Genomic DNA, 137,212 nt, shown 5'->3' on the forward strand with positions numbered 1-137,212 from the left:
CAACTTAGATTAAGGCCATCAGTCTAACTCCGTACTACAACAAACAAACATGGCCAAAACAAAACACGTTTTAGAAATCACCATAATAAAGCCATAAAAGCAATGTAACAGTAATCATCGGAACTGTGACCGAATTTTCACAATAATTGACATAAACAACATGTACCACCAAACCCTGCAGCTATAGCTGGCTGCATGAGTCACTCCACAACAGCAGGAGCATCAGTCGGAGTATCAACATTTTTCAATGCACCTTTAAGATCAGCACACTAAATCAAAACACAGATCATACTTTGCAGCGGTCATCCGGAGCGAAACATTTTATTTTAGGCCACTGAATAGCAGTGGCAGCTTGGGGTGTACAACTCCTCTAGAGCATATTTGAGTGAAGATCTCATGTCAGTACGGAGCGACGTGGCATTCCTCAATTCTGAGTAGTGTGTCAAATTTGCACCATTTATTTATCCGTGCAAAAAACTCACCGAGTCTCAAGACTCCCTTACAGCTTCGCTTCTAAATTGTACTGTTTGACGATTTCAATATAATTAGTATTTGGCATGTGGGAGGAAACTGGAGTGATGTAAAATAGATCACTACGGCGCGTAGCGCGAAGTGCTGTAGAACAAGGAAATATGGGTGGCAGAGGCGAGCACACCGTGCAGTACCATGCGGTGGGTTACTCGGGCCGTGGTACCGGGTGCTCGCAGAAAGAGGCAAATGAGTCCGACCGACAGAATAGGGAATGGCAGCCACTCCGCCAGCGCAGCGAGTAACTGTTGTAGTCATCACGTGCGCGCAAGAGATAGGCGTGTTATAGTCGCGTGTGTAGCGAGTGTCAGAGTCGGGTGTGTTATAGTCCCGTGTGTAACGGTGTTACGTAATGCAGAATAAACGTTGTTGCCTCCTAAACAGTGGTTCCGAAGTAACTCACTGCACGTACCAGGGTATTATGGGCCGTCCATAAATGACGTCACGCGATTTTGGATGATCCCCCCCCCTCGTCACATGGCGTCACAAAAAGTCAGAACCCCCTCAAATATGACGTCACAAAGCTCTGCCCCCCCCCCCCCCCCAAAAAATGCTTCAAATCGCTTTAAACTACTGTCATTGTAGTGCGTATTTAATGTGGCGCTGCACTCTGATTTTGTAGGAGAAAGCATTTATTAAAAAGTCTATTTAATTAAGTAGAACGTGTTGTCTATATTTATTTCAAGTTGCGCATTTCGATGTGACGTCACATTTCTCAAACCCCCCCCCCTCCTCGTCACATATCGTCACAAATATCTGACCCCCCCCCCCCTAGGTGCGTGACGTCATTTATGGACGGCCCCTTACTTTGAATCTGTACACCTCGCGTTACGCGTGCGATTTACAAGAGAGCCCTATTATGCGGAAACACTGACCAAGATCATCGACCACGCACGCAGTAATTAACGGCGGTGAACTCCAAAAGGTTCCCATGAGTCTGACGGGTCTCTATGCAAGTCTATGGGTTTCTCTATTAGTCTGTGAGTCTCTATGCGATCCCAAGTCGCGAACAACTCTGAACTGTGAATATTCATCGGAGCCCATTAAAACAATCCACCTCGCATCAACTGAAGCCAACTCCAGGCTACTTTGGCCGTAGACTTTTATCGGTTGCTGTTCACGGGGCCGTACACGAGAAGCAAGACCCGCGTAGAGTGATGCTCGTTAACATTAGTCAACAGGTTTGGACGCGTTCTCAAACTTGTGCCTTGGAATGGAGTGGAGCCAGAGGATGAAAGGATGTGATCGTTTGAGCCAACACGTTTATCTAAAGCCAATTATTGAGAGCGACCTGTCATTCCAATAGAGTCAGTGCACGAACGTTTAACCTATATCGGCACTCGCACGTTTTCCCGCGGGAATTTACGCGAAGGGCTTTGTGCCACTTAATCGAATTAAAGTCACTAAATATATCCGCGAATGTGTCGCCAATGGATACGCAGCGCGCGTGCCAAAACAAAATCCGCGCAAGTATTCGGCAAGGTGTCCTTTAGATAACGGAGGCAACGCCCGAGTTGAATGTGTCCCTTCGCCACACAGGAAGCTGCCTGGCGAACGAATTGGGCTGAAAGATAAGTATAACCAGTAAAAACAAAGTTTTTCACTATAAATCCTTTATATGCGTGGCGGCTAGAGTCCACTCGTCCTCTGGCTTGAGATGGCTGCCACCTATGGGTCAGATGATTGCATTGCACCATTAAGCAATTGGTACTTAAATATAATATTTTTGTCCTAAAAAGTGTAAATTTTGGGAAAAAAATTCCACGAACATTAATTGTCACGCACAACGAGTCTGTGTGGAAAATGTCAGCTCGATTGGATCACGGGAAGTGGGTTAAAAAACGACCGAAAGATTTGCACGGTCCTAAGCAAGCAAGCGAACTTAATATAAAGGATTTAAAAAAGGTCTTCTCCTGTCCTCCAGTTCGCTTGCCTCTGAGACTCTTGGGCACAAGTTGACGGTGTTTCGTGCGGTCAATGAAGAGACGACTTTCGATTTAAAGCTTTCGTGATTGCAGGGATTCATCTTCTTGGTTCGTTCGGTAAAGTCACAAAGAAGAAAAATAATAAAATAATAAAAAATAAAACATTAAAAGATAATTCTCACGACGTTTCGGCCACAACGCAAGCAGTCGTCCTCAGACGCTGTCTCTTCCGACAGATCCTCAGACGCTGTCTTTCCGACAGACCTGTTCTTCACCCGAGGACGGCTGCTTGCGTTGTGGCCGAAACGTCGTGAGAATTATCTTTTAATGTTTTATTTTTTATTATTTTATTATTTCCCTTCTACGTGACTTTACCGAAAGAACCAAGAAGAAGAGACGACTCTTGAGAGATTCCGTTCCCTAATAGTTGTGCAAGCGGTAACAAACTCCCCGCCCACCACCACCACCACCACCCCCCAACATCACGACTGAAGGGTGGCCAAGCGACGCGATGACCAGCACACCCATCTCCCTGGGTGCAGATTGCCAAGGTGAAAATCCCAACCGAAATCATCGCCCCCACTCACATCGCTGTATCTCAGCCACATCCAAACCCTCCCTCTGAATTCGCTCGGGAAATAATAAACCACTTTTTTCCCCTTCTTTTGTTTTTGTGAAAAGCAATTTTTCCATGACCCTTTTTTTTTGGCTGTTTGTTTTGCAGATAGGCTCCGTGGTGTGTTGTTTGCCTTGTGATCTCACCATCGTCGTGCCTGGGTTCCCACAATCCGCCGCTGCTGCTGCCGTTGCCGAACACTCACGCGGGGGTCACAAAAGGACAACGCCACCTCGGCAGGGCTGCGGGGTCCTTCAGATTCAATCCTCTCCACCGCTCTAGGTCGACTCAGCATCAAATGAGTACCTGGTGTGACGTGTAAACATCGCCACTTGAGAGACAAAGGTGGTCGGGCGTGGTCCTGGCAACCCACCTACTCGTGTGCTGTGCCGATCTTCATCGGCGCTACTCGCTCACAGCACTTGCCCCAAACAGTCTGTTCAGGCTATACGGGTAATCTTTGTCTTGTGTGAGAGAGGGAGAGGTCTCGGCCAGTGTTTGGGTTTATAGATAGCACCGCACATGAAATAGGAATGATATATCTAGTGAACGGATGTTTCTCCCCAAGGACACCGGTAAAGTATGTTTCTGGGTCCCTTGCATGGCTTCATTTAAAATCGGAGAAAGAATTCCAAAGTGCATTTTCTGAGCCTCATCTGTGGCAGAACAATTTCAGCTCTGATGGACCCAAGGGCTTCACTCCTAAAGGGATTTCATTGCGGTGGAGCTTGTAAACAGCCACGCATACCAATCTACAGGGCACACAAGCACTGCCGAAGTTAAACTCACCCTGTGATCTACGGAATAAAAATAATTTTCCAGTTTCAAGAAATATCTTTAAAAATCTATTCCTAAATGTAAAATAGCAATGTCCTTCTCGTCATCATCATCAGCAACAGTAAGCAGCCATTATTTAGATCCTGCTGGATGAAGACCTCCCCAAGCCGTCGCCATCCCTCTCAGTTCCCTGATGCGACAATCCGTCTCGCTCGCAACACACGAGCTGACCTCATCGCTCCATCTCCACAGTAGATGTCCTCTTGGATGCTTCATTATTCTCGGATGCATCATTATTCTTGACCAACGGAGATCGTTCCTTCTCGGGACGTTTCCTTCCCCAAACCCACTTACCGTCACAAATAGCCAATATGGTGCCTCTAAATAATTTTCTGATCCATCTGCTGTAGCATTTTCTGTCTGTATAATTCCAATCTTGGACCTCCCCGTGCCTATATTTTGCACATTTTTCAGCTTTAGTTTTTAGTTGCTTTGTCAACGTCAGTTTCCTATCCATACGTCTGAACGGGCAATGCACACTGATTAAACACGTTCTTTTTGTGGACAACCGGTATGTTGCGTTTCCATTGATACACAGAAATAAAAAGAGACAATTCTCATTTGCCAGGAAAAAAAAATCCTGACGAAATCAAATTAGCAGGGTAGATATTACCAAGGTGCAGCAATTCACATTTGGCTCGTTGATGTAATGTCACGATGTATGGTCAAAATAGTATCCAATAATTATTGGATCAAATCAATTATAATTGATTCCTTAATTTTTTTATAGTGGTGGTAAATGTAGCAGCCACGAGTGCGTTCACATGCATCCATGACAAAACGACAAAAATAAATAAATAAACAGCTATTTCTTACTCCCGAAATTTAACACATTCGTTGTGAGCCTTAAAATCGATATTAGTCGACCTGATTGATGCATCGTTATACCGCTAATTCTACTCGGCTAGGGAATGTTTTATTTACTTGACACATTTTCTATTACCAGGTAATAGATGCATTAATTAAAACAACTGCTGATGATCTGTGCACATCCCAACTTAAGGCTCTTTGATTTATACTCAAAGGAGCTCGATATGTAAATGTTCTTTCGAGAATTTGTTTAACTGAGTAACTTGGTGGAGTACAGTTTTGAAGAATATAGGACAAAATCAGTACCAAATCAAACCTTTTTGCAGCTTCTTTACCCGTCAATATTGGCTCTGCTTCTGCCACAATGTGACCAGTCTGTTCGAGGCAATCGGAATCGCCTGTAGCCAGAATGAGTGTCGCCTCTTCATTGACAGCTCATCCAGGAGCCTCAAAGCCATCCTGCTCCATAATGGTAACAAGTCTCTTCCCCTGGCTCACTCGGTGCACCTCAAAGAGGATTACAACTGCATCAAGACCTTGCTGGACGCCTTAAAGTATGATGAGTATGGCTGGGAGGTCATCGGTGACTTCAAAGTGGTGGCATTCCTGATGGGTCTCCAAGGCGGTTTTACCAAGTTTCCCTGCTATCTTTGCCTTTGGGACAGCAGGGACACCAAGGCGCACTACCACAGGCTGGACTGGCCACAGCGGACCGAGTTTTCTGTGGGGAGGAACAACGTCAAGTGGGAACCACTGGTGGACCCCCGGAAGGTGCTGATGCCACCACTGCACATCAAATTGGGCCTCATGTTAGAGATGTAGAAGAGGAGTCGGCAGCCTTCAAGTACCTTCAAGACTTCTTCCCTAAGCTGTCTGAGGCAAAGGTCAAAGCCGGTGTCTTCGTCGGACCACAGATAAAGAAGATCCTGGAGTGCAATGAATTTCCCAAGAAGCTCACTAGTAAGGAGAAAGCGGCTTGGGACAGCTTTGTCGCAGTTGTTCGTGGCTTCCTGGGCAATCGCAAGGTCGAAAACGATGTGGCGCTGGTTTAGACTAGTGAAGAACTACGGCATACTGGGCTGTACGATGTCCTTCAAAGTCCATATCCTTGATGCTCATCTTGATAAATTCAAGGCGAACATGGGAGCGTACTCGGAGGAGCAAGGCGAGTGCTTCCACCAGGACACACTGTAATGTGAATGCCACTACCAAGGACAGTATAAAGAGAACATGATGAGAGACTACATTTGGGGGCTGATTCGTGAAAGTGAATTACAGTATAATCGTAAATCTCGAAAAACTACTTACTTCTAAATCTTTTGTAGATATTTTGTGATTACTTTAGTTAAAATATCTGTTAATTTGTATTCATATGTTTTTTTTTCTGACTTTATGTGAACGAAAATACACAAATTCGCTCATTGAAAATAGGTACATTTCAAAATATCACTGTCCTGGTCACAAAACCAAAGTTTGTGGGGAATAATAGCCATTTTCTATACTTTTTAGGCATACGCAATTACGAAATAACACTTACTACCCAGGACCAAAAATTGTGTTACATCGTGTAATTATCTCCATGTGGCCCACCATCCCTGGCCTCTTGGGCCACTGAATTTCAAACTCCCAATCGTGACCTCATTCCATTGATCTGAAAGGGCCGGACTAATTGGTTTTCAAACCTTTGCTCGATCCCATCTCGCGCGGTAGGAATGGGTGGGGGTGGGTGGGGGGTCACGAATATAGTGCCCGCGCCAGCGCGAGGGATAACGGCAACGAGGCCCTCCTCCCCGCCGCGCGTGGTCGCTGCGGAATCTCCGAGACGCGGCGGTGGCGGTGGGTGCCGTGCCGAGAGCGCGCACCCTGCTGCCCCCGCGACGGTGTCGGCCGCGGTCAAGGTCACTCGCGCGCCTCCTGCCAGATATTCACTGACGCGCGTGCCCGCTCGCCCACCCCCCCCGTTCGCTCACTGGGCGAAGACAAAAGTAACATCGCGAAACGCCTCCAGCCGCCAGCGTTCGGAAGCTTGGACGATTTGCTCCCACCGAGCGAGGAGTGCATTTTGCTGCAAACAACCGCGGCGGTGGCTTCACCACGTGACGCACCGCCGCTGCAAGTCAATGTGGATGCATGCAAAGATTTGCACCGCTGCAATGTGCACCTATGTGGCATTGAGAAATGCAACCGTTCGTAGGAGAGCCTTTACAAATTTAGACGAAATGTGCCCGTCCGATGTCAGAAGCCAAGCAGGGCTGAGCCTGGATCGTGCTTGATCAACATGTATAGGACAATAGGTTAATGGTTGCGGGCTGGAGAGGGCAGTTTAGAAAGATCCACTGTTGTACCGTACCTCTATGCACTGTTATTCCCCATATCTATGCTCCCCATCTTCACCACCGAGCACCGACTTGGATGAGGGCATCCCAACAACTGTGGGGAGAGGCCCTCATCCAGCAGTGGATTGGAAAAGATATCCACATGCTCACAGAGAAGTGCATGAACCGAGCTGCAAAAGCTCATAAATGGCTGGATGATAAACAGATATATCGAGATATTCTCATGGTAGCAAATACAAAAAAAAATTGATTAAAGATTGTCAAAAACTATGGCAGATGGGGCCCTTTAAGTTATGCAGATCCCCCCCGGCAATTCACAACACGATTCCTGTAGGCACTCGGAGATGTTGACTAAGTATAGCACGGAATTATAATGCCGCTTTCTTCAATTCTCTCAAGATAATTTTTTTGTAATGGAAACAAAGGCAACACTGAAAGGAAGTGCTCAGCTAATGATGTTACTCATGTACGTTTGCATATTGGGGTAGTGAACACGCCTGAGAGAATGACGAACGTGGAGATGGAGCAACCAGATCAGGAGCTAGCTGGATTGAACCATCAGATGACCATGGCGCCATGGTGATACAATGCAGAGGCCTCCACCCAGAGGTGGATAGATGATAGCTGATGACGACGATGAGAGCACGTGCTTCAATATAAGTTTCCAATACAGTATATCTGCGCAACGTTATGTACGAATAGGCATTTGTTTGGTTACTTCTCTTCAATGACTGACCGTGACAACTTGTGACCCCTGCTGTGTTTTGAGAGCCTCTTCAATGCCTCGTAAATTGAGGATTGAGTATTATCTCCTCGTATGCATGGGTTTACTCCTCCGGATACTCTGGTTTTCTCCCACATTCAGCAACACTCATCAATGAAATTGTCCAAACGTCCCAACGAAAGACTCTGTCAGTGAATCTACTGCCCTGGGGATGTATTGTGCTGTATCTCTCTCCGAGGTGGTCTCAGGCTATACCTCGGTTTGTCACCTCTCCTGGTTTTCCCAGGATCATCGTCTCTTTGAGGCAGCTGTTCAGGGGAAATCTGTTCGTCTTTCTGGGGCATTAAAAGCCCCAGTTTTTTGTCAGTTGCGCAATAACACAACACTCAAGATTAAGAAATGACATCTATTTCTGCCCGCTTCCTGTCTTGCGAGATTTTCTTCTTTCCATGACATGCGCCACAGTGGCGAGATGTTAACTACCTCGCCTGATATACATGAGGTCGTGGGTTCAATTCCGACCCCAACGATACCTGTATATTCGCATGTTCTTCCCGTGGTCGCGTGGTTATTTCTCTGGGTCCTCCGGTTTTTCCCTCCAAATTTAGAAACATGCGTTTCGAGTGTTTGGCTGCTATCAGTTGCCACATAATAAGCCATTTCGTTGAGCCATCATTTGTGGCCAGGTCGTTTCTGCAAAAGAGCTATGCAGCTCAAGTGGGCCTTACCCGGTAAAATACAAAACAGTTTAGTAGTTTAATATGCTAGTTGTTTTGGATCATACACAACAACCATTACCCCCCTACAGACAGGCAATGCTCCTTTGGAGGTCACGTGTACCCCCAGGGACAGGTGCCACTGGGGTCGTCCTTTCAAATGCTTCACGAGAGATGCGATGTAAAGTAGTTTCGGACGCCCCAGGGCATCGGAGGACACCTCCACCATTATCATTTCGTGTTGTAGGGTCCCCTGCCCGACGTTTTGTACCACGTCGCGCTGTGCATGCTGGTCGTCCATCCAAGCACTCACCTGCTGAGATTCTGCCCAAGGTCCGATGAGATCAGGGCTCATTGCAGGTGTTTTTGCCGAAGATGTATTGTGAATAGATTAGCTCCACGTCTTGTAATGAATGCAATTATAAAACTTAATTTCTGCAATAACAGGAAGAAAAAAACTCGTCAATAATTCATGGCAAGTTCATAATCATTTAGGACCGCCTCGTTTTTTTTTCTCTGGGTGCAAAATAAATAAACAAACTCTTTGATCTGCTTTACTCTGTATTGAGAAATATTCTTCTATTTGTTCAAGTTTGGTGTTTACAACATCATCGCTCTGTGCAAATAAACCATGATTATAAAAAAAACCCACGAAGAACAACTCTAAATGATTATTGCAGCGTTGTGTAAACATGTTTGTCTTCGGTGTGTGTGTGTGTCATGTGTTTGTGCATGCCAGTGTATCCCATGGGGCCATATCACATTCCCCGTTTGAAAAAGCATACATCAATCCTTACCCCCCCCCCACTCCTCATTATTGCCACCTATTGACGAGATGGTCACACCACAACCCAAAAGCACGTGCGGACGAGGAAACACATTTCAATGTACGTCAAATATAGCAACGAATATCAAATCACGTGTTGCATGTCTTTATGATGGGAAAAGCCTTTTGATATTGAAATCGGGATTTATACAAAATGCACGTCGTCACAAAACGGAGTATGGGTTGCGTGTGTGCGTGTGTGGTGTGGTGGTTAGCGCGTTTCGTTATGAACCCCGGCAATCCGGGTTCGATTCCCGCTCACGGCCAACACCAGTGACGATTATCTGAACCGGTCCTGGGCCTCCCCTAGGTCGACTCAGCCTCAAATGAGTAACTGATGCGGTGTGTAAACATCGCCACTGGGGAGGCAAAGGCAATCGGGCGTGGTGCTGGCCACCCACCCCCTCGTGTGCCGTGCCGGCCTTCATAGGTGCTCGCTAACAGCACTTGCCCCTACGGCCTGTTACGGCTATACGGGGGATCTTTGTCTTTGCGTGTGCGTTCAAGTCAATTTTATTCGATGTGCTCCGTTCCGTAAATGAGCAAAGACCTTCTAATGACCTCCCCAGGCCAGGGGGCTGCCTGTGAAGGCGCCACACTGTGTAATGTGTTGGGTTCGTGCTGGGAGCTGGGCAGGTAAGTGTCACACACACACACACCACACGCAGTGAGGTTCGGAATAGCCGGGGGTGGGGGGGTGGGTTACGGTGGGTTTCTGTTTCACGATTATTGAAAGTTGTTTTTTCCTTTCTAACTAGAAAAGCCAAACGCACGATGTATGACAACTCCTGCTTTTTCCCCGGAATCGTCCTATTTTTGAAGTAGCCGTCCTGGTAAATATTTCAAGACAACGCATTCACGTGTGTCCCTCCCCCCATCCCACCTCTCCTGGCGTTGTGAAATATAACTCCTTCCCATCGTACGTCGTGGTTTATTTCTACCCCAGATGTGGCACCGCTCACTGAAACGCACGCTCACATTACAGGCGGCAACGTCGACCAGGCAACTCTGTTCTATTAACCCTTGACACCTGTGTGACCTCCTGCACGTGAGCTCTCAGCGTGGCCTCAAAGTGCACCTAGCCTGGCGTCAGTGCCGTGCTAATGTCACCGCCACATCGTGATGAATTGCCACCGCTGGATTCCGATTTAAAGCTTTAGTGACTGCAGGGATTCGTCTTCTTGGTTCTTTCGGTAAAGTGACGTAGAATAGAAATAATAAAATTATTTAAATAAAACATCATAAAATAATTCTCACGACGTTTCGGCCACAACGCAAGCAGCCGTCCTCAGGTGGAGAACAGGTCATTGTCATTCAGACTCTGTCTTCTCGACAGACCTGTTCTCCACCTGAGGACGGCTGCTTGCGTTGTGGCCGAAACGTCGTGAGAATTATTTTATTATGTTTTATTTTTATCATTTTATTATTTCCATTCTACGTGACTTTACCGAAAGAACCAAGAAGATGAACCGCTGGATTCGTTATTGGGATGATCTAGTCTCTCTTATGCTGTAGCTATTTTCTTCAGTCACGCCTCAAAATACCATCTGAGCATCTCCTTGGCACAGCTGCTCACTGTTGCAGGCCGGGCGTAAATTTCTCACTCGCGATATTTTTTTGGAACAATGGATTGACTCTTGGAAGGGAATTGTCGGCGTAAGGCTCCGCCGTTATAGGGTACAAGGTAAACCTATTCATAATAAGCCTATATTATTGTCCCCAACATTCCTATAAACCTAGCTCACAGGACAGTCACAGGTGCTTTGGGTTAACAGAATAGGGTAACTGGTCAACGCGCCGCCTATATTTGATGTGAGTGTTGACATTGTTTTCGTTTCTGTTTAGCGTGCCTTTCAATTCGGGTTGTCACCTCTAAGCACTGTTCCGCGTTTTTTTTGCAAACCACCGCACACACCACACCGCACCGCACACACCATACCGCACACACCACCCTACACACACCACCCGACACACACCACCACACACACCACACCGCACACACCACCCCACACACACCACACCGCACACACCACCGTGTGCCCCACTGCAGAGTGGAACGGCGTTCCGTGCCTCGGTTGCAAAAAAATATCTATGTGTTAATGTAAACTTCTCCTCGTGACATTTGTTTGCTGACATCGTCACGTCTCTTTGCACTTGCATCCAGCGGGGGGGGGGGCTGTGGGGGGGCAGCGGGGGGGGGGGCGCTGTGGGGGGCAGCGGGGGGCAGCGGGGGGGGGGGGCAGTGATGGCTTCGTGGAAATGGGCACCCGACTGGGCGTTTGGACCACTCGTGAGCCAGGGCGCGATGAGCCCAGAGCCTCCGCCACGGCGCGCAAGCCTCGGGATGAATTATTGAAGCGGGGTGCAGTTGTCGACGGGATTTCGGAAGTTCATCCGACTCTGCGTGAATCTTAATAAATGTCACCATCTGCCAGGCGCTCCTGGATCCGTGCGCTACATCGGCTTTCGGTGAAATAACGGCGCAATTAGTCAGAGGCGAGTGTTTATTTAAAAACGCCACCCGTTTGGATTCGATTCCGCCTGCAGTTTGACTTTGCCGTGCCAGCTGTGACGCACGGCGGCAAGGTGCAGTTTCCGGCTTTGCAAGTTGGAAGCGGCCGCTGTTTGTTCCACGTTGCATTGCTCGGCAGTGGCATGGCCCGAGAAAGAGCACCTTCGCTACTTGTTGCAGCGGTTCGAATCTGGCAGGCCGCACCGATTAATACTGCAGGGATATTAAACACGGATACGACCTGCGCTGGCCACTTCACGGTGGACGTTAAAGATCCCGTGATGCCATTCGAAAGTGGAGGCCATCGTGTGCTGGTGTCATTGGTCCAAATCTGAAAAGTTCCCTGAAAATTACGCAATTGGGATTACGCATAACACCGTGACCCCCCTCTCTGTGAAACTACCGCAGGTTGCGTCTGTGAAACGTAGCACAGTCCTTCGTAATAGCCTTGCGCCATGAGAACGGCATAAATACCAACTGTACGAAGTTATGTATTACACTGGTCAACAACAAAAAAAACTTTTTTCATGGCCTAGACTTTTGCAGCTGTTTTAAACTAATTTCAGGGTGCCGATTCCACATCTGATCTCAGATTTGCTATATCACATCTCATTTTTATGCTATCGGCATACCCCATTTTCATTGATTTTACCCGAAATTAACTCTGTCACTTATGATTGCAAGTTGTTGCGAGTCAGTGACTGCTTTAGTGTTAAAATATGGTGCTGTATTTTAAGGATAGTGTGTTTATAATATAATTTTATGTAGATATCCACATTTATTTAATATTTTTCTTCTGCAGTTTTTATTGAAAATGCAATATTTGATATCTCAAACCCCTGATGTGATAGACAAAAACTTATGCCAGATTTGAAATCAGCACCCCAAAATTACCTTAAAACCGTTGGAATACCTTATGCCAGAAAAAGTGTGTTGACCAGTGTTATTAAGCCTGCCTACGACCAAATCACCCAAAACGCACACCAGTCTCACGCGATGTCAGAAGCTAAGCAAAATGTTACTGCACAATTAGTTGAATTGAAGTTTGGTTAACCGGGCGGCGGTGGCTATGCATGCCTCTAATGGAGCACTGTGGAGACGAGGATTGGTGGATCACACAAATGTTGTGAAATTACTTCCCCGTAGACGTCGAGGTGCAATACCGTGGCTCGCCAGGAGAATGCGGCACACCAAAAATGTGGACTCCTCCTGTTCCATCTGTATGGGATAGAGTGTGCTCTCTCTTTTTTTTACGATCAGTGGAAACAAGAAGATGCTCGGTGTAGTCGGCACTTTGCTTCGTTCATCATTTCGTATTTTTTTTATTTAAACTTTGCTTTATGTAAACCTCCACCTCTCGCTCACTCTCTCGCTCACTCTCTCGGTCACTCTCTCGCTCACTCTCTCGCTCACTCTCTCTCTCTCACGCGTGTGGCTTCTCTCCGGGTACTCCGGTTTCCTTCCACATGTAAGCACTCATTAATTGTCGATAACACCTTAATATATAGAGGATCACAAAGCTTGGGCAATCGTTGGTGCAATCGTTGGTGCCTTCCTGTTCGTCTGTGGTTCCTCCTCACGCGTCTGAGACTGTTCCCTGTCTTCGAGACTGAGCGAATACTGCGCGCGTTACAAGTTGAAATGATTCCTAGGAATTGGATGGGTGACCACGGTGGCTTGCCATGCGCTGCAAGCACGGGGTTGCAATCTGGCCAGGAGATAGCAGTGCTGAGTGCCACACTCTCGTGGCTCTTCCCTGCCTTCTCTGGTTTCCTCCAACACAAAGCCAAACACTCATTGCTGGTGTTCAAACACCCCAATGCAGAAGCGTCCTGCAACAAAGCCTCGAGACTAATTCGCTTCATTATTATTTATAATTCAAGTAATTTGCATTATTATCATTTAAACAGTGTCCACGTGAAATAGTACGTGTTTGTTTTTATTCAGCTCTCTCTTCCGTCATTGCAATGAACCGCAAAAATTCACCGAATCGGTGGCACAGGCAGCGCATTAAAATGAATACGGCCAAGGTTCGTAACTCTGGGATTCGGGCCATTTTCACAATCTGTGAGAACGGATGAGGTTACACCTTAAACAGTGGCATGAAAGTCTGGGAATTAAAGCAGAAGCCTTCAGAATTATATTTCTCATTACGCCTCGGCTTATAACTTGTGTGTGTGTTTAATAATTCATAAGAGTCAATGCAAGTTCATATTCTATCTTGCGATTAAAGTCTCATATGCCATACTGTATTGGGAAAGTGGGTGGATTGGGAATGCTTATGAGAGAGATCTGTCAGCGAAGGGAATTTTACAGCTTATATTTCATAACATGTACTGCATCTATGCAGAATAAACTGCATGAGGTTGTGTTCACAATTCCTTTTTATCTTTTTACTATCATTTTTATCTCTTTCCCAATGTTATTTCAATTGTACCATCCGCATCACTGCACGAGACAGTGTCCATTTTGAATGATCACAGTGTTCGAGAGCGGCTCACGGAAAATATATATCACGGAATAATTATTTCGAGATCCTTTCAAGTATGTTTTTTATTTAAATCTACACCAAAGAGGGCACTTTCTCACTGCTGCAGAGAGATTTGCGTGGGAGTTCAACCAGGATTCTACTTCTCAGAGCTGGGATTTCATGTAATGAAGTGAAACAAACGAACATAATGCAGTGGGGCTTCTTTGGTAATGGGGCTTAGACAATCAATCCACTACTCTTAAGAACCCAGTTTAATCACTTGGTGGCTGAAACCCAGATTCAAACACTGCATCTCAACCGTGCCAAACTCAGTGATACGAACCTGTACTACCTACTGGCAAACCATCTCGGTTATGTTCATATTCCACACTTTAAAAATAGACACAGATCTGTATTATGGGATAAAAGAAAAATGATTTGCAAAAAAACACATCTTCAAAATTGCATATTGATTTAAGACTGCATTACGAAGGCACACATGTTATGTTTAACGTGTGTGTTTCGCCTACAGATTTGGTTCCCAGGTTATATTTGTGCAATACATAAGCTCTCAATTTTTACCAGTGAGATCATTAACAACCGGAATATTTAGGAGACTTTGTGGTCATGGCAAATCAACGTATTTATCTTTCAGTCAATTGGTGTGCATGTGTGTATACTGTATGTATGTATGTTGAACTTCTTTCACACCATACGTAGCCAACCATGGTAATCGGAGCTGCGAAATGATTGTAAGGGTGTGTGTAGAATGTAGATGTGTGATAAGGGATCTGTGTACATGTCTTTGTTGTTGTGTGTGAGCGCAGAGAGGGAGCGGTGGTGCAGTGGTTAGCGCACTGCACGATAAAAGCTGGAGACCCAAATTCGAGTCCTGCTCTCAGCCTTAAATGAGTACATGGGTGTAGTGAGCAAACATCAGCATGGGGGATACAAATGCGGCTGGGCGTTGTGCTATCCACTTACCCCCTTGTGCACCGCGCTGGCCTGAAAAGGTGCTCGCTAAAAGCACTTTACCCACTAGGCTGTTAAATGCCATTTTGGAAATATTTATGTTTGTGCGTGGAAATGCATTTATGTACGTGTGTGCACATGTGTGCACCTAGCCTGGCACAAAGCCCCGTGGGGACGCCACCGCCACTTAGTGGCGAATGGCGGTTGTTGTTGTTGTTCCACATTGTGTGTAAGTGTAGGTCTATACGTGGGTGTATATACTTTTGCACGTGTGTGTGTGTTTTCATTTCCGCCAAATCCAAGACATTTAATTACTGCAGTTGTTTTATTTAAGACCTAACTCACTTGACGTTGAAGGTCACGGCGATGCTCAAGGGGGATGTGCCCCACCACACGTTGCAACGAGCGTTCGTCTTTATTTGTCTTCATTGTGGGACAATTGCCTTTGCTTCCCTCCGCAGCAATACTTTTTGTGGCCCACAAAATTGATCATTAATATTTATGAAGGTAAACAAAACAAGTCTCTCTGTTTATGTGCGCGTGCGCTTACATATAAACAAATGATAGAGTTCTAAATCTGACTTTGATATATCTCTATATATGCCCTATTTCAGCGCTTGCTTTACTTTATTGCGCACAGGGCTTTATTTATCACGGGACGGTTGCAGCACTTACTGGTTGTGTTGTGTACCTGTGGCTGTGTGTGTACGTAGAAAGCAGCAATACAATGTGCTACAATCCCCACGACCTGGGTTCAAACGCTGGTCACTCACACGAGTTTCAATTGATGATCGTGTTAAGCCATAGACCTTTCCTGGGTCAAACGCTTCACATGGGTATATTCCTTGTAAGGGTGAGTATATTAACTCACTCGCCTGGTCTGATGGTGGTTGTGGGTTCGATCCCGAACCTGACGCCTATATTTTTTGAGTTTGCGTGTTCTCCCCGTGGTCGCGTGGATTTTTTTCTTCCGGGTCCTCCGGTTTTTCTCTCCACATTTAGAAACATACGTTTAGAGTATTCGGCTGCTATACATTTTCACATGATCAGCCACTACGCATGATTAGCCACTTCGTTGAGCTATCATTTGTGTAAAGGTCGTTTCTGAAAAAAGCTATACAGCTCAGTGGGCCTTACCTGGTAAAAAATGTTTACATTTTAATTTTATATTCCTTGTAAAAAAAAAGTTCATGGCTCTCAATGGACTCTTCCCAGTTTCAGGGTTGATTTTGAGGGCACGCTCTTGACATAACACTCTTCATAACCGTGGTCCCTCAAACCTAAAACAACTGTTGGTCCCATACGTCCAGAGGAGCCGCCTTCGTCTGTCACAGGATGCAGCCTGGCTCAGTATCTTCATGGTGCAGAGCTTTCACCTACATATCATAAGCACCTACACTATGCGGTGACCTTACACCAGAGGTGGGACAAAGTCATTGTTATGCAAGTCCAAGTCGAGTCGCAAGTCATCAAATTCATGACTCGAGTCTGACTCGAGTCCAAGTCACATGACTCGAGTCCACATCTCATAGGTGGGACAAAGTCATTGTTATGCAAGTCCAAGTCGAGTCGCAAGTCATCAAATTCATGACTCGAGTCTGACTCGAGTCCAAGTCACATGACTCGAGTCCACACCTCATAGGTGGGACAAAGTCATTGTTATGCAAGTCCAAGTCGAGTCGCAAGTCATCAAATTCATGACTCGAGTCTGACTCGAGTCCAAGTCACATGACTCGAGTCCACATCTCATAGGTGGGACAAAGTCATTGTTATGCAAGTCCAAGTCGAGTCGCAAGTCATCAAATTCATGACTCGAGTCTGACTCGAGTCCAAGTCACATGACTCGAGTCCACATCTCATAGGTGGGACAAAGTCATTGTTATGCAAGTCCAAGTCGAGTCGCAAGTCATCAAATTCATGACTCGAGTCTGACTCGAGTCCAAGTCACATGACTCGAGTCCACACCTCATAGGTGGGACAAAGTCATTGTTATGCAAGTCCAAGTCGAGTCGCAAGTCATCAAATTCATGACTCGAGTCTGACTCGAGTCCAAGTCACATGACTCGAGTCCACATCTCAGAGGTGGGACAAAGTCATTGTTATGCAAGTCCAAGTCGAGTCGCAAGTCATCAAATTCATGACTCGAGTCTGACTCGAGTCCAAGTCACATGACTCGAGTCCACACCTCAGAGGTGGGACAAAGTCATTGTTATGCAAGTCCAAGTCGAGTCGCAAGTCATCAAATTCATGACTCGAGTCTGACTCGAGTCCAAGTCACATGACTCGAGTCCACACCTCTGCCTTACACGATCTGTAACGGAGGTTGCCTCTGTTTCTGCTTTTACAGGAATGTTGCAAACAGATTTGTGGGATATAGCATTCACACTCTTGTAAATTATGTGTTATCGTTAACATTTAAGAACCATGGTTTATTCAATTCATATGTATTTCCACTTATTACAGTATTTTCATTCGTATTCTTTATTATTATTGGTTTATCTGGTGTGTCTATTTACAATCTTTGATTCTTAACGTTATTTTCCACAAAGCGATCCTCTCGTGTATGTATGTTGAACTTCTTTCGCACCGTACGTAGCCAACAGTTCTAACCGGAGGGTGCGGGGGAAGGCCAACAAACTAAACACCAAAAGAAACACAGTGAAAGGCGCAATACAACACAAATCGAGAGGTGAGAGATTGAACACACCTTCTATTGTGATGTGCTGACATAAGAGGACGAGAAGGACAAGGCTATAACTTGCCGTGTCGGCCTTCGTGGGTGCTCCACTCCGCTTCCTTGACGAGTTAACCGGATTGTACCACATCATTGTACACCACAATGTCTGTCGTTCCGCTCCGCGTGCTGTGAGCTTCTTCAGACCCCGAGTCGTTAAACTCCGGAAGAACACGACAACAAACGTCGGGGCAGCGATGAGGATAGCTGCCCCAACCTCTGGCGAGTAAACCTTGATAATAGGTGCTAGCGAATGTTGGAGTATGTCCAACGTTTCAAACAAGCTAAAGAGTCGATGTTTTTTTGTTTTGGTGAATACACGGTGAGTTGTCTTGATCAAAGAAAATAGCATGACAAAAATGTGTTTAAAAAATTTACAATGAAGTGCACTGTGTTTTTACGACATTAAATGTAATGAAGCTATTTTAAATGCATTAATTCTGTACAAAACTATTGTACTTGCCTTTAATAACTTCACTGGTCTCACTGCAGTGCGCCAGCAGGTTAAACAACATTACTAAACTTGGGCCTTGTTAGAGAATAAATCTCATTAATTAATTAGCCTTTTGAAATGAGTCAGTCTAACCTTTAAATAAACTCTCATGATCTCGTGCGTGGGCGAGTGGTGTAATTCGGCTTAGCGATGTATCTGAGCGTGTGAGACGGGTTGTGGTTTTGCGCATCCAATCACCCGGGTTAAATCCTGACAAACGCGAGTAACAACAAGGAGACACAGCAAGGACAAAGATCCCCCGTATTGCCATAACAGACTGTTGGGGCAATTGCTGTTAGCGGTACACGCGGGTGTGGGTGGCCAGCACCACGCCCGACTGCCTTCGTCTCCCGAGTGGCGATGTTTACACACCGCACCAGGTACTCATTTGAGGCTGAGCCGACCTAGAGGAGGCCCGGGACCGGTTCAAATAATCGTCACTGGAGTTGGCCGTGGGCGAGAATCGAACTCGGGTCGCTGGGTTCATAGCGCAAAGCGCTAACCACTACACTACCGCTCCCCACAGCGAGAAAACCTACACACACATACACACACATACACACGAGGTCTACAGCGACAGGTTCGTGAACCCACGTTCTGAACTGGCATCTCCAATGCAGACAGCGCGTATTTTTGTTCTGTGGTTAACGCACCCGCAGTCAGTTTAACACGTAGGCTTTCACGACCAATATTTTGCACAATAGAGGTTTTTGGGGGTTAGATCGCGTGGATATAAACGTGTTGCGACCGAAACGTCGTGTTCTTCTATGATTATTTATTCTATCTACGTGACTTTACCGAAAGAACCAGAGAGTATGACTATAAACGTGTCGTTAAACCCGCCACCACCACCAGCCGACACAGGCAATTAGTAAGGTTTGTCACGTAAACAAAACATGCAAATTCGTTACAAGTACGGCACACCGGCGTGTTGGAGTAATTCCATTTAATAACCCGCACCTCCGACGGCAGTGCGAAAGAAGCTCAGCATACATACTTAACCAGGGCGGCCTTTTGAATTCAAACCAGAAACTTCTTCCACAAGCGCCGATCGCGCTACCGCTGGGCCACGTCACGACCTCACGATGATTGTGACCCCAATGTTGACCTTTAACTCTGATCATAATTCTTAGCCTCTACCCGGACCTTAATTTAAAAATTCTAAAGACACAACCGCTATTGGCACGCACTGGCTCACGCACACACGTGCCCTGATGACTCATTGTCAAGATAGGTCGCTTCTTACTCTTAGGTTTTTTCGGTAAAGTCAGGCAGGTAATAATAAAATTAATAGAAAAATAATAGAAATAAATTAATAAATCACGACGTTTCGGAGGCAACACAAGCTTCCGTCTTCAGGTTAAACCGTCACAGCGCGTCGTGATTTATTTTTTTATTTATGTTATGTTTCAATTATTTTTTATTATAAATCAGTATTATTTCTTTATTTTCCTACGTGACTTTACCGAAAAAACCTAAGAGTATGAATCCTTGCAGTCACGAAAGCTTCAAATCTAGAATAGGTCGCTTCTGTTGTCGATTTAATTGTAGAAAAATATGTCGAAGGATACCGTTGGTGTGTTTGCTTACAAAAGAAAGGAGACTGATGTAATGTTCAATTATAGCAAGCTTCCTTCAGTACTGCGTATGGAATTATACAAAGAAAAACGATTGTGAATGTAGAATAAATGACGCTAAAATGTACGTAGTGTTAATAACGATGTCCTGTATAGGTGTAAATAGAGGGCAGCCCGTCCCAACAGACGCGGTTATCTTTCCCAATGTCTGTCCCTTCGCTCAACTATTTTCCCCTTCATGGTTTCTCCGTCTCTCATCTGTTGGCCACTCTCAACACTCACCAGACACTCCTCACCCACCTGCCATTGTCTGCAGATACTCACCTATCACCACTGCCAGTCACCCACCACTCACCTGACCTCTGGTCCTCACCAGACACCTCACCACCCCCACGACACCACTCCAAAGTCATCTACCTGACCATCACCAGACACACGTGACACCTCCACCACTCGGTAGACGCTTAGCAGGCACTACTCTAGATTAGAAGTTTTCGTGACTGCGGGGATCCATACCACCAATGTTATTTAAACCGCGTCTTCTCTTTTCACAAAACCATTAATACGAATAAACACCCGTGGCCAGAAATCCTGTCTCACTCTCAGCAAATGTTTGACGTCTTTTGTTTGTAATTACGAACGCTAAACAGCAACAGCAACATTTTCCACGCACACACAAACACAAACAATAACATTTAAATAATTTACGTGAAATAAACGCACAATTATCTTTAATATTTAAAGAATCTCTTCAATTGTAATGGCGCTTTAGCTGTTCACCGAGCGACTGCGATGCCGCATTGAGTGAGAAAGAACACGTTTACCATAATACTAGTTCTTTGTAAACACGTTTACCCGTGATGAATTAACTTCTGTTTGTGCATAGCCGTGCTGTAAATTGTTCACTTGTAAAATACAACACGTGGAGGTAAATGTGTACACGTTTGCAATGTGCACGTGCTGTGTAAAAAAAATGTGCTCTTTTTTTCCCACCTAATGCTCTTCTTCTCACTATAAAGCTTTCGTGATTGCAGGGATTCATCTTCTTGGTTCTTTCGGTAAAGTCACGTAGGAAGAAAATTAATTAAATCACGACGTTTCGGGCGCAACACAAGCGTCCGTCATCAAGTGGGACAACCACAGCAAGAACCAAAGAGTCTAGGCACTACTTTTCTGACACCAGACATACGACTCTCCTGAAACCCAGCAGACATCACCCAGCACAACATCAACCACCGGTTTCATTGTTCTCACTCACACACACACACCAGACCTCAGAATCAGAAGATTTTTGTTTATACCGGAGGAATCCGATGAGCTATGAAGCAATTTTTTTCACAGATGTCCAGTAAGGGCAGGTAAGAACGTTACAACAACAAACAATACAAACACATGATAGTCGTGCAAAGTACAGGAAAGGTAAACAAATCACCCAAACACATACAAATACATCACTAAATCATCCCCATGGTATTAACTTATTTTTCAAAAGCGACCTGGCCACAAATGATAGCTCAACAAAGTGGCTAGTGATGAAACACTCACCACACACACACACCTTTGACAAATCCCGACTTGATATGACGACACTACTTTCCCACACGACACAACTACACTCCACCCCTACACTACACCATTACATCACACACTACACCACTGCTGTACACTACTACAGCAGTTCACTATACAACTATCGATATACCACCCCACTAAACCACTGTACACCCTCAACTACAATACCAAACTATACTCCAACACACCACTTATTTACTCACTCATTCCCTTATTTATCCATTCTTTCCTAATGATCTCATTCATGCCTCATCCAGTTACTCATTCCCCATTCATTCGCGCACGTGAACCCTCTCATTCTCACCTCATTTAATCGTTTTGCTCATTTGCACCACACGCTGTGTTCTGCCGAAAAACATCAGCAACACATTTACTGGACGTCTGTGAAAAAGCGCTTTAGAGCTCATCGGATTCCTCCAGAATGAAGAAAGATTCCGATTTGATTTTGCAGTGCACATACATGTTTAAGGGCACAACTCCTGATTTTTCACAGTGCATATAAACGGCATTGTCAACGATTTTTTAAAACAGGTCTTAAATGCAAATTTTTGTCATTTCTCCCTCATCCAATCACTCATTAATTTAATGATACATTTGCCTGATTCAATCAAACATTCCGTACAGCACCTCCCCACCAGGTTCCCCGATGCTCACCAATGGCTTCCTGCAGGCCCAGCCGTTGCTAGGGATGCCGTTGTCGTTGCTAGGGATGCCGTTGCTAGGGATATCGTTGCTCGGGATCCCGTTGTTATGGACGCCGTTGCTATGGATACCGTTGCTAGGGATGCTGTTGCTAGGGATCCCGTTACTAGGGATACCGTTCGTGCTTCCATTGCTAGGGATGCCATTGCTAGGGATGCCGTTGCTCGGGATGCCGTTGCTAGGGATCCCGTTGCTAGGGATACCGTTCGCGCTTCCATTGCTAGGGATGCCATTGCTAGGGATGCCGTTGCTAGGGATGCCGTTGCTAGGGATCCCGTTGCTAGGGATACCGTTGTTCGCGCTTCCATTGCTAGGGATGCCGTTGCTAGGGATCCCGTTGCTAGGGATGCCGCTGAGTGCACTCCCGCCTCTCATCCTACATCTCTCCCCACTCACCGTATCCCCTCCACCGGTCTGGACTCCGCCCTCCCCATTCCACTGAAACCGCCCTCCTTCAACATCCACAACCACCTGGACCAACTCGCGTCGCTCCGGTCTATCCTCCGTCCTCATCTCTCTCGATCTGTCTTCTGCCTTCGACACACTCGACCACCCCCCATCCTCACGTCCACTCTCTCCAACCTCGGCATCTCTGACACCCCGCTCTCATGGATCCGCTCCCACCCGACTTATCGTTCATCGACCGTCTCTTTCAACTGCTGATCCTCCTCCACCACCCAACTCCCCTACAGTCTCTTCTTTCCTGCTTCGATATCTTCTGTCACCACTTTGCCGATGAGACTCAAATCTTCTTCTCCGCCAAATCATTCACCCCCCGAGATCTTTCCCTCCGCGTCTCGTCCTGCCTGACAGCCGCACCAGCCCGGATAACCCACAACTTAATTCCCATGAATCTTTAAAAAATCTCGCCCCCCCCCCCCCACCACCTTCTTAGCCTCTTCCCAAACTCTACCACCCTAACCCTCCGTGTTGCCTTCGATTCCACTCTCTCCTTCCCTCCCCACATTGCCGAATTCTACGCACAACAGAAGGACACACAGCTCCCTCATCACTACCACTGCCCCTTGTCGTCACTCGTCTGGATTACTGCAACTCACTCCTGGTCTGTCTCCCTGCTTAGGCTTTTATCCCTCTCCAACACGTCCGAAAGGCAGCTGCCTGCACGATTTATCAACCTTCCGCACACATTTCACTGCTCTCCGCTCCTTCAACAACTTCACTGGCTCCCTGTCTGTCACTGCTGTCTTTTAAAATTCCTCACCGTAGTATTCACAGCTTACTCTGAGATTTTTTTCGGTTAAGTCACGTAGGTAAAAATAAAAATAAGTAGTAAAAATAATATAAATAATGATAGAAATTAAATAATTATTATTTATATTATTTTTAAATAAAAATAAATAATACAAATAATAGAACTAATAATAGAAATTAAAATAATTTTTATTTCTATTATTTTAAAATAAAAAATAAATAATGAAATTGATTGGAAAAATAATAGAAATAACATAATTGTGTCTATTATATTTAAATAAGTAATAAAGAATGCAAATACTAGAAATAAAACATTTTTTATTTCTATTATATTTAAATAAATATTAAATACTAATATAAATAAGTAATTATTATTTCCATTATTTTTATTATTTTTACCTACGTGACTTTACCGAAACAACCTAAGAGTATGAATCCTTGCAGTCACGCAAGCTTCAAATCTAGAATTATTCAAAGCTTGGCACGGTCCCCCCCCCCTCCATCCATCCATCCACATGTCTTCTCTCATTTCCTTAAATGTCCCTTCACGCTCCCTTCAATCTCAATATTCCTGTTTTCTCAATGTCCCTTCACCTCCTTGCGCCCAGTCTCGTTTCCATTCGTTCTCTTTTCTTGCCCCATTGCACTGAATCAAACTCCTCCTCCACACCAGACTCTCACCCTCGCTCCACCCTCAGCTCCTCCTCTTCTCTGTTGCTTCTCCTCTTCCACTGCCTCCACCACTTACCGCTTCCTTCCCCGCCTCTAACCCACTCCCAGTGCCCCGGTCATCTTCCTCCCCCTGACCCGGCTCCCACGTCTCGCTTTCTATGTGCACCTAACCACATCTCTCCCCGTGCCCTACGCAGTGCTCCTCAATCAGCTCAACTATCCCGCCACCAGACCTCTGCCCCTACCACCCTTCACCTACTCACATCCGTGCCCATTTTACTACTTCACGCACGTGCCCCATACCCCACTGCCTCTCATCCACGCTGCACCCGTCAGACGCCCTCACTCACCATCAGATTCCACCGAATTCCGGCTTCCCTACCCCAGCAACATCGGCTCCATTCCCTGCCCCTCCATCCCTTCCGTCACCTCCCTCACTGACAGCCGCTCCACCCCACCCGTTGCTCCCCTTTTGCCCCTTCTCCTGTACCGCCGTCGGCTTGCATCGTAAAGCGCCCTGCAAAGGGCGATAGATTAATCCCGAATTGAATAGAATTCCGTTGCTATGGAATGTCGTTGCTAGGGATGCCGTTGCTATGGATGTCGTTGGTTGGGATGCTGTTGCTCGGGATGCCGTTGCTAGGGATGCCGTTGCTAGGGACGCCGTTGCTATGGATGTCGTTGCTTGGGATGCTGTTGCTCGGGATGCCGTTGCTAGGGATGCCGTTGCTAAGGATGCGTTGCTCGGGATGCCGTTGCTAGGGATGCCGTTGCTCGGGATGCCGTTGCTCGAGATGCCGTTGCTAGGGATGCCGTTGCTAAGGGTGCCGTTGCTAGGAATGCCGTTGCTAAGGATGCCGTTGCTAGGGATGCCATTGCTCGGGATGCCGTTGCTCGGGATGCCGTTGCTAGGGATGCCGTTGCTCGAGATGCCTTTGCTAGGGATGCCGTTGCTATGGATGCCGTTGCTAGGGATGTCGTTGCTTGAGTCACCGTTGCTAGGGACGCCTTTCGCTGGGCTGACGGTTGGTCCTCGCGACCAGCAGATAAACTTTGATTTCGTAGTGCACATAAGCACGTTAGCGTCGAAGGGTCTTGAATTCTGTAGTCCACATAAGTGCGTTTTTCGCTCATAAATCGGCAACGAAAGATTGTAGAATAATTTTGTTTGATTGCACATCCTCAGACGGATTTTCAAACGATACCAGCTATAGATAAAAAAACATGAAGTTTGTAAAAGTTCGTACGAATAAACAAACTGGGATGGAATGTTATCTACTGTGTATATAGATAGATGCTATGCGCTGTAGAAATATTGGCCACAACAAAACAGATTCTGGACATGCGCGCATATTGCCTCATGTCCCAAGCAGAGGGAGGATTTGAAATTGAACCAGAGGAAATGAGAGGATCCACTCAAACTTAGAGACTTCTGCCGACAAAGGCCCACAGTTTTTTCTGAGTCTATTTTTACACTCTCACAACAATTATTGCCAAAGCTGAGCCGGTGTTGGTGCTCGGGACATTGTGCTATCGGATTTTGTGGCCTTTTCACAGCCCAGATTACATTCCCATGTGTTTATTTCTACAGTGCCGGGCATGAATAAAAAAGCTTTGAATATCTGAAATAAAAACCATTTCTTCTTCCATGATGTCTACCTGCCAACGCACACAATTCCCATTGTCAGCTTTACAAGGGGAATGTTGTAAATGTTGTCCGTCGCTGTGACGGAGTGTACAGGGCGGTCAGAGATGGCTTGTGATCTCCAATTGTGTTTTTTATTGTTTATTGTTGTAACGTTCTGACCTGCCCCTACTCGACAGCTTTATAGCTCATCAAATTCCTCCAGTATAAATAAATATTCTGAATTAATTGACCCCTCAATTTTTTCATCTCTTTTTTTAAATACGCCTTTTAAAAATATTAAGTTTTAGGGAATTCAATGGGAGTCACAGGACATTGGGACCCTCCTGTACAGCTGTACCTGGGTGTCCAACACCGCCTCTGGGCACAAAGCTGCAACCTGTCACAGTCCGAAAGTGCCAGATAAGTTGAGGTGACGAGTCTGGGGCTCAGCAAAACAACAACCAACCCCTTAAATCAAATGTTCCACTTGACTTGCTCTCCTGACTCATCAAACATTCCCATTGTGACATCTCCCATCTCACAGCGGTACTCATGTGGATGCTTTATATATAGTTTTAAAGCACGAGCGTGCACACACACACACGCACAATGAAGAGATGCCATGTGTTGCCTCCTGGCTACATGCTTATTCCAAATGGTGTCTCACAGCGCAAGGGACAATCTGGTAAGTTGGTGCGCGCTGTAGAATTTAGATAACTTACGAATCTTATTCAATCCACTGCTAGATTTAGGTCAACCCCGCGCCCACGTCAATCATGGGGGTTATTTGGCGGTACCTCACCGTGCCGGTCAGTGCGGATTAGCGAAGTGAGGGGAGCCAGGACAAGTAGAGTTATCACTCACTCATCTCCGACTAGCACGGTTGGCTACGAACGGTGCGAAAAAGTTCAACATACATACATCACCTATGGTAGCCGTAGCTGAGAATTGAATTTGGTTCACGGGGTTCATAGCGGAGTGCATGAACCACTAAGCCACTGTTCCCCCCAGTAAGTGGTGTCATTCTATAAATTAGGCCGTTATTGCAGCAGTGCAGAGCCGTCTGCTTTTGCTCGTGGGACAATTTTTATCTTAGCACATTGGCAGAGAGAATACTTACGCTGATAATTCACAACATACGTGAGGTTGGATTTGAAATTGCACATATATCCTCATGCCTTTTTTTCTGCTGTATAACCCAGCTGCTTTTGTGTATAAATATAAAACATATATACACATTGGTGTACGGTATGTGTGTGCAGACAAGCGTGCACATCGAAATGACACGTCGCAGAGCTCAGGATGCTATCTTGATTCCGATTCAATGGGACAGGTCAATCTTTGAATTCATATCTGTATCTGACATTGCCCTTATCCACTAGCCAGTAGGGCAATCTGTGGCCTGCATCAGTGCCCTTGTCACATAAGGCAGACAGGACACACACAGAGTGAGTTATACACACTCGACAATGCCATGCAACAGCATCCCAACATCCTTTTTTTTCCTCATCAAACAGTGGATTGAGTAAATCACCGTCCGTGTGCTATACAAATGTTCACTGTGTGTGTCAGCAGCTTAACGAGTGTGGGGTCAGAGAGGGTCATTTGCCCCCCCACTGGTGGCCAAAGCGACGAGTCGGGGCCCCCTTGACAACCACCATGAGATGTTTTCAACAAGAGTGTAAAATAAACAAAAACAACGTGTTGAAAACGCGATTTAATTTTTGCTTTCTAATCAAAATGCTTTCATTTACGTTCCACATTTTATTTTAATTTAATTAGAGCACTAACGTTTGGCGACCGTGCGAGACAAATCAAATATTGGGGCCCCATCTGACCGATTGTTGAACTTCTTTCGCACCGTACGGTGCCAACCATGCTCAAAAACCACGAACCACAGCTGTGAATGTAGAACTTGAAGGGGCCTGCCACCACTGCGTGTTAATGTGTGGTTCTACTGGGCAGGAGTTCTCGGTTGTTGCCGTGCAGCTCTGCGACGCGCTTTTGGGCTGTACATTATCAAGCAACTGAATTCAACACGTGGTAGGCTTTGGCGACCAATATCATCCATCATAGAGGTTTTTGGGTTAGATCGCGTAAATATATAAATGTGTCGTTACTCAGTTTGTAAATGTCGTGGCTTGGCTCTCCAACACACAGGCGGTGTGCTGTACTAGTGACGCATCGGCCACGTTCTGTTTACGTGACAACCCTTACTTAGTTGGCTGTGTCGGGTAGTGGCGGGTTTGAACGACACATTTATATATTTACGCGATCTAACCCAAAAAAAACCTCTAATATGGATCAACTGAATTTAGTTCCACGTGTCGAGAGAAACGTCGGACATCGTGCTGAGCAGCACGCGTTCGCAACACGCCAAGTGGAGGGGGCCTCCAATCCAGCACTGTGGTGGCAGTGAGCGTTGGTGAATCGCACGAAATGTTGTGAAACTCACATCCCGTGGGCATCGAGGCGCCGTACCCTACGCTTACCAGGAGAATGCAGCACGGCAAAGTGTGGACTGATTAATCTGCCCCTTCTGGTTTCTTCTCACATGCATAAACACTCACTAATTGGTGGGAAATAGCTTAATATATAGAGAATTGCGAGCTCAACGTTTGGCAATCTTCCAGCTTGCCTTTTGGGTCCTCAGGGATTGTGAGATGCAAATTGCATGAACGACGACACTATATAAAGCTAATCATGAGAGAAATATACATATTAGAAAACACGTTCATATTTGTGGTTTTAGCGCACTGCCCTGCGAACGAGTTTGATTCCTGGACAAGGCGAACATCAATAGTCAGTGATGTCTGAAATGATCCTGGGCATTCCCTGAGTTGACTCAGCCTCAAATGAGTACCTGGTGTGGTGCACAAACATTAGTACTGGGGAGATAAAGGTGGCTGGCGATGGTGCTGGTTACACAATGTGTTCATGCGCTGTGCTGGCGTTAATAGGTGCTCGCTAAAAGCACTGGCCCCAACCGTCTATGAAGCTATATGAGGATCTTAGTACATGCTTGGTTGAGTTGCTCTTGAAATAGTGATCATATCGGGAATCATTGAGATCAAATAAAAACAACATTGCTTTTCTGTCACAAGTTAAAACGTAATCTAAATATGTATTTTACTCCCAGTGATAGAATTAAAGGAAGCTGTCGTGAGTTGTTTGTTGTTGTAACTTGCTGACCCGCCCCCGACTGGACATCTTTAATAAAAAGCTTCATAGCTCATCGGATTCGTCCAGTAATATATACATATTGTGTCATGGTCAGCACGCTGGCCTTGTCATCCAGAGGTCGCCGGGACACATTTCTTAAGCCCAGCCTACCCCCTCCTCTGTCCACTCAGCGGTATAAATAGGAACAACCACGGTTAGGCGATCCGCAGATCGCGTTTGGTGGGGTAAAGTGTGGGCACTCCCACAGCTTCCAGGACGTTTGGCCAGCTTAGAAGAGTCGGTCAAACACCCTCCAGAGGTGCTGTCTTCGGTTCCACCTAGTAGGAGGACCTTCTGGCAGCAGTGGCATGAGCAAGCGATTGCAGTGCTGCGATTTTACCGTTACGTGATCCAAATACCGAACATATTTTTGTTGTAATGCACTCGAATTGTCTCCGAACAGTTCCAATACCGAAATGTTCCTTTCAAAAAAGCTGGGTCACAAAGCTATCGGCCGCTCAAGTGAACCTTGTTTAATTGCACGCACCTGCTTTCCGCAGACCGAGCCAATTAGATGTGCAAAGGTCACTCTGCCTTGCCGCGGAATAATTGCCTTTACACATCGGTGGGAACGTGCTTGGTGAAGAGAAATGAACAATACCAGCAATGCATGCCGTTGGGCTTTCCATCCTGACCACTGGATAGGGAAACATATGTGGTTGCTTCTTCGACTGTACAACACGTCACGGGGAGCTCAACGGGTATTCAGCGAATACATTGAGCATTAATAATCATAATAATGTTAGCTGCTGCCGTGTTCTACGCATGCTCGACACGAAGCTATACATCAGTGACTAATGGGGAATGTGCCGCTATCAATGCTCCATTTACATTGTAACCCAAAGCGTGTACACTATGCTAATTTTGGTATTACCACATGAAGACCGAATATTCGAATTATTCTCTGTGTTTTTTTTTGTAATGAGTAGTAACGAATCATCTGACCGTAACATGCGCACACAGTTTATTGCAAATGTTTTTTTTGGGCACGTAAAAAAAGAACACAATTGGTTGTGCGGTCGCATACGATGCACTGCCGCACCTGCGATGATATTTACAACGACTCATTCCACAGGAATTAGCACAGACGGTGCACAATGAAGACAGCCTCGCTGCTACCAATTCAACCTCCGAAGCACCCGACAGAAACGCAGCCAAAGCCCCCCCCCCCGCCCGCCCCATATCGCAGTGAATTGGACCGCATCTCCAAATTGATGATTCACCTGTTGTACATAATCAGCAGTGACCGTCCCGATCCTCTGCCTCATCCTCCGCGCGTCTCTCTGGCTTTGCGCTCTCCAATTCTGCCCACTCGATATTTCTTTACCCAACCACCCTCAAGCCAAGCCTCCCCCGCCACTAACTCTCAATCTCTCTCTCTCTCAACTCTCAATCTCTCTCATTATCTCTCTCTCTCCTCCACGCCCCCCTCAATCCAAGCCTCGCGTATTCCCTCCCTTGCGCAATGACGCCTCCTACCCCCCCCCCCCCCCCACTGCCTCGCCGCCTCTTAAATAGAAGCGGACGCCGAGGCCACCGCTGCTGCTGCTGGGAGCCACCGCTGAGGCTGCTACTCGCTCGCGTGTTCGAGTTTCCCCAGGGCGGCGCGAGAAGAGCACGAGAAGAGCACGAGAAGAGCACGCGAAGAGCACGCGAAGAGCACGGGAAGAGCGCGAGAAGAGCACGTGAAGAGCACGCGAAGAGCACGCGAAGAGCACGAGAAAAGCACGGGAAGAGCGCGAGAAGAGCACGAAAAGAGCACGAGAAGAGCACGGGAAGAGCGCGAGAAGAGCACGTGAAGAGCACGCGAAGAGCACGAGAAGAGCACGGGAAGAGCGCGAGAAGAGCACGTGAAGAGCACGAGAAGAGCACGAGAAGAGCACGAGAAGAGCACGTGAAGAGCACGCGAAGAGCACGTGAAGAGCACGGGAAGAGCGCGAGAAGAGCACGAGAAGAGGACGAGAAGAGCGCGAGAAGAGCGCGGGAAGAGCACGGCTCTGCGGGACACGCAGGCGGCATGGCGAGCGTGGACGACGCGTCGGCGGCCGCAGGCGAGGGCAGCCCCTCGCAGAGCGGCATGCGAGCGTGCGGGATGAGTTCGACCCGGGGCATGTCGGTGTTCCAAGACGTGAGCGCGGTTCCCACACACACAACACACTCATGTGTTGTGTGTGTTGTGTGTCTGTTGTGTGTGTTGTGTGTGCTTTGTATCGAGTGGGGAGCGGTGTTGTCGCAGCGGTTAACGCACCGCTGCGCTCTGAACCCGGCCATCCGAGTTTGATTCCCGCTCACGGCCAACACCAGTAGTGACGATTATCTGAGCCGGTCCTGGGTCTCCGTCAGGTCGACTCGGCCTCAAATGAGTACCTGGTGCGGTGCGTAAACATCATCACTCGGGAGACAAAGGCGGCCGGGTGTGGTGTTGGCCACCCACCTTCATAAGTGACCGCTAACAGCACTTGCCCCAACAGTCTGTTCAGGTTATACGGGGGATCTTTGTCTCTGTATCGAGCATCGCCATCTATGTATGCACCACCCATTGATTGATCATCCACTGATTGGAATCCAGTGTTATTGACGAATGTGTTGATTTTTTCCCCCTTCTCATTAATGGGTTTAATAGCATCGTTGCCAAGAGCAGCCGTGCCACAATTCACCCCTACTGTGTATGCTGTCCAGCTGTTGTTGCGTTCGTTGTGTTCCGACAATCCTCAAATGTTCCACGGGCCGCTGAATGCGTCGCTCTACTTCACACTTACAGCGGAGGATTGTATCTCGAAGCGCTCTCACTCGGCTCCAAGCGTAGGGGCTTCCAGCAGTGTGCGTCCGTTCTAGCGGGCAATTGGCGTGCGCTTTAACAGCGAGGTGTGAATATATGTTCATTCCGACCGCGCTTGGTGCTCCTCGCTTCGACTGCACCGTGTGCGTTAAAGTGATGTATTGTTGTATGTTTTAAAAAACACACGTCCCGATCAGCGTCTGGCGTTGGATGCCACTGTGTGCAATTATCGTCTCCGCGTGCGGCGCTGTCGAGGCTATTGGATAGCGAGCATAGCGCGTGTGCGCGCGCACCCGTTAGCAAAGCGATGGTACGATCATTAGCATCGCAGTCCGTGTGCGCGTGTGGTGTCCCCTATGGAAGCCCACGTCACAGTATAACGCTTTTGTACAACAACAACAACAACAACAGAAAAACACACGTATAGAGTAATAATGTGAGTGGGATGTTATAGGGTATCTCTATATGTGTGACTTGATTGCAGACAATGGCGATTTGATCGATCCACACGCATAATTATAACTGGCCATGAAGCCTCTCTTTAAAAAAAAAATGGTACCGCGTTCTCAGAATCGGAGCGGTGGATCCCGCGCCGTGCTAGTTCTGTGCACTCCAGGAGCCCCACACACACTGCACGCATGCATTTATGCAATCTCACCCATCAAGAAGGTGCAAAGTTCGTTATTAACGTGCGACGTGGCAATATAAGGCGTGTGCACGTCCCGTCACAAAGTGTGGTGGGTTCCTAATGATACGGTGTTTTTGTTGTTGTTGCAGTTTATTCGTTTCCACAATATTTGTGTGCGCGTTCGCGCAGACACTCCCTGTGACATACTCTTCCGTGCATTCAATTATCACCGTGCATCAATGGTGTTGTAACATATAATGAGCATGTGCATGCATTGGCATCATTTTGTGCACGAAGAAAACTGCTCGATTTAGGCGATTTGTCGTCTGACCTGCTTATGAATCGCACATGATAGCAGAGGAATGTTGGCACATGTTGTCGTGTGCGTGTTTGTACTGTACTGTGGTGCTGGCCACCCACCCCCTCGTGTACCGTGCCGGCCTTCATAGGTGCTCGCTAACAGCACTTGCCCCAACAGTCTGTTAAGGCTCTGTGAGGGATCTTTGTTTTTGTACGCAGTTAGATTTCTCGCACATATGCGCACATTTATTTACATAATGGCACTCTCACGGACATCCACCTCGATGCAAGTGCGTTAGTGAGCACCCAAATAAGTATCTTCACGCACGAGAAGATGATGGCTTGCACAATCAAAACTCGCTTGTCTGTCCATTCAGTTGTAAGTGTTCACAAATTGTGCCACGTTGCTCATTTTAGGCTGATTAAAACCTCTTGATGGTCATACACGCATGTTTTGTACTGGGGAAAAAGGTATTCATTTCATTATTTTTTTAAACAGTGAATAGTGCTGTTTTTCTTATTTATGTATTTTTTACCCAATTTTATTTCAATAGTTGCAGAGCAGCACAACAGCCCGTGTTGTTAGGGAATGGTCCGTGGAAGCAGTTATCGTAGAACTGATTCCGAGAGCCCTTAAAGTGACCTCTTATCCACACGAGACGGCACTACTTTCCTAGGTGCCTTGCTTCAAAGATTAAAAAAAAAATTCCCATGACAATTGTAATGTTTAATTCTCAGGGTTGGAAAGTAACCACAGTTAAAAGCAAAACCAAACTTAATAGTATTTTTTTGTGTGCAGTCATTGGTAACTGTCAACTCATTACAGTTGAAATTCCAGTTTGATCGTAGACAGATGCCCAGATTTTCAAATTCATTTGAATGCACATGTCTCGGTGTAGGCTACACTGAGTTGTGCCTCTTATACATCTGCCTTGGAACTGAACGGATAAACACATGTCTGTGTAGCATGCATTCCCCATGCATGAAAGACGACATGCCCTATTTGTGTGCATCTCCGGCCAGCTCTGTCTGCGTGGAAAGAGGACCCACCTCCATTGACATCTACACGCGTGCATCGGAGTGTTTCAATGCGTCCACACAAAGACGCGGACGCATTAAAGATTCATACTTTCGCACAGAAGGCAGCCCATAATAATGACTATATTTATTTTTTAGTACATGTGGTCATGCACCATTCCCATAGCACAGTGCGATCACAACGGCGCTATGTTTCCCAGGTGGATAGGGTCTGCATTAGGGAGTCATGTTGCAATGTGGAATCGCAATATTTGTGGTGTAACTAAAAAAAAGAACGCGGTGGATTTGCACCGTGAAACCCGCGCACTTTGCTCTACTCTCGTTTCAAATGACGCCAGGAGGGTATCTTTTAACGTCCACGACGGAGCGCCGTCGGTGATAACCAGGGCGGCCCGGTGAATTCAAACCACGACAGCTCCTCGACAAGCGTCGAACGCGCCACCGCCAGGCCACATCCTGACCCCGTGGTGGATGTGACCCTTGCGTTGACCTTCACCCTGATCGTGACATTAACCACTACCCAGACCTTAATTTAAAATATAATCTTGTTTCACCGATCGACACATGCTACTTATTCGATCCTTTTCGTATGGCATGCGTAGAGGGAGGGGAAGCAACAGTTTGTATCGATGTCGTAGTTGAATGTTAAGGTCCTGCGACGAATCCAAAGTGGTAGGCGACGCTGTATGGATTGCAGCGATACCGCCAGGAGGTGCGTGGATGGCGCACACTCATCGGTGATGTGTTTGATGGTTTGGGCTTTACACACACACACACCACTAATCGTATTATACAGCGCTTTCTCAATCCACTGCTGCACGAAGGCTTCTCCATGCAGTATTGGGAATCAAGGGGGTGGGGGACACCAAGGACCAGTTCAGGGTGGCCAACTGGGCCGCTGTTCACCCATGGCGTGTGCGGCAGGAGCACTTGTACAATGCTGTAATTGGAACATTTCCAGTTCTAATTAAAAAATGTGCACCAAAGCTAGAAACAGATAATTTCATATTAGAAGTGTGTTGACTTCAATTTATAATTTCTTAATTACAACCACAATGGACTTGTCATGTCTGATATTCTACGCGAGCTCCGTCCATGCAGACCGACGCACACCATTACGCATTATACTGCATGTGCATAATAAGGACCGAAAAATGAAACTGATGAAGAAAAAGCGCTCAGCTCGTACAAATAACCGGCGGGGCTTCATGAAGATTGATGACGACCCTTCGACGGAGATATTGACTCAAATGAAATATAATTTGTATTTTTTTCTTTCCCTGGCCACAAATTCATATTTTCGGTCCACTTGTTTTCTGCGAGGAATGAAACCTTACAGGTTTGCTGGTGCGGTAAACACAGTGGTGTGAAGGACACCCAGGCTGGTGGGCAGTAGACGCGTTTATGTGATGTAGTTATGTCAACAGAGGGAGGAGGGAAGAGGAATGAGGGGCTAGTGTGCACTTTTCATAATAAATTTATGCTGGGATAAAACAAAGAGGAATGGATGCCATGCTGATAATAAATTAAAGGGTTTTCTGAAAATAACCTTTTTCATTACTTGAATCAATCCACACATCATTGATCTCCACTGACGTGACAATAGCGCAAAGACTAATTATATCTTTTTCGGTTTTTTTACAAAAGAACTCAACACTTGGTCGTATATTTAGTCACGGATGCTTACAGAAAAACGTATCATTTAAAAATAATGTTAAAAATGCCCTCGAAATGGTTCCAAGGACAGAATTGCGTGTGGGTGGTGTGTGGCTTGCGTTGATTGCTGCGACAATGTGGTAAAACATGTAGGGCCCATTGAGCTATGTAGTTCTTTTTCAGAAGCGACCTGGCCACAAAAGACAGCTCAACGAAGTGGCTTATCACGTGGAAATTTATAGCAGCTAAATGCTCTCGACGAATGTTTATAAATGTGGAAGAAAAAAAACCAGAGGGACCTGGAGAAAAATCCACACGAACATTCAAACTCCAAATATACAGGCATCAAGGTCGGGATCGAAACCGCAACCTCCTGTATACCAGGCAAGGGAGTTAACATCTTGCCACGATGGTGTCCCTTTTTAAATCCTTTATATTAAGTTCGCGTGCTTGCTTACGACCGTGCAAATCTTTCGGTCGTTTTTTAACCCACTTGCCGTGATCCAATCGAGCTGACATTTTCCACACAGACTCGTTGTGCGTGACAATTAATGTTCGTGAATTTTTTTTCCAAAATGTTACACTTCTTAGGACAAAATATTATATTTAATTACCAACTGCTTAATGGTGCAATGCAATCATCTGACCCATAGGTGGCAGCCATCTCAAGCCAGAGGACGAGAGGACTCTAGCCGCCACGCATATAAATGATTTATAGTGAAAAACTTTGTTTTTACTGGTTATACATATTATAAACATATGTACATACCGTATAGCACTGTGGAGGCAGCAGCAAGGATTGGTGGATGCCACAAACATTGTAAAACTCCCGATCTGTCGAGAAGGTCGAGAAGGTGTCATAGCCTGACTCGCCAGGAGAAGGCGGTACAGCAAGTTGTCGAATTGCCATCTGCGTCCATCTGTACAGAGCTGGAGTGTTGTCCCCTCGCGCATGCGGGTTTTCTCTGTGTGCCCTGGCTTCCTCCCACTAGTACTATACGCACCCATCATTAATTGGCATAAAACATCTTAAAATCAAAACTCCAATGTAGTAGGACTTCCCTGGACAATTTATTCATTATATGCATTTTATTATTGCCAACAACAAGCAACGTGCACACCATTGTGCTGCATGCATCAGCATTAGCTGAGGAGAACGACAGAACGAGAAATCCATTGGCCTCTGTGGATTTGATATCCAAATGGGAACAATTATAATCATATTAGACACAGCATGACCAATTATCACAGTGACCTAACACTCTGTAGATGTCTCTGCAGGGAAACGGAAATTCATTTAGATGCTTCCTTCAGAAGGTTTGCCACCTCTTCCTGGTTTTCCCATGATCAGCTTCTTTTTGATGTAGCTGTTCTGGGAAATCCTGAATATAAGTATTCATACAACGTAAAATAAAGTCCCCGTTTATCTTGGTTGCGTAATAATGCACCGCTCAAGACAAAGCATTTTACGCGGAGTCTTCCCGTCTTCTGGTATTGTTAGATAGGGGCCGTCCATAAATGACGTCACGCACCTGGGGGGGGGGGGGGTCAGACATTTGTGACGATGTGTGACGACGGGGGGGGGGGGGGTGGTTTCAGAAATGTGACGTCACATCAAAATGCGCAACTTTAAATAATATAGACAACACGTTCTACTTAATTAAATAGACGTTTTAATAAATGTTTTCTCTTACAACATCAGAGTGCAGCGCCACATTAAATACGCACTACAATGACAATAGTTTAAAGCGATTTGAAACATGTTTTATTTTTTTTGGGGGGGGGCCAGAGCTTTGTAACGTCATATTTTAGGGGGGGGTCTGACTTTTTGTGACGCCGTGTGACGAGGGGGGGGGGGTCAAAATCGTCCAAAATCGCGTGACGTCATTTATGTACTGCCCCATATTCCTTTTCCCATGATATTTCCCTTTTTTTATACCCCCAGGGGTGGAAACGCTGTCCTCCAAATGCTCCTGAACCCCAAATCAGAACTCACGCCGGCTCCTTGTTTTCCTTCACTCGCCGAGTATCAGCTCGCAGGAAGAACTCGTAGAATAGTGTGCATTCAAAATAAGTGGCATGAATGTAAGACCTCGCATTATTTTTCGTGAACTAACGGTTACAAAATGTGTGCTAGTAGTAGGTTTTTACCCTTTTAAAAGGGTAAAAACCTACTACTATATTTTGCCACTGGTAAAAGAGGTCTCAGTGAAAATGTGTCCTTTTTTGCAGATATTTCGGAGGGCTGACAAAAACGGTAAGAATTTTACATTGCCAATCCTGACACTCTCTACTTCACAAAAAATGCTTTCAAAATGAAGCTCATTGCGCGTTTTTGTTTATTTTCTTTTTCATGAAACTGAACATTGATGGGTCCCTTTAGTGACGGTGGAGAGGGCATGAACATCTGTAATGGATGGGGAGTAAATTGCAGCATCTTGTAGTCAGATCGTAAATATTGCACAGCCAAAGCAACGTGTGTACAATTCTAGATTTGAAGCTTTCGTGACTGCAAGGATTCATATTCTTAGGTTTTTTTCGGTAAAGTCACGTAGGTAAAAAATTTAAATTAATAAAAGTAAAATAAAAATAAAATCACGACGTTTCGGAGGCAACACAAGCCTCCGTCTTCAGGTGGAACCGTCACAGCCACGACAGCTGTATCAAGTAAATGAGGGATTACAGGAGATACCACTCCGTATATATAATGGTTGAGGGGGGCAGGGCTAGGAACGACACACTTTTTATTAATATGGTAAGGTGAGGCTTATTCTTAGTCTATTCTTAGTCTTAAGCCTCACCTTACCATATTAATAAAAAGTGTGCCGTTCCTGGCCCTGCCCCCCTCAACCATTATATATACGGAGTGGTATCTCCTGTAATCCCTCATTTACTTGATACAGCTGTCGGGCTGTGACGGTTCCACCTGAAGACGGAGGCTTGTGTTGCCTCCGAAACGTCGTGATTTTATTTTTATTTTACTTTTATTAATTTTAATTTTTTACCTACGTGACTTTACCGAAAAAACCTAAGAATGTGTGTGTACAATTCTCAGGAAACCTGAACCTGGCGACCTGTCAATTTGCCAGTCACGTTGCGACTCTCTTGTTTGTCGCCAGTGTGACTGACTCCACCACGAAATATTTTTGTAAGCGCCAGGTGCCTAGTACTGAATTGATTAACTCTTTCCCGTTCCGAAGACGAACGTGTACTTCATGGTGTGCGTGTACGTCATCAGTCTTTCTTCTAATTCCGTTCCAAAGACATACACGTACACCATGATGTATTTGTACGTGTACGTCATAGTGTACGTGTACATCAGTCTTTTTTTCCGATTCCGTTCCGAAGACATACACGTACATCATAAAAACGCAGCTCGAAAAAAAACTGAAATAAAATAACTTTATCCTCGGCACCGAGACTCCCACAAGGCCGTGCGGGAGGGCGCATGGCACAGTTTGGCGCCAGCTATCATAGAGTGCGGTCGTGTCGCTGCAGTTCTCTGCGGTGAGTACAACGTCTTTAATAAGAACGGCGCTATGCCTCTCTAAATAAAATAAACGCTGCTCCGCTTGTGCGTTCCGAGATTTAGACGTGAACGGAACCTGCACCCAGCAACTTGCAGATATTTCGGAACGGGAAAGAGTTACTTGATTGGGCACATACACATGCACACTCTCTGATTTATGGAAAGGTGTAAACATATCTTTGCAATCAATGCATTCCTATAAAAAAAAAATATTTCATGAATTGTTTCTCCCCCACCTTTTGCTTCTGAATTAGTGGCCGTGATAATAAAACCTGTGGTGCATTTACAACCGCACAAATGTAATAAGCATGCGATTATACAGAGCGTCCATAAAGTTGTCCCATCTATTATTAAAGCGGTATAATTTTACAGCAGTTCAAGCAAGATCGATAAAACTGTACACACACACACACACGCGCGCGATAGCATCAATATTTCATCACGAGTCTCATCCCCCCTGAAACTCCACGTGTCCGCCAGGGGTGTTTGGTGCCATCGAGGCCCATCGAGATTTCAGAGTTCCCAAGTTGTTCGCCGAACACCGTCGGTCTAAATTTCCTCGAATGCTTCTCATACGTGATGCTAAGAGTTAACTTGAGCATATTGATTAAAAAAAAAAAAGTGTGTATAGAGCGTACGGCACAGTGGAAGCAATATGTGGCCTCCATTTCAACCACACAGTTCAAACTGCTACCTCATTATCATTCTTTAACAGGAGATCATACCATTATGGACAGACGCACAATAAGCTAATTGTCATAATTTGTCGTTATATTACTGTGCATCATTTATAAAAAAAAAATATAAACATATGCCATAAACACATGTTAATTTATTCGTACAGCAATAGCCCGATTTACGTCTCTCCGTTTTACGTCGTTTTGCAAATGCGTCGCCACTTTATGAACACCACGACCTGATTTACGTCGCCTCAACCCACAAGTCGCTGACAGCAGCATCGTCCATCCTCGCTCGTTAACCGTCGCCTCTCAGCCTCCGCCTCCACCGCCCTACCCCCTGTAAATCGCTTCGTTTGAAGGCGTTTCGATATTCGTCGTGGCGCCTTTCGGAAGGCACCGCCGACGCAAACCGGGGTATTTACCGTACCTACCTACGTACTTAAAAGCAACGCGCTTGAGTGACGCAGTGACCTAAATTCAACGCAGAGCAATGGAGAGCCTCGGATCTGATTCTCTGCAATGCGCCAATGATTGGTGAGAGTCGCCCCCATGTTCGTGCGACCGGACGTGAGTTGTCGCCAGAGATTGGGTCAATTGTTGCCCGGGCTGAACGCGACATTGTAGCGTAAGATTCCAAACCACGGTCGCCTTCGATGGGGCGATGCTACAAATGTATTTATTGTACGACACGAGGTGCACGCTAATAGTATCGTCCGTCTCGCAAATATCTTTCCGGTCGTGATTATCGTTGTAAATAAAATAAAAAATCTGGAAATGAAAAAATGTATGCAATAACGAACCTTCTAAATAAGGAGACATTATCTATTCCATTATAACCGGCCACGTGCCTTCTGCTGTAGAGCTCCAGATTGGTGGGTAACTCGGGCCCATCATCCCTCTGGGGTCGATCAAATGAGTACCAATTTGTGGGAAAACCAACAGTGATTGTCCTATGGATAGGCTTGACCCTACCATAGGAATAGTGAATTTACATCACTGGTTCAGGGCTCTAAACAGGAGATGAGCACTGCCTCCCTATTCAATTGTTGCAAAAAATAACTTTTGACTTTTATCCTTCACATTAGTGCTTAGAAAAACGTTTTCTGGAACGATTGACTTCATATTGATAACGGAGTAATAATTTTTGTTGTGCATTTTTTTAGATTTATTTCCTGCATAACTGACAGCGTGTGGATTGTAAGCGTTTTGATCATACATTTGCAATGAATACCAGACTTGTGGCAGACCTATATTGAGTGAACTACAGTTGAAGAACTGTCACGTTATATTTATTCCTACTTGGAGTACAGTCAGTTAAAAAAATTGTAATACAGTTATAAAATACAGTTATAAAAAAAAAAATTCGTAACCAAATCGCATTGTGAAGAAATTATATTGCATCTACCCTAGCCTCCAACACCCACAGTCGTATTTTTCGATTTAAAGCTTTCGTGACTGCAGGGATTCATCTTCTTGGTTCTTTCGGTAAAGTTACGTAGAAGGGAGGTAATAAAATAATAAAAATAAAACATAATAAAATAATTCTCCTGCATAACTCTCACAGAGAATTATTTATATATTGGTTCTTTCGGTAAAGTCACGTAGAAGGGAGGTAATAAAATAATAAAAATAAAACATAATAAAATAATTCTCAAAGATAATTATTTTATTATGTTTTATTTTCTCAAAGAGAATTATTTTATTATGTTTTATTTTAATTGTTTTATTTTTATTATTTTATTACCTCCCTTCTACGTGACTTTACCGAAATAACCAAGAAGAGAAAAAAAAAGGAATTTAGCTTCTGCAGTGCGATGCGTGGCCCCCACTGTCTCTGTCGTGTGTGTGCTCACATGTCCATCAGATGATGGGCGCCTGTCGTTCGAGGAATTCCAGGCCTACTTTTCCGACGGTGTGCTGCAGCATGACCAGATGCTGGAGCTATTCCGTGACATCGACACTCACCAGACCGAGTGAGAACCGTTTCTTCAAACCGCAGTGGCGTGCCCAGCAGCAACAGCACCAGCACTACTAACACCCCCACCGCTATCATCATCAATATTACATCTGTATCCTCTCAATGAGAGGACACTCTGCTGCGGGAGGTGGTGCTGGTGGTGGTGCTGGTGGTGCTGGTGGTGGTGCTGCTGCTGGTTGTGCTACTGGTGGTGCTGGTGGTGGTGCTGGTGGTGCTGGTGGTGTTGCTGGTGGTGCTGCTGCTGGTGGTGGTGGTGCTGGTGGTGCTGCTGGTGGTGGTGCTGGTGGTTGTGGTGCTGGTGGTGGTTCTGATGGTGCTGCTGGTGGTGCTGGTGGTGCTGCTGGTGGTGCTGATGGTGCTGGTGGTGGTGGTGCTGATGGTGCTGCTGCTGGTGGTGGTGCTGGTGCTGGTGGTGCTGGTGGTGATGGTGGTGGTGCTGCTGCTGTTGGTGGTGCTGGTGGTGGTGGTGCTGCTGGTGGTGCTGCTGGTGGTGGTGGTGATGGTGGTGGTGCTGCTGTTGGTGGTGCTGGTGGTGATGCTACTGGTGGTGCTGGTGGTGGTGGTGCTACTGGTGGTGCTGGTGATGGTGCTGGTTGTGCTGGTAGTGGTGCTACTGGTGGTGCTGGTGCTGGTGCTGCTGGTGGTGCTGCTGGTGGTGGTGGTGGTGCTGCTGTTGGTGGTGCTGGTGGTGGTGCTACTGGTGGTGCTGGTGGTGGTGCTGGTGGTGGTGGTAGTGGTGCTACTGGTGGTGCTGGTGGTGCTACTGGTGGTGCTGCTGGTGCTGTTGGTGGTGCTGGTGGTGCTGCTGGTGGTGCTGGTGGTGCTGCTGGTGGTGCTGCTGGTGCTGTTGGTGGTGCTGGTGGTGGTGCTGGTGGTGCTGGTGGTGCTGCTGGTGGTGGTGGTGCTGGTGGTGCTGCTGGTGGTGCTGGTGGTGCTGTTGGTGGTGCTGGTGGTGGTGCTGGTGGTGCTACTGGTGGTGCTGCTGGTGCTGTTGGTGGCGGTGCTGGTGGTGGTGCTGGTGGTGGTGCTGGTGGTGGTGCTGGTGGTGCTGCTGGTGGTGGTGCTGGTGGTGCTGCTGGTGGTGGTGTTGCTGGTGGTGGTGCTGCTGGTGGTGCTACTGGTGGTGCTGGTGGTGCTGGTGGTGCTGCTGGTGGTGGTGCTGGTGGTGGTGCTGCTGGTGGTGGTGCTGTTGGTGGTGCTGTTGGTGGTGCTGGTGGTGGTGCTGGTGGTGCTGCTGCTGGTGGTGCTGGTGGTGGTGCTGGTGGTGGTGCTGGTGGTGCTGCTGGTGCTGGTGGTGGTGCTGGTGGTGCTGCTGGTGGTGCTGCTGCCCCGGTTGTCTGGATTCCTCTGCAGCCACCCGTGCTGCCATCTTCCTGCCTCTTCTCCTCTGTATATGACTATGTTGAAAACAACGTCTTCATTTGCACCTTACCGTGATCAAATGTATACGTATATACATACACACACACATCCCTTTTCATAGTCCACGTGGTTGCACGTCCCATCGTTTGTATAGCGTTTTGTATGTACGTACGTGCGTACGTTGAACTTCTTCTGCCCCGTACGTAGCCAACCGCGTGAATCGGAGCTGCAGTTGCATATAGATGCTAGCCGCCGTGTGAATCCCCAATTGCGTTGCAATTGTATCATCGGAACATTCCCGATGCTTCCTTTCCACATTTGAAGCCATTTCCAAAATCTTTTCTGACATGCAACGTTTGCGGGAGTCTCCACATGAGGGTTGCCACCTCTGGGATACAATTTCCTGGTCGTGGGAAGGAGAGCGTCTCACAATATCAGAGGAGAGCAGAGGGATGAAGTTACATGTAAATGCATAGGTTTTTAGTGTTGTATCATTCAATAGTATGAAAGGATAGCTACCTCCGTAAAGAGTTTGTCCTGGGAAGACCAGGTGGTAAACCGATTACAGACCCCAGGCTTCCAGATGCATCTTACTTAAGCAACATTGGTGTATAATTTGAACTCATCTGAAAGAGTGTATAAATCACCAAACATCAGGCAATCAACTGGCATTATTTGTTTCAGTCGACTGCATATTTCTTGTTGGTAATTTCTCATAATTTTGTGTGTTTGACAGATTTTTGGGCAGTCCCATCACAGCAGCACACAGTGCGGCAAACATCCGATGCAATCAGAAACAACTCGTTCACCTTTGGCCAATCTGCCAATTGTCCCGTGGGGCTTACGGGGAGTTTGGGCTCGGATAAAACTGGATTGGCATAAAATAGACATCGCGGGGCCACTGTTTGTTGCTCCGCGAGAGAAATGTAATCAGAAGAATGAATTACCGAGTGCTGTGGGTGCTAATCTCGGCGTGATATTTTACGAAGGCAAACCTGCGTCACCGAAAAGTGTTGCTGACATGCGGCGTGTTGATTGCATTTCTTGCGATTTTGTTTTTTTCTCTCCCATCGAGTCATTATGGAACGTAAGATTGAAATATTTGTTTGATATGTGCGTGTGCTCTTTGTTTGTTTATTGCAGCAATCTAAGTACTGATGAGCTCTGCGGTGAGTGAATGCCCCTTTTTGTTGAACCTTCCGCGTGTCTTTTCGATTTAAAGCTTTCGTGACTGCAGGGATTCATCTTCTTGGTTCTTTCGGTAAAGTCACGTAGAAGGGAAATAATAAAATAATAAAAAGAAAACATAATAAAATAATTCTCACGACGTTTCGGCCACAACGCAAGCAGCCGTCCTCAGGTGAAAAACAGGTCTGTTGGAAAGACTTATTTTATTATGTTTTATTTTTATTATTTCCCTTCTACGTGACTTTACCGAAAAAACCAAGAAGATGCCTTTTGCGTGTCATTTAATACGTGACAAAAACAATGGGACTTGTAATTGTTAATGATATCATTGATTTCGTATTCACTATACCTTCCAGTTTGGTTTCATATAAGGAATGTCGTTCCCTTTTTCAGTGTGTTGGCTAATAACATGGCAAAATCAAATAAAACAAACATGGCCAGTGTAATACAATGGCAATGTCAGCTCCGCCACGGTGGCTGTATAATTAATTTAATTGCAAAGTGTCAAGAGAAATTGTTGAAACTGATTTCTGTCACTTTTATTACAAGCGGGCGGAGATCAGTGTTGCAGTGGTTAGCGCACGACACTACCAACCCAGCGACCTGAATTCGAATCCCAAACTACGGCAAACTGCGAGTGGTGACCTCCTGATATGTGAACCGGTCCAGGACTCCCGCCAGAGGTCGCAAACGGGTTTTGATTCCTTACCCGTACCCGGCCGCACCAGGGTCGCAAATGGATACCCGTACCCGGCCGGGTACGGGTAGCCGGGTATCGGGTAGGGTACGTGTATCGGGTACCCGGTTGCGACCTCTGACTCCCGCACATCACCAACCCACACTGACCAGGGTGGTGAAGTATGTTCAAACACCCCCCCCCCACACCCCATTGCCAGGGGTCGACAATGAAAATGACAATAAGATAATTTTTTTGCTTTCAAATTCGGTATATAAAAAAAAAACTCTATATTGTAAGAGCCGCAATGCATGTGAATAGGGGACGGTCCTTAATACACAGCGTCACGGAGCAGTCCTGCAAGATTGCAGGTTGCCAAACCTAGTGCCCTTGGCCACACGACCGAGATAATCCTTCATTAAGCAGAAGTGCAAACAAAGTGCTGTTTATGAAACACTGTCATAAAATCCCAAACTCTGTGTGTAAGGGAAGGATGGATTTTAATCACACAGGCATATTGTATCCAGCCCCGCATAATTAACCGCTTGTATTTCACGGGCCTTGTCAAATTCTCTTGTAAAACATCAATTAACATTTCATTTTTTTTTACAAATAACTGCCATTTAAAAAATCAACGCCAACTACTCAATTGCATGCCACGTTGCTGTGAGCAAACACATATACACTTGGTAATGAATTAATGAATTCACACACTTGTTGTGTAACACATGCATATAAACATAACCGATCAAGTGCCCATGCCCTGGCTAGTTAGGCAAGATCACTGTATTGCCGTAAAATATCAAATGTATTTATTTATGTTTAAGGAATTATTATTGTTGACAAATGTTTTTTTTGGTGTGGTTGTGTACCACTGCCAAAGTAGTCACATCACCAAATAATTGTTTTAATTTCTCTGGCACACACAACACTTATGACGTCTGTCTCTCTGCATTGTGTGTTTTTTTTTCTTTATCTTAAGAGTACTTCTCAAGGCACCTAGGAGCATATGGCAATGTCCTGTCAGCCTTGGAGCAGTTGAACCATGCCATCCTGAGGGCCATGGATTGCACGAAGCGGGTGAGTGCTCGTAGCCTTCGTGATCACGTGGCTAAAAAACTAATTGTGAAAAGAAACATAAAAACATATCCCTTGTATCGTCTGCACAATCTTGTTTGGGCACCGTTACCCTCCAGAGTATGGAGAGAAAATTGCTGCGGGCTGTTAGGAAATGTCTCCAAGCCAAAAAATGATCGCACTGACAATCACACTGATTCTATTTACCATTTTAATGAAACATTGAAATAATGCATTGTCCCTACATTCGGCCGAACATAGAAGGCATTGAAATTAATGTTTCCCAGCTGAGAATGCCATATTTTGATGCAATTTGTTGGTATAATTGTCGTAAAAATATGTATTTTTTCCATTTGTTCTGGTAGTTCTATATATGCAAGTATGATATAATTACATTTCCCCTTAGCATTCCACCCATCGGCACTGCACTAAAATCAAAGAGAATTATGTTCAAATAATATCCTTGGCCTCATAAAAAGTTTAAATTATTTATAAACGCTTTATGAGGATGATAATTTTTTTTGTCAGAGAAAATATGTATATTTTGGCTTAATCTGCTGATTCCTTACCAGTGTCAGATCTAGCTTTCATTGGGATTTAAGCAATATCTTTCAACGAGGGTTGCCACACTCTAACGTACAAAAAAAAATATGGGAAGAAGAATATTTCGCAGTTCCAGAAGAGGAGCGAACTAAATTTGAATGCATCATAATGAGTGATGAATTTTTATGCAAGTGACAAAAAACCCAGGATTTTTTACGTCCACAGAAGACTTCGAGATTTCCTAGGACAGTTACCTCTTAAAGAGGAAGGTCTGGGGTAGCCTTGACATGTGGCAAACCCTACTTCCAAACAGACTTTGCATTATCCGATGTCTACTCCAGAACTAAATATGCTTGGGTCTATTTGCTGACATCAAGACAGAGTTTGGAATCTGTGCGGGAGAAATCTAATTAAATATGATTTTGCATATAGACACTCATTAGACAATCAATGCATATAGACAATATGTATGTTGTAGTACTTGCTGTATGTGTATTCATTCTGACTATTTAAAATGTTGTTTCTTTCACTTAATTAACATGGTCTATTGATAATTAAATTATATCACTGAGTTGGAATTTTTTACATGTTGTTGATATTTCATTTATTTTTCTATACAGCACTTAAAATAATTGCTTAAAATTTAAACAAAACAGAATCATTTAAGTTTTTTGGCCAAGTAAAAACAAGGCCTCAGTTGGGAAACCTAGATCAGAGAGGACCACAGCCGAGTGTGGCCTCAGTTTTCATAGGCCTGACTAAACTTAAACTATCTTGTATTTTACCAGGTAAGGTCCACTGAGCTATATAGCTCTTTTTCAGAAGCGACCTGGCCACCAATGATAGCTCAACGAAGTGGCTCATCACGTGGAAATGTATAGAAGCTAAATGCTCCCAAACATATGTTTCTAATTTGGGAGGAAAAACTGGAGGACCCAGAGAAAAATCCACACGACCACGGGGAGAGATACATGCAAACTCCAAATATGCAGGCATCAGGATTGGAATCGAACCAATGACCTCCTGCATACCAGGCAAGAGTGTTACCATCTCGTCACCGCAACGATGGCTTGGTCTGTTTGAACCAGACTGTGCCTCAGCTTAGGTATCCTGTTTTAGGCAATGGCTATGAAATCGTTCCCAATTTTCAGATTAATCTGAAATCGTTATTTATTCAGATTGATCTGAAAACGTGATATCACAGTAGGTGATGTCACTTGCTGTGATGTCACCTTCATGGCATTATGCAGCATCGGGGGACATCTAAATTGTAGGCATGAAGATATGTAAAATGAGTAAATGTGATCTGAAAAACTAAAATTCTGGAGATCTGAAAATTTCCTAAAAAATATGAAAATCCAAAATCTTAATTGTTTAAGTCCAAAAGTCATCCCTCCTATGGAAGACAATGCTATTCAATATTTAAGTCTGTACATTTTCGAACCACAGCCTATCCTGACAAACATTAAATCCATGAATACCATTTGCAAGTCCCTTTTCATCTAACGATCTGTGGGATGAGTGTTTCAACGCCGAAAATACTTTTTTTTCTCTAAGATTTAATTACATGCCAGAGTGAAAGGGCATACAACATTGATCCCATTAGAGCTTCACAGCAACCAGAGCTGTCAGGGCAGCCTCCAGTCAAGTCGATGTAAGTTATCTGAGTCGTTTAAATCTGTTAGTTCTGTCGTGAGATCAGAAGTCGCAATCGGGTACCCGATACCCGTACCCTACCCGATACCAGGCTACCCGTACCTGGCTGCGTACGGGTACCCGTTTGCGACCCTGGTGCGGCCGGGTACGGGTACGGGTAGGCCGCGAGTCACTGGTGAGTAGCCGTTTGTCACTCATTTCGGGTAGGGTACGGGTAGGGAACGGGTACCCGTATCCGGCCGGGTACGGGTACGGGCCGCCGTTTGCGACCCTGGTGCGGCCGGGTACGGGTAAGGAATCAAAACCCGTTTGCGACCTCTGCGTGAGATGCAGGCGCTTTATTAATGGGGCGGCGTTCTCATCTTGAGGATCTAGGACGAAGCGAGTCCACGCAAATTGCAGACTCTTTGCGAATTGCTTAAACACCCTGTTTGAGAACAATTATGTGTTGTGGCATTTTAATATGATTTCCATTCTTAATTAAACTTTGCTCGTATGCATGCATGGATACGTGTGGAAACCTTATTTTACTGAGATGCCATTACATGGTTATGCTGAGGAACAAAAATTCCACCCGAAACATGTACTCAATATTTATATAAATGAATCGGGACCACAAACTTAATGATGTCAATAAAGTTATATTTTTTAATTGTGTAATAAAAGGCAATGTTACATTCACTCTCGTGTTCCATAAACGTGCAATTTTCAGAAGTGCAAGCCTCCACGGAGTTTCATTATTTCTGGACTAGTGAGCGGAAAACTGGAGGATTTTGTTGCAACCATTTGTTTAAAAAGTCTCCATGGTGACACGAGTGCCATCACCAAAGCGTTATATATCTCTGTGCTGAAATATATAAATCATATATAAATCATCGGCCTTGATCCATCCACTGTTGGATGAATGCCTCCCAAATCCATCTCCATGTTTCGCAATGCAGCAATCCACGTAGCTTCTGCACACAGGCTAATTTCATTGCTCCATCTACGAGGTGGATGGACCTTCTGGCTGCCACTCCTAGTGAACGCAGTACAGTATGTTAAATATATATATTTTAACCGAATACAAAAAACATGCGCTTGGACATTTATCTTTTAAAACATGCTTATTCTTGATTAATCTCAATAACGTGGAGAATATCGCGAAACATGACGCTTCGCAACACGGTAATTCACGGTGTCATTGTACAACAGACCCCGCAAACAGCACGGCAATTTGGATGCTATTGATTCTCCGCATTGGCAGTCACCGTGCACTTGAGCACCGAAAGGCTTTGCCGTATGATGGAAACAAGGCACTCGGCAGCCAGGAAACGCCATCTGACGGTGCCCTGGTTAGTCGGCCACAGAACACTCCCGTGTCACCGCGCATATTTGGCAAATGTGTAGGAACGTAAAGGGCAGGGCAGTCCTTGTCAGGTAATAACAGGGGGTGTCTAAAGTGTATTTTTCTCACGCAAAAATACAGTTTGTTAAGGGATGTTGCTGTGGCGCCATTGGTATCGCAATGGACTTGCAATCCAGAGGTCACCGGTTCGATCTCCTCGCATGGCAGTTGAAAGAAATGGTGCAAATTTCTTAAATCCCCCGCAGCACCCTAATTCCACTCTCCCCACCCAGCAGGCATAAATGGGTTCACCGCAGTTAGCTGATCGGCAATCCGTGCGTGGTGGGGTAGTGGCGTAGCCGCTTGGTTGGCATGTTGCCCCGGTGCAAGGAACGCAAAGGTTCCATATGGTTGGTGGTGGGGATCGTTGTGTTTGTGTTGCACACTCGAAATGAAGGACGTTGGGCAGGTGCTCCAAATCGAGGGCAAACATTTATTGTGATTAATCTTTTGGCCGTTTACTTGTAGAATGCAACAGCACGTGGTGTCACACACAGCAATCTTCACCGAGTCGCCATTAACCACGTGACTGGTGTACACATCCAGTTAATCATGAACCCTGCCAGCCCCCCCCCCCACAGGCCCAACTCACTCATCACATACTGGTGTACACACGTGCGTTGATGTACTGCACAGCACATAAGGACTTATTAAAAGAGTGGTCCATTCCTAATGTGCCACACTTGTCCAGGACTATGCGGACGCCAGCGTGCTGCAGCAGTTCGTGACCCGCTTCCTGCTGCGGGAGACCTGCTCACAGCTGCAGTCCCTGCAGGGCTCCCTGGAGTGCGCCACGGAGGCCGTGGAGCGACAGACCTGCCCGGGCCGGTGCGTCCGCTCGCACACTCGGACTGCCAGACTCCCGTTACAGAATCACACACCACCCCGCCAGAGCCCGATTATCCTCGGAGCAAAAAGTAGGTACATGTGTAGGAGCTACATGTGTAGTAGCTACACATGTAGTAGTTACATGTGTAGTAGCTACAACACGTGTAGGAGCTACGGGCCCTGCACTTTCAAGGGCCCCGCGCTAAATGCTTTCAAGCTATCAATTCCGGTTCAGCGATTCTGCACTTGCTTTATTACTATAGTACTATACTGCCTTCAACTTTTATGAACGACTGGGTGTTTAAGGTTAGCGATTTCGTCGTATTATCTGGCTGTATTGCAAATGAAAAATGACAATTACTTTACTATGCAATTTGTGCTTTAATATTTGTGTTTTTGTTTAATTTAGGGCCCCTTTATAACATATGCTACAGGCCCCGCGCTAGCTTAATCCGGCACTGCACCCCATGTGTTACTTCCAGTCTTAAAATGTCACCACACGTCGATGTGTTACACCCAGTCTCCCACTCACATCTATATTGCCCGTGTGCTACTACCACTATTTTTATTTTACCAGGTAAGGGCCACTGCGTTATAGAGCAAGGTTGCTTTTTCAGAAGCGATCTTGCCACAAATGTTAGCTCAACGAAGTGCCTTATCATGTGGACATTTAAAGCAGTCAAATATTCTAAATGCACGTTTCTCAATGTGGAGGGAAAAACCGGAGGTCCCAGAGAAAAAAATCACACAACCGCGGGGAGAGAGACAATATGCAGACGTCAGGCTCGGGATCGAACCCACGTCCTACTGTATACCAGGCGAGGTAATTAACATCTCCAACCCATATCCACATTTCTGGTATGTTAGTTACATCCAGTTTCTCATTACTCCCGGTCTCACGCTGACGTTGACGCCCAGTAGTTTATATTCTTTGTGTCTTTCGGTAAAGTCACGTAGAACAAAGTAATTTACAAAAAACTACGACGTTTCGATTGCAACACATCTCCTGGTGGCGATTGCTTGTGTTGCGATCGAAACGTCGTGGTTTTTTGTAAATTATTTTGTTCTACGTGACTTTACCGAAAGACCCAAAGAATATTAATTCCTGCAGTCACGACAGCTTTAAGTGAAGACCCAGGAGTTTGTCCGGAGTCTTTCACTCACCGCCGCAGGTCGGTCTCTTAGACCCACACTGACAGCATTGCTTTGCTCAAGAGGGCCTTTAATGCCGTTACTAATACTCGTATGAATTTTGAAGGTAAAACACTTTTTCAACATACGTGCTTGAAAGACAACAGCAGTTGTGGTTCCAGGTCGTTGTAATCATAATACTAATGATAATGAAAAAAATAGAAAAGGCTCCCAAAAAAATGTACACTTCTAAAGTGCCTTTCACCCGGAGGTCACATGGCACTGTGCATTTTCCAAAATTAAGAAATCCCAATAAAGGAAACAGGCCAACACCAGTTAAATCTAACCCCAATACAAATTATTCAAACAATAGAGAAAAGCCATGAAAATAAGTGCATCTTAAGGCGATATTTGAATAAACTGAGGGATGATTACTGGTATACACAAATTTTTGTTCATTTTTTAGAAGCCAAGTCTTATCGTAATATTAGACTTGATTGCGCATGTTATTCTGGTAAAAAAAGCCTCCATTTCTCAGTTGCGTCTTTCAGTGTCACTGCAGGGAGTCCACTGAAAATAAATTTCAAGCTGGCACTGGGGGAAATGTGGGTCGCTATTAGGCTGTAATCAGGAAACTGACGAGTTGAAACGCAATCAAGAGCTGCATGGGACGGCCTATCACTGTGATGATCTCAATTTGTCTGGCGTTACTACCAAACATTGCCTTATGCATACTGTTCAGGAGCAATGCAAGTTTCGGGTAATGGCCTTTAATCAAACAATGTTTTGATCATTTCTGTAAGATGCATCCTATGCTTTTTTTGTCATGGAGCCGTGGTGTTTAATAATAGCCCATATTTTCTAACACCAGTACTCACACGTATCCTGATAGTCTGTGCGACATCGCATCAGTATTCAGAGATGGTTCTCCAGACCAACACAAATCATCGCAGCTTAAGCCAGGGCTAGCCTGTTGACCCATCACAAAGAAAATGCGATAATAATTGAAGGCTGAACTCTAAGCCACAAGCAGTGCAATTCTGACTGCATGTGCCCATTGGAGGATAGCTGTTAAACGATTTCCCAAGATGCCACTTGGCAGCGTTATTTAAAGGTTATTTTTAAACAGCGCTTTGTCATTCCACTGCTGCACGAACACCTCCCCACGCTGTGTCAGTCATGATGATTATTTGACCGTAATTCTCTATACTGGTGAGTGTGGGGTTGGTGAGGAACCGAGGTCCGTGTGTGTTAGTGAAGGAGGCGGGGGGGGGATAAACCGTTACAGGGGTCACTAACCAATGATGTTCGCAGTGGCCAGAAATCGAACTCAGGTCGCCAGGTTCATAGCCACCACTCCATGAGCATCTGAGCTTACTGAATGTCATTTTGTGGTTTACTAAGAGCACTGACTGAAATTGAAAATTCCAACCCTGAAGTAAATTTAAGCTGGCATTTTTAAGTCGAGGACGCAGTGTTATTCATTTTAGGTTGCGTTGTTGAACGCATGTTTTATACAATCTTGATATTTCATGCCATGGAACAAGGTGTGCATTTGTAACGGGCTTCTTACACTCAAATGTGGTGTCATATGTCAGACAAATAACACGCGTGGTTGCATAAACTTCTGACTGTTCACATGACTACAATGACAATTCTTTTTTGAAATGCATGCACTGTATTATGGGAAATACTGAACAGCTAACACTGAATTAGCATCCTCCTTAACTAAATGATAATTGTGCATGTTACTACAGCCAGTTTGTCACTCCACTGCTGGATGAGGGTCTTGTCACCCCATGCAGTGCAGCACATACGTGGACTCCACCTGTTCCGTCTGCGTGGGATAGAGTGTTTCCCCCTCGCACGTGTCGGTTTTATCCACGTGATCCGATTCCCTCCCACATGTAAACACTCACGAATTGGCCCAACGCAGAAGATCCCTGGATTTAATCTTCCACGAACCTAGATGGTCCACGCTAAACCGCATCCGCACAAACCATGACAGATGCGAATACCTGATGCACAAATTGAAAATCAAAAACTCTCCAGTGTGCGACTGTGATCATCCAGAACAGAGCGTACAACATATAATGACGCAATGGCCCGATCCACAAATACGAAGGAGACATCACAGCGATGCACCTCCGATTCTGCTGACGCGGTTGTCCCTGTTTGACCACCTGGATGAGACATTGCAGTCGTTGCTCAGGTGTCAATGGCACCTACCTTCGCCGCTTGACTGTGGTTCCCCGTGCCTCCCGAGTAATTTTCTGTGCATGAGAGTGAGCGAATAATGGTTGCGTTATAATATTATGGGTTTTTTTTAGCATACTACACCATACTGATCATTGTAGGTTGGTGAATGTAGGGTGAACGCAGAACGTGTCATTTTTACTGCACTGCCCTCTACTCTCCGCAACGCCTGTGGAAAGTACTTTGTGTGTAATGAGTGCGACCATTAAAATGTAATCATTCGGGCATTTCTGACGGGATCAAGGGTGCATTCCGCGTGCTTTAGTAAACACCGTGCTGTAATGCAGCGTTCACATTTAAGAAGGTGAAAACGGACAGCCTGAGAATTCAAATACGGGCATCTCCCTGTGTGTGTGTGTGTCTGTTTGTGTGTGTGTTTGCGGTTTGCATGCATGCGTGTGCGTGCGTGCGTGTGCGTGCACGCATCAGGGTGTGGGTCGGCAGGTCAGAGGTCGCCTCCGTGAGCCGCACCGTTCGGAAGACCGGCCGCCGAAGCCAGAAGAACAACGGGCTCTCTCCGAGCGACGGGCAGCACCGGGCAGCCTTCCCAGGCAGGGCTGCAGCCGCACTGTGGATGCCCGGGGTGGGGGGTGGAGGTGGTGTCGGACTAGCGAATGGTTCCTGGTGGTTACTGGGCAGTTCACGGACTGGATCCGTGAAGTTGACCCCCATCCCCCCCCATCTCTCCCCTCCCCACCCCACTTCGTCAAAGATGAGGAGTTTTACCGCAACAATAATTATTTTGCGTACTCGCATGTGCTGGCTGCGAGTACTGTTTGTGCGCTACTGTGTATGTAAAGGTTTCACTGTCAGCATAATCGGCGTTTATGTCACCCTGTTGAGAGGAGAAAATGTAATATTTGATTTTTAGACATCCACAATTTTGGGGTTCTCTCAGTTTTATCTACATGTGGGGAGGTGCAGATGCCCACGAAACCCATCCCTGTTCCCAGATCTCTCTTTGCGCCCAGAATTTCATCAATAACCTCTGGGCCCTATCATCATTACACTTTACAGCCTCTCCTATCCCATCAGATGGCTTTTCACGGATTCCTCATAGCATACAATCGTTGTCTGACATTTCGTTTCTGTATCAGGCCTGGTTGTGGTCTTTCTTGTGTGTTTTAAGAAGAGTCATTGTGTTTTTAATCATTGCAATTTCCTGGCTCTGAATCTTCTTGTAGTCCTGAGTCCTGACTTCGAGAGCCCTTGGAACGCCCAGCTCAGCCGTCTGGAAAAGCTTCTGGATAAGTTGGAGACAAAGGTGAGGTCCCTCACTGCTGGGGCCATCCTTTACGGCCTACGCCACTCATTATCCACACCTCCACAGGGCCGAATAATCCAATAGGCACAGCAGGCACTGTGCTTAGGACGTACGAAAACTAGAGCGCCCATGAAAAAACATTTGACCATATTTTTTGTTTTTATGATAAAAAATGTTTTTACTAAATATCTTCTTGATCGATTAAAATGAACGGCATCCTTTTAAAGCTGCGTCATGCGATGTGATCATTATAATCACGGCAAAAAAATTGTTGAAGAATTTTTCGCTCATAATATTTTTAGGCTTACGTTGCTCTTTCAAAAAAATGATCGCAAATTAAATCTGCTTATTTGCGGCACACAGCGCACTCCCATCGAATTAGGGCACAGAACAACTAATGAACGTATCAGTAATGACATCTGTCCAGCGGCTGGAACTCGTACCGCGTGAAACAAGCGGAGTGACAGTGGCAGTAGTAACATGGGGCAGCAGCAGTAACAAGTGTGGAAAGTTATCACTGAAGGCCTACGAAACAGAAGTGCCTAAGGCCTACAAGAACCTTAATCCGGCCCTACACCCCCATACATAGTGTCGATGTAGTCTGCATTTTAAACATTTTATTCAGAGTCTTAATCTAGTCCATGTCAACCTGTGAAATAATAATCTGTGGAGTAATGTGTTCATTATCTTAGTCTACTAAAGCAGTGAAACATTGAATCAATTCTCAATTATTAAATGTCTGTGTGAGGGTCGCGCAATTCCTCTCTCACTTCCCAATATTATCATGGCAGCCAAGCTGTGAACTCGGTAAAAATGTATTTGGCCAATCATAATTTTTTTGTTTTCCTCGGGGCTCCGCTGTCTTGCTAAGCAATGATCTTAGTCCTAGTCAGCGCCTTCATTCGGCATCATTAATTTAATACCATCACAGTCGGTCGTGCTTTTGTGTTTGGTGGGTGGTCTTAGTCATCGTCACGCTGGATGGCTTTCATGGACTCGTGGTCATGGTTGACTCAAATTAAATAAACACTTTTGATGATTTTTTTCGTCAATAAATTCGTGAAGAAAATTCACACTTGCTTCTACATCTCCTGTACACCTGGACCAATTGTGATCATCAATGGCACGTTGTTAATAAGCCCTGTTTCAGTTACTTAAATGTACAAGTGTATGATGTGCAAGTTGACGCATGCAAGTGGTTTAATTACGAATTCTTTTGCTGGAAAACAGGAGCTGAAACTGGAGCCTCTGGAGGAGGAAGAAGTGGAAGGAAGTGACGCTGTGAGTTGGGTTTGTCTCGTGTTGTTGTTGTCATTCATTCTCCCTGCCTGTGGATCCATCACCAGTTCACTCAATAACGCCGTCTATGCTGCTCCTCTTTCCATATTTACAATCAACGTGCGTTTAGAGTCTTTGGCTGTTGTAAATTTCCACACGATAAGCCACTTCGTTGAACTATCATTTGTGGCAAGGTCGCTTCTGAAAAAGAGCTATGCATCTCAGTGGGCCTTACCTGGTAAAATTTTAAAAATAGTCTTGCTTTAAATATGAGTTTAGTTTCAGTGAAAAGTCTGTGCAAGTGCAAGGCACTGTTTTTTTTTGTATAATTATAACATCCCCACTCGTTTTGCTTCCAATTATATTCTTATCGTGCTGTTGGCATCATATCAGGAGATGAAGACATCTTCATTTGGATCTCTCACAGCGAGCAGTGCACTACATTGTGTCCCAGAAAATGCCATTCAAGATTATGTCAGAGAACTACTTATGGATTTCGTTAAAATGGGCCTCTCTATTCATGCCATGCGAACACATTTTAATCACCCAGCAAAGTTTGTCGCAAAGCAGTGAAATACATTTAGAAAATACATTTTTTAGACGTAGAATTCACCATATGAACTGAATTATCAAATTCTGTTCCAGTATAATGTTTTAATCACAGGTGGCTCAGTCTTCTGAAACGGTATTAGTCCCCCTGATCCTACTCGGCCAGTGGATCTTCTCACTCTCGCCATATGTATGTATGTTGAACTTCTTTCACGTGTACGTAGCCAACCGTGCTCATCGGAGGTGCGAATGTGTGTGTGCCGTTCCGGCCTTCGTAGGTGCTCGCGAACAGCACTTGCCCCAACAGTCTGTTTAAGTCTAGATTTGAAGCTTTCGTGACTGCAAGGATTCATACTCTTAGTTCTTTCGGTAAAGTCACGTAGGTAAAAAATTTAATTAAAATAAATTTTGTTTTTTGTTTTTTTATTAATTTTAATTTCATTTTTTACCTACGTGACTTTACCGAAAGAACTAAGAGTAAGTCTGTTTAAGGCAGAGGTGGGACAAAGTCATTGTTATGCAAGTCCAAGTCGAGTCGCAAGTCATCAAATTCATGACTCGAGTCTGACTCGAGTCCAAGTCACATGACTCGAGTCCACATCTCATAGGTGGGACAAAGTCATTGTTATGCAAGTCCAAGTCGAGTCGCAAGTCATCAAATTCATGACTCGAGTCTGACTCGAGTCCAAGTCACATGACTCGAGTCCACACCTCATAGGTGGGACAAAGTCATTGTTATGCAAGTCCAAGTCGAGTCGCAAGTCATCAAATTCATGACTCGAGTCTGACTCGAGTCCAAGTCACATGACTCGAGTCCACACCTCTGGTTTAAGGCTATGCGGGGGATCTTTGTCTTTGTTTTTGACAGCACGTGCTGCTGGTGCAGAGGCAGATGCCCGTGCAAGAGGAGCATCTGGAAGCGTTCCGCCAGGCTCTGAGGCTGTACGCTGAGCACACGATGGCCGAGGGTGGATGTCTCTAGTGAGGAGCACATTCAAGCACGCACGCACGCACACACACACACACAGCGCACGCGCACACACTCACGCGCACGCGCACGCACACACACGCGCGCACGCACACGCGCGCACGCACACACACACGCGCACGCACACACACACACGCGCACGCACACACACGCGCGCACGCACACATGCGCACACACCGGCACGTACACAGGACACACGCAAACGCACACATGTGGATGTAAGTTTTGGTTTACCGTGACTTGTGATGTGCGTACGTGTTAAGCGTTCACATTGTGCAAATATACACAGGTTCACAATTTTTTTTTTATAATTTAACTTCCCCAGAAATTCGTTTAATCGTGATAATTTGAGATTACGATTCGATTTAAGAGTTAATTTATATTGTCCATCTCATACGTTCTGTCTTTTATTAGTTTTATCATCCTTAACGTGTTTTTGCATAAAAGCATAAGGATGTAGTTTAATCGGTGACTGTATGGATAATTAAATGGCAAGTGTGCACTTGTGTAGAACACTGGCATGTGTATACGCAGCACCCCTTGTGTTTGTAAAAACATTGCAGTGAATGTTCGGGGAGTGAAACTCAGCCCTGCGACAATACACATGCAGACACACAGGCATTGAATGTTACGTCAGCAAATGCAGACACAAATTGACAAACAACACGCACAGGCATCACCGAAGAAAGTGACTCCATATCTATGCTGTGTTCTGTTTTAAATTACATTGGGTCCGCAACATTTGCAGCACAAGCGATGCTCAACTCTAAATCCATGCCTTGCTCCTTGTTATATATAACCAAGGCTTAACATTTATACATGCATATATATTCTTTTTGAAGTCTCGAGAAATGCATTATTCCTGGGAGTGTATTCTTGTGCAAAGTAGCCTCTTTAAAAACATAAAGTCAGGATTGCACACATGTTGAGTGTACTCATGCTCTGCAGCTGACAGCAAAACTTCAAAGTGGAGACTTGGTTTTGAGAGAGTGTTTAACCCACAATGCCTTCGCATCGTTAAGGAGTTTTAAAGCCATAGGCCAGGGGTCGGCAACCAAAATAACAAGAAGAGCCATTTCTTTCCAATTCGGTACAAAATTCAGTATTTCAAGAGCCGCAATGCATCTGAGTACATACTGTACATACGTACATATTGTCAAGAAGCAGCCCGTAAAGAGCCGCATGCGGCTCCGGAGCCGTAGGTTGCCGACCCCTGCCGTAGGCGATGTCGATGTGAGAGATAGAAGTCTGTCACCTCCAAGATTCTAGCTTAAAAACCTATTTTTTTTAGTAATGCGTGTTCATTAGCTTCAACACAATTATACAACATTAGCGTGAGCATCATTATGGAGATTATAAGTGACTAAATAAATATCAGACACTATGTGTCCCCCATATATCTGTCTCTCCACATAAACAATAATGTTGTTTTGTTATACGTCCCCTAGGACCCATATCTTAAAGAGAGGGGCCTTCCCTATAACATCTGGATATTCACCAGCATCGATTCAAGCAAGCTTGGCTCTGCTGATGAGACAATATATGAAAACCAATTCAGAGTGTTGCTTGTACTGAATCATATCTGCTGAAAACATGCACTCCTAAACTGAACTGAACTATTTTTGTTATTTTACCAGGTAAGGCCCACTAAGCTACATAGCTCTTTTTCAAAGGCGACCTGGCCACGTGTGTTAGCTCAACGAATTGGCTTATCAGGTGGAAGTTTATAGCAGCCAAATACTAGAAACGCCTATTTCCAATATTGGAGGGAAAAACCGGAGGACCCAGAGTGAAACATGCAAACTCCAAATACACATACGTCAGAGTCGGGTTCGAACTCACCATCTCCTACTGATGGGGTTTTCCCCCTTTTTTCTGGCAACAAAACTGAAACCTTTTTACAAAGATTCATGTCTGCATTGACCACAATACTTGCAGTCAAAGTGCAAACAAAAAACACACTATGATTATATATGCATTGTCCTTGAAACTGATTGGTCCGCACCAGAGACAGCTTTCTTTTGAGCCTCGTCTCAATTGGTGCTCGACTAGATGACGCCAAAAGGCGTACAGCTCAAAGACAATTCACTATCAAAGTAATGAGGGCTCGGGGTACGCATCTATATTTTGGTACTGGCAAAGGAGGTCTAATGATGTAACCATCTCCTGTATGCCAGACGATGTAGTTAACATCTCACCACCGCGGTGCCCTTAGACATAGCATCCAGTAGAGTGTCTGGCAAAATTAAGTTACCAATCCATACGCATCGTCTCTTGTAATGTTTACTGGCCGCACATTACAGCACATTGGCAACAGCCAGGAAAATTGCATGTAGAACTGATACATTGGCCGACTCATAAAACTTTGCATTGAAAATGTTGGATATTGTGGGTAAACAGTCATCTAGAGCGCTGTGACTCTCACCAGGACAAGTGGATTGAGAAACGAACGAACGGTCATCTAGGAATGGGTACATAATTTGATTCGCATTTCGATGTTACTCTATCCCAGGGGTGGGGAACCTTTTTTCTGCTAAGTGCCATTTGGATATGTATAACATCATTCGCGGGCCATACAAAATTATCAACTTAAAAATTTGCCTGTGAAATTTGGTCAAACATTTAATTAACTCACCCCTAATGTGATGGCTGGAACTGCTTCTCTTTGGCGAGGCGTGTGACGTTAGCTGGTATTGATGATGTTGCTACTTGCAACTGCTTTTCCAGGTTTGCTCCTAGATTTATTGAATTTCGAGTCCCGCCTGTTGTTGCCTTGGCAGGGCCACAGAAAATTATTCCGCGGGCCTTATACGGCCCCCGGGCCGGACGTTCCCCACTACTGCTCTATCCACATAGCTTTACTTTGCTGACTGCAATATAATTAAACCAACACATGTGTGATGCTGGATGGCAGTGGGGCAGGTGCAAATGCACAAATAACACTCAACCCATTCGTCAATAACACTGCGCTAAAAGATGAGCAAACGTGTTGGGTAATGGCCCTTCACAGCAGAGAGATAGAGGTCAGATAGAATGAAAGAATAATCGTTGGAGACTCAGCTATACATAGTGGGGCACCGATAGGGATTTCATTTTCAGTCTTGGTTTGGACGAACAGCCGTTAACTGCTATCATGTGAAGCTACCCACGACAGCAGTTTATATTTAGTAGCAGACAGAGATTTGAAAAGTCAAGAATGTACGTACAATATAATTTCATTGAGTCAATTTATCAAACGTACTTGTGGTTGTAGAAATTCTTGAAATAAAATGTATAGTGGAGTCTCCAACTGAAAATCACTCAATTTCTCTGGCCTCTCTCGTTCTCTGCTAGAAAGAGGGCTCATTGCACTGAACATGTGCTATAGTATATTTTATTCCTTTTTTAGTCCCCGTGCCCAAGGTTATTACATTTCATATGAAAAAATTCGCGACACTGCATTATAATCGCTACGTGTGCATCGCTTAGCCAGTTCGTCGAGCAAATTTGTAATGTGGTGAAGTACATTGAATGTATTTTTGTTATTTCTTTATTTTGCAGCATTGCTGTCCAGAAACTTGCTGTCGAAGCAAAGTTTGTGATTTATCAATTCTGGGAGAACAGCTCCCTTTGGAAAAGGTGAGTGAATGAGACGTGTTCTGAACAAATTGGAAGCGATGCTTGAATGATTCTACTCCCGGGTCTCCCACTTGCACCACCCTGATACTCGGATCCATCTGCTGACTATCCAGTCCCAAATCAACTACAAGGTTTCTCTCAGCCTTTTCAATATCCCCGATAGACTCATCGCTGCCTCCCTTCCCTCTCATCTCATTATACTCCACTTCACTTGCTCTGTGCTCCAGCAGCCAAGGTTTTCTGTGGCCCCCAGTCAACCTCCGTCCGGTGGGAGGCTGCCCATTCCATGAATTCAAATTATATTGTACACATGAGCATGAAATGTGACTAATGCAGTGCTTTATAGCTTTGGTATTTCCATCCACTTGCTTGTTAGTGAACCCTAAGCCGTATTTATTTAAAATGTAATATCACCTCCACTCAAGGGGGTATAAAAACATTGCAGCACGAAAATAAAATGCAAAGAAAAAATGAAATAACGTTGAAGTAAAAGCCGTGAGAAAATAGCGAGTTTTGCTCTCCCTTCAAAAACCACACTGAGGCTCGTAGCGTGCCGCATCACCGTCAGCGAGGTATTCCAGATCCTTGGGACAATGCATGAGAACGCCCCGATCCTCCAGCGTCGCGCGCAATAGCCGAGGTCGGGAGAGTAAGTAGGTCCTGCTCAGAAGAGCGTGGCGTGTAAACTGCAGTCGTATGACAGATCGGTCGGGCCCGCAGGTACATTGGATCCAAGACCATGCAGAGCTTTATAGTGATGGGACACTGAAGCGATTTGCTTTGTTTGGGTTTTAACCCGCAAGCCCACCATCTGCAAATACATCCTCATGGCAAACATCACGCAATGTAGAGCGCTTAATGAAAATGACCTATTGCCTAATAATGCAACCACAATGCGTTAAAGTGCATTGATATATGCTTTGAAAGTGTTTGTATTTTAATTAATAGATCTGTGATTAACCCGGTCGGTATGCTTATTTGGGTTATGCAAATAATTACAAATACCGTAATAAGGTGGGTATCGTGGCACAGTGGTTATCACACTGCACAATTATCTGAACTAGTCCTGAGTACTACCCCACCCCTCTCATGTACCAGAATGGTGAAGTATGGTAAAATAATGCCCATGTCCATCATGGTTTGGGAAAGCGCGATTATTTTATTTACATGATGAAAAAAACTATCATTTACCAAAGAATGCCTCGCTTAGTCTCGACAATCTTTTCCAGGAAAGTCCTACATTGGGATGTTAATGTCAATAATCATAACTCAAAATAATCATAAACGTCAATGCGGTGAATGCAATTTAAATGAGCAAACAATGTCTCATTCACATGCAGCATTCATCGCTCCACGTAAAAAGAGCAAATAAATAAAATCGCACACAGCCCATCCACCACACATGGCCTTCTGGGAGTGCCTAATTTCAACCTAATTGTTTCAAGACAAGAAAATTCTGGATCGATTTTGACATACAGTGTCTCATCTGCAGACTCAGGCTTCGTTGAATCAATGCTGGTGAACTGCCTATCTTAAAGGCAAGGACCCACTGTTTAAGATACAATGTTCCCAGTTAGACGCAACATTGCATAATACATAACTCTCACTAATAACTGGTCGAGAATATAAATAATAAAGTAGATAAGCACATAATAAATCTCCATCATATCCTGTATCTGAATCTCCACGTACAATAAGTATTTCTTACACAACCAATCAGCCGCACAGCCTTCTGGGAGTGCATCATTTCAGTATCGTTATTTGAAGACCAGCAAACTCTGAGCTGGTTCCTTCAATGAGTAGTTTGCATGTGAGAGGAAACTGGAGTACCCAGAGAAAACGTATGGCTATAATACCAAAAGCACTGCACGGATGCATTCAAGAATCCATTCCTGTACGGTATTGCCATCTTTTGGCCATCTTGCTCGAGATGTCAATTGTTGTAAAAAAAAAAAAACACTATTCAGATACAACCACTACATGGACTCATGCCATAATTTTGATTTATTTTTAAGAAACCCAAATAACAACACGCAATATTCAGTCTCTCATAGTGTACATTCACTGAATACTACAGTCTATTATACTGTTAAATGAGACTTGACATTAATGTATAATGTTAAGCAGTTGCTACGAGTTTTACAGTACTTTTTAGTTCCACAGTATTTACAAAAGGATGTTTTTATTTTCCCAATCACAAAACATGCACACACCCTTTAGGCAAAATCTGACAGTAGTTCTGCGGTTTTATGAGTGCTCCTGAGAAATGAGATTAAATACTACGGCCAATTATCATAACCACCATTACTCGTAATTCTAGATTTGAAGCTTTCGTGACTGCAAGGATTCATATTCTTAGGTTTTTTCGGTAAAATCACGTAGGTAAAAAATTTAAATTAATAAAAGTTAAATAAAAAGAAAATAAAAATCACGACGTTTCGGAGGCAACACAAGCTTCCGTCTTCAGGTGGAACAGTCACAGCACGATAGCTGTATCAAGTGAGAGAAATTCCAAGAAACCCGTATTTTTATATATACTGGTTGAGGGTGGGAGGAGCCAAGGTAGGCCCTGAATATTATTTTTGTGAGGTTCGGTGCGGCTGAAGCACGCTGCTAGGAATGAGCCTTTGTTGTGTAAACTAGGTGCGGATGATGTAAAGGTGCGTGTGAAAGGGACTGAGCCTTTTGTTATGTAGAGATGATGTGGCTGAAATCGCTGCCAGGAAATTAGTCTTTGTTGTGTAGAATGGTTGACTGAGCCTTTTTGTTATGTAGAGATGATGCGGCTGAAATCGCTGCCAGGAAATTAGTCTTTGTTGTGTAGAATGGTTGACTGAGCCTTTTTGTTATGTAGAGATGATGCGGCTGAAATCGCTGCCAGGAAATTAGTCTTTGTTGTGTAGAATGGTTGACTGAGCCTATTATTATGTAGAGGTGGTGCGGCTTACTCTGCCAACGGAGAGGCGGAATTTGTGCAATGATGCCAAGGGTGCACGATGGCTTATCGCACGCTGCAGCGCACCGCAAGGCAGCTTAAAGGAGGCACACCCTAGTAACACACTCCGAGCACGTTTGTGAATTTCAATAGGGGGGGGGGTACTTTTGTAACCTTGCAAATCAATAGAAGTACGTATCCTAGAAGCTCACCCAGATCCGGAAGAACGCTGATGAACAGAGTGGAACAACGCGGACGTCTGAAAACACATTCCTGCTGAGGGAGCTGGTAGGAACGTTGGGTTGCTCAGTCAATGGCCAGGGTCAACGGCGGCGTGGTGTATTCTGCAAATATGCCCGACTGTGAGGGCGGGCACGAGCCGGCGTGAGTAGGTTAAACGTTGAGTTTTATAAGGGCACCACGGGGTCACCAGCCCCTCCCCTCCCCATCCAGCCCCACCCCTCCCACCCCCCACCCAGCCCAACCGTCCCCACCCAGCCCCACCCTCCCCTCCCCACCCAGCCCCTCCCTGCACGACGGACGGACACATTAATCCCCTGTGGGCTGGTGTAACCAGGAGGCTCCTACCAGTATAAGGATCTCATTCGAGATCCAATGATCGCGCCTCCTGGCTTTGACATTCCTCGAAGACACTGGCGTAACCATCAACCGCATCAGAACATCAACAGGCCAATGGGCACTTCTCCTTCATGAAAGGGAAATGAAAGACAAGCCATAGTGAGACAGTGTCCATGCAACCCAAACGACGGTCCATGTAGCAAAGGTCGCAACCGGGTACCCGATACCCGTACCCTACCCGATACCCGGCTACCCGTACCCGGCCGGGTACGGGTACCCGTTTGCGACCCTGGTGCGGCCGGGTACGGGTACGGGTAGGCCGTGAGTCACTGGGTGACTAACCGTTTGTCACTCATTTCCCAACGTCTTGTCTCTTCTCACAATTGAAGTTCCTAGAATCAACCCACCCGCGCCTGTAACATGGTTTCATCCCAGAGGTTGCAATCAGGTACCCGATACCCGTACCTGGCCGGGTACGGGTAAGGTACGGGTACGGCCGGGTATGTGTACGGGTACCCGTTTGCGACCCTGGTGCGGCCGGGTACGGGTACGGGTAGGCCGTGAGTCACTGGGTGAGTAACCGTTTGTCACTCATTTCCCAACGTCTTGTCTCTTCTCACAATTCAAGTTCCTAGAATCAACCCACCCGCGCCTGCAACATGGCTTCATCCCAGAGGTCGCAATCGGGTACCCGATACCCGTACCCTACCCGATACCCGGCCGGGTACGGGTAGCCGGGTATCGGGTAGGGTACGGGTACCCGTTTGCGACCCTGGTGCGGCCGGGTACGGGTACGGGTAAAGAATCAAAACCCGTTTGCGACCTCTGCCAAGTAGTGAACTCGTGTAGTCTGCGCTCCCTCAATGGAGGAATAACAAAACGACACAAACTCTCTTCTGAATCCCTCTCGCGGCTAGGAGACCTTGACATTTCCATTTTGTCATTGGACGTATTGCCATCCGTACGCAAGAATGGACCGGAAGGGGAGTCCAGGAACGAACTTTGTAGCTAGCTATCAGATGTGTTTTAGGGTCATCTGTACAGCTGGGACTTCTAGGCAAATCATTTCTATTTATATAAGCTATTTTTTTTATTCTACCAGGTAAAGGCCACTGAGTTGTATCGATCTTTTTCAGAAGCGACCCGGGCCACAAGAGATTACTCAACGAAGTCGCTTATTAACGTGGACATTTATAGCAGGCAAATACTCGAAACGCATCTTGATTGTAAATGTGGTGGGGAAACCCGGATGACTCGGGGAAAAATCCACACGACTACGGGCAGAACATGCAAACTCCAAATATACAGGCGTCATGGTCTGGATCGAACCCATGAACTGAATACCAGCCAAGTTAGTTAACATCTCTTGGTTCTGGGGGCCGCCTGCATCACCATACTTTCCCTCGAAACACATACAAATTTAAACATTCTACATTTTGTGTTCGTATCAGCTTTCTGCGCCTGTAGGTATGTAGTACTATCAGTGTTTTACAAAATCGCTGTGCATTGGGCAAACGCGTGCAATGCATTTCACAAGAAGCCATTTCGGAGTTTTTTTCCACTCCATTGCGTTCTAGTTTATTGAGCCATATAATATGCCTCTGGAAAAAACTGTCTCTTTGGGACCAATTAAACTCAGCTGTAGATTTTGATTAAGCATCGGCAATCTGCTTGGTTAGGCTGCGAGAGCCGTTTGTCTGCAGCATGGGTATTTATTCAGACTAAACAGAGTCTATGTCATCAGCATTTCACAGGCCTGCCATATATAGTGATTGCGTAAATTTTGGGTTAATTCGATCTCCCTTCAGGAACGCTGTAAAATGTATGCTAAAATCTGCCTTCAACAGAAAGACAACAGGGATCCCAGAATGCTTCGCAAACCAAGAGCACATCACCGCTTCTGCACACACTCTGCGAATATTCTGTGCATAATACCAATGCGGGTACAATTCCACAAATTGCTTAAATATTTATCTCATCATCATCATGAGCCCTGATAAATCCACTGCTGGAAAAAGACCTCCCTCCAAGTCTCGACATCTATTTTGGTCTTGCGATATACAACAACGCCTCGAGTGCTTGTACATTAGCTGGTTCTATCGCTCCATCTTCACAGTGGGTGTTCGCTCTCATGCAAGTTATCTCCTTTGGCTGCCGCACTGTCATTAGTCTGAACCACGGTACCATCAACCTTGCTAGCAACTTGCCCTGCCCAAACTAACTTGACTTTCCTCAATATTCAACCTTGTGTATGTTCTCTGATCCATGTGTTCCTCTTTCTGGCTTTCATTGTAATTTTAAGCATGGACATCTCCATGCTTCATACAATTATTTGGCCATTATTCGCTCATCATCATTATTATTATTATTATTATTCGTGTGGAGGAGTTGGCGAAATACCCTCCGAGCTTCGTCTAGTGTGGTCCCTTCCACCAGCAGTGGATTGAGGAGGCAATTGCAAGGCTGCACCTTTACTTCATTTATTATTATCAGACCATTATCTATGCCATTACAATAATCAGTGGAATTCTTGGTTTAGTTTTAAATCCCACCAGCCGGATTAACCCTGGTTCGCTTTTTGACTGTGCACAACACCAGTAAAAACAATTTGAAAGTGAATGTTAGCCGGTGCCCCCCCTCCCCCACAAGGCCAATTCGTCTTGCAATTAATACCCAGCACAGTATGGTCAGCACTTGGATACAGAGCCAAATGGACCTACATAATCATGCTGGCCCCACCACACACTCGTGTGGCGTTGCCGCCTTAATAATAAGAGATTACTCACAATACTGTACTTACATCCAAGAGTATGCAACAGGCTAAACAAAGGAGCTTTGTGATTGAGCATGGTTGGCATGGGTCCTCGTGCAAGGAATGAAATGGAGCCCCCTTTTCAATTTTCTCTCCCCTCTACGTAGCTCGGCACCTGGGCTCTGGTCCAGTTGCACTGCCTGGACACTCGGATAGCTACATCCCTGTATTCACAATACCCATTGCATGTGAAGATAATAGGTATTGCAGTGCCTACCTTATTACCGACCAATTGAGATCGTATTGGTCACCCCGTGCCCTTATAAATCTCAAGGTTCATCCTACAAAGTTCCATCACAAGGGAGAAACACAAACAAATAGACAAAAACATGTATTGCCCTATTGAAATGGCTGTACACAGTCTGGACCTGAAAACTCAATGTCCCTTCACAAGAATATAGGTCAACCATATGGGTTGACAGGTATGTGGTACTGAAGGTGCTTGATGACTGTACTTGAATTGTAATGGGCATTGTAAGTACATCGTCGTCATCGTCGTCATCATCATCACCATTAGCCATTATCAATCCACTGCTGGAAGAAGACCTCCCCAAGCCATCACCATCGCTCATGGTCCCACGATGTGACAAGCTAGACTAAACCCGGAATTGTAAGGCTTTCATAACCGTGACGAATAAACGACTTGTTCACAGCCACCAACAGACGGGACACAGCCGGAGCTTCCAGAGAAGCATGGTTGACCAACTCGAGTCCCCAGAGGCCATAGCAACGATGCTGGTTCCAGGTAAAATAAGTAAATGTTCCCTCTGCATTCCGATAACTCCAATGACACATTCTCACTGCCCTTGGGAAGCAAGCAGTCCTGGTTTGCGAGCAGACAAGCCCGAATATCGTCTTGGTTCTTTCGGTAAAGTCACGTAGAAGGGAAATAATAAAATTAAAAAAATAAAACATAATAAAATAATTCTCACGACGTTTCGGCCACAACGCAAGCAGACGTCCTCAGGTGAAGACCAGGTCTGTCGGGGAGACAGCGTCTGAATGACGCGTCTGAATGACGCTGTCTCCCCGACAGACCTGGTCTTCACCTGAGGACGGCTGCTTGCGTTGTGGCCGAAACGTCGTGAGAATTATTTTATTATGTTTTATTTTTATTATTTTACTATTTCCCTTCTACGTGGCTTTACCGAAAGAACCAAGAAGATGAATCCCTGCAGTCACGAAAGCTTTAAATTGAAAAAAGCCCGAATATATTATCGCGGCTTTACATAGCCAAGTTAGCACCAGCTGGGAAGCAAGCAGTCCTGGTTTGCGAGCAGACAAGCCCGAATCTCTCATCGTGGATTTAGCACCACTTGGGCCATGCAGCCAGCTTATGCTGGACCACGTAGGCAAGCTTTCATACGGGAGTTGCACACTTTTTTTTACCAAGGCGGACCTTGGAAACAGTCGTGATAGCACAGTCGGAATTCGGACTAAAGATGTGATATCCAAAGGTGTTTTTGCACAGAGCAACTTCAGACCAATGTGTAAAAAATGCAGCCAATTCCCCCCAAAAAACACCCCACACTCTTTAAAATAGCATCTTTAAATGTCAATGTTGTCTGATTTATCTGAAAAGACCACCTTGACTGGGTTAATGTCTCACAATCTGCTTCTTCGCGAATCGCCGTGCGCTGTGACCATGAACCTGCTGTTTGGAGCAGCTGCAAAGTGAAACCTGTGGCGAGGAAAAATGTTGTTGCTGTTCGTCGTGTGCCACTCATCTTAACGCTGTTTCACCGTCTGTATAAAAGCCCTGAAGCACTGCTTTATTCCAACGAGGCATATATTTCAAGAGGAGAGAGTGTACGCGGACACAGGTGTGGGCCAGGGTGTCATTAACTGCAATGCATGTCAGTAATACGGCGTCGAGAGTGGGACATCACAACCCATCTTTCAAGGGCGGCATAATGAAGTTGACATCCGTTATAGTGGTGTAATGATTCGCCCCCCTTGTAATTCAATACATTTCAGTAGAATGTGGATATAAGCACACTTGTGTACTGTCTGTCTATGTGTGAGGAGCGGTGGGGGAGTGGTTAGCATGCTGCGCTACGAACCTGGTCACCCGAGTTCAATTCCCGCTCATGGCCAACATCAGCGACGATTATATGAACTGGTCATGGGCCTCCCGCAGGTCGACTCAACCTTAAACGACAAGCTGGTGCGGTGTTTAACAACATCGGATACTGCAGAGACAAAGGCAGCCAGGCTTGGTTCTAGCCAAACCACCCCCTTGTGGCCATGTTGGCCTTCATAGGTGCTTCAAGGTGCTTGCGAGTAGCTGGCAGGAATCCCTCATTTATATCGACGTGACTTGTATAGTTTCGCTGTATTGACAGATAATGGTAGTTGTACCACCTCCATTTCATTGCTGTTAAATTATGTGAATTTAATGCAATGTCACTTTTTTTGTTTGCAGCTTCCTGGTGGACTCTGAACAGCAACTGAACATCCACACACTTGCGTGTTTCTGGGTATTTAACGTTGTATTTGTGAGCGTAGATGCTGTGTCCACGCTTGGTGTTTGCAACGGTCCCTGGCACTTACACGCAACTTGTGCACACGCGCGCGCACAAACCACGTTTCCTTTGAACATTGACATTCAAGGAAAGACCAGAGATCAATGTGACAAGGTTCGTTTTATAGGAGTGGTATTTAAATGCACAAGTACTTACTGTTTTGCTGTGTGTTGTAAAGCAACCCGATTTGTAGCACTGTGTTTGGTTAAAAACGCAGTGGACACAACTGACCTGGATAATGTATGCTGATTTTGGTACATGATGTATGTCGGTGCGTATTTGCATTCCGTATCTTGATAAATTCATATAATATTAAAGTATATTAATTCCATGGAGTATCACGATATAAACGTTTACAGTATTGTACTTAAAATGTTTTCGTAAATTCTACAAAGTATCAATAGAATGTTCTATATGGTCAGTATACCACCGTTAATTGACATGTAAAGATGTTTTTAAATTATAGTTTTACATCACGACAGAATACATTTTTCATAATGTGTCTCCGCTATAAATTCAAATTATGAATTGTGATTTAAATAGGAGTATTTGATTATTTAAATCATCTCGTGTTGCAAACCAGACCGTATGCGTTGAGAGAACGGACAAAAATACACAAATAATACTGTGTGGGTTTTCTGCGGTTGAGCTGATGGCTCCGGTGATGTGTTCGCTGCTCGTACCGCGTCTTGTTCGTCACGGTGTCTGAGGACTTCAGGTACAACAAAGAAGTTCCCAGCACACGGAGAAACACATCAGACGAGCTAAACGACCCGCGGTACGACGCGAAAACACATTGACATCGGAGACCTATTGGGATTCATTATTTACGACTTGCTAAAGTTACACATCAAGTGATATCCCCTGGTTACATAAAACATGTTATGCAGGTAAATGATGCAGCAAAGGCAGAATTGACTGGAGCTAAGCGAGTTTCGGGTCATGTGAGTTGCAACAGCTGGCCCGAGTGACACAATCTCCCTATTGATGGCAGTATAAGGGAGTTGTGCATCTGCACCCATCCCAAAGGTGTGAGAAGAAACACAGCCATGCCACCACATCTCAGCTCGACCACAGTTTTGCCCCCAATGCTCCTCTCACAGCAAATATATGAAATCTGACATTTTGACATTTGGAAATATTGTCGTGGAATGTAACACGCATATTTTGGCTTAACTTCATTTTCGGTTCCAAAATCTGACGTAAAGCGTTAGATGTAGCATTCACTTAACCAAAATAATTGTCACCCACTGTGCTGATAGAAGTACGGCTTTATCATACTGCAGTGTTATTATAAATATTCATTTTGGTTGATTATAGGTAAGGAAAGAACTCGCAAATAATATTTCATATTGGAGGAGAAATTGTCGCAGTGGAAGAAACATCGTCTTGGTGAGATATTTTCTTACCTATAATTGATTTTTTTTTCATTATCTACCATGGGCGATGGCCACATGTGCTTGCTTTGACGCATGTTGGAATCTGAACGTCGTAAACTAATTTACAACACGGGGGAAGCCGTACCAGACACCAGCAGCGGTGTTCAGATAAGAATTGGGTGGTTCAACGGCTGACGATGAGTCCACTGCATGCACTTGAGCTGCTTTTATGAGCATGCACTGTACACATGTCATTTAAGTTGCATTAATGTGGCACTCAGGGGGGAGGGTAGTAGTAGTAGTCGGCAGTTCAGAGGACAACACTTCTTTCTTGGGGGTCAGATGTTGTCCCTGCTCCCGCATATGAGCTTTTCTTTTCTCCACGTATTAAATGCGTCTGCTCATTTGTTGAAACATTATTCTGGTGACTAGTCTCTTTTTTTTGCACAACAGCTATGGGAAATGTACATCTTGCAGAGTTATGGCGGTTCCATTTACTTGTTAAAAACACCAGTTGTCGAATGATTATGACATTCTCCAAGTTGACATACGGTAGTTAGAAAATATATAAAATTAACATAGAGACATTGTACCCACATTTTATATCCGATATTGTACATATACCGTACATGATCGTTGACTGACTGGGTGAATGTTATAAATTTTCATTACGTTCGGGTAAGACAGCGGGGAGCATGAGGGCAGTGGTCATCACTTTGCTATAAACCCGGTGACCCGGATTCAATTCCCGGCGACGGCTAACATCAGCTGTGGGTGATATCTGAAACAGTCCTCCATCAACCAGTGTGGTGAAGTATGGTGAAATCTTGATTTGAAGCTTTCGTGACTGCAGGAATCCATACTCTTTGGGTCTTTCGGTAAAGTCACGTAGGTATAAAATTAATAGATCACGACGTGTCGGCCGCTTGTGTCACCTGATGACGGACGCTTGTGTTGCGTCCGAAACGTCGTGATATATTATTTTTCTACCTACGTGACTTTACCGAAAACCCCAAAAGTATGGAAGTATGGTGAAACAATGCTTATGGACAATGCAGCATGGGACGGACCTTCTCCAGCAGTACATTGTTATCGAGGGCGTGAGGTTTTTTCTTTTCATATAAAGGTTATTAAGTTGAACATTTGCACAAATATATCCGTCTGCTTATGCTGTAACCTTAAAAATAAAAAAAACACATGGACATTTATTTTTATTTTACACCCATAAACACAAATTACAGCCTAGACATTTATTTAAAATCACAGGTTGAGTCTACATTTATAAATTATTCTAGGGCTTATGCTCAACACTTAAAATACTGTGTACCAGAGGTGGGACAAAGTCATTGTTATGCAAGTCCAAGTCGAGTCGCAAGTCATCAAATTCATGACTCGAGTCTGACTCGAGTCCAAGTCACATGACTCGAGTCCACATCTCATAGGTGGGACAAAGTCATTGTTATGCAAGTCCAAGTCGAGTCGCAAGTCATCAAATTCATGACTCGAGTCTGACTCGAGTCCAAGTCACATGGCTCGAGTCCACACCTCTGCTGTGTACATCATCAAGGAACAAATTTGCATGCCCTGTGGTGTGATGAAATATCTGGAAAGCGGACGGAATCGCAGTTCAAAATTAACATGTCCTCATGGTCAAAGCCATTGATGCCGCTACTGATATTTACTCGTATATAATTGTGCAACACCTATTACAGTATCTATATTGCACTTGTGCAAATCATTGTTTCATGACTCAGATTAATCTTGCAAAAAATTTCCACTCGTTTTCCGCATGCTTATCTGAAATGGTATCCACGAAGCATAGTGACAACGTAACCATGTTGATTTTGAAAGTGTAGTGTTTGATTTGTAATGTGGGGAATAGCTGCATATTTGTTGACGTTCATTTCATGGACTTAGCATCACGAACGAAGCGCAGCTGGCGATTAGCGTTGACATTTCTGTTGGCTATGCAGCATGTCATTATCATGGTCATGTCAAGAGGGAAAAAAAGTCAGGCGATTAAATGCATAACAAATAGCATGTAGGCACCACCGATATACCCATCTGTGTATAATGCAATTCATAATAACATGGACTTAGGAATTGATTTTAGAGGATCAGTTGCTATGGGAACCACTCCATGAAATTACAAGCACATGCCAAAATGACTTTTCAAGGAGAAAAACCTTTAATGCGCCCCTATGATAGTGGTTGAAATGTGATGGTGTCATAACATTGACACTGCTGTATTATACGCTCATTTAAACAATACATTGCTGGACATTTTAATTTGGAAGCTCAGGGTTATTGTATCAGATATTACATTATTCATGGTGGAAATCGGATGTTTTTATGGGTTTGTGGTACCCTGCATCGTTTTCATTTTTCACACAGAATGTGGATGGAATTGTCGGTGCGAAGGTGGCAATAACCAATATGTGAGTAAAATATAAGATAGAGGGGCAGACGTTTACCATTGACTTCTCAGGCTACTTGGTAGAAGGGCTTTATCTAGAGGGAGCTCTGGAGTGCCCCTAAAGAGATGATTTTGGCCTACTCTTCTACACCGATCAGACGTCTTGGAAGTGGTGGCAGTACCCACACTTTACCCCCAACACATGGGACCAACACGCGCCGTTTGACAATGACGGCCCCCTTCCCAACTGGGACATGTCTCAGTCGGCCTCCGTTGAGCGGGACACACTGCTAGATGGGGATGACGGCTGACGGACGAGGTAGTGACGGAATGGCAGCCAAAGGAGATAACGCTTATGGCAGGCTAATGTGTCCGTGAACTGTAGTCAAATAGCTCTGAAGAAACCTTTATCGGCGCTTGAAGTAATCTACTGCACTTTGGAGCACATGTAAAGGTGCAGCCTTGCAATTGCTCGCTCGCGCTACTGCTGGCGGAAGTGCCTCCACTAGCGGGGGCTCTAGAGGGTATTTGGTCTACTCTTCCACGCTGGCCAGACGTGTTGAAATAGGTGTGAGTACCCACACTTTACCCCACCACTCGCGACCTGCCGATCAACTTAACTGTGGTGGATCAATTTTTATAATTCTGGGTGAACAGAGGCGGACGGGAGTGAGGGTGGTGCCAGTCAATGAACTTGCCGTAATATTTTTTAAATGCCGCGCCGGGAGATAAGAATATGGAACCAGCTACCACCTATGGATTGCAGGTCCTGTGGTGCTAAGCATTACACACCACGGGCAGCCCGTATAACAACAATACAGCTGACATACAATCAATTGCAGTATCGGCTTTATAAAGGGCACTCACGTGGCGATAATCGTCATGATGTAATATCGCATGGCTGTTTATTTAAATAGTTTTGCTGCTATAAATTTTCACACGAGCAATCATTTGTGGTCAGGTCGCTTCTGATGAATAAGTTAATACCTCAGTGGGCTTAACATGGCATGATATGAATACATTGTGTTGTTATTCGTAGAAAATTAAAAATGTTATTTTTCTTTCACCTTTCCTATACTTTGCATTCCTGCCGTGTTTTTTGTGTCTTGTTTGTTGTTGTAACGTTCTAACCCATCCCTGGCGGGACATCTGAAAAAAGTAACTTCATAGCTCATCGGATTCCTCCAGTATAAATATAAATCTGATCATAAAGGACACTTCCACGTGGCGTTGTGTCTCCTATTGCGGTAGTGGTGGTAGTTGGTGGTGGTTGTCGTGGTATTTGGGGGAGCGGTGGTGTATCTGTTAGCGCTACGATTCCCGCTCACGGCCAACACCAACAGTGACGATCATCTGAACCGGTCCTACGCCTCCCCTAGGTCGACTCGGCCTCAAACGAGTTACCCGGTGCGACGTGCAAACATCGCCACTGGGGAGACAAAGACGTCCGGGGCATGCTGCTGGCCACCACCACCGAATCCACCCCCCTCCTTCACAGGTTGCGGCTGGCTGACAGCACTTGCCCCAACAGTCCGTCACAGGCTACACGGGGGATCTTTGTCTGCAGCATCAACAGGGAGGGGGGGGCGAGGGGGGGGGGCGAGGGGGAGGCGAGGGAGGGGTGCGAGGAAGGGGAGGCGAGGGAGGGGGGGGGCGAGGGAGGGGGGGCGAGGGAGGGGGGGGCGAGGGAGGGGGGGGCGAGAGAGGGGGGGCGAGGGAGGGGGGGGCGAGAGAGGGGGGGGCGAGAGAGGGGGGGGGGCGAGAGAGGGGGGGGGCGAGAGAGAGGGGGGCGAGGGAGGGGGGGCGAGGGAGGGGGGGCGAGGGAGGGGGGGGCGAGGGAGGGGGGGCGAGAGAGGGGCGGGGGCGAGAGAGGGGGGTAGGGCGAGAGAGGGGGGGGGGCGAGAGAGGGGGGGGGCGAGAGAGGGGGGGGGCGAGGGAGGGGGGGGGCGAGGGAGGGGGGGGCGAGGCAAGGGGCCACGTCCATTGGGCAGGAGCCCTCCGTGTTGAGGGTCGTGGCTTCACCCCGCGCTGTGGACACGCGGATACGTGGCCAGTAGCGGCAACAGCAGCAGCAACAATAACAGCAATAGCAACATCGTCCGTTTCAAGCCGTACACCGTCAATTCAATTTCGCCAACAAGCAGCAGAGAGCAAGAGAAGCCGAGGCAAGATTCGCCCTCCCACAGCTGAAGGCGGTCGCCAAATTTCCCTTTCGTTGAACTTTTCCTGTTCGCCTCGCAGCGCGCGACGCCGACGCCGCGTCCATGGCGCGCCCTGCCGGGCAAGGCGCCTGCCGCTCGGTAGGGGCCGCTAGCCGAGGCGGGGTGTACCCCGACCACATCGACGGAGGCCTTCGTCTTTCCGCGATCTCTTCTCTCGCCCACCCACGATGAGCACAGGGGGGGGGGGGGGGGAAGCTACGTGGACGAGAGGAGGACGACAGCACCGGGAGCAGCAGCGTCAGTGTCAAGTTCGTCGAGGGGTGGTGAATTCGCGAGGTTTGGCGAGCGCCGGGCGGGTGACACCGCATTGAAGAAGGGGGGCTGTGGTGGTGGTGGGGGGCGACACGCGAAACCGCACGCCACGTCCAGGCTGCTCGCTTCAAGGCTGTTTATTAATCGATATTGTTTGGTAATCGACTACCGTACATAAGTGGGCGCACTTAATGCTCGCCGCCCAGAGTCTGCGCAGCTGCCACGAGACGCACGAACCCGAGTGCGTGACACCTCGAGACGTGTCTGCCTGGTCGCCACAGCATTAGCAGCAGCAGCAATAACAACAATAACAACATGATGTTACCTCGGGCTTGCATTCCAAACACGAATTGATGGCATTGGCCAACTTTCGCAATACAGGATGCAACTAAAAACGTATTAAGTGCTCTCTGACGCTCCTGTGGATAGATAAGGGGGGCATTGGCATTGTGGTCGTTTATTATTACGATGCTAGTGTCAGAGAGGGCAGCCTCTGCACTGTCATGGGCTCTCCGATCATTCCTGCGGCTGCCACTGCTGAGCCACGCTGTGGAGCGGCTGACATCGGGACCGTCTGAGCCCCACCACCAACAACAACAACATCAACAACATCACCAGGAGGAGATCGGCGGCGATGGAGTGATGATGCTGGCGCCGTCGCCCCAGGGTGACAAGGATTGCTCGGGCACTGCGCAAGAGGATGGCACGCAGGTGGTGTTGGTACTGGAGCAGGAGAAGAGAGACACCCGGAGCAGCAGCGCCCTCCTGGGCTACGTGAGGCCGTGCGCGCTCGGATGCGCCGCGTCCCTCCTCTGCCTCGGTGGCCTCCTGGCGGTGCGCGTCTACGTGATGCGAGACCTCCTCGAGTGGCTCCAGGAGGTGGACATGGCCGCTGGGACGCTGCTGTTCGTGCTGGGATTCGTCCTCGTGTCCTTCCCCTGGGGCTGGGGCTACATCGTGCTCAACGTCGCCGCCGGATACCTCTACGGGTTCCTGCTCGGCCTGGCGCTAGTCGCCGCCGGGGTGCTCATCGGCACGTTCGTGGCGCACGTCGGCTGCCGCCGGTGGCTTGAGGGATATGCCGCGGCGAGGTTGAGGTCCAGCGGCACCATGAGCGCGGTCATCAGGGTGTTGGAGGGCGGAGGCGGCCTCAGGGTCATTGCCCTGGCAAGGCTCACGCCCATCCCTTTCGGCCTGCAGAATGCTGTGTTCGCGGTAATTGTGCTCTTGTTTGTGATTTCTATGTTTTTATTTTACCGCTGGGTTACTTGGCAATGGTGGCCAACTATGAAGAGTATTCATTACTTCGTGGGTTGTGATGTAGGTGAGAGCTGGTGAGCTGCTTGATTTTTTTAATAAATTGTGTGTACCCATAGCCAAATATGCACTGAGAATTGCTAATCTCTATTGGTGTAAATTCCACATTCTGATTGTGGAGAACAGTATAAACATAGAATAACCACTGTTGACATCCCATAAAGTGGTACCTAATTTATTGGTGCTGGAGGGGTGATGGGCTGACTTTTCCTTCCCCTGGAATTTGCCGCAACCTCACAGTGAGTTGGGTAAATTTCGATTTAAAACTTTCGTGACTGCAGGGATTCATATTATTGGTTCTTTCGGTAAGCGAGTTGGGTACTCTTAGTTTTTATTTCATGGGGGTGAAGAGATGCATATATTTTCCTGGAATCCGCAGCATGTCCCCAAGGCTTTACAGTCAATTGATGGATGAAAACAGTCGAGTTAACACATTGGCATGAGGGGCAAACTAGTGTGTCCTTTCTTTACCTTTAGGTGCCATAAATGAGTCTGTGCCACATCATATACCTTACGTTTTAAATCGTGTAACTCTGCTTATGCTCTTGTTGTATGTGGAAACAAGTCTTTCAAGGGAAAATCCACACGTATGGGAGGATAACGCTAAAATTCCACAAAAGAAATATACTGCAGTACTGCTTCTGGGTCCATTACTGTATTTTATGTTCACCATTAATCATTACTGCTATTGTTATCGCAGACATATTGAACGTTGCTTTAGTTTATGGGCCAAGTGGAAGGCTGCAAGTCGTAAAGAAGCATATGAAAAATGAAAGCCTCTGTGCGCATGCTGCTGTGTGCATGCAGGTCAGCCGCGTGCCTACCCCCAGCTACCTGATTGCCTCGTCACTGGGACTGCTGCCCACGCAGATCCTCAACTCATACCTGGGCACCACGCTGCGGACTATGGAAGATGTCATGTCGCAGCAGACTCTCGGTGGATACGTCATATTTCTCCTTCAGGTACTGCATAACGTTGCTGCGTTAATTATGCCGGACTTGGAACAATTATGTTGGGAGATGTGTTTTGCAAAATAAAGATGAAAATTGGTTATCCAATGTGTTTTTGGGGCATGTTGCGTGTTTGGCATGTTGTGCGACGTTTTGCTCTACGTCCTGGGAGCTTCTTTAGAAACTGTATATATGCCAAATAGCATTTGGTACAACCCAAAAACACATCAGAGCGCTATACAGCACGTCCTCGAAAACATACGCAGTAGTGACACTGAATATTGGGGACAAATCAAACGTAAAGTCGGATATCATACTTTAATGTGTTGGATAAGTTGGCATGTCCATTGGCGAGAGTGGGTACAATTTTGAGTATGCTTTGCTTTTGATCCATCGCGGAACTGTTTTTCTAATTCTTTGCCCAATTCAGCAGGAATCCAATAATCTGCGTAGATATGGGGGAACGTATATTGGATCCGGTAATTTGCGGCACACAGTGGAGGTTAGACCAAATAGTCCGAAAAATATCTTCCTGCCCACGTGGAGTGCCACAGATTATGAGAGGATAGAGCTGCAAAATGTCATTATTGGCAAAAATATATTGTGGATTACAAGGGCAGTGCGGAATGTAATCAGTCTATTAGAATTGAATGGATGACAAGGTAATGTCTTTTTTTATCTTCGACCCAAATGGCGAAAATCTGCCTTATTCGTCAATGTTAAAGGATTTTTTAAAAACTATAAAGCCAGGTAAAAAAAAATTGCTAAAATATTTTTCTATCAATATAAATTACATGACCGTAGCTAGTCTATGCAAATGCAGAACAAACAATTCTTGCTCTTTGGGTCTTTCAGTAAAGTCACATAGGTAGAAAAATAATAAAATAGAAAAGTAATAAAATAGAAAAAGAATAATATTAATTTATAATTTTTCTATCTACATGACTTTACCGAAAGATCCAAAGAGTATGAACTCCTGTAATCACGAAAGATTGAAGTCGAAACGATTCTTGCCTCCGTATTTCCCTGCAGCTCCGCTCCTGCAGCTCCTGCCCTCTCCTACAGGTAGTGGTTTGCAGTCTACGAACCGTTTTCAATCTGCTCCGGTCACGAGCAGTCGTGAATTACAAGGATTCGCGGATTATTGGATCGCAGATTTTTAGATTTCTGCTGTTTCTTCATGAAGCTAACCAAAGAAGCAATTATGGGTTTGCCCTTGCTAGCAAAGCAGACTCAACATTGGAAAAGTGATTCCGTGGCCTGGACCAATCTTTTTTCCAATTGCAATTCATTTAAGCTACACCATTTTGTTGCAGCAAAATGAAAATGTACTGTGAGAACATTTACATAGTGTGTTTGGAAAAAAAAGTTAAACGATGCAGTAATAATGTGCAGCATATTGTCAATCCACTGCTGGATGAAGGCTTCCCAATGCCACGTTGCTCATGTGGGTTGTTTGACACAAATTCACCACACTGGTCAGTGTAGTTTGGTAAATGGGGTGGGGGGGGGTGTTGCCAGGGTGGGGGGGGGGGGTGCCAGGGTGGGTTCAGATATGACTCGCCACTGATGTTGGCTGTTACCATAAATCAAACTCAGGTTGCTGGCTTCAAAATGCTGCGTGATAACCACTCTTCCGTACTCCACTCCCAGTAAAATACAAGTATATACTACTATGTTTTATGGTCAATGCCACAGTTAACATAGCCAGTTGTTATAAGCAGTTTATAAGGTGGTCACAAGTCACCACCTGCTTCTAAGTATTGTCATGCTCAGCATCCGTGATCTATTAAGTAGCATGGCCTTGTTATGTCCCTTTAATCTTGAGGCTACTTAAGCGTGTTTGACACTGGTGCCCTTGAGTCTCCAGATGCCTGGAGACATGACATATTAAATATATTCGCTCATTACTGCTATTACTACCTACACAACCACCATCAGCATTTATTTTATTTTATCCTCTTACGTAAAAAAATTGTATCTAAAAATTAGATGATGCTGGTATTGTCGTCGGTGGCTAATTCTAAGAAAGCTATAAATCACAACAAATAACCAAGCTATAATGTGATACACAATACAGAACAGAAGCATAACAACTAAAGTCATACAAATAGAGCACTGGATATTTCATGAAAATAAAACATTTATTAAAGATTACATACTTTGTACATTTAATTTATATTTGTTATACTAAATGGGCATTAAATTATATATGTTCGTGTAATGATAATACTGTAAACATTGTAATAATTAGCAATCCTCTTGTCTATCCACTGCTGAATGAAGGCCTCCTCACTGTCGATTTTTGGGGGATTTTGTTTACCATACTCCACCATATTGATCAGTGCAGGTTGGTGAAGGTGGTGGGGGGGGGGGTGTGGACCACTCGTGTGAACTGTGGCCCAAAATGTAACTCGGGTCATTGCACACATATCACAATGTACAAACCACTGTCTCCGCAACCCCCTCACCAGCACGAAAACATTGCCTCCATTATAAAGCTGCCTATCGTTTGAGTGCTAACCACGATACGTACACGTGCCGACCCAACAGCTGTTAATCAGCGTGGGCCTCATGCTGTACGTGGTGCGGAGGGCCCGCCGGGAGCTCAACGAGGCCATCGCGGCCTGCCAGTCTGGCCAGGGTGAGGACTCGCGACCCCTCGACTGCACGTCCGGCAACGGTGGCGGCTCGTATGGTACCCAGCGGCTGGGGCTCTCCTACACCGATCAGCAGAACGTGTAGCCCGTGTAAGTGCCGCACCTCCGATGAGCACGGTTGGCTACGTACGGCGCGAAAGAAGTTGAACATGCTTACATGAATACGAAGTTGCCCACCAATTCCCGTTAAGGGACGTGAGACATGTAAAAACACAGCCAAGGCTCGGAGAAATGGCAGCGGAGCAGCTGCACCTATTGACCTGCCAACTGCGGTCTGCTTTCTGAATCGGTGGTGATGCTTTGTGTGCGTGTGTTCTGATCATCTCTTAACGCAGGGCTATCGGCAAAAACTGTTGATAAAAAGTATTTAAGGGAGAAGTATTTAGCAAGTGCACCGATTTCAGTTTGCCGTTGTAATACATGAATATTGTAATTCCTTTGCAGACATTGCAGCCCAAGTGACTTTCTATTTTTTGTTGGGTAATTATTTGAAAAGAAAAATTCTATGGCAATGCAAATGTTTACATGTAAATGTTTAAATTAAGATGTAATGTTTAGTAGTTTTGTTCAACTTCATTATTTGGGTGTGCAAAGTTCAAGTCTGTTCAAAAGAGATCTTAACCCTCTTGTGGATAACTACAGTAGTATTAATGTGATAAGTGGACTGTTGTCTTCAGCTTCAAAAGCAAATGTTGGTTACATATCTCGGCTATTATTACTTATGCCTTGTCACCTAATTTATACATGATGAATACTCTATATATTTGAGCTCCTTGATAAATGTATAAAATAGTGACGACAAAATTTGATCAGCTATATACAGACTGGTGATCATATATATTTTTACATATTTGTTTTACCTCTAAGCTTTGTATTTAAAAACTACTTAACAGTGAAAAAAAAAAATCCATACACATTATTCTACCATCAGCAGATGAAAATAGCACTGCAAGATGCCTCTGCAGTGGGCAACGCCAGCCAGAGGTGAGAACACATGGTAAAAGTTGCTCATGTTTCGGACATGGGCGAAACACCGGCTTATCTGTCCTTTCGGCCAGCGTTTCCCACTGCAGAAGCGTCTTGCAGTGCTAGGTTCATTTTGTTTTCTGCACCTCGTCTTAAAGTGTTTTCTCATACCAACGGCTATTATGCTAGGATAACTGCCATAGTGTAGTGATGAGCACACTGGAATTGCAATCCAGAGGCCACCGGTTGGATCTCCTGGTGTGGCTGTTGAAACAAAGTAGTTCAAACTCCCCCCACCTCTGTCCACCCAGCAGCCTAAATGGGTACACCGCAGGCTATGTGTGGTGGGGTATAGTGTGGGTACTCCACCTCTTGCTAGATGTCTGGCCAACGTGAAAGAGTAGGCCAACATACCCTGGAGTGGAAGCCCTTCCGCCAGCAGTGACTTGAGCAAGCGGCTGCAAGGCCACACTTTTACCGCCAGTTATTAACATTACCATCGTGTAGTTGTTGAGAAATCTATTGATTAAATCTGAGCTTATGTTTGTATTGCCTTGAGAAAGGCTTAGTTCGAAGTATGCTAATTAAGCTGCATGCCTGTTAAATTAATAAAAAAATACCTAAAGATTGTTAGCATGTTTGACTTAATAATCGTATTAGATCCTGAATTACTTAGCGATTGGCACTTCAATACTGTGGTGTATTATACTCCAGGAGATTTACATGCAAAAAGCCATTATTGTTGATGTCATAATGAAGCCCCGATGTCGGCTCTACATGATTTATTTGCTAGCATACACATCTAGTCAACGTTTCAGCCTCCTATTTACGTTTGCCCCATGTGCACAGATTGCATCGCCATTTGTATGTGAAAACTGCTTGTTAAAAAATTAGCATTTTTTTTTTTCTAAGCGGCACCTTCTGTACACTCGATTGCAGAATGTAAACTGTTTAAAATGTCCCATTGTTCACCATCGCAGGAGACCATTTTGATTTTACGGCAAGACATGATGGAGCAGTTTGTCTTCGAAAGACCACATTAATGTTCCCGTGTGACGTTCTCTAACTCACCTCTCATCCCAAGACTATTTTTTTTGTTCTCGATTGACTGTCAGAATGTGTACCGAATGCGTGCAGCTTGTGGCCTTAACTTTAAGTTTGGCTTCACGCAAGAGCGTGTGTATTAATTGTAGAGTATGTAAGGAGTATATGAGTGGAAAGTACCTTTTCAAATCCAGATTATCAGGACATAAAATAATCTAACTTATTTCTACACATTCTCTAAAGTTGGGTGATAATGATTCAGAATTGTACCTACAAAATGACCAATTACTACATAAGAAATGGTCATATGATAGTGCACATCTGTGCCAAATTGTCTACCTTTAGTGCCCAACATTCCAGGAAATAAGTTATTTTAGATGATGGATTGTTTTTTTTAGGTTCTTTGAAAAATATCACTTTCTTACACATTATACCTGTTAATTTATGTATTCCATAAAAATGTAGTTGAAAAAGTACTTAGAAAATATTTGAAATCCATCTTCTCACCATTAGCAATGAAAATTTTTAACTGTAAATTATACTTTACGATCAGGCTTTCCCAACCAATTTTAAGATTCATAAATGATTTCTGGGTATATTGTTCAATTTTCACAACCAAATTTATCCATAAGAGTCTCAGTTATGAGAATTGTTCTTCAACTTACCGGTGATATATTACAATAAGTGGCATGTGTAACGCTTGTACACGTGACAATCTAATATATTTTTGGCTGTGTTGGGTGGTGGAGGGTCTTATCCACACAAATGTATCCAGATCATAACATGGCCTCACCCAAAAAAGTTATGCTTTTTAAATTATGCTGTGTATAGAACAATGTTATCATAACAGCAGCTGCCTTGAGTAAAAGGTATGAAGAATCTGTAAAAAAATTGTCTTGCAGTGAAATTTGGCACACCTTACTGGCTGGTAATAAAAATTGGTTTAGACATATGGAGCCTTGTTTTTATGAGATGTTTTATGACAAGAAGATAACATTTAACTGCATTCTCAGCTGGCTCTATCGAAATTATTTGATTGTTTTTGCAGGACAAATATATTCCTAAAATGTCACAGATATTTCCCCTCCTGACTTCTTCAAATTGTCATTGTAACGAAATAAATCCTGGAACATTTAAAACGATTAAGTAACATATAGCAGGTCTGACAAGTTATACAATGGCATTCTTTTCGGGCCTTGTTTTTATTTCTCAAAGCTTGTTTAAATATAAATGTACTGTACCCAGGTATAGACACAGTCGACTTGTATACGCATACAGGCTTGCACCACCAAGATTAAATGTTGAAGGTCATGGAAGGTGGTGAGGATTAAAGATTTGGATTTTTTTCTTTCTTTTGACATTTGCACAGGAAGGAAGGTGTGCTTCACCTACACTCATACAAAACCAAAACTTGTTTTTTCGTTTGTTTATTAAAGCTATACTTGAGACGATATACTTTTGATGAATAAATAATAATTCTGTAGTCCTTTATCTATTTAGTAGTACGGTGTATGTAATGGTCTGTGTAAATTTAAAACCTACAGGCTGCTGCATTTAACATTTCAAGGGTGGACTACGTGTTTTGTGTAACGTTCGTCAATAGAATTGATTCTTTTTGGCGGGAGGGAAGGAAACTTGCAAATATTGTGGGGGGAGAAAACTACATATTTTATTTATTTTGTCTTTATGGACTTTAATGTTTGTTTTTCTTTGAGATGTAGTATATTAAGTTGTTTATCGCAAATTGAGGGTGTTACAGTATACTGTATGGTTTGTTTCTCATTTATGTAATGCAAACCTCTTTTTGAAAAGGTGTCATTGCTTGCGGTGTCAACGGCGAGATGGAACGGTGACGTTTGAAAACCAAATTACAGAGCAAACCACATTAAATACTTTGTTTTCCCCATACACACTCCAGGTTCTGCAAGTGTCCGTGTGTTATAAAATACTTGGTGCGTTCTCATGGTGTTATGATGCAATTGGTTTGTCAATGTCAACTAATGATGCTTGCATTGAATCGCACCTGTGACAATTCTTATTCGAATATTCCGTGCTGTATGCAATGGCTTTTCATGACTGCTATGGGCCACTCAATGTGAAAAAAGCATTGATTATTGAATTGAATCGCTACCTTCACGTGCAGCGACGAATTGAATTGTCATGAGGGGGCGAATGGTTACTCTGGTGTATATACCCTATAAATAGTGCTCAGAAAATACTTTAGTGGTCGTTTTACAGTACATCCCTGAGGGCAGGCACTAAAAGTTCACTTTTTTTTAAAGCCACTTATTTCCATTGGCCCTCCGTAATATGTGTTGGTGAAAGTGGCAGATCTATATTTATCAATACCATTACCTGTACACCTTCCGAATAAGGTGTACAGGTAATGGTGTACGTGCGCCCTCACTGAGGGTGCCACAACCCCCTTGGAATTGTATTCAGTTCACTGCTCACCACACCACTGTATCGGTTTCCCACGCTCTATGCGGATTCAGTTCGTGAGATTTCGTGCACATGCGGCAGACCATATTTTACCCAAAACTCGCTCTGTGTGATTTGAATTCGCTCGTATGTGGCGAAGCGGTCGGACGCGGGACAACATTGTGTGTCGCGTGTTCGCCGCTCAGCAGCCGGCTGTCTTGTGTGGTCTTGGTATGTTGGCGATGTTTTTTGCAACATCTACCGCGCAAAGCGTGGGAAAGCTATATAAGAAGGTGTGTGAATGTTTCAAACATGGTTGGTTTTTGTGTTTAGTTGTCCATCCCCCGCACCTCCGAATATCACGGTAGGCTACGTACGATGCTTAAGAAGTTCCAAATACATATGTTATGACGCCTTGACACTTCTCTTGAGATGGCACTTTATTGAAGACACGCTTACTTGACATCAGGCGGAGACCCCCACTGCAACTGCCTTGAGTCTCCTGCGCATCTCCTTTATATACCAACCGAGGCCACGCCCCCCTTCTCGAACCTTCTCGCTGACTCTGGACGCTCGCTCCACCAGCAGACTCCACCGTCCTCTTCCATCACCTGACCACGCTCCCTTCTCGATCATTCCCGTAGCCACCAGTCCCTTCGCACTCACAACTGAAACCCCTGTCATTACCTCCCATGGCCACTAGTGCATTCGCACTGTTGGCTGACTCCCCTGTCATTACCTCTCGTGGCCACTAGTCCACTCACGCCGCATGTAGGCGCTACTGTCTTGACATATATACATACGAACAATAAACGTGAAGATGCTGTCTTATCCCGACTCACCTTATGCGATTGTCCCTTGTGCATCAAGCGGAACTGGTATTTCATGACCGTTGAGCAGGTTATTTAGTGGTTTAATCTGGCTAATCAAATGCGAGATGTGGTATCTGATTGCATTGTCCCAAATGTTAATATACTCACCGGCTGGTATTGGTACGTTTCTGTAATTTCGACAGCAAACTCCGTTCTGTTGAACTTAACGCGTGTCCCGACCTTTGTCACAGCAACATGTATGTGCATGTATGGTGCAATGTTAGCCTTGCAGGCCACGAGAGATATATGTGTTTCGATTTAAAGCTTTCGTGACTGCAGGGATTCATCTTCTTGGTTCTTTCGGTAAAGTCACGTAGAAGGGAAGTAATAAAATAAAAAAACAATAAAATAATTCTCACGACGTTTCGGCCACAACGCAAGCAGCCGTCCTCAGGTGAAAACCAGGTCTGTCGAGGCGACAGACCTGGTTTTCAGACGCTGTTGCCTCGACAGACCTGGTTTTCACCTGAGGACGTCTGCTTGCGTTGTGGCCGAAACGTCGTGAGAATTATTTTATTATGTTTTTTATTTTTTTATTTTATTACTTCCCTTCTACGTGACTTTACCGAAAGAACCAATAAGAGATATTGTTTGTACTTCATCATGCTGGTCAGTGTAGCTTGGCAAAGGTGCGCGAGTGCAGAACAATGAGTTTTGCTACAATGTCCTCTAATGCCAACGGCCTATTACGTCTTTATTTTTGAGCGCATGGTGACAACCCCTCCAAGCATTTACTTAGCTTTCAAGATCTGATGAATTCTGGGTGCATTCCATGTGATTTGGTCATAGGCTGCTTTGTTTATCATTTATGTAATGCAACCGTATGTTATTGGAAATGTATCGCCTGCCTTTGATTGTACATCTACACGGTGGTTCAGATGTGTTGTGACCCCCGTTTAATTATCGAAAACGTAATATTGTTTAAGTAAGGTTTATTTAAAACAAATGAATATGCAAAGGAAACAATTTTCGAGGTCAATCAATATTGGTCACAAGACATCTGGACCACCCTGTATTAACCCTTTTAGCAATCCACTGGCAGATGAAGGCCTCCTCACACTGTGCAGGTTGTATGGGTTACTTGACCTAACTTCACCATGCTTCTCATTGTGGGTTGGTGAAGGCGGTTAGTATCGATGTGGGAGCAATTTAAGTACAGTGTAACAATAACTATTGTCTAATTGCCTTCTGTTTACCAAAACGTAGCCCCGTAGCCTATGACATCTGTTATGATGCATGGGGATCACTTCTCCAAGCACTAACCCCGATTAATCCTGCTTTGCTTCAGAGTTGGGGCACATTCGAGGTGATTTTGTCACAGGCCAGTGCTGAACACTACAGCTTAGACTCACAGATCCTGTTATTTATCACTGGGCATCGTTGTGGTGGATAAAGGTTAAACTATTTGCAAGTAGTGGAGGTTTGATAAAGGCCTAGTATTTGTTAACGCTAGAGATTGAGCTCTCTTTGCCGTTGATTTGGAAGACAGAAAAGTCACACTTTCAATTTTACAAATATGTGCTTGCCAAATGTGAACTCGTCAATATTCAAAGGCTCTTACTCTGTTAATGTACAAAATGTTAAGTGTGCACCAGGCACATTTATGTTGCATTGCCTGCTATTTATATTTTAAACATTCTGCTTTTTATAAAAAAAAGTCTGCCTATTCCAAGTAATGTGCATTTTTCTAAAGGTTTTCACCTAAATGTCACTTTTGACTATAATGAAACTCTCTGTGGGACGTTATTTGCTTTAAATATACTCGTCAAATATTTGAGAATACAGTATGGTACTCTTGTTTGATTTCTTTAAAGACCCATAAGCTATCACAATGACAGAAATCTTGCGGAAGTGCTGTTTTCTGAAACATGATTTAGGAGAAAAGTTGATGTTTTCTTCACATTAATGTTTTGAGTTCATTGATAGTTCTATCAATGTTTTGGATCTGAATTTATTTATATACGGGACCTTCTATTTTGTCATGGTTTGTACTGTTACAAACTTTCATCACACTAGCAAACCTTGTATCGTGAGTCTTATTAAAATGCTCTTCAAATGTGCCTTCTCAGAGCTCCATATATTATGAAAACTCGCATCTCTATTCCTTGATATTATGATCCCTTTTATAATACAGTCATACAAACAAGTAAACTGTTGTGTCTACGTCAGTAAAGTATTCATTAACTGTTTAAAAACGTCATTCACTTGTGTTCGGACATTGACTTGATTATCCTTGTAAATGAGTGCCAAATTACAATGTTTTTTGTTTTGCCTTGTCTGAAATAAATTTTCCACTGGAATAAAATGTTGTGAACGAAGGTTTAAAATAAATGGAGTATTACAAAATATCTGAGTTTGTCTGCAAATCTAGTATTTTTTGTGTTATTTATCTGAAAAGTGTATGATTAATGGAAAGTAGTGGATTTCAAGTTCAGGTTTATTTTGTTTAGCTGGGTGAGTATTCAAGATACCAGGATATTCTCATTTGCAAGAGTGACCTGTAATATTCAATCTGCCAGTCGGGTTTGTTCAATAGTTTGAACATGTCTGATGATAATGAATTCATACAATTTTTCAGCAAATACAGAATGTGTAAAAAAAAACATCTTAAAAATCTATTAACGGCACGTACCATGTGACGGAAAGCTGCTCTGAAACGGCGTTAAAAAATATCTAGATGGGTTGGAGTTTGCTCAGTGATGCCCAGCAGATGTTTTAAGCTGAATTTGCAACAAAATCTCATTTTGTTGAGTGGCTTTTTAAAGACTCATGAAAACACTTAATGATTGATGCATGTGCAGGCTTGTATGCTGATTTTATGCTGAATCGCATGCTAAGTTATTAATGCCACCGTAATGGCACTCATTTGAAAGTAGCCCATGTGGCATATTCTGCGTTATTCTTCTCGTATGTCAATACAGTGCGCAGTGTGATGCCCGAATAATTGGGTTTTGTGCATCCTTAGAAATGTTATCCAACGGCGTTTTGAGGGTTGAATCATCACAATGGTTCCTTGTGAAAGGATCACCATTTATTTTGCTAATAAGTTGACGGCACAATGGCAACATCATGGATACTTGCAACAAATGTTATTTGAAATACAGCATTATATTTATTGTAAAACTGCCAGTTCATTTGCATATATGAGGCTATTCTGAGACTATGTACTTCAAAATGGGAAAATAGGTTGCCTTGATATGGGGATGCTACAATACATCGTAAGATATAAGGTGAACGATAATCGTAACTTCTGTTTTGCTCATTATTATATGATTGTAGATTTTACTTTTTAAGTATTTAATTTTCACAAAATGTTTACGAAATCATTCAAGTAAAAAGATAGACACCACCCATTAAAAGTGATTTGTAAAACTTTGCCATGCAGAACGTGGCATTATATTACGTCAGATTTTCTGACAGCATGTGCGTTATGAGCGCTATTACATCGTAAAGTTATAATGAACAGAAAGGGCAGGATTGAGTCAACTGCAGTTGAAGAACGCCGCTTAAGAAATCTATTCGTATTAGAAGCATCAACATCACAACACAGTGATATACAGTAATTGAGAAATGCAAAGTGAAGGGAACAATATTACACGGCAATGATCATATCGTTACTTTTAATATCGTATCGTGAATAACATCGGGGCATCCGTATAAAATATGAGGTTGACTAACATGTATGTATTTGAAGTGATTACCTCCTCTTCTTGGTTCTTTCGGTAAAGTCACGTAGAAGGGAAATAATAAAATAATAAAAATAAACATAATAAAATAATTCTCACGACGTTTCGGCCACAACGCAATGAGGACGGCTGCTTGCGTTGTGGCCGAAACGTCGTGAGAATTATTTTATTGGTTTATTTTATTATTTTATTATTTCCCTTCTACGTGACTTTACCGAAAAACCAAGAAGATGAATCCCTGCAGTCACGAAAGCTTTAAATGGAAATTTATTACCTCCTAATATACGGCTAGCAGTAAGCAGTGCCACCATGCGGTAACAGTGTGTGCTGTAGAAGTATTTCCTGTCGCAAATTCGAATTTCCTGGCTAAAACCTATTTTATTATGAAGATGGACCTCATTGGTAACGTACCGTGTAAGTTAATTCAACCTAAGGATAATATGCGATTGCTATTAATTAAATTGCAAGCCTTTATATGGTAAAGCTTCACTTAAAAAAAACATCGAGAGCAGCCTGCACTCGGATGTATATGGCCAGTTCCATTCGCGATTGGCATGTGGACAGGGGCCGTCCATAAATGACGTCACGCACCTAGGGGGGGGGATCAGACATTTGTGACGATGTGTGACGAGGGTGGGGGGTGAGAAATGTGACGTCATGTAAATATATATTTCGATTTAAAGCTTTCGTGGCTGCAGGGATTCATATTATTGGTTCTTTCAGTAAAGTCACGTAGAAGGGAAATAATAAAATAATACAAATAAAACAATAAAATTCTCACGACGTTTTGATTATTATTTCCCTTCTACGTGACTTCACCGAAAGAACCAATAATATAAATATAGAATTGTTATAACAACACTAATTGTTATAACAACACTCCTACAACATCAGAGTGCAGCTTTGTGACGTCATATTTGATGGGGTCTGACTTTTTGTGACGCCGTGGGAGTCAAAAATCGTCCAAAATCGCGTGACGTCATTTATGGACGGCCCCACATGCAACCAGAGTACTCGGGTAATCCCCACGCATGTGTAGGGGTTATTACGGGGAGAAGGGCGGACAGAAAACACAAGGGTGTCTGCACCCACACACGGGTGTCTACATCCACGTCCGCATCCGTTAACCACTGGGGGGCCATGGGGAGGCTCTGTGATCCCCCCATAACTCCGCCCCTCGGAGGGGATTCCTATAAAAGGCGGGGAGCCAGAGAGCTCGGAGCCAATGTGGAAGAAGCTTACCAGTGAAGTCTGAAGACCGGCAGAATAGGCCCTGGGACTCCCCTGGCTCGCTGTCCTTGTCAGGGCCGAGCAGGGCAAGCCAGTGGCGCGGCCCCAAGAGCTCCAGGACCGCTGCTCTTGTAAGAGCAAGGCCGGGTTAGCTGGGTGCCGGGATCCGTGCTTAACCAGGGCCGGATCAGACAGCCTCCCGTAGCACTATTAGAGGAGGACTGGGAACAGGACAGGGGAATTAGTGCTAGGGGTGTTTTCCCATCTAGTATGGGTGAAGGGGCCGTTACCCCTTCAAGTATTGTACTGTCCTTGAGTTTAATAAAAGAGTGTGCCTCGACTCCGTCGTCAGTCTCCCTGGAACTCACTACACATGCAAGGGGAACGATACACTTAGATTTAAGAATCCATTGCCGTACTACCGTCTCTGGGCCACCTAGACCTGGTATTTCAAAGCAGACCACATTCAGATACTCTCAAGGCTTTTGGTTTTTAGTAATGTGTGTGATATGCAGACGAACGTCCAGGATGGTTTTTTTAAATTCACTGATGGATGGGGCTTCCTGACGTCTTGCAGACAGGGCCAGCGCTAGTGGGTGCTGGGATAGGCACTGCATCACCGGATGTCCCTTGGGCCAACCCAAGTTCACTTTCCTTAGCGGTGACTATCACTGTTACGGTGTCTCTATTCCCCCCCCAACCCAGAGGAGTTGGAACCAGGCTGACCTGCGGGCTGTGGTGGATATTTCACCACAATGATCAGTGCGGGTTGGTGAACTTGGAGGTATGCGGAATAATTTATTTCGCTCCACTGCCTTCTACTGTCCACGCCTGTTAAGGGGCCGTCCATAAATGACGTCACGCGATTCTGGACGATTTTTTACCCCCCCCCCCCCCCCCCATTTTGTCACACGGCGTCACAAAAAGTCAGATCCCCCCCCCCCCCTCGAATATGACGTCACAAAGCTCTGCCCCCCCCCCAACCATATTTCAATTTTGAAAATAAAACACGCTTGAAATCGCTTTAAACTATTGTCATTGTAGTGCGTATTTAATGTAGTGCTGCACTCTGTTGTAGGAGAAAACATTTATTAAAAAGTCTATTTAATTCCGTAGAACGTGTTGTCTTTATTTAAAGTTGCGCATTTTGATGTGACGTCACATTTCTCAACCCCCCACCCCCCCCCCCAGGTGCGTGACGTCATTTATGGACGGCCCCTAACCCTCAAGCGTAACCATCAAGGTAAAAAACAGTTTTTTTAACTCCCGAGATTTGGCGCATTCTGGGAGTTTTGGTAAGAGACAAAAGTGTTCGATATGATATTGCATGTATTTCACACGCATTTGCACATCTGCATGTGACACACATATGTTGAACTTTTTTCGCACCGTACGTAGTCAACCGTGCTAAACAGTATCCGTAAGAAAATAACAATTACTGGGACTGTCGTTGTTTTGCTGCATTTCCCAGTACTGTATTGATCAATCGTATTTAAATAAGTAATTCATGTATTCTAGATTCGAAGCTTTCGTGACTGCAAGAATTCATACTCTTTGGTTGTTTCGGTAAAGTCACGTGGGTAAAACAATAAAATAAATAAAAACATTTACTTGAAAAATTTTTTATTGTTTTTTATATTCAGTGACTTGCTGACCATCTTCTCTATTTTGCACTCCTCCCAGTTTTTCTTGTATTGTTTGCCGTTGTAACTTGGACAACTGCAAATTACAAAAAGCTTCATAGCTCATCCGATTACTCCTCCAGAGCAGTATAAACAATAGACGCTCGTTCCAGGGACCGGCAGAATAACGAATGAATGAGCACGTGGACCCAATGCGCTTGAGGGTGACGTCACATCCGGAAAGCAAGGCCCCCCCCACCCCGTTTAGTGACGTCACGTCCCGCTCGCGACCACTCGACGGAGCTGTTGTTTGGAGGCGGACGTGTGTTGAGGGGCAGGTAAATTTCCGGCTTCGGGTGTTTTAAAAAACTATAGAAAGTAATTAAATCTCTCTCAGTCGATTTGAAAGCACGTTCGGTGTGGGTGTGGGGGGGTGGGAGGCTTCTGTGAAATCGACGAGAGGTGTTTCGGTAAGAGCCGGAGCGCTCGCTACGCGTTGATGCCTTGACGAATATCGTCGCGTTTTTACATTCCCCACAGCGCTTAAGCGCTCGGCGCCGCATGGAGGCCTCCCGATTGGCTGATCACGCCCCCCCTGCCCCCGCACGTTCTCGCGCCTCGACCAATCGGAGCGGCGGATTCGGCCCCCGCCGGTGTTGCTGTTGTTTATCCAGTCTACGATTTGCGATGTCCGCTTATTGTACTCTGTAAGAGAGTGGGGGGTGGGGAGTGTGTTTTGGCCTACTCTTCCACGCTCACCGGGCTACATTCTCACGATTAAAAAATTAACCCGTAAAAACAAAGTTTTTCACTAGAAATCCTTTATATGCGTAGCGGCTAGAGTCCTCTCGTCCTCTGCCTTGAGATGGCTGCCACCTATGGGTCAGATGATTGCCTGCCACCATTAAGCAATTGGTAATTAAATATAAAAAAAATGTCCTAAAAAGTGTAAAGTTATGGAAAAAAATTTTCACGAAAATAAATTCTCACGCACAACGAGTCTGTGTGCAAAATGTCAGCTCGATTCGATCACGAGAAGTGGGTTAAAAAACGACCGAAAGATTTGCACAGTCGTAAGCGCGCAAGCAAGTTAACTTAATATAAAGGATTTAAAAAGACGCACCGAAAAAAACTGATCGGTGTCAATACACGTGTGAATCTGGTCACGCACGCACAACGAACAGGTTATAAGACGCGCCTCCAACTTTTCCTTTTAAATACATGGAGAAGGGGGGGTATCATAATTATACGGTACTCTGAAATACTTTAAAACAAATTAATATACACAGTGCGTGTGGAGCGGTGGCGCAGTAGGTAGCGCACTGCGCTACGGGTAACTCAAGTGGTGAGTGGGAACTCATTCCTGGACGCGTCCTCTAACCCCCTCACCAACCCCTCAACGTGGTGAAGTAATCATCATCATCATCATCAAGGTGTTTAAATGCGTCTTAATTAACCCTCCACCACCCGACACAGCCAGTAAGGTTTGTCACGTAAACAACGCGCCAATTAGTTGATATTGCAGCCCGCGCGTGTGGTGGAGAGTAAATCCACAACATTTACAATTTATGGTCAAACAAATCCTCGTCACCGCGGGTCGGCAACCATAATAAGAAGAGAAATGTTTTTTTCGAATTTGGTTAAAAACAAACCTCAGTATTTCAAGAGTCGCGATGTACGTGGATCCGAGACGGTGGTTCTTTTTTAAATGTATAAAATATTATTTTAATTCCACATACTCCCTCGCATCATACAATGTGCATTGTTATATGTTGCATTGTAACTAGCATATAACATAGACAATGTAGGGATGAAAGTACCTCTTCTTTAGCGTTCTTCCGAAGTGTAGGTTCTTGGCTTGTATGCCCTCCATCCAAGCCCAGTATTGAGATTTCCTCTTCATTATTTCACAATGAAGCTCGCTTATGTTCAGGTCATTGAGCATTGACTTCCTTTTATCTACATCTTGGCCCTTTTCCAGCATCCTCGAACTTTACTCAAGCCTACTCTGCTGACTAATATGCTCCAATGCCACTTCTGGATTTGCACCCACACGGATACTCTTTAGCACGGTTGTGAGCGCTTCCTCATTACAGTATTCTCTTCATGTGAATATTTTTCTCTATTCGATGCCACATCCACATGTAAACACATTTTAGTCTTAGTTTATCTTTTCTCAGTGTTCGTTAATTCCCACTGGTCATCCACCAAATGTCACCCTCCCATAGCAATCCTAGCTCTGCTCGCGGTTGAGGATCATTCATCGTCGTCTGGACACCTAAACAATCTCACCTGTGCAGGGAAACCCCAATTTTTTACAGATCATGATGTTGAGATTTCACAGGAAAATGAGAGTCGTCGTGTGTTTAAACATTGGTGTGGAGAAAGACTGGCCGACCGACACACGAGGCCATGAACAGCGTTTGTTGCATTTACCCTATTCTTTGGGTCTTTCGGTAAAGTCACGTAGATAGGTTTTTTTACCCTGTTGCATTTGTAGTTGTCACCTACAGTTGCCATTAAACAATTAAGGAACGAGTCTGTGAGGTGCCGTGTAGAATAAACTAGACAACACCTGTTTGGCCGGATGTCCATCCAAGTCTGATATTTAGACTGCTTCCACTTTTAACTGGAAATTTCCATGACTTTTGTTATCTGCTCTTTTATTCTGAGGCTATCATTCTCGGTCATCTTGTTGAAACCCTCTACCAACCCCTCTAATACTCAGATTCGATTAATTAGATGTATTGCTGATTCATAAATACCCCAGTTTGTTTCTCTTATTGCTATTAGTTATTGTTATGATTGCTTCAGGATGGTTCTGCCACGTTTTCACAGGAGGGGTGATGTTGCAATGTGTAATCCCAATTCAGAAATTTGCAGTTAATTTCCCCACAATTCCCACACTTCTGCACTATCCCAACTCCACTGGTTCCCTGCCTACTATCGCTGTCGTTTTAAATTTCTCACTCTACAAATCCTTCCACGGTCTTACCGCACCATATCTTGCTTCACTGATATATCATACGATGTCCCACCCCGTCCTCAACACTCCCAATCGCCACACTCCATCTCTGTGCCTCCCTCGCCCTGCGCCCAGTCTCGCTGTCATTCCTTTTCCCTTCTCGCTCCCCTTGACTGGAACCAACTCCCAACGCACATAAAACAATCGTCTTCATCGGCCTGCTTCCATTCCTCCATTAAAACAACCCCCATCTCTTCTCCCTTGCCCATCCTACTGCTACCCCCTGCCCTGGCCTCCCAGCTATGACCAAGCCTACCCCAACCCCTGTCACTACCCCAACCCCTCCTTAACCATTCCCACCTGTCCTTACTTTCACCATAGCTACACCACCGCTTTTAATAACCCCACTCTTTATTTTAACCACTATCATGTCATGTACAACTTTATAATTATTGTAAAGCGCCTTGGATTAAGTAGCTATATAAATCTATATAAGATAATACCCAAACCAGTCACATTGTATGCTTTTTCTTAGCAATCAATACTATTTGCACTGTAGCGCAATAAGTACCTTTTGACTTAGCCTTCTGAGTTAACATCATCATCATCATCATCTTTAACCTACCTATTCTCAAGTGTAAAAAAGGGTCATTTTATACTACAGTGTATATTGGGAATGCATCCCATATACATTTTTACGACTTGCTTATTTTTTCATGTGGCAGAGTTTGCATACATGTCCCATGATGTAATGTATTCCGTTCACAACTAGTTACATTTATGAGAAATGTAGTTTGCCTCACGGGTTTTGAAACTGTTTGTTTAAGCACATTTACAGTGTGTACACAGGTGTGTCGTATGCACTCTCTGACTTTATTTTCATGAACAGACTGACATCACAAACTCTGCATTTCTGTGCTGCTGCAGATCCAGAAATGGCACTGGAGCAGCCCCTGGATCTGTCTGGCATTTCCCAAGAAAGTGAAGACAGCTCAAATTCTGAAGAGGCCAGCAGCAGTCCCACGCAACCCTGCGAGAGGGCTGCCCCCCTCATGCCGGTGCAGCCTTCCGAGGTGGGCGGCAGTGTCGTGACCACAGAGCAGGAGCGAGTAAATCAAGTTGCCACTGACAATGGGGGGTGCGCGGGGCGGGCAGCTGCTGATGAAGGAAGCACCCCCGCGATGAAGGAGGAGTGGCAGGGCACCTTCACGGACAACGGGATGCAAGGGTGCACCGCCACTACTCGCCAGAGGGAGTGTGGTGGTGTCCCTGAAGAGGAGGGAGAACAAAGGAGTGACTTTTCCCCTCTTGAAATGAGAGAAGGCACATGGACACCGTGTACAGAAGATGAGAGGAGCAGCAGTGATACAGCGGCAGAGCGGACAAGTGGAAGCTTTTCGTCAGGGCATGGAAGTCAGGAGGTTTCTCTTAGCAGCAGCCAGACGCAAGATGAGGATGGCGCACAAGAGGAGGGACAAGGAGTGGATGGTGCTGGTGAGAGTAATGTACTGCAGGGCACTGGGGACAATGCTTCGCCCAAGCCAGGAGAGAGTGGTGGCCTCAATTGCACAGAGCTGCAGCGCATTTTGACAAACGGTGCTAGTGATGAAGCTGGAGGCACTGTGGAGCAGGCGGGGAACAGCACAGCAGACTTGAAGAGCAACGCCCCCTTGGACTTCTCTGTGAGTAACAGCCATTGCGGTGGCGAAGTGGCTTCGGCAAAGGCAGAAAATGAACAAGAAAGCACAGAAGCTATTGATACACAAACGGACGGTGTTCCGTTGGAACAATTCGGCCTAGCAGAGAAACAGATTGATTCTGCAATGAAAGCTGAAGGGGCAACAGTGGATGGTGCAGAGTTGACTGCACCACTTTCCGTGACAGTTGTGCAGGCGAGTGAAGCTAAGCCTGGTGGGAGCATGCTGAAAAGTAGATTTGCTGGACGGTTCCACGTGGCGTTCACATGCAGTGCCTGCGAAGCAGGGTTCAGCTCGGTGGTGGAACTGACAGCACACGTTTCTTGTCACGCCGGCCTCTGGCCCGTTAAGTGTGAATTCTGCGTTCGTCTCTTCCGCTCTCCGCAAAACCTCTCAAGCCACCGAGCATCGGCGCACGGTGTGCCCTGTACGCCCCGTGGAAACACGAGTTCCCTCTGTTGCCCTCTCTGCCCCAAGAAATTTGCCTTTCCCACGAGCCTGAAGCGTCATCAGGAAGAGATGCACCCAAAATTGGGCGCTCATGAATCGGATGGTGAGAATGTGTCAGAAGGACAAGAGCTTTCGGCTAATGGTGCCGGAGGTGGACGTGAAGTTGACGAATATGAGGAGCTCAGCTGGCTGAGACCACAAAATTTCACGGACCCAGCAAAGGCAAAGATGTGGTTCTCCTCAACGCAGATCCTCGCAATGAGTCAGGTGGAGAAAAACGAGGATGACAAGCGGAAAAGTACACGGCTCTCGTTGGCTTTCAAAGAGAGAAAAAGCAGTTTGGAGAATAACCTCACGGCGACATTGAAGTTGCTGGCAGAAGGCGAGCATCTGCTGAGCCCCGATGTTCATTTAGCGAAGATGGACGGGAGCAGCGCTCGCTACCCGACATTCCGTCCGCCTCCCTTCCGCTATAACCGTTCCGCGGAAGGCGGGAAGGTGGGGGGAGCAAGCAGCGGCGCAGCATCCACGGCGAGCCCAGCGGGTGCCACGGTGGGAACAACTGCGGTGCCAGGCATGGCCACAGCAACTCCGGGTGTACGGGTGGCACGCATCCCACACTCCTTCTCGAGCCCAATCACATGCACCAAGTGCGGCACCGGCTTTTTGGAGCTGGCCTTGCTGCGTTCGCACGTGCGGGCGTGTGTCAACGTGCGCGTCCGCCGCCGGTACACTCCACGCAAGCAGTCGGCGGCAAGTGACAGCGCAAGCTCCGTGGATGACCAAGGTAGCCCTCAAAGGGGGTACAGTAAGAGTAGCGGCAGCAAGGCGAGTGGCAGCGGCGGTTTTATGCCAAAGCAAAAGGTGAAATTAAGTGCCCAGGACAGGGCCTCTGAGAAAGTGAAGAGGAGACCTCCCGGCTCAGCCAAAGTGGATGTGGCAAGTTCCTCCCAGAAACTGCCCTGTTGCCCATACTGTAAGCGAGCCTTCACCTACCTGGGCAGCCTGAGCAAGCACGTGGCCTTCGGATGCATCAAGAAGGGGGAAAAGGTGCGTGTAAGCAAAAGCAGCAGCAACACCAATCGCTTAAGCAGTAAAAAATCTAATAAAAACGCTAACGGTGATAAAAATAAGAGCAGTAAACATCTGCGACAGCACCTGACCTCGACAACGCGGCCAAATGCGAACATTTTTCAAAAGGCTTTGCCGGCAACGCAGCAAGGAAAATTGCAGGCTTCAACGCCGGGCAGCGACCGGTCCTCGGCGGAAGGAGCCTCTCTGCGGGTGGACAAATGGGCGGCCACCACCCCCACCACTGATGAAGATGAGGACGCAGACGAGGTGCGCTTGCTCAAGAAGCGTGGCCGCCCCCCTAAGTTACGGGCGGACGGCGCATCCTCGAGCTCCCACAGCTCCCCGCGGAATCAGTCTCCATCACGCACGGCCGCCACCGGCGCCCCCTGGATCCCACCACACTCAAAGGCACAAGACCGCGGCTTCAAGCGCAAACAGTCGGCGGGAGAAAGGGAAGAGAGCGCCCATCGGGGAGAAAGAGGGCCACCGTGGCCAGAGCGGGTGTCCGTGAAGAGAAAGTACTCTTCCCCGGCTGCAAATGTAGACAAAGACGTCAAGAGGAAACACAGCTCGGGAGAATCTATTAAGGTGTCCGATTCAAGAGAATCCGCATTTTAACTGGTTTAATAATTTTACTTTGACTAATGTGATACAAGGTGGTTAACATCCGTAATTACTTAACATCTGTATTAGGTTTTTAGGTTGTTAAGTGCACTAGTTATGCATTGTGGCTTGTGAATAAGATATCAAGTTAGGTCGACTGTGTAATGGGCTTAAAGCCTTTAGCAAAATCTAAAAGACTAGCCTTTTGCCCGTCCAAGGACGGGTGTATTGCAGTAAATCTGAAACTTGCAAGCGAAAAGCAGACCGCGACGTGGTATTAATTGCATCAATGTGCGTGCCACTCGTAAGGGCGCGGTGACACAGACCTATTTCATGTAAAGGTTATAATCCCTTGTTCACCATGACATCCTTTTTCTATGTCTCAACAGCGTGACGGAGATCGCGTGACTTGAGGGTTCTGCCTTTGTAGTGAGGGTTGTAAGTTGACGCCGAGGAGGGGGGAGGAGGCGCCTCGGCCCCCCATGTGGAGTGACGTCACCCGCTAATTATTATGAATGGGGGGGGTGTCCATTTGGAGGACGTCACCTGCTCATGAATATTAATGAGGGGCTGGTCGATGTGGAGTGACGTCACGAGCGTTATGGACATTCCTGGGTGATTATAGTAGTTATATGGGGAAAAGTTTCTTCAGTTTCACTTAAAGCAAGAAAGACTTTTATTTTACACTTGTTGCCACTGTCAAAGTTGTCACTTCTGCTACGAGTGAACATGATAATCTTGATTTGAAGCTTTCGTGACTGCAGGAATCCATACTCTTTGATTCTTTCGGTAAAGTCACGTAGATACTATCTACTATCTACGTGACTTTACCGAAAGAACCGAAGAGCATGATCATGATGAGTTAACTTTTTAAAAGCATTAATGGGAAAAGCCTGCGTACAGATAATTTCTATTTTCTTAAATTCGTTTTTTTTAAACACGTTAATTTCCTTGACCGCATTGCCAAAGTGTGCGTTTAAGGCACTCCAGCTCTCACCAGACAACAACAAAAATTAGAAGAGTGCTTTGTTATGTTAGGGACGTATCCACTAATTTGTGTCGTGTGCACTTAAAATGGGTACAAACAAGCGTGTGAAATGAATTTAGACTATTCCGAAAACATTTATTTTGCCAATTGATGTTTAGTAATTGGTCAGGTTTTGCTTTTTGTTATCTTGTTTTCTTGGTTGATATGACGAGTTATCATTGCATCATGCAAAAGTATGAACGAAAGTAATACTCCATAATCGAGTTTTTTTTGGGTGAGATCGCGTAAAAATAAATGTGTCGTTAAACCCACCACCACCTGACACAGCCAATTAGTAAGGGTTGTCACGTAAACAAAACATGCCAATGAATTACTAGTACAGCACACCGCTGTGTTGGAGAGTAAACCCACAATATTTACAATTCGAGTACGACGTTTCGCCAGTAATTACAACTCGCATCATCATCATCATCAGGCGACAGATAGATTTGTGGATCAATTCTGTTTCGGTCTTAAACGACACATTTATAATCACGCGACATAACCCAAAAAAAACCTCTTGTGAATAATATTGGTTGCGAAAACCTACATATGAAATAGTCATATGGAGAAAGTTATCGTTTTTTTTAATTCGTAGACATCTGATGGTATACATTCGTGTCAGTTATTGTCTTCACAGTATAGGACTAAGAGTGGTGCATATAGCCACATGTGGATAGGCAAAAACAAGGATATGCTTTCAAAATCGCTGCAACAGTATACTTTAACTGGTCAAAGAATGCCAATTTTTCTTCAGCCTATAAAATCATTTGGAAAAAACCCATCAAGTGTTGCTGTGGAGTATCTGGGTTCTTAAACAAAACAACTCCCATTATGTTGCTTATGAACAAAATTGAGTTTGAGATGCGTTTATTACTAATACTCTCCAGATTTTGAGATGCTCCGGAAAGTAAGACGCACCCCGAGGCATGTGTCCCCGGTGTCAACGTTCTACAAATCTGGTCACGAACGCAAAGGCACACACACCTACAGTCACTCCTCACTTAACGTCGGGTTTACGTTCCTGGACAATGTGACTTTTAAGTGAAATAGCGTAAAGCGAAACCTATTTTCACGTAAGAACCAATGTAAAAAGGGGAGGTTATGTTCCTGGGAAATGTCCTATCACACTTGTATCAGTTGTTTTCCTGTACACTTGAGCACTGGGCTCCCTGCTTGTATCAGCCTCCCAAAAAAATGGCCATGCCTTTTTGAAGGTGTGTCAGCTTAGAAAGCTGCAATGACACTCGTGATTCACCACCCTTGGCCTTTAAGTCCTTGAACGAATTTCGTGCCTTTGCCTGGATCACCAGTAAACTGAGGAATGTGGCGCTGATTTTAATCAAGCCACACTAATAACAAGCGCTCCATATCTCCTGCTGCAAAGCGGCGTAACGATTTTAATTTGTTTTGCAATGTGATCACCTTCCTAAAACGTCGTGGCGCTTTGAAGCAGTGGGATAATTTCTTGGTCTTTTAGGACTCGTGTTGGTGAGGAATGCAGTGATAAGTTTCCTCCCCAAATCAAATCAAAACAAAACCAGTGCACAATGGAACTGAGATGAGCGGGTATACTGCCGCGGTCTCTGTCATTCAGAGCATTGTATCAAAGCTCTCAGCCCCCACGCAACCAATTTGGCCGGTAGGGGGCGATGCCTAGCAACCGTACTTGTCGCCTTGCCCATCGATGCATTTAAACGGGACGTTAAATGCGTAGACGGTGAAGTGAGCCTTAGGCAACTTTGTAGCGAAACAACGTAGAACGGTGCCGACGTTAAGCTAGGAGTGACCGTAGTACCATCGTAATCCCGCATCTCCGATTCGCACAGTTGGCTACGTGCGGTTACGCAAAAACAGTTCTACATAATCTGGAGAATTCCGTACACAGCAGCGGCGGCTCACAGCATCCTTCTGAGCGTTGTTTTCCCACATTGATGCATGACAATAGAAATGTTATCAATCAGCATTGTTTTGCAATTGCTCCAGTTAATTTGCAAATTATATCAGTGGGATCGGGATAGTGTTCCATTGGGCCAACACTTGGTGCGATTGAGCATACGTCATAGATGATGGCTTGCGCTGTATTTCTTGGTGCACATAAGGTTTTTATTGACTACAACTTGTGTGTTAGCATGTATCTGATAACAGATGTTGCCTACATACACACATTCTGGGTTTTTTTTGCATTCAGAAATTAACAAATTTTAGTTTGCAGTTGTGAGTTATTTAGAAAATAAAAAACTCAACAGTTGAATGCATATGCGTTTTTCATTTAGCTATTTTGTGTAATGCATGTGTTATGATTGTGCACTCCCTTGGAATGTGTGCCTTTGTTAGTCTATAAGTCAAATACAGGGTGTTCCAATTAAGTGTTCTTAACACGAGCTCTTTTTCTGAGTCCTCAAACTAAGTGGGCTTTTTGGTTCCCACACTATTGCATCGGATTTCTTGGCAGCAAGTGTGTGTGTGTGCAAACCAATATATGTTCGCGTTATTAGAGCTGAGAGAGTGCATTTTGCCCACCAGGGCGAGCTCCAGGGATACGGCAATAAGTATTCCAATCTCTTTTCTAATCTTGAAAGATTTCCCTCCAGAGAGCCTTTGCACCGTTGGGAACGGCCAAAGCTAAACCATGCCAGATTTTGGATTTATTTATTCCTCTATGTCCATGGTGCTGCGGTTGGCTTTGAAAAGGTGCCATTAATCTTTAGAGATGTGTGTCCAAAGCACTCGTTTGTTTATTGTTTCTTGCATAATTTTTAATCGTTTTTTTATTGGTTTTCTGTTCTCCAGAGGCAGCATGAGAAACTACTGGCAGATCTTGAGGATGAATGTGTAATTTGCATTTCCTTTAAAAGAAAACCCACTGTATCTACATAAACATGCACGTTTACGTATACATACCAGATAGTTATGGTAAGGCCTTGACCAATCACATTCTTCTGTCTGCAAATTGGTATTGATTTATTAACACTTATTAACGACATGTAAGATTGTTCGCACAACAGCTTAAGCTTGAAGTTAAATCACCGTTTTTTTGGTTGCTGTAAAAACCTTCAGTATTTATATTCTGCATGTACAGAGTTATAGTACACACAACACGTTTCTTGAAATCCATCGTAACTTGGGCAAAAACAACGCGGTCAGAATACAAAGTGCTGGAAACTGCCACTGCAAGTTTTTGCAGCTAATTGTTCAAGCACTACGTCAAAGCATTGCTCTGGTGTGGTGGTGAGCGCACTGCTCTATAAACCCGGCCACCTGATTTAAATTCCTGCCCAAAACTAACATCAGTGGCGAGTGATAACCGAACTGTTCCAGTGTCCCCTGCCCCTAGCCACTTCAACTCACATCGACCAGTCTCGGTGAAGCATTGCTAAACAACCCCCTTGGACCAACATAAACTAAACCATTTTTTATTTTAAAAAAATAAAAAATTCATTCGAGCGACCTGGCCACAAATGATAGCCCAATTAAGTGGATTATCATGTGGAGATTTATAGCAGCCAAATACTCGAAACGCATGTTGATTCTCATTGGGAGGGGTGGGGGGAGGACCCGGAAAAAAATACACGATCACGGGGAGAGCATGCAAACTCCAAATATAGAGCGTCAAGGTCGGGATCGAACCCATGACCTATACACCAGGCGAGGTAGTTAACATATCACCACCGCGGCACCCTGATGTGGGACGGCCTTCATCCAGCAGTGAATTGGCAGACGGCTGTAAATTATTATTTGAAATCACATTACTGTGTTGTAGAATTGTATAATGTATATTTTATTTCCCGATATAATAAAAATTGGAATGCAGATAGTGTATAATTTACCGACACTGTGGCGTAAATAGATCATGTCTTGATTTACTGTAGAAACCATGCCAGCTACAGAGCTAATGCTATCACAACCATTCCAAGCCAAGGGGGGTCTGGTGTTTTCAAGGGAACCATTGTGTCCATGGCATCACATGCCTGGCACTCGGGAATGAAAGCTCATGACAGAAATCTGTGGATGCTTGTAAATTCTCTCTTCAGCGTTTTAACAATGTTTACCCGAACGGGCATATAATTGTTGGCACACCGCCGCTATCGGGCGTAAGAGTTGTTTCCCCTCTGTTTTACTTCTGTGGTCAACACAGGTGATCCAAAACAGGTAAGAATGTGGTTTATATGTCCACGACCGCTCATAGCTGACCAGGTTTGGCATGAGCTGACTTCCAAATACTTGTCATGCGCATGACCAAAACACTTTTTTTTGCACAGCACTTACAGAATCAGAATATTTATTGACACTGGAGGAATCTGATGAGCTATAAAGCTCTTTTTCACAGATGTCTAGTAGGGGCGCGTAACAACGTTACAACAAACAATACAAAAACACGATAAGAGTGTAAAGTACAAGAAAGGTAATCAAATCACTCAAACACATACAAATAACACAACCATCCCCATCCTACCAGACAAAGCCCACTGAGATATTAACTTCATTTTCAAAAGCGACCTGGCCACAAATGTTAGCTCAACAAAGTGGCTTATCATTTGGACATTTATAACAGCTAAATAATTTCAACGCACGATTCTAAATGTGGAGGGAAACGCCGGAGGACGCAGAGAAAGAATCCACTCGACCACGGGGAGAACATGCAAACTCCAAATATACAGCAAGCGTCGGGGTTGGGATCGAACCCCCGATCTCCTGCAGACCAGGCGAGGGAGATGACATTGCAAGCACGTTTGTATTGCCACATGAAAGTTTTGGAACACAAACGTATCAAATGTGTTTTACACGCTTTTATTTAACTCTGTCGTCGTATCCTCAAATCTTGTAACTCAATCTTAACCCACTTCCCAATATGCTATCGACTGCAAACTTCGTATACTTGTGTCTTACTGATGACAATACTATATTATATTATAAAAAAAATATATATATTATTTTAAACAATATTTTTTTACACGCTTTCTATTAACTCGCTCTGTCTGTTGTCTCCTCAAATCTTGTAACTCAATTTTAACCCACTTCCCAATGTGGTATCGACTGCAAACTTGGTATACTTATGTCATACTGATGACAATACTATATTCTATCATTAAAAAAAAACATTATTTTTTATATGTTATGTTTCAACTTGGGTCTAATTGTCCACGCTCAACTCACGTTTGCTGTAAACCACCACGGTCCCCTACGTTATGGCAAGCTTCGGGGCCACTTCCTGAAGTCGTGGAGTTCTTCCATTACTAGTACGGTACATTTCATTAAAGCGTGTTTTAAAATATTACTTATTGCAACACCTAACTGGGTATTTAATACTGCTGAGAGTGATTTTTCTTTGGCTGAAGAATAATGAACGATTGTTACATGGAGTATTGATTTCTCCAATGGACAGCTTGGTTGTTGTCTCGGGGTGAGTACACCATGTCGGAGAGGGCCAGGCGGTGGTTGTGGAGACTGCCTTGTTGTTCCCTGCCTACTGTGCTCACGGGATCCCACTGCTGTTGGGTCTAATCATTGCAAGCGGATCCATCTAAAGAGCAAAGTCACACATATTTCTAGATTTGAAGCTTTCGTGACTGCAAGGATTCATATTCTTAGGTTTTTTCCAGTAAAGCCACGTAGGTAAAAAAATTAAAATTAATAAAAGTAAAATAAAATAAAAATCACGACGTTTCGGAGGCAACTTTTATTATTATTTTTTTACCTACGTGACTTTACCGAAAAAACCTGAGGATAAAAGTCACACATAGATTGAACGCTTCAAGCTATGATATATTTAACCGAGCCTAAGTTGCTATCTTCAGTTAAATACAATTCCGCACAGTAAAATAATTTGATATTTACTTTCAGTGTGCTCGTCATGGCCATACAATAATTTATAAAGCCAAAGTATGTCTCCAGTGATACTTGCGAGTCAACGCCACATGCAGACGAATTGCATTGCCAACAACTATGATGGCTGGTCAATTTTATTTTTCTCTATTCAATTAATAATTACTCGAGCACTTGGCGGTGCTTTTTTGTATCCGTGCAGCACTAGCTAGTTGTGAGAATTGTTGCTGGTCAATCTCCGCTGAGCACGGTTGGCTACGTACGGTGCGAAAAAAGTTCAGCATACACTTGATACAGCAATCGTGCTGTGACGGTTCCACCTGAAGACGGAAGCTTGTGTTGCCTCCGAAACGTCGTGATTTTTATTTTATTTTTATTTTACTGTCATGAATTTTTATTTTTTACCTACGTGACTTTACCGAAAAAACCTAAGAATATGAATCCTTGCAGTCACGAAAGCTTCAAATCTAGAATACATAAACGACTCTTTTTCTGCAGTATTTTTTTACAGATTGCCTCTAGGGGGCGTTTCTCCGCCGTGCATGTGGCAGATGTATGTCACTGTAACAACACTGAAAGATCAATAGCCAAGGGTTTCGTCAGACATGATCTGGAGATTGTGAAAACAAAACATTGGAAATGATCCCCGAAACCGTGGGGGACAATTTGGTAAAAGACGTGAGGCTCAGTAAAGATTTTCATACTTTTGGGAAAACAATGTTTTGGCAAGTGTAAATAAATTAATGAATTTGTTTTTCACACTTCTTTCAAACCATATCAGATTGATGTCTGAGCTGGAAAAAAGCACGTCATACACCTCGAATGTGATAATGTCTATTATTGTCTAGCTTTAAAAAATGAAAGTGAGCCATGAATAGAAAAAAAAGACGTCTTTCGTGTTTATCACGGTGATAACATTGTACCATGCAAATCCTTGGGCATGGCCTTTGTGATTGAGCAGGTTGCCTTTACGGCCTCTGTCTCGCAAACAACGTCTTTATTGTAGCAGATAGCAGAGAAAGGTCACAATCCAACAATATTTACCCGCAAAGGATTCGTGTTGCCAGCGCATCTGGAGAAAGGCATTTTATTGTACGTTTTCCCTCTGGTATCCAAACTGTGCTTTTTGGTGCCACGTCATGAGACAGCGAATCACTTTGTCTCTCTCACAGAGCAGGACGTCCCTTGCTGTTAGAGAATGGCTCATGGCAGCAGTTCTCGAACCCTTTATTTTGGGCGGACCACTTGAGAATTGAGGGGGTGGGGGCTGGTTAGGCGAACCACTTCACTTTTTTCTCCTTCTTCTACAAATCAAAGCACGTAACTCATATTTTAATAGCCGCAATCTTTACCTATCTAATGCGATCGGTGTGCCTGCTTTTGTGAGAAAAGTTCCGTGAAGTCGGCTATCGTGTGTGTCAGCTTTAGCATCATGTCAGGTTCCAGCATTGACCCCGCTTCTGTATTTCGACTTGAGGGTGGCGAGTGATGAAACTCCCGTCTCGCACAGCGGCGTCGTCGCGAATGGCGTCGGAAAATGCATCCCTTTTCCCGCAAGTTCTGGGTACTCTTCATTTCTCTGAATACAAAAACGCAAAAAGGGGAATGTCTCTTCAAGTCTGACCGTAATGTTTCGTCGCAAGAAAACTCCAACAGACACTTCTGTATCTTGGTGGAGAAACCGGTGAATGGGCTACAAATCCAGCTGTTGGGTTCAGCTTCAACTGGAATGTAATCTTCAAACTTTTTCTTGAGAGTAACAAGATGTTCTTCGATATCACGTTTTTACTTTGTTGTCAAAAGCCAGTTCATTTTGACACAGAAAACCATCAAATTTAGGAAATGCACCGAAGTCATGTCTTTTTAAATCCTTTATATTAAGTTCGCTTGCTTGCTTAGGACCGTGCAAATCTTTCGGTCGTTTTTTAACCCACTTTCCCTTGATGCAATCGAGCTGACATTTTGCACACAGACTCGTTGTGCGTGACAATGCATTTTCGTGAAAAAATTTTTTCCAAAATTTGACACTGTTTAGGGGAAAAAAAAAATATTTAATTACCAATTGTTTAATGCTGCCAGACAATCATCTGACCCATAGGTGGCAGCCATCTCAAGCCAGAGGACGAGAGGACTCTAGCCGCCCCGATGCCACGCATATAAAGGATTTATAGTGAAAAACTTTGTTTTTACGGGTTTACTTGTTTTTCGTCACTTGCAATCAAGTCGAGTTTCTTGATCATTGCATTGATTTTTGTCTCGCACCTCCAATATGGTCACTCAAACTGCCTGCAGCCCCACGTTCAGCCCATTTAGGCGTTTGGATATATCAGAGAGGCAAGCCGATTGCGAGAACCAGGATGAATCTTCAAAACAGCTTGTGAATTGGAATGGATGGTCTGTTAGAAATAGCTGTACTTATGAATGTGGCTCCAACAAACGAGCACGTAATCTTGACAACCACCATATGAAGAAGTTGGACATGGGCACTTCCCATTTAATTGCAAAGTAATGCTAAAAAAATGCAATAATTCATATATCTATATTCTTGGTTCTTTCGGTCAATTTCAATTTAAAGCTTTCGTGACTGCAGGGATTCATCTTCTTGGTTCTTTCGATAAAGTCACGTAGAAGGGAAATAATAAACTAATAAAAATTTAACATAATAAAATACAATTCTCTCACGACGTTTCGGCCACAACACAAGCAGCCGGCTGCACGACGTTTCGGCCACAACGCAAGCAACGCAAGCAACGCAAGCAGCGTTGTGGCCGAAACGTCGTGAGAATTGTATTTTATGATATTTTATTTTTACTATTTTATTATTTCCCTTCTACATGACTTTACTGAAAGAACCAAGAAGATATTTCGGTAAAGTCACTTAGATTAAAAACAAACCAATAAAATAATATAAATATTTTTTCTTGTTTTTTCCCTTCTACGTGACTTTACCGAAAGAACCAAGAATATTAATCCCTGCAGTCACGAAAGCTTTAAATCGAAATTCATATATCGTGCGTCTATTACATGAAGTGTTCACAGCAGAATCCAAAACGGCATTTCCACTGGCATTTCCTTGACAGCGAGTGCTACTCGGTGATTGCTACGGTGCGACCCACTTTGCATGCTGTGCCACTTCGAGGATACGATCAATCTTAACCCATTTCATCTTCCCGTCACTGCTCGTGCACCCTAAGTAGGTGCTCCGACACAAAATTGCCAATCAATTGCCGTGTTCCTTCACAAACTCGTCAAATAACTGAAAAAATTGTTCTTCGGTTGTTCTTAGGTTGTTCTTGTTGACAGTAAATGACAGCACATCTTCCAGTACTTTCCCTTCCCACTCAAACCTGATGTGGGAAAGAAGATTTGCCAGGTTCGCGACATCGATAGTTTCATCCAGCTACAATGCAAAATACCGACCGGTATTCTTAGGTTTTTTCGGTAAAGTCACGTAGGTAAAAAATAAAAATTAATAAAAGTAAAATAACAAGCGTGCTGTGACGGTTCCACCTGAAGACGGAAGCTTGTGTTGCCTCCGAAACGTCGTGATTTTTATTTTATTTTACTTTTATTAATTTTAATGTTTTTACCTACGTGACTTTACCGAAAAAACCTAAGAATATGAATACTTGCAGTCACGAAAGCTTCAAATCTAGAATATACCGACCGCTGTTCACACTTTTCAAAAGAATGTCTTTCACATTAGGGGGCAGCACTTTTCCACCTGCCTTGCCACTATCGGTACTATTCGTGGCATGATGGTCAAACCAACGTATTTAAATTCTTCGAGCTGGAATTTAATCGGATTAAGTGCACACATAAATGAGATGCAATATCTTTTTTTCTGTGTGTGCAGTCATTGGTGACTGGCCTAAGACCACCAACTCTCTACCCTTGAGAAACCACGTTAATTATAGCTGGCAAGGTAATTTTCAAGTAAAGTAATTGGAAAGTGAATGGCTTTTTTGTTCACCCATGGAAGTTAATTGTGCAACCTACGTACGCCTTTGATGTCGTTGTAAATGTTATCCATCGCAACCTAATCGCCGGCAGATGAGCACTTTAATGTTGCCGACTGGTAGCAGAAGGGCACCTCTTACTGTCGATCTTTCTGCTCTCGATATATGTTTTTCTGACGTTTCAACACAAAAGCGGGGTGGTTTTTTTTTTGCGACTGCGGGCACTTGAAAAAGCTATCCAAAGTGTTCTTTCACAGTCCACAATAACAGCTCCAGCCTTTGGCGCTTTCCCACACCCCACGAGGGGTCGAGTCTAAGACGCTTCCCAGAGCCGCTGCTCGAGTCGAACACTGGCAGCTCGTGGCCATTATTTTGTGCGGGGTGGGGGGGCACCCCCCTCCCCTCCCCGAGAGGTGTGGACGACCACAACAACGCAACAGCCTCGAAAATTTTCGATTTAAAGCTTTCGTGACTGCAGGGATTCATCTTCTTGGTTCTTTCGGTAAAGTCACGTAGAAGGGAAATAATAAAATAATAAAAATAAAACATCATAAAATTTCGATTTAAAACTTTCGTGACTGCAGGGATTCATCTTCTTGGTTCTTTCGGTAAAGTCACGTAGAAGGGAAATAATAAAATAATAAAAATAAAACATCATAAAATTTCGATTTAAAACTTTCGTGACTGCAGAGATTCATCTTCTTGGTTCTTTCGGTAAAGTCACGTAGAAGGGAAATAGTAAAATAATATAAATGAAACATAATAAAATTTCGATTGAAAGCTTTCGTGACTGCAGGGATTCATCTTCTTGGTTCTTTCGGTAAAGCCACGTAGAAGGGAAATAATAAAAAATAAAACATCATAAAATTTCGATTTAAAGCTTTCGTGACTGCAGGGATTCATCTTCTTGGTTCTTTCGGTAAAGTCACGTAAGAAGGGAAATAACCTGAGGACGGCTGCTTGCGTTGTGGCCGAAACGTCGTGAGAATTATTTTATTATGTGTTGTTTTTTTTTTCCCTTCTACGTGACTTTACCGAAAGAACCAAGAAGAAGCCTCCGAAAAGACACAGGCTTCTCCGCAGCCACGCCAGGCACAGCATCCACAATCGTCCAAGCCTCGTTCCTCGCCAATTGTAAAAGGCGAGGTCGGTAGCTCGAAAGCCGCATGTGTGGTGCATTAGTTATTTATTTTCAGAGAACACGCACAATTTCGAAGGTAATGTGTGAAGGCACGGAGCAGTTTTTTTTCTTCTGCGGCACGAAAATAGTCAAAAAATAATTCTACTCGTGATAATTTAATAATAATTTCAATTTATTAAAGCGCCCTTAAACAATCGTTCTCAGGGCGCTAATTCCATTGTTTGGAAACCTTGAGGCTGGTGAGTAATGCTGTGTTCGTCTTGCATATGGCATTTCATAGCGACTCACACTTCCACATCCAGCTCGCATAGCCCAAGCACATCCTCGGGGGGAGCTGAACGGATGTCTTCAATGCCTCCACTGAATTTCACCGAGGTTTACAGCGGTTTACAACGTGGTCCCACGGTCCTGGTCAGGGTTTCCACAGTCGCAAGCTGCTGGAATTTCTTTGATCTTTCCACTTGAATCTGCGGTGGCCGCGTCTGCCATGGCTGATCTAAGGGTTATTCGGTTCAGTGTGCTCCATTGGTTATTTTGTGCGTCACGGTGGCAAAATGTTAAGGGGCCGTCCATAAATGACGTCACGCACCTAGGGGGGGGTCAGACATTTATGACGATGTGTGACGAGGGGGGGGGGGTTGAGAAATGTGACGTCACATCAAAATGCGCAACTTTGAATAAATATAGACAACACGTTCTACTTCATTAAATAGACTTTTTAATAAATGTTTTCTCCTACAATATCAGAGTGCAGCGCCCCATTAAATACGCACTACAATGACAATAGTTTAAAGCGATTTGAAGCATGCTTTATTTGGGGGGGGGGGGGTTGGGGGGGGGAAGAGCTCTGTGACGTCATATTTGAGGGGGGGTCTGACTTTTTGTGACGCCGTGTGACGAAGGGGGGGGGGGGGTCAAAAATCGTCCAAAATCGCGTGACGTCATTTATGGACGGCCCCTAACTACCTCGCATGGTATACGGGAGGTTGTGGGTTCAATCCCGACTTTGACGACTCTGTATTTGGAGTTAGCATGTTCTCCCCGTAGTCGCGTGGCTTGTTCTCCCTGTCCTCCGGTGTCCCCCCTCCATATTTAGAAACGTGAGTCCAGATTTTCGACTGCTAAACATTTCCAAACGACAAGCCACTTCATTGAGCTATCATTTGTGGCCAGGTCACCTATCAAAAAGATCTATATTGCTCAGTGGGCCTTACCTGGTAAAATAAAACAAACCGAAAGAACCAAGAAGATGAATCCCTGCAGTCACTTGGGACGTCGCTGTTTGTACAAAGCTGTCGACATCATTCTCTTGTGTCGAGCCCTGAAACGATCAGGACCATGGCCATATTCCAAAAGGGTGTGCGTCACGTAAGTGGTGGTGGGCGTTGGTAGGTTTTAGAGGTCATCATGGTTGGATCTGCATTGGAAAACAAGCGGTCTGTCGCAAAAATTATGAACAGGACCCTTTGTTATTGTTCATGAAGATCTGATGTTCTGTGCCCTTACGCTGAACCGCATTTGTAATATTTAACATCGCCCTGTGGTATCTTTGAGATTTGTACGCACTGCATATCCTTGCCTTGTGCTGAACATCCTCAAAAAATGTGATCAATTCACGTCAAATGAGCTGTACTGAAATGAATAAAGCAGTGCAGAGCTGTGCACAGTGTTTTGTAGCCAGGGTGGTAAACCAATTACGTTCTTGAACATATTATTCTATACACAAAGTGTTCTTTCAGACATAACATAGATTTGAATGTGTCAATAAAGACTTGGGTCATGGGCAGATAGCTCACGCATAGCTTTGGAGAAGGGTTTCCACTAAATTCCAAATTGGCACAGCAGTTGGGAGACCTTGGGGGAAGCCAGATTGGTAGCCTCCAGTAAATCTGTTTTGTGGAGGAATTTTCCACAGTGAAATTGTACAAATCAACATCACCACTCTTTGTGTGGTGGCTCAGTGGTAATGCGAGTGGCTCGCAATTAAAATGTGGCGACTCCACCTTGGAAGTCGGATTTGAAGTCGTCCCCGGGGGGAGCATTACATTGAGTAACATTGTGTGGGAAGTCGAAAGTGGTTGCCTTATGGAGAGACCCATCCCCATCATAGGAATGTAACAGAAAATAAGCGCTGCCAAAATGCTCACTTGAGCAAAAATAACTTCGACTTTTGGACTCGACTCTTTGAATGGACGCTGCTGCTGACGTTAAATGTTTGTACCTCTTTGTTGTTTCAGAAATGCTGCAATTTTTACGTAGATGAGACCCTGCACCATGACACCGCAGTGGAAGCTTCTTTGATCCTTGATGTCAGGAGCATGTGCGGCACCTACCTGCACATACACTTCAAATGGGCATTGGAGGACAGCCTAACAATTACGTGCGGAACAAATATAAAACAAATGTCAATTTAACAAGACAGATGACGCACCATGCATTCACAGGGTAAAATGTAATGCCTTGAAAGGAAAGATAACCTTTTGCAGTAGCCTGCCCCGGTCCTTGCACACCCACACACTGCTACCATAAAACAAGCTTGTTACAAGTGAATGGGCCACATTAAGAGGGAAGCTTCAGACACAACAGCCACGGGAATGTGAGTAATGTTTGAAGTCACACATGCCTGCCTCCCCAAAACCAAGGCAAATTTTCTGTGCCTGTTCAAACAACACCCACGGGTTGCATGAAAATGCACCGCAGAACAAACAGAGGTGGCAAAACACAATGTTCTGTAGTGGTGTGTAGTGGTGCCATAATGCTCCATCCAGTCAGTGCATTAGAAGCTGCTTCTTGATTGAAATACCAACAGGTTAAATTGTCCGCATCAAAATAAAGGTTCAAAGACCACATTCACTGGATGTGGTCTTTGAAGCTGTATAGAATTAAATCAAACATAAATACTTACAGCCCTTTATCAATCCATTGGTGGATGAAGGCCTACACTGTGGTTGAAATGGGGCCTGTTTGACCATACCCATCACATTGATTATATTGGTAAAAAGACAAAAACAAAAATTGGGTTTCTGTATCGACACAAGCACTGCTTCCCCCCTATGTTCCGTTTGGAATTGATAAAAGCAACCATACTGCCTCTACTTGAATACTGTGACATCGTGTATAAATCAGCCCCAAGTACTGTACTGAAGAAGCTTGACTCAATGTATCACTCGGCCTTAAGATTTGCATTGAACTGCCCATATATGACTCACCACTAAGATCTCTACATTGGGTCAAGCTTAACATCTCTTAATGTTCGACTCCTTTTCACCAGATCTTATTTATTCATGATGTACTTACGAAAAAATCCGCAGATTACCTGTGGATATCCTCTCTGTTTCAAATAACAAATTAGACCAGCTTCACATTCCCTATTGCCGTACAAATACTGGAGGAAGGGCCTTTGCTATTGATGCCCCCAGGGTCTGGGCTGCTATTGCCAATAAACTGCAATTTGAATCACTACCTATGAGATCTTCACTCAAAACTTATCTAGAGGAGTTGTACACCCCTAGCTGCCACTGCTATTCAGTGGACTAAAATAAAATATTTCGCTCCGGATGACCTGTGTTTTGATTTAATGTGCTGATCTTAAAGGTGCATTGTAAATTTTTGATACTCCCGACTGATGCTCCTGCTGTTGTGGAGTGACTCATGCAGCCAGTTATGGCTGCAGGGTTTGGTAGTACATGTTGTTTATGTCGTTTATTGTGAAAATTCGGTCATAGTTCTATGATCACTGTTTCATTGCTTTTATGGCTTTATTTTGGTGATTTTGAAAAGTTTTTCGGTTTTGCCATGTTTGATTGTTGTAGTACGGAGTTAGACTGATGGCATTAATCTAAGTTGTCTTGTGATTGTTGTTATTTGACTTGCATCCCACTGGGATTTTTGCACACAGCGTTGGTGTACGGTGCTTTTTCTGCAATATTTTGCCGTCTTTTCTTGGATTTTCTATTTGCACTTAGTCACATATAGTCACTTTAAGATGTTTTCTTGTTCATGTTTTGTTTTTTGTTTGTTGCGGTTGCACCCGATTCAAGAGCCGAATGGCTCACAGGGCTCTACCTAATAAATTAACTTGAAACTTGAACTTTAATACACAGAGCCGTCCGTAGGGACGGCGAATCGGGGCGACCGCCCCCGGCCCCGCGCTTTGGGGGGCCCCGCACTTCGATGTCACCTGTCAGATGTAATTCTTCCAGTTTAGTTTGAAGGCATCGGGGGGGGGGGGCACACTGAGCGGGATTTGCCCCAGGCCCCCACCCCCCTAGGGACGGCTCTGAGCATACCTCACCATGGGTGCCATGGTGGCGAGCTGTTAACTACCTCGCCTGGTGTGGAGGAGGTTGAGGGTTCGATCACGACCCTGACACCTGCTGTATATTTGGAGTGTGCATGGTCTCCCCGAGGTCGCGTGGATTTCTCTCTGGGTCCTCCGGTTATTCCCTCCACATTTAGAATCAACGTCACACGTTTAGAGTATTTGGCTGCTGCTGCTGCTGCTGTAAATTTCCACACGATAAGCCACATCGTTGAGCTATCGTTTGTGGCCAGGTTGCTTCTGAAAATGAGATCTATAGCTCAGTGGGGCCTTACCTGGTAAAATACTAAAAGTTGTTTATAGTTTGTATGTTGGTCACTGCAGGTTGGTTTAGGTGGGAGTTTGTGGGTGTTGGGAGGGGCTGTGCAGGACCAGTTCAGATGTCGCTTGTCACTTCCATGGTCGGGGTTTCGAACTCAGAAACACCGGATTCATGGCGCTGTGAGTTCTAGCCACTGTGCCACCACATAACTCCCCACCACAGTGCGTAGAGCTGAACACAACACAGCTGAACACAACACAGCTGAAGAACACAGCGCTTTACCACCGTTCATATTCTATTGTCTGAGGAAGGGCAATGCCCGGAGCGCCAGCTTGTAAAGTTTACATTCTCAAGACACCGCTTGTTAATAATGTGGGTCTTAAATTGTCCCAAATTACTCAAGAAACAATGTAAAATTCAGATAGTTTTACATTCGGGCTGCGACCGAACATGTTTTAAATATGGGTTATGTCGGGGCAAGTTGTGAACGGCACTCGTACCAACAAAAAAAAATGCTTCCCGTTTATCCATAGAAACTACTGGGCAAAGTGCGATTGCTGAGCACCTAATGAGCATTGAGGCTGGTGTAACATTCTTCTAAATAACGTGGCCAATACCAAGCCTGACATGCATTTATCTCCTAACTGCTGATGCTTGCACACTGCACAAATCAACCTATAGAAGGCCCAAGGAACATTTTTAAATACTCCTCAAGGGAAGCGAACCCGGTTACTGGGGTTCATAGCACACCGTTATTGGCATAAACGAAAGCAGACAGATTCCCTGACTATCCCGACAAGCTATTGCGGAAAGACCTGTGAGCGAGCACTTGTTCAGGCTGGGACGAAATAAACACCAGCGGTTGTTGTGGCTAACACCACGCATATGTTAGCCTTAGTCAATCCACTGCTGGATGAAGGCCATGTGGGTCTTACCATATTCCACGACGTTTGTCAATGTGGATTCGAGGAAGGGAGCATAGATGTGGCGACACAGATGTACAGTACAACTATTGTGGGTTTCTTTATTCGGACGTGCCTTATACTGTACACAACGTCAGCCCGGTATAACTACAGTATATCTCAACTAAGTTATTGAACAAGGCGTACTTGACTGGATGGCTGCGTGGGAGGGTAATTGTCCTCGTGTGCCCTTTACGGATATGTGGGCAGATGTAATAAGGATACCCGAGTTTACATGACAGCCTAAGTGCACATTGTTGGCTCAGAGAAACACGGTGCATCAAGAAGACATTCCATAGAAGGCCACGTTACATACATCATGGGTAATAGCCCATTTAAAATTACAAATAAGCACACTTTGCTATTGTTCTGATGCCTTTTGAGCTTCTGCCCTTCAAGCTAAAACCCCCTCCAGCACTTTGTTAAGGCGTTTAAGTGAGCGCTTCGTGTGGGTGATATTGTTCCCACAGCCAGTGGCTTTTACCAGAATTGCAGGCACATTGTTGAAGAGCTGTGTTGCATTTTAAGCACAGGAATTAAATTCAGAAGAGTGGTGTCATTTACTACTGTATGTCAATGTACAGGATGGTCCAGATGTCTTGTGACCCCCCCCCCCCCCCCATTTGAATCTCTAAAACGTCATAATTTTTTTTGTTAAAGTACGCTTTATTTAAAACAAATGAATATGTAAAGGGAAAAAAAATGTAAGGGGTTAATTAATTAGGGGTGACAAGACATCTGGACCACCCTGCACAGTAATTTTATGGCAATGCAAATACACCTCCGATAAGCACGGTTGGCTACCGAAGGTGTGAAAGAAGTTCAACATACATGATGAGAACCTGGCACCTTGGACAGCAGACAGAACGTATGCTTAGCCATGCCTCTGCATTTCCGTGTAAGCGATAATTCCTAAAATGGTATCAGCTATACCATTTAGTATCTAACAAATGCTATTCGGGTTGTCACTGAGATGTTAGGCAAAATGGGCAAATGCGGTGTGTGAAGCTCAGACATCGTTAGCTATCTACGCTTGTCACTAGGGGCAGATGAGAGCCACTGACTCGCATTCCTTCCATTTCGAACACTTTTCTGCGAAAAAAAAAATAACGGCCAAAAAAAATCACCCAAATTATTTTCAAAAGGGGGAATTGGAGGCAGGCTAGTCGCTTAGAGCACAGTAAAAAAAAGAAGTGTTTAAACTAAATAAACTAAGAGTTATTGATTTGCATGACTGGCTTGAGTTACCTATTGGAGCACGGCTCGCTTTGAAGGTCAAGAAGCCAGTGGAGGGTGCTTGCGTGGGCGAGAGAGAGAGTGCGAGTGCTTGGAGTCCTCCCAAACATCCCAGGAATGCGCTCCCCACTCACGCAGGCACTGGAGGTCGTTGGTGGGGCCACCGACGGGGCTGCAGTGTTTTCCCTCCTTTTCTGCTGGCCTGCGTGGCCTAACGGCTTATAAAACCCACACACACACAGCGCAGGACCGTATTGACAAGTGATGAACGCGGCAACGGAGATTAAAGGGTCGGAGGGAAATCGTTGCCTCGGATCTTGGCCGTGGACAGAATAGTTAAATGAATGAATGTAAGGCCGCTTCTCAGAGTTTGTGTTGAACCGTAAGCGCTTCGCTGCCGCAATCCGTGGAGGGCTCTCGGAGTGTGATTAACATCGTTATTAATTGGCTCTCTGATGTTGTTTCTGGTTGGACAGCGCATTGTTCGGCACCATGTCCGACGTTTCACTCCACGTGCCGAAACTTCTATGTCAACAGCCCACCAAAAACACAACTGCTGAAACCTCAGCTCGTAAAATATGTTAGCTTTGCTTTCTGGCGTTGGACTCTTAAAGTCTGTTGTGAGTTTTTAGCTGTCAGCCAAACTGTCCAGATGCCTCTTCAATAAATAGTGCACTTATGATCGGTAAGTGTCAATTGCCTCTTAGAAGTGAGACCACTTGTGTATCAAGCAAGAATTACATCAGCTATTTATACCAGCTTTGCTGGTTTTGGGAAGTGTCCCTTCTTAAGAACAGAAAGATGGGACGCTGCGGTGGCGAGATGTTAACTACCTCGCCTGGTACACAGGAGGTTGGGGGTTCGATCCCGACGCCTGTATATTTGGAGTTTGCATTTTGTCTCCCCGTGGTCACGTAGATTTTTCTCCGGGTCATCCGGTTTTTCTCTCCACATTTAGAAACATGCTTTTCGAGTATTTAGATGCCATACATTTCCACATGATAAGCCACTTCTTTCGAGCTATCATTGGTGACCAGGTCGCTTTTGAAAAAATAGCTATATAGCTCAGTGGGCCTTACCTGGTGAAATAAGAAAAACTATGTATAGTTCTATAAATTATGCGCGATATAGCTGATTGCAGTGAACGACTTCATTCATTGGAGCATCAAGTGAACGACTGTCCAATGTTACACATTCCACAGAAACTTCTCCGAGGTTCTCAACAATCAACATCGTCCCGTCAAACGTTGCCCTTCCTCGATGATACGATGCCCTCGGCAGCGCAATAAAGATCGGCGAATATATCTGAACTCGTAAGCTTGAGACGGACTCGTAACATTTGTGGCGGTTTGAAAAGATTGGGAGATTTCGCCGCAGTTGAGGATGGAAGTAGATATTGGGTAGCGGACAAAGTTTTCGTACAAATAAATGTAAGGTGAAATAAATCTGAAAAATTAGCCTCGAACAGCCTTGCTGTCAACTCTCACCCAGTTACGATCCTCTAAATTATCGTCGCCCCTCTTACTCTCTTCTCAACAGGGGGATTGAATGTGTGAACAGTATGTTGAACTTCTTTCGCACCGTACGTAGCAAACCGTGCTAATATTTTTCGATTTAAAGCTTTCGTGACTGCAGGGATTCATCTTCTTGGTTCTTTCGGTAAAGTCACGTAGAAGGAAAATAATAAAATAATAAATAAATATCCTAGATTTCTCTTGATATGCTAATTCCTTTGTCAAGGCGCTCTTCCCCCTCCAACCCAGCTTAAATATACGCTGCCAAGCCTGGTGGTGTTCATTCAGACGCTGTCTTTCCGACAGACCTGTTCTTCACCTGAGGACGGTTACTTGCGTTGTGGCCGAAACGTCGTGAGAATTATTTTATTATGTTTCATTTTTATTATTTTATTATTTCCCTTCTACGTGACTTTACCGAAAGAACTAAGAAGACGTGCTAATATTGTGAAAGTGGTAGCTCCATATCTTTGAGGGAAGGTGATAACATATGTAATAGGTGTACTGAGATTGGTGGGAGACACGTAGAGACTATGAAATACTGTACAGTAAAAAATATATTTCCCCCATAATTTATCCAGTATGACTTTAGTGAGATATCTATAAATGGAAAACGCTGAATATTGATCACAGATGAAGCCTACTTCTCCATATAGAATACAAGACGATGTATGTTGCTTTTGTTTATCGGGACATTCTGCACCAAATACTTTCCAGCAGCACCATACATAAACACAACACAAGCATAAATAGAATACAATCGATCCTTTAATCTCTTGTGATAATTAAATGTCTTCCTTGTAATGCCCCCCCTCCCTGCTCATTTCTCGGAAGTAAAGCACATTCCGTTTCACGGAAACAATCGTGCCATTTCGAGCCGTGGCATTTATCATCCGAAGCAGAGTGAGTGCACCGTGAACGTTGCTCACGCCTCGTATGACTCAGTGTCTCCAACTCTGCGCGGATTACATCACCACACATAGCAGCAGCAGCAGTGGCGTCACCATCCAGAGAGGCGGACTGACGTCAGTTTCGCTGGTGCCGGCGGAAATCCGCGGCAGCACCCCCCCCCCCAACACACACACCACATTTACCATAGAGAAGTGCGCGGAAATCCGTCAGCTGCGATTGTGTCTGATTAAAAGCGACAAGAAAAATCAGCTGGAGTCGGCAGCAATTGTTATTGTGTTGTCCGACTTTTAAAATAAAAAAAAGTGGCAACCGCTGTTGATTATTGAGATTTGTGGCGCTGGAATGGGACGGTGGTGCCGCCGCAGATTTCTAATTGTTTCCACACAAATATCAACGCTCGCTGGCCACGTGTCCAACAAACTTCTCTCTGCCGCTATTGAACTCTTTGGAGAGTTACATCTTTAACCAAAACCGTGAGCGTGCCACCGGACGGACATTTTTTGCGTGGTACTTTAGGATTCACCCCGTGGTCCACTTTTCGATACCGCAGCGAAGATGTCAAGCCGCCATGCAGTCGGCGTCGTTGAATGTTGCGTGCAAATCAGAGCAGCTGCAACGCTCAGGAATTGAAGATAAATTTCGAGTGAGCTGAGGAATTAATCTGCCAGTAGGGGGGCGATGATTGCCACACCACACCTGAATATTGCACAGTGGACGTGGTTCCAATTTAATAATTATCCGCGATGATGCGATGGAATTTTTTTAAAATTTGCCAAATTTGGTCCATGACTATTGGCACGCAACGGTCTCCTCTTGAGAATGCCGGTCGGCGACATTTGACATCCTCCGGTAAAGCAGACGTCACGTATTATTATTATGGTTGGCATTAAGTGTTTAAACGATTGATTAGGTGCGTCGAATGACAGTGTAGAGTCATTGCAGAAGGATATCGTGGAGTCTTTGAATCACAGCGTGGCCTCTATAATATAAAGCCATTGTTTTAGATACCTCCCGTATCTGTAAATAGATGACAACACTGAGGAACGCGTTCCTCACACAGAAGCCACAGAGATCCCAACATTGATCCTTACTCTTACGCTACATAACATCGAATATATCTCGCATTTGCGAATGGGTCGTATTTTTAAAAAAATAAATTACATGAAGTCGTGTGTTGTATACAGGGTGGTCCAGATGTCGTGTGACCCACATTTAATTATCTAAAACTTAATACATATTTTCAAAGAAAGGTTTATTTAAAATATAAATGAATATGTAAAGGGAAAAAATGGTATGGGTAAATTAATTACGGGTGGGGGGGGTCACAAGATATCTGGACCAGCCCCCCGTACACCAAAATCCACGTGATCACTAGAGGCGCTACAGTCACCACTCATAAAAACGAGATTGATTTAATCAAATCATGACTCTGAATCGTGCCAATAGACTCGCAAAGTGGGGAGGGCAATATCTATTACTTGCCCCGCCATCACCCTGCGTCAGCTCCAGGGCTGAGACTCTGCGATGTCACCTGTAGGTTAATTGAATTCTGTGCGAGTCGATGAGGCATCCAGATGAGCTCATGAGGCCGATGTCGTCAATTTTCATCAGTCGCTTGGACGGTTTTAAAGATGCCCTCATCTTGACGAGCAGCGCACAAAGACGGCCGCCTCGCCGCGCGCTTTCAGATGCGCTTCTGCGGCCGTCTGGAACGCTCTTCCGATATTTAAGAAGCCACTGCAAGCTTGAACTTTTACGTAACCACGATTGAAAACGAATTTCTTTAGAAACGCTTTTTGTGTTTAGTTTGTTGGCCTTCCCCCGCACCTCCGATTTGCACGGTTGGCTACGTACGGTGCGAAAGAAGTTCGACATGCATGCATAACTATACAGTATTGGGCAACTTGGACCTAATGTTGAAGTCATATGTAACCCTATTTGGCCTGACTGCTGCACTGTGGCACTCATTTCCCACCCGTGTATACGCGCTAAAAAACAACGGTTGTAATGCGGTATTTAGATGGAAGCTCGTGGGCAGATAGATGGGTGCATTGCCACATCGCAGGATCATGAGAGATGGTGATGGCTTGCGGTAGCCTTCATCCAGCAGTGGATTGTTCACTGCTGCTGTTGATGATGATTATGAAATAAAAGCTTTCGATACATTTATACAAAATATATATTTTTCTAGTCAAGTCAACATGAGTTCAGGATGTGCTGACTGGAATGTGTGTTGTCTCAGTTGTCTAGCAGGGGGACCTTGTAGACTGTAGGAAGTCCAGTCTGGTTGGTCGACCTGAAACGCCGTGCTTAAGATATTAGTGCTGGCCGTAGCCAGCCGCGAGACAAAAAGAGTCATCTTCTTGGTTCTTTCGGTAAAGTCACGTAGAATGGAAACAATAAAAAAATAATAAAATAAAACATAATAAAAGAATGAGAATTATTTTATCATGTTTTATTTTATTATTTTTATTGTTTCCATTCTACGTGACTTTACCGAAAGAACCAAGAAGATGAATCTCTGCAGTCGCGAAAGCTTTAAATCGAAACAAAAATAGTCGTACGCTACATTTTCACTTAAATCTTTCGTGACTGCAGGAATTCATATTCTTGGTTCTTTCGGTAAAGTCATGTAGATAGAAAATAAAAAAAATTAATTAAAAAAATAAATTAAAATTAAAGCCAAAAAAACACGCTTTTATTTTTTTTGTTTTTATTTTCAATTTAAAATGTATTTTGTTTAACAATTTTCGACGTCACTTTACCGAAAGAACCAAGAATAGTCGGTACGCTATTCACGCTATCTCGTCGTCTGCAGCAGTGGAATGCAACGTGAGTAAGATGCTCGAGTGAGACGATGACAGTCGAGCGGTGAGAGGGAGCGGCCTCTCTCTGTGTGCCTCTCTCTTCCCAGCAGCGATCGGAACGCAGTGACCTTCAGTAACCCTGGGCAACAAATGACATCAGCGTGGAATTATGGCACGCGGTCTCAAAACAATCACGAATTGTTTCAAACCCGTGGCATGTTTCAACGTTAACCCTGTAGGGGCCCCACCTTGATGCTTAGATTAAAGGATAAAATAAGCACACTTAATTTTGGCATTGTTTTTCAATTCAGCTATAAAACGCGCTGTGATTATTTAGAGTACAGTATTTTGGCTGCTTTCAATTTCCACAAGATAAGTCATTGCGTTGAGCTATCGTTTGCGGCCAGGTCATTTATGAAAAAGAATCGAATCACTCAGTGGGCTTTACGTGGTAAGATGAAAAAAAATACTGTAGTTTAGTTTTATTCGCATATATGAATGTGAAAGTATAGTTGCTGCTCTGCTTCTACATCAGCCATACGAAGTAAGATGTGTATACTTTGCACTGCTATCGTAGTTTTGTATTCTTGTAATGTTCTGATCTGCCCTTACTGGACATCTGTGGGATAAAAGCGCTTTATAGTTCATCTGATTCCTCCAGTATAAATCAATATTCTGATTCTGAGCTTGTGGGTGGCTGCTTGTCTTTTTTGCTTGTTAATGTTTGAACGCGTTTACTTTTTAGATCGGGCCCAGGCCACCGAAAGACAGCCCAAGCGATTGTTCCCAGTATCAATCCAATTTCTTCCTGAGTCGTCCCGTGGGACACGGTTGAGGCGTGGTGGTGGTGGTGGTGCGGTTTGTCGCCGGGCCGCCCTTGCTCCCTCATCCTTTGTACATTGTTCCATATTGACGTAATTTGGCGCAACGCTGGGGCAGTGTCGGCAAGAAACTGGCCACACACTCAGACGGTAACCCTGGAGATGTTTTTTTTATAAATACAAAAGGTTCTTGCTATAGCATCTGTATCCAAGTAAGTCCTTGAACCATTGGCCCCAAATATATCACTCAGGGTGTAAAATCTTAAAATTTTTTGAGAACAAAATTTCCCGAATATATATGATAGCAAAGTCTCTAATCGTTTTTTGCGAAGGGTGGAGAATGTCATGAGTATGTGGGAAAAAAAAACAGTGTTATGAAACGTCTACGGAATGACAATAAACACAGTACATGGTTCTATAAAACAGACAGTAAGTATGTTAAGCTTTCTGCCCATGGATACTGGTAGCATTTGCCACCCCACGTGGTACCAAGCGAACCCCCTTGGCTCATAAGCTGAAGTACCTGTTTATTTATTTCACACAGTAGCAATACTATTTGCTTGGATGGGTAGACTTGGAAGCAGGTATATTACTTTGGTCTGAGTTGGAGTGCCGTTTATTCCAAAGAGCCCCACTGAATCTCAAGACACTGCTCAGGAAGGTCCTGCAATTGAGATGTCTGGGAAATTCCATTATCAAGGAGTATTTTCGCACGTGTGAAGAAATGGGTCGACGGGTCCACAAAGAACGGCTTCACGAATCAGTTTTGCTGTGCTCCCAAAGTCTCCTGCTCGCTCGCCTCGAAACCCAGTGACTTGAGAATTGCACAAATCTATGTGATCCGCCAACCCTTGCTTCCGAAGCCCTGGTGGCTTGGATTGTTGAGTTATCTTCGAGGAGTGTTTGTTGTTGAGCATGTGCGACAGTTTCAACTGTGTTTGAGCATCTTCTTGGTTCTTTCGGTAAAGTCACGTAGAAGGGAAATAATAAAATAATAAAAATAAAGCAATAAAATTATGTTTTATTTTAAATAATAAAAATAAAACATAATAAAATTATGTTTTATTTTATTTTTTTATTATTTTATTATTTCCCTTCTACGTGACTTTACCGAAAGAACCAAGAAGATGAATCCCTGCAGTCACGAAAGCTTTAAATCCAAATTTGGGTTTGAAGGAATGAATACAACTCAATTGATCTTTTCGCTTTTCTCCCCACACTGCTCAACTTTTGAATTCCCTCACTTCGGTTTCTTTTCCAAGTTCTTAAAAACCTTGTCAATTTCGTTTTTTTTGCTTTGTTTTTTGTTGTAACTTTCTGACCCCCCCCACCCACTGGTACACGTGTGAAGAAAGTTGCTTCTCAGCTCATCGGATATCCCCAGGATAAATTCAGATTTCCGATTCTGAACATATTAACTTGTTATCAATTCCACCTTGGCGTTTCGGACCTTTGGGACCGCCATCGTAAACACGCAACGTCGGGCAAACGTTTCGCTGGGCCCCATCGCTGGGCCCCCAACAACGTTCCACTCTTACCTATGCATGTAGAACTTATACTGGTAGGAACCTCCTGGTTACACCAGCCCACAGGGGATTATTGTGTCCGTCGTGCAGGGAGGGGCTGGGTGGGGAGGGAGGGGCTGAGTGGGGAGGGTGGGGAGGGTGGGGCTGGGTGGGGAGGGAGGGTGGGGAGGGGCTGGGTGGGGGGTGGGAGGATTGGGGCTGGGTGGGGAGGGGCTGGTCACCCCGTGGTGCCCTTATAAAACTCAACGTTTAACCTACTCACGCCGGCTTGTGCCCGCCCTCACAGTCGGGCATATTTGCGGAATACACCACGCCGCCGTTGACCCTGGCCATTGACCGAGCAACCCAACGTTCCTACCAGCTCCCTCCGCAGGAATGTGTTATTTTTCGCACCGTACGTAGCCAACCGAGCGAATCGTAGGTGCGGGATGGCCATGTGCATTGCTGCTTTACCAACGCAAATCCCCCCCACCCCCCAATTCTCTACTTCTTCTCCCTGAACGCACACGTGTCGTGTGGCTTGGATGCTTGCCTCGTGAGGGGTCCACCCAACTGAAGCGCGTGGCGGGGACCTACCGCTCGGGTAAAGCGATCCCCTTGGTGGCCGTGCGGCCGCATCGATGGGTTGGTGGGGGGGGTGCTCGGTTTGATCCCCGTCCAGCCGCCTTGTCACGCTGTTTAGAGTAAATTGCTTCCAGGAGCTCTCTCGCGGCCTGCCCCGCCGGCAGGCGAAAGACGACCTGGCCTCGTCGTCCTGCGCGGGCCCCGCTGCTCGCTTCGTCCACTCGCGTGGTGGGGCAAGGGGCATGGGACGGATGAAGCAGTGGGATTTGTGGGTGGGTGGATGCAAGAACAAGCACTCCCTCCAAGCCTGTTTGGGGGAGGGGGGGGGACTAAAAAAAGGGGTAGCACCGAGCCAGGCACCAGCATCTGCTAGCAATAAGGCCTTGATGCCCGAGCATACCTGGCCGCCTATCAAAGCAAAGCACGCCCCCTAACAATGTTGCATCAAAATCTTTCTCAAGTTTCTACCCCCCCACTCTCCCCATCTCCCCTACTTCTTCCCTTCATCCAACTCCTTTCCTTCGACCCCCTCCCCCCCCCATCCACACCCCACATCAACTTTACATGGCTCTTTAATAGACTTCATATTGTGTAACATGTTGAAGGTCCATACATGCATACATTTAAAAGTGCCTGCTGGTTATCACAATTACCTATAGTGTGCAGAGTGAGTAATACACGCGTGCATGTGCATCCTCGTGTATACAAGAGGTATTTGTAAATCAAGATTGAAAACAAATTTCGATTTAAAGTTTTCGTGACTGCAGGGATTCATCTTCTTGGTTCTTTCGGTAAAGTCACGTAGAATGGAAATAATAAAGCAATAAAAATAATAATTATTATTATATTATTATATTATTTTTATTTTTTTATTTTTATTGTTTTATTATTTCCATTCTACGTGACTTTACCGAAAGAACCAAGAAGAAGATTGAAAACAATTCCTTTAAAACTGCTTTTTATGTTTAGTGTGTTGGCCTTCCCCCGCACCTCCTGTTAGCACGGTTGGCTACGTACGGTGCGAAAGAAGTTCAACATACGTAGTCAACAGTCTGAGCCTGCTATAGAAGGGAATACCAGAGACTATTGATGTTGCAGCTACTTATAGTTTACTCAAACAACCAGGGCACAACATTCTAGACGAGCCTTTCGCCCATCCAAGGACGGGTGTATTGCAGTAAATGTGAAACTTGCAAGTGAAAGTCAGACCGTGATGTCATATTCATTGCATCAATGCGTGTGCAATTTGTAAGGGCGCGGTGACACAGACTTATTTCATTTGAAGGTTATAATCCCTTGTTTATCATGACGTCCTTTTTACTTTGATGTCTCAACAGCGTGACGGAGATGGCGTGACGTGAGGGTTGTAAGTTGACGCCGAGGAGGGGGGAGGAGGCACCTCGGCCCCCCATGTGGAGTGACGTCACCCGCTAATTATTATTAATGGGAGGGGAGGGGTGTCTGACGTCACCTGCTCATGATTATTAATGAGGGGGGCTGGCCGACGTGGAGTGACGTCACGCGCGGGACACACAGACATTATTGGCTAGTTATAGTAGTAAATTGCTTTGTTCCTCAATTACGCCTCGTCTATTTTAGGTAGACCCTGAATGGATGCTGACAATTACAGAATCAAGAATCGTGTCATAACATTCTCAAAATTAGAAGAAAAAAAATATTCATCGCAGCAAATGTACAAACGCATGTCGAAGGCATATGGGGGCAATAATGCACCCACGATATTCGACATTTAAGAGGGCGGCTGCAAGACTCTCTTTGTGGCAGGACGACTCTTGAAGATGACCGCAGGTCACGGTGGCGTGCAGATTCGGAGAAATGGGGGAAACAAACGTCAAGGCTGCGTGAGAGACGCGGATTCGAAAGACCGCTCTGTTACCCGTGCACAGTTGTCCGACATCCTTGGGCATCGGCGTGGGATCAGTGGAGACAATTCTTTTGCACGATCACCGCAATGACCGAGATGAGCGCACGCTGGGTCCCCAAAAATACTGACTTGCGACGTCAAGGGTGGAGCGCCTGACAACTTTGACCTGACGGAGGCAGACTGGGACAAGTTTAACAGGTGACATCACTCGTGATGAGACGTGGAATTTCCATCACGAGCCTGAATCCAAACTTCTCCAATACCCAATAAATTCAGGCAAGATCGTGTGCACTCAGGGTGTCACGGTGGCGAGGTGTTAACTACCTCATCTGGTATACAGGACGTCGTGGGTTGGATCCTGACACTGACGCCTGTATATTTGAAGTTTGTACGTTCTCCCCGTGGTCGGTTGGATTTCCCCCAGTCCTCCGGTTTTCCCCTTCACATTGAGAAACATGTGTTTAGAGCATTTGGCTGCTATAACTTCCCACGTGATAAGCCACTTCGTTGAGCCATCGTGTGTGACCAGGTCGCTACTGAAAACGAGCTATACAGCTCAATGGGTAAAATAAAAATAGTTAAATAGTTTATAGTTTAAACTAGTTTGGGACGCGGATAAAGGTGCGGTGCATGTTGCTTTCACACCACACGAGGAGATGGTAACCAGTCAATGTGATGCCGCCCTGCTCCGTCGACGACAGGAGTCAACCGAAGAGATGCATCGTGGAAAGTCCAGCCACACCCTTGGTTTCTGCATGGCAGTGCCCCAGCGCACACATCACAAAGGTCTTAAAGGTCACTGTCACTTTGGGTGGGGGGGGGACTGCCTATTCTGCAGACCTGGCATCCATTGACCATCACCTGTTTCCCAAAATGAAGGAGCATCTGCGTGTAAATCATGTTAAGGATGCTGATGATTACGAGCTCAAGGATGATGATGATGAGCTAAAGGAAGCTGTACGTGACTGGGCTGGAAGGAAAGTATAACATGAGCCGCTTTTTAAAGTCATCGATTACTCTCCTGATTATTGGTCAGATTTCCAAACTAATCGGAAAACATTCAAATCAGCCTCACCTCTGTCCACACGTGTGCCGCTGGACGGGAGGTGGTGAGTGGGGTTTGTTGATGTAATCGGCGTTACCAGCCGCATGGCTTGGATGTCGAGGAGGCTGCCATGTTTAAAGGGGCATGGAGCAATCAACCACAAACATTTAGCAAATATTTCATCCATCAGTCGACTTCATCGACTAATCGTCCCAACTCGAGAGCAAAGTTATTTCTCGAGGCAAGCAAACGCCACTTTTAAAAATAGCAATGGAAATGCATGGTTAAAGGAGGGTGACTTGAAAACAATGATGCGGTTCTTTTTGTGTGTAAATTGCATTTGTGTTAAGGGATCAGAACTTTTTAAACCACTCTCCTATGTTTGTGTATGCATGGTAAACAGCGTGCGCGTATTGCTTTACAAAAACATAATTTTTATGGCCATAAGTGTGGACGTAAGAGGGAATTGGCGGGATGCGTTGCCAAGATTGTCTGGAGACACAAACACTCACAGGGTCCCTTGCTTTTACTGTGCTGGCAGCAACGAGCCACCCACGCTTGTTACAGCCGGCACAGGAAATCCAACGCCCTGCGCCAACAATTCCGATCACCAAACCCCTTTTTTGTACATTAAATAGCCCTTTAAAATAATTAATGAAACCCATAACAACAACATCGGAGCTAGAAAATAACATACGTTTGTTATTATGGTTGTTGCGTGCGCGTGTGTGCCTGTGTGCCGTGTCTTGACACAAATCTGTAACGTGTTTGTGGGGATTGCGTACATGACACCGTGTCAAGGAATTTAATATTTTTTGCATGGAGATTGGATTGTGGGTGGCAAATATGGTAGGTCTGCTTTCGGGCGCGCGCACCTCCGTGTTTCAATTTCGCAATGATGTACATTGTGAAGTGCAATTTCATTTTTTACGCGATTGTGCGGGGGGGATTTGGAACATCTGCGCGCAAGCCCTGAAATTAATCCCACGCTGCATTTATAAACACAGACTGTTTTTGTTTCACCATGGGTGGCTTGACATTGTAAAGATTTAAGAATTTAGAGAGGGGCCAATGGACTTGTCAGTGTTATAGCCAGGCCACCCTTGCGCCTAAGTGAGCCACCATTCACTTTGCGAGCCTAGCTTATCCAATCACTGTTAATAAATTGCGCCTTTTGTTGCACATCTGCGTGTTAAAATGTGTGGGAATATTTAATACGTTCAAACAAATCAACACGTGCGTCAATAACCCTGTGGCCTTAAAAGGAAAAATGTTTAATAGGAGACGTTTTGGACTAAAAGCCCTTCTTCATAGCGCCTATATAATGATTGCTTGAAAAAATGTTTTGTCAATACGTTCAGGCTGACACACGAATGCAGACGTGTTTCAGCTCCTGTTTCAATTCGAGCTTCGTATCCAGGCTTCGATGCAGCTCAGCCAGCAGGGAATCCAGCTCACAAGAACTTGAAGTGAAAACTTGATGAGGGGGTTAACTAAATCAAATACAATAAGCATCACAATAATAAACAGCCATTGAGTTACACAGGAAAGCCCAACAGTCTTCAAAAAAACGTTGTCAAGAGGGTCCTGCTCCATTGGATTGTTTCCAATTCCATTTCTTGCTGGAATATAGGAAGAAACCAGCATACCCGGAAAAAAACCCACCACACACGAGGAGATAACACTCAAAGCTCTGCATAGATGGATTCAACAATGCATTGCTGAAATGCTATCCCCTGGCCACTTCTCAGCACAAACCTGCAACACCTGGAATTTTCCAGATTCTCCAATCCATATATGCGGTGGCGAGATATTAACTACCCCACCTGGTATACAGGAGGTTGTGGGATCGATTCCGACCCCGACGTCTATATATTTTGAGTTTGCATGTTCTCCCCGTGTTTGCGTGGAATTTTTCTCCCGGTCTCTGTTTTTTCCCCTACACATTCAGAAACATGTGTTTAGAGTATTTGGCTGATATTATTTCCACATGATAAGCCACTTTGGTGAGCTTTCATTAGCGGGCAGGTTGCTTTTGAAAAAGAGCGACGTAACTTAGTGGGCCTTACTAAGTAAAATAAAAATTGTTTAGTTGATAGTTTTGTTTGTACTACCCGGAGTCAACCCTAATTACCCTCTGAGATCCGATGATGTCAGGCATATTCACGTGATTTCATCGTAGGCAAGCTTAAAATAAGATAATATAAACGCACCACCACATGACCACCACGTTGTGGAAGCCAACAAGTTCATTTAAGAAGTGGTTTGTCCCAGGAATAGGAACATGGAGCGTTCGAGCATATGTCAGGATCATCAAGTGCTCAAAAGGGCACGGGTCCATTTTGACCCTTGTTCTTGAAAATGAATATGGTGCATAAATATGCGGGAAACGTGACAAATTGTGCAAAGTGGCAGGCAGGGCCGATAAACACATTTGTGGCAGTGGCTCAGGCTATGAAGTAGGTTGCCTATGATGGTGAAACAGAGCCAAAAATAAAAACGTAACTCATAAATGCATGAGTAACTGTTGAGTCAGTATGACTGAACACCATTTCTGAGAAATCACATGATGCCATCACATTCACAGTATTCTGCCGAGTTTAGACAGCCATGCTGCTACAAACATAGACTCTTAGACTGTATGAACCCAATTTAGGTGAAAAAGTAAAACATATTCAGGACATTTAAAATATATATTGATATAGGTTCATATTTTCGTTGATATAAAGAATTAATACAATTCTTATTTTGTATTACTTATGTAGATTTAGACATATAATGGTTGGAGAGGGGGGGGGAGGGCCAAACGGAGTGGTAGCTCCTGCAATCTCTCATTTACTTGATACAGCTGTCGTGGCTGTGACGGTTCCACCTGAAGACGGAAGCTTGTGTTGCCTCCGAAACGTCGTGATTTTTATTTTATTTTACTTTTATTAATTTTAATGTTTTTACCTACGTGACTTTACCGAAAAAAACCTAAGAATATGAATCCTTGCAGTCACGAAAGCTTCAAATCTAGAATCAATTTCACATTCAGGTGGTCAAGCCAGATAACCGTGTCAGGTATCACAGAGTGTACTGCTGTGATGTCTCCTTCGTATATTTGTGGATCGGGCATTGCGTCGTTATACGTTGTATGGTGTGTTCTGGATGTGCACAGTTGCACTCTGGACAGTTTAGAATTTTCCATTTGTGCATCAGGTATCCGCATCTGTCATGGTTTGTGCAGTGGATGCGGTTTAGGGTGGACCATGAGCTTCGTGGAAGATCCAGGTATCTTCATCCACATGTATTGCAATTAAAACACGTGGATGAAAATGCTCCGCCATTTATTTCAGCACGACCTCACCCCCAACATCTGGCTTGTGCATAAGCCACTGGGTCCACATGCTTTCCCAATGGGCCTCACCAGAAGTTTCCACATTTGATGGTTCAATTCCCACAGTTGCTCATTAATATTTGTTTAAAAATGATTCAAGTGCACCATATGCCGTGAAGCCAATGTTAAAGACTCCGTGATTGCTAAGCCATGAATTTTCCCTCGATGTCGAAATGGACCAAGCAGGCCTTTGATGAAACGTTGCTGACAATCTGATTTTTTTTAATGGCCTTACTATCCGGCCTGTCCACAAACACCTAAGGGTTGCCACCTCTTGAGGTCGGAAAAAAACCCCGTACGTATCATGGGAAAATTGAAAATCTCACTATTACAAGAAGAAGGAAAAGAGAAATACATGTTGTGTTTTTACACAAATGACAAAAGCCATGAGTTTTAAAGTCCGGGGAAGACCTTCATATTTCCCAGGAGAGCTACCTCAACAGGAGATAATCTGTGAAAAACCAGGACAGTTGGCAACGACTGCAATCGCCGCCTTAAAACTCCCACAACACCCGTCACACTTTCCAATGACGAGTATCGTAATCAGAAGCTACGGCAGTGCCATCCACCTTCCGCCTCCCACTGAAGCATTGACAACGCCCATTGTATTTCCAGCCATTCAATACACGGGAAGCGAAGCCCTTTCAACCAATTCGCTGAACCCACGCGAAATCCCATCACAGTTTGCGGAGCTCGTGATTAGTGTGGCGTGGTGGGAGAGCGCATGACATCCACACACTCGGTCAATGTTTCCGATGCGGTCACACGTACGGTAGACAGCGAGCCGTCCATGCAAAGTTCCTATCACCGTCGCAAATGACAGCGGGGGTGAATGGGGGTTAACGGCCCACCACTGATCATCTGCGCAACTTCTACGGGCCAGGACACGGATTCGCGCAATGCTAACACGGACATCCGAGACCCGCCCTTGGCTTAGAACCTGTTGCCCGTCCCTACGCCGTCAACTGCCCTGAGCTCATCGACAGAAAGGCTCAAAAAGTTCGCCCCGAAACTCTGTCGATGCCGCTCGTTTCACGCCTTCCTTTAATAATAGAGCTTTCAAAATGACGATTTCCGTCATTGAGAACGATTTTTTTTTTTTGACGGATCTGTATACGCTTGCATTCGTGCGCAGAGAATTTTGTTTCTGAAACGGATTTTTATTTTTAAATCCTTTATATTAAGTTCGCTTGCTTGCTTAGGACCGTGCAAATCTTTCGGTCGTTTTTAACCCACTTCCCGTATCCAATCGAGCTGACATTTTGCATACAGACTCGTTGCGCGTGACAATGCATTTTCGTGAAAAAGTTTTTCCAAAATTTTACACTTTTTAGGACAAAAATATTATATTTAATTACCAATTGTTTAATGCTGCCAGACAATCATCTGACCCATAGGTGGCAGCCATCTCAAACCAGAGGACGAGAGGACTCTAGCCGCCACGCATATAAAGGATTTATAGTGAAAAACTTTCTTTTTACGGGTAATACTTGTTTTGGGCCAGCAAGGGTCACAGTGAAAAAAATGCCATCCTTGCATGTTGATGTGCACCCGCCGATCCCCCACCCACTGATCTCTTGCACTGCGTGGCAAGGTGAGGAGCACTTTGTTAGGGCACGCGCACATTTTTCACCATATTTATGAATGGAGAAGAATAGACGACAGCACTTGGTCTACATAAGAAAAATATAGCATCATTTATAGTCGTGTTAAGAGGATGCTTTTCCGTAAAATGTATCCCACTTCAGTCATTAATTGTCGCGATACATAGGAGGCCACGTTGGCGAGATGTGAAATACCTCGTCTGGTATAGAGGAGGCCTTGGGTTCGATCCCGACACTGACGCCTGCATAGTTAGAGTTTGCATGTTCTCCCTGTGATCACGTGGATTTTTCTCCGGTCCTCCGTTTTTTCCCCTCTACTAATTTAGAAACATACATTTAGAGTATTTGGCTGCAATACATTTCCACATAAGCCACTTAGTTAGGCTATCATTTGTGGCCAGGTGGCTTCTGAAAAAGAGCTATATAGCTTAGTGGGTCTTGCCTGGTAAAACAATTATATTTGCATACTATCCTTGGCATTATACTGTACCCGACAGAAACACACAGACTAGAGCACGTACACAAGATAGAGACATATTGACTGTTAAGAAAAGTGGGGTTGAGCAGAATGCATCGCGATTATGGATGATGAGCAGTGGGTGAGGCTAACCACGGAATAGCAGCCATAGGAGAACACATCACCGATGTGTTCTTCATCGTAAAGATGGAATGACGAAGTCAACTCAAGTGCAGGTCGTCTTCTTCACCGCAACTATTGCATTGCAGCACCATGAGAGATGGCGGTGGCCTGGGGAGACTTTCATCGAGCAGTGGATTGAACATGGCTGATGACAATATTCTTTAAAGTGCAGATTGTGGATAAACAGACACGTGACTTTTAAACTTAAAACTAAATGTGCTTTTAACTAGCAGAGAAAGTAAATATAAACGTACAAACGAGTGTGCACAGTGAACAAATGCATCGCAACCGATAATCATTTTCTGGCAGGAGTCTTCATATTCTGGCACTTATATATATTTAGCAAACAACAAGGATGTATATTTTTCCAACGTTCTCTCGGCACATGATTTGTGGTGAAAAAAAAAATGCACTCACATCATTATCATCATCATCCTACTCAAGCCCCGAGGAATCACATGACTAAACATGATGGGGCAAAAAGCACGTGCTTCCGTTGTGCAATGACGCAGAGGGCTTCGTACACACACTCACCACACACAACACGTGCCCTTGGGTTGAAACTCTATTTGTCCCGTGGCCAATCATACTTCATCAGCCGGTGCCTCGACCAGGGCGCCTCGAATGCTCGAACAGCTGGTTTTGCTTGGCGTTTGCAAAACACACACATAGCAGCATTTGATGCGAGCTATCCCAGGATCTGTAAGAAGGGTTTTTTGAGATTCCACCACTTCCCCCCCCCAGCCACCTCTCAGCTGTTATTAACCCAGCCCAAAGCATCATGATGGGACCTCCCACGGCCGCAAATTTTACGGACTTGAGGAGACATCCCCTTAACTTATTCTTAGGTTTTTTCGGTAAAGTCACGTAGGTAAAATAAATAAATTAATAAAAGTAAAATTTAAAATACAATAAAAATCACGACGTTTCGGAGGCAACACAAGCCTCTGTCTTCAGGTGGAACCGTCACAGCTATCGTGCTATCGTGCTGTGACGGTTGTGTTGCCTCCGAAACGTCGTGATTTTTATTTTATTTTTTATTTTACTTTTAATAATTATTTTTTTTTACCTACGTGACTTACCGAAAAAAACTAAGAATATGAATCCTTGCAGTCACGAAAGCTTCAAATCTAGAACCCCTTAACTGGCAGTGCAATGGGCCTCTGAAGACGCCCGTATTTGTTTGAGGTGGCCAGGAGGCTTAGAGGTTAGAGTGCTGAACTGGTACCGCCGGGACCCTGGGTTCGAATCCAGGCAACAGACGTCTGTGATTGGGTGACCGGTCTCAGCCCGGTCACCCAATGACCGCACAATCCCCCCCCCTCCACCCGCACAATCATCGAAGATCTAGCTTGGCCATAAATCACAGCTCTGAAAATGAAATATCAGTTTTGCCGTCATGGGATAAAGGAGGTAGGAAAGTGCTGCTCTATACCGTGTGGACTTGAATAGGTCAGAGCTTTATCTCTGTAGAATCCTCCGTGGATTGTTCTTTTAACACGAGGGGTTGGAAGGTAGCACTGATGCGAGAGATCGGAACGGAAACTTCACCTCAAAAAACACCGGACAGCACGATCGGGATAAAACCGGGGAACATGGTCAAAAGTTTTTTTTTTTACGATTTGATGCGT

General features: G+C 44.8%; 3 protein-coding genes across 3 annotated transcripts; all 3 read left to right on the plus strand.

Annotated features, from left to right (window-relative positions):
- Window positions 1–30,627: 30,627 nt before the first annotated feature.
- Window positions 30,628–74,999, plus strand: LOC144723317 (N-terminal EF-hand calcium-binding protein 1-like). The gene is made up of 13 exons (XM_078602012.1): window positions 30,628–31,211; window positions 37,717–37,741; window positions 41,558–41,666; window positions 44,177–44,202; window positions 45,880–45,977; window positions 50,252–50,388; window positions 54,205–54,326; window positions 54,960–55,039; window positions 56,270–56,320; window positions 57,735–57,847; window positions 61,395–61,472; window positions 68,452–68,543; window positions 70,224–74,999. The coding sequence occupies exons 1-13, from the start codon at window positions 31,101–31,103 to the stop codon at window positions 70,250–70,252; spliced, it is 1,071 nt and encodes a 356-aa protein (XP_078458138.1). The 5' UTR covers window positions 30,628–31,100; the 3' UTR covers window positions 70,253–74,999.
- Window positions 75,000–76,110: 1,111 nt separating this feature from the next.
- Window positions 76,111–89,171, plus strand: TMEM64 (transmembrane protein 64). Its single transcript, XM_078602013.1, has 3 exons — window positions 76,111–77,807; window positions 78,717–78,872; window positions 81,414–89,171. The coding sequence occupies exons 1-3, from the start codon at window positions 77,061–77,063 to the stop codon at window positions 81,603–81,605; spliced, it is 1,095 nt and encodes a 364-aa protein (XP_078458139.1). The 5' UTR covers window positions 76,111–77,060; the 3' UTR covers window positions 81,606–89,171.
- A 4,461-nt stretch (window positions 89,172–93,632) lies between these two features.
- On the plus strand, window positions 93,633–100,299 carry LOC144723319 (uncharacterized). Its single transcript, XM_078602014.1, has 2 exons — window positions 93,633–93,699; window positions 97,254–100,299. The coding sequence occupies exon 2, from the start codon at window positions 97,262–97,264 to the stop codon at window positions 100,163–100,165; it is 2,904 nt and encodes a 967-aa protein (XP_078458140.1). The 5' UTR covers window positions 93,633–93,699; window positions 97,254–97,261; the 3' UTR covers window positions 100,166–100,299.
- The last annotated feature ends 36,913 nt before the right edge of the window (window positions 100,300–137,212 follow it).

The sequence above is a fragment of the Lampetra planeri genome, chromosome 17 (genome assembly GCF_965212315.1).
Source record: "Lampetra planeri chromosome 17, kcLamPlan1.2.h2, whole genome shotgun sequence".
Lineage (NCBI taxonomy): Eukaryota > Metazoa > Chordata > Hyperoartia > Petromyzontiformes > Petromyzontidae > Lampetra > Lampetra planeri.

Coding starts and splice junctions, on each gene's coding strand:
- LOC144723317 (XM_078602012.1), top strand. CDS start 31,101: ATGGCGAGCGTGGACGACGCGTCGGCGGCCGCAGGCGAGGGCAGCCCC. Junction 31,212..37,716: donor GCATGTCGGTGTTCCAAGAC/GTGAGCGCGGTT, acceptor CCTTTTTTGCAG/ATATTTCGGAGGGCTGACAA. Junction 44,203..45,879: donor AAGTACTGATGAGCTCTGCG/GTGAGTGAATGC, acceptor CTTTATCTTAAG/AGTACTTCTCAAGGCACCTA.
- LOC144723319 (XM_078602014.1), top strand. CDS start 97,262: ATGGCACTGGAGCAGCCCCTGGATCTGTCTGGCATTTCCCAAGAAAGT.
- TMEM64 (XM_078602013.1), top strand. CDS start 77,061: ATGCTAGTGTCAGAGAGGGCAGCCTCTGCACTGTCATGGGCTCTCCGA. Junction 77,808..78,716: donor TGCAGAATGCTGTGTTCGCG/GTAATTGTGCTC, acceptor GTGTGCATGCAG/GTCAGCCGCGTGCCTACCCC. Junction 78,873..81,413: donor ACGTCATATTTCTCCTTCAG/GTACTGCATAAC, acceptor CCGACCCAACAG/CTGTTAATCAGCGTGGGCCT.